The sequence below is a fragment of the Drosophila subpulchrella genome, chromosome 2L (genome assembly GCF_014743375.2).
Source record: "Drosophila subpulchrella strain 33 F10 #4 breed RU33 chromosome 2L, RU_Dsub_v1.1 Primary Assembly, whole genome shotgun sequence".
Taxonomy (NCBI): Eukaryota; Metazoa; Arthropoda; class Insecta; order Diptera; family Drosophilidae; genus Drosophila; species Drosophila subpulchrella.
This window is the reverse complement of record NC_050610.1, coordinates 24,556,805-24,700,983: the sequence shown is the minus strand read 5'-3', so window position 1 is coordinate 24,700,983 and position 144,179 is coordinate 24,556,805. Positions and strand designations below refer to the sequence as shown.

The 144,179-nt window shown below is 39.4% G+C and overlaps 6 protein-coding genes across 8 annotated transcripts; 2 read left to right on the top strand and 4 right to left on the bottom strand.

The window, feature by feature from the left end:
• The first annotated feature begins 16,182 nt into the window (after nt 1–16,182).
• On the top strand, nt 16,183–16,815 carry LOC119547567 (salivary glue protein Sgs-3-like). Its single transcript, XM_037854468.1, has one exon. It carries the CDS (start codon nt 16,183–16,185, stop codon nt 16,813–16,815), a length of 633 nt encoding a protein of 210 aa, XP_037710396.1.
• A 6,638-nt stretch (nt 16,816–23,453) lies between these two features.
• On the bottom strand, nt 23,454–26,069 carry LOC119547565. The gene is made up of 3 exons (XM_037854466.1): nt 26,044–26,069; nt 23,957–24,033; nt 23,454–23,893 (listed from the first exon to the last, which is right to left on the bottom strand). The coding sequence occupies exons 1-3, from the start codon at nt 26,067–26,069 to the stop codon at nt 23,454–23,456; spliced, it is 543 nt and encodes a 180-aa protein (XP_037710394.1).
• Nucleotides 26,070–27,971: 1,902 nt separating this feature from the next.
• Nucleotides 27,972–28,638, top strand: LOC119547564. The gene is made up of 4 exons (XM_037854465.1): nt 27,972–27,983; nt 28,045–28,200; nt 28,261–28,428; nt 28,483–28,638. The coding sequence occupies exons 1-4, from the start codon at nt 27,972–27,974 to the stop codon at nt 28,636–28,638; spliced, it is 492 nt and encodes a 163-aa protein (XP_037710393.1).
• Nucleotides 28,639–28,704: 66 nt separating this feature from the next.
• Nucleotides 28,705–31,799, bottom strand: LOC119548123. The gene is made up of 4 exons (XM_037855219.1): nt 31,525–31,799; nt 30,611–31,148; nt 29,460–30,298; nt 28,705–29,170 (listed from the first exon to the last, which is right to left on the bottom strand). Exons 1-4 carry the CDS (start codon nt 31,778–31,780, stop codon nt 28,812–28,814), a joined length of 1,992 nt encoding a protein of 663 aa, XP_037711147.1. The 5' UTR covers nt 31,781–31,799; the 3' UTR covers nt 28,705–28,811.
• A 1,425-nt stretch (nt 31,800–33,224) lies between these two features.
• On the bottom strand, nt 33,225–34,340 carry LOC119547563 (MAM and LDL-receptor class A domain-containing protein 1). Its single transcript, XM_037854464.1, has 4 exons — nt 34,317–34,340; nt 34,049–34,226; nt 33,454–33,994; nt 33,225–33,396 (listed from the first exon to the last, which is right to left on the bottom strand). Exons 1-4 carry the CDS (start codon nt 34,338–34,340, stop codon nt 33,225–33,227), a joined length of 915 nt encoding a protein of 304 aa, XP_037710392.1.
• Nucleotides 34,341–54,606: 20,266 nt separating this feature from the next.
• Nucleotides 54,607–142,244, bottom strand: LOC119546043 (hemicentin-2). Of its 3 annotated transcripts, XM_037852067.1 has the most exons (10): nt 142,103–142,244; nt 140,797–141,167; nt 98,165–98,363; nt 92,366–92,626; nt 92,107–92,303; nt 70,979–73,168; nt 69,672–70,187; nt 62,504–62,872; nt 56,378–56,424; nt 56,000–56,130 (listed from the first exon to the last, which is right to left on the bottom strand). In XM_037852067.1, the coding sequence occupies exons 2-9, from the start codon at nt 140,888–140,890 to the stop codon at nt 56,396–56,398; spliced, it is 3,855 nt and encodes a 1,284-aa protein (XP_037707995.1). In that variant the 5' UTR covers nt 140,891–141,167; nt 142,103–142,244; the 3' UTR covers nt 56,000–56,130; nt 56,378–56,395. The 3 variants fall into 3 exon arrangements, with proteins under 3 accessions (XP_037707994.1, XP_037707992.1, XP_037707995.1); XM_037852066.1 differs by lacking the exon at nt 56,378–56,424 and having other exon boundaries at nt 54,607–56,130; nt 142,073–142,244; XM_037852064.1 differs by lacking the exon at nt 56,378–56,424 and having other exon boundaries at nt 54,607–56,130.
• Nucleotides 142,245–144,179: the final 1,935 nt, after the last annotated feature.

Sequence of the window (144,179 nt, the reverse complement as noted above, 5' to 3'; positions counted from 1 at the left end):
TTTTCCAGTTCTTGATGAGCTTGGGTACACAGTTGAGTTCTTGGTAATTTTCTCAGATTTGCCTTTGTATAGTTTTTAGTTTCTTCCTGAGCTTTGGCCAGGGCATCAATTTGAAGTCGGTTTTGAGCCATTTTATCAATCATTGGATTCAATGCAGCAAGGCAGAAGGCCCCACACTGGTTTGGTGCATCCTTCAAGATACACACAGAATCTGTACCATCATGGGATTCTGCCAGGCCCCACTTATTCCAAGCCAGAAGTGCGTACAAAAAATATACTGCTGACTTTAACATTTTAGAAGAATACGACCACTGAAGACAAGAACGATTAGAGAACTGTTTATGGATTTGATTTCCAATCGCTTTTATAACAGCTACTCGTAGAACTCAAGGTTATAACATTGAGAGCCCTTTCTTTGTTCCCGTATTTGAAGATATATTCCCAATATTCGGGAAAGAGACTTTATGAACCCCTAAAAAATAACTGGTTTACTGATTTTGTGATAAACCCTTATCACGAGTTTGCTTATATACACTGATAACAAAGTAATAATTCAAAATAATTCATATTTAACTGAAATACATACATAAAAAGGTTTCCTTCCATTACGATTTTTCTCAATATGGTAATAATAAATTTATCAATAATAGTTAAATTGAAAGATTTTATGCTTTGGTTTGAATATGAAAGAATTGTGTATTTACTGACGTAGTGTTAAAAATATTTACATTAGTATTTTACTTTCACCAACATCGTATATAACATTTTCTTCTTTTCATACGTTTATAAACTAAGTCATGCAATTAAAATGTTTTTTTCATACGTTTATAAACTAAATCATGCAATTAAAATGTTTTTTTTTTAAATATTCCTTTTTTGGATTTAATCAATTTAATTTTACTAAACTTTGAATGATTTTTGTTAGTGTACCTTTATAAGCAAATGGTAAACTCAAGATCCCAAAAAATTATATATAAACAAACGTTCCAGCAATTCGGCACATACAGGAAATAATATAAATAGATAAAGTTCTTATTTGATTTTATCTTTTGCGCACGGCTTAGTGATTTTTTGGCGCAACACATTTTGTGACCATTTATCTGTTTGCCGCATAAGGAACACAATAGTTACCATGAGAAAGAAAAAGTGTATTATAAAACCTACATAAAACAACATGAAGTGGAATTCGTTAAAATAAAAATCAATTACTTAGACGTTTTATCACATTAGCCCACTGAATCTCATTTATCCAGTGACTGCTGTACTTTTTTGTATAACATCCTCGTTCGTCACACTTTTGACTAACGGCCAAGCAAGTGGATGTGGACATCCAGCCAAGGAATCGGGGCTTGGAGGCAGCCAGACAAATTCACCTGCCAATCCCCCTGATATTTATGATTTTAGCCACAAGATGACTTGGCTCCTCGGAATCCATTGATTTTTCTCGTCCTCCTTCTGAGTTCTGGCATGGAAACTGTTTTTGTGCCGTGTTGTGTAATCTGTGAGCAGGCGACAAGTCAATTTCTGGTGACTCCCCAGTTTGTTATTATGGCCGTTGACGAAATTTATGAACTACACATCCGTTTTACTGTTGCTTTTTCTGTTTACTCGGCTACAATATCCGTTGTGACCTCAACTCAAACTTTGTCTCATTCTTCTCCCGTTTTTTGTGTATTACTATTTTTCCAGGTGAACTTAGAACGAGCGCCAAATGCCCAACGAGGCATCACCAGACACCTGTATTTGTATATACAATACAGTTGAGATCAAAATAATAGAACCATTTAAGTGAACTTAAAGGCCAAATAAACTGTGGGCCAAACCACAATTTTGCGTATATAATGTAAAGATTATCAATAGTATCTAGTAGTTCTGTTTAACTTTTACAAAATTTCTTCATAAGTCAAGGCAAAAAATTTTATAACTGGAATAAATGTAACTTTCCAAGCATAGAATTATATTTACAAAATATATGACACTGTGCCCCGATTCTAATGTTTTTACCACAACTAAATATGTTTCCCACAAACATCTAGATTTTCTATTATCTAGCTTACGTTTTGATCAATAAAATAATTTAAAATATGCATTACACTATAATAAATGTATATTTAATTTACAGGACTTATTTTAATAAAGAATTCTCCCCGCCAAAGCCATCTTTAGTAGCCCGCAGCTTTGTCGGTTAGTTGGGCAAATCACTGCCAGGCGAAAGTCATACAATCAGGAGAAAACCGAGACCAAGGCAACGATTTGGCCACAGACAACGGAAAGAAACATAAAACACGAGACAGGATACATGAGACAGCCTGAAGGACATTCACACCCACACATTGATAAGAAGAAAGCCGCTGCGTATGTGTGCGTACGTGTGCAGCCCATTTGATTGCGGAGATTTACGACATAACAATTTATGGAATGACGAAATGATTTCCCGTGTTTTTTACGATTTCAGCTGGGAGAAGCGGAAATGGAATGGCATTGGAACTCGAATCGCCTACACATTTACAGAGAAAGATTTTTGACACATAAGATACAGCATTTGTTCCCGGGAAGATCCTAAGAAATGTGGTTTACAGCTTCTTAAGATATATTCGAAAGTACCATAATAGAGCTGCCTAAAAGTATGCTGTGATAAATTCGAAGGCAGCATACTTATAGGCACTTTTTAAAGAGTGTAAGTCCCTAGGCATTTTTAGTCAGAAATTACTCGAAATTGTAGTATATATTATAAAATAAAAAATAAATATAGTATCTTAATACTTGGGTTTCTTTCAATGTATACACACTCCTGGGCCCAGGCATTGCCATATCACGCCTTTGCCATATCATTTCAATCAATTTTGAGTCAAGAATTCCTTTTTCGCAGCTCTCTCTTCGGGAAAATCGAATAAAATTAAAACGTCAGTGGCGTTTGGGGATCGGAATGTATTTCCTCTGTGTTAGCCAGCGTGTGAATGGCTGTATAATGATATACATGCCACGTATGCAGTCCAGGGTCGTGCCTAGTCCACTATCGCCCCCTCTTTTCCGACCCCGCCCCTTTTGGCCACTCAGTTTCGATGGAAGGCAGGAAGTTCAATCGAATTTCAACGGAAATTGCCGACATTTCATGAGGTGTGAAATGATTTTATTACATCATTACGTGCAGGGAGAGGCATTGCTTTGAAATCTCCATCCCATTTCCCTTTAGCCCTTTTTTTGCTGTCCTAGTTTTCTCTTCTTGCACTCCGCACTTTCCACCAAAAAGAAATCCCTGCAGCCGCTATATAGCATACTTCCAGCGCTGCGTTGCATGTCGACATTTAATTATGGCCACGTACTGTCCGCCGAGTGTTGCAAATGCCGCACACACGAACACACTTGCCACCAATACATTCAGGGCAAGGGCACGCACACACACAAGGGGCTTGTGGCAAGTACAGTGGTTACCAGTTGGTTTAGAATCATAGGCATCAAAGGTTGCATTTGAAACCAATTTAAGGTATACATTTGAAAGAAATGATTTTCAAAACCATTGTTTTTTTATAATATATGTTAAAGTTGTTAAAAGTTGTAGAAAATACTGAAAATATCTTTAAACTATTTTTTAAGCATTTTTACATTTCTAAAAAGTAAAGCTTTATTACGGTGCTAGAAAACCATTTTTGAATTTGTTTTTTTAGGTTTTTGTACGGTTTTTTTTCATTACATATGAATAATTGGAACTAGAAATAAATTGGAATACGGTTTTAATTTTGTATATAAAATGTTGTTATAATTTTTTTAATTCGAAGTACTTGCTGCAACTCTGACTGGTTGCATTTAAATCGAATTAAAATTATTTCAGGAAAAATGTCGAAAAGCTTTGTTAACTTTGAATAAGTTTGTGTGAATATTATAGGGGTTTTTAAAAAGACTAGTCGGGTTTGTTTGCCTATTCTAAACTTTATTTGCAGCATTTTGATATTCTATGCCATTAATCGCCAACGGAATGCTGCGATGTTCTTTGCAGTTGAACGAATTTAAGTTTTATATATTCAATTAACCAGGTTTCGCTGGCCTAGAATTTGCTTTTCAGCTGGGGAAAATATGGAAACAAAATACTGAAAATGCAGTGGCGAGCAATTGTGTAAATACACGTGAAAATTCTTTATTCTATGACGGCAGCCGAATGTTGACTCACCAGCAAATATTGAACAAGGCCCAGAAACAACGGAAATTCAATTTCCTTGTATTCATTTTTATGTGTATTGTATTCTGGTCAACAAAGTTGTTGGGAAACAACCTGTGTTTGGCTTAGGGTAAATTGTGATTTTACTGCCTAGAAATTTTCCATTTTCGCCACTCAATCAACTAAATGAGGCACGAACTGTGGCAAATCCCTGGCTAAAACTCACCAATCCTTCATCGGAAATCCGGATTTAGGATTCCGGAACCCACATTATTCACACACTCGGCTCAACAAGATTGCTGCACTATTTTTGGAGAGCCGAAAGCCCAAAGCTCGCCCAACCGCAGTCACTTTTGCAATTAGAGCGTAATTATTTAATAAACCAAATGTGTGTGCATGTGGCTTTCGTCGAGTGTTTGAGTGTTGGCCATTCAATGAATCGAATCGAATCGAATCGAATTCGAATGGTTATGGTTTGAATGGAAAGTGGCGAAAGCACTTGGCAAATGTGAGTGAATGCGTCTAAATGCGACTAAATGCCAAAAGTATCCTGTCTCACGAAGCTCCGGAAATGGCTGTCAGTTCCATTGGGTCTGGTGTGCCTGTATTGGTAGGTTGCTCGTCGTCCTTCTTATGTAATTTCTGCGAAACTAAATCAGGTCTAGGATCTGTATGCCAAGCCATGTCATTAACATGACTCAATCCGCATTTCACTAATCTCTTGTATTTAAAAATTAATAAAGCTGTCTTAACTGGATTAAGATAAAATAGTTATCGATTAGTGTTCGAAATGTGTGCTTAAAAAGGAGACATTCTTTAGAGTGACATGGAAAAATTTGAACGTCTTAAAATGTTATATGTAAGAAACAAATTATTTCGAATTCACAATTAAGTTTTTAATACCTTCACTACAAGGAAAACAGAAAAGGTCCAATGGAACCATAATATTCTTAAAAGCTTAACATTTGTCATTAACTTAATTAAGAATGTGCAGAAATTGAAAGTTCATGGTATATGGCCTGCACAAAATAATTACTTTTAAGCCTTCCATGTTGGCAGTTTCTCTTCATTGAGATTACAAATAAATGCATTGAGCATTTCACTTCGAGTGAACAGCATTATCCCTGTGCAGGATAATGCAATTTCGATTCCTCTTTCTCCGAATTCGGATCGGATTCGGATTCGGAAACGCATCCCCTGATTGGCATTCCATTATCTGCATCTCCTCGAGCATCTCCATTACGGCGGGATCCTTCATTATGCTGATTCCTGGAGCCCGACTCCTGATTCCTGAGTACGAGAGTTGCGTTTTGGGGTAAATCGCTGAAGGTCGCTCGAGGAGGCGTGTCGCAGGGGGCGGGGCTCTCCTGTGGGCTGGCAGCCAAGTCTCATGTGCATAATTCAAGTTGTTGCACATGCCACACATGCGGGACACTCGAGAGTCCTGGGCCGGAGTTTCCCCGGGCCTCGAGTCCTGCGCTGCCAGGATGCCAAGTGTCCTTTGGCAGGCGCAAGATGAAAGCAAAAGGCGGCTGAAATTAAATTAAAATGAAATGCATGCAAAGTGCCACGGCGACAGCGGGAAAAAAGAGAAATATGACAGCAGCTGTATGGCCTTCGTCCCTTTGGCACTGAAAAAAACGAGGGGCGCTCTAAAATGAGATATTTGTAAGTTTCTTGAAATGTGTTTGATACTCTGGGAAGGCAGGGAAATTTTGAATTCCAAAGTTAGGTATTTTTTTGTTTATTCTATGTTCTGTTACAATCCCCACATATTGAAGCTTGGCCTATCGAAATTTGCAGGTCAGAGAAGTCTGGTGTTGAAATGCTAGCCATGACCTAAAGCTTAGGCTAGAAACTACAGTTCGACTTATGTTTAACATATTTATTAAAGAACTCACCTTACTTATCGTCTCACCTAGAAAATCTTTACATTTCATAAGAAATTCACTGAAACTAAAACCTCTTTAAGTAATCCAACTCGACTTCAAATTTCATCCATATATTATTATTTTGGCATGCACGCCACATATCGTGTTTTTTTCTCAGTACGGTCGAGTGTCCTGAGTGTGTACTTTAAGCTTGCAATTAAATTGCAGGACGAGTCGCACGGGGCAGAAAGGAGAGCGGGGGGTGGGGTGGTAAAGTGGGGAAATGCATATGCATTGCAATTAAGCAATCAATGGCATAATTATCGACACATGAGAGTCACTCGATTTATTAACACGCCCGAGCAACGTGCTGATGCAACAACGAAAACAACTGCAATCGATTGGCAACTTGTTCAATTTAAATGCTCAATAAACAAAGGCCACAAAAGATGGTATTTGCAGAGCGTGGGGCCCAGGGGGTCAGGGGTCAGGGGGCCACAAGAAGCCCTTTGCGACCATTTTACAATCGTTCAACAGCCGCAGGCCAGACAAAAACTGTCGCGACGTGAATGCGGCCAAAGAAGTGCTGGCCAAGTGGTAAAAAAGCATGAATGGCAAAATAAAAGTTAAGAGAATGGGCGAAAGTCGGCCGACATTTAGTGCAATATCCTTTTGTACAACTTGGATAGCTTAAAAGGCCCAGGGATTTACAATGACAATCTGAATAGAAAATAAGGCGAGATGCATAAATAAAGATATTATACAATTATGTTCCATAGGTTAATTGCAAAGCGTTGATTATCCCATTTAGATGATATTTTTAGTTACCTTACCTGGGAAAAACTAGAAAAAATACCAAATGATACTTCCTATTTAAAGACCTAGATTGTTTTCGTTTTCGTTACATAATTGTAATCCCTGCTTTGCCCTAAATCCGTTTAAAAGGATCAGAACGGATCGAAATACAAGTGAAACCTGAAGCGGGACCTGCTGTTTTGATAAATACAAATGCCTCCTCTCCACGGTCACTTATTCCGGCTTACTGGGGCATTAAAGACCTCGAAGGACGACATTGAGGGATCAAAAATATCCAGCCAGCTGTTGGAATTGAATTCGAGCTTAATGCCCTGATGGCTTGGCTCTTATCTGTGCTAATTACAAGAGAGCAGCCAACAGGACTTGACCCAAATGCTGAAGCACCAGCGATTGATTTTCCAGTCCAGTTTTCAGCCGGAAAAGGGAAAGGAAAAGGGGTTTTCCAAAGTGCGCCCTTCGAAAGCCATAAATGATGACAATAAAAAAAGGAAAATACACCAGCCACGCGTTGCAGCTTAGCTGGCGAAAAAAGCTGGGAGCTAGGGCTTTCAATTTGATGACAATTCCGCAGATGATTTGACGGTTGCCTCAGCATTCGGCATTTTTAATATGATTCTGCTGGTATTTCAGTTTCTGGGCGCATAAAATATCAGACGGCGACAGCTGAGCTCATCTCTTTCTCGGTTTCCCCCTGTTTTCCCTGGGTTTTCCCGGTCCTCGCCCCCTTTTGATGTTGAACAATAACAGTTGCTGGTCTGGCTTAAGTTCCAACCCCCTGAAAAATGCATTCTGCAACCCTCTGCTTTTATTTCATATCACTCGTATTCTTAATCGCATAAATCGTCAAGTATGCGTAATAATCTAATCGTCGTAATTCCTTTTTTGCCGGAAAATCTCAGCAAGAAAATGCGAATATATTTTCCGGGGGAAAAAAGAGGGGGAGTGGCCTTAGCCTACTTATGACTTGCGGTCCGGCCAAAATTGAATTATTTGCCCATTCTGTATTTCGCATTTTGCAAATTTTTAAATGCTTTTGATGACATTTTTATTTATACTCTGAATGTGTGAGAGTGTGTTTGTACTTGTGATTCGGGGGATCCCCTTTTATTTATGTGCGGGATTTCTTTTCTCTGCTTTTCCCCCGCTTAAGAGCCTTAAGTGCCATCTGGGGAAATCATTGCGAGAACATGCCCGAGGTTGGCTTAAATGGAAAATGGCTCTCTGGGAATTCCCGGATCATATCAAGAGTCTTTTCGGTGGGATAATGAGTTAAGATATTCCTCGAAGATGGTGTTTATTGATAGTAAAAAAGGACAATAATTCTTCAACGGAAATTTGAAAAAATATATAATTTAATATTTCATTAGGCAATTTATTCGTTTAAATACTCCGAACCGAAACCTACCTTTAATCCCTGCCAATTCAAATTAAACTTGCATTTCAATATTCCAATTTAAAGCATTTTCCCATAATTTGCTGCTCTATCCCTTTCTAACCCATTGTTTCACTGCTCTCATAGATTATTCAAACCTTTGTTTAAACTGCAAATGATTTCTTTGCCATGCTTTATAATTAATTGCAAAACGTTCGATTTGCAACGCTAATTGCAACTTTGTATCCATTGTGCCCGCAGGGGCGTTCGAAAAAGGAGGTGGCGATTCGATGGGCTGAAGTTGGGCGGTGAAAGGGCTGCTAATGATTGGTTACATTTTCCGACTGATATTTTCGACTGCTCGGTAACAAAGTAAATGAAATTTAGAGCACCAAATGTGTGTCCCCCTGGGCAATTTGGATACACATATTGAGATAGATATCGCCATCCCCCACTTTTAACCCTCTGAAAATAGCTCGATGGCATCCATTTGAGTTGCATTGATTTGTTGACTTTGTCGCTTGCAGCTAATCGAAAACAAATGCACAAAAAGCACGGTACATATCTCTAAGGGCATTCACAATTCGAGGTGTGTTAATAATGTTGTGTTATTCATTACAGCTTCTTTTTAATTTTAATTAATAGTTTTCATAATACATCGTATTTTCCAGACGATGTGAAGAACGGCAGAAAAAGTAGTAATATATATGGAGTTAAATAAATTGTTTCATAAAAGATAACTTATAAATAAGGATTACAAAATATTGCACTAATTTATCTGCACAGTCTTTAAAAAATATATTATTTTTATTAGGCTTTATTAAAAAAGTGTTCCGAGACAAGGCATACAAGGCATATATAAAAAACTTTCTAAGAAATATATATATGTGTCTATGAAATATACTTAAATATATCTTTATTAACCTTAGAAAATATGCTTTTGTTACCAGGCCTTTTTCCATTTTTATTTCCTGTACAGAGCAGCAGTTGTTTGACATGCACGCCATTTGTTCTACCTATTCATTTGACAAACAATTATTTTTCAACTAATTGCTAGCTCTGCTATTATTCTGACCGCAGCTGTTCATGCATGATGTATCTGTGGAGACAAAGGTATTTTTGCCACGCGTTGATTTTGGCTCATAATTAACGCAGAACTTTGGCAAATTGGCAAACAGGACAGCAAGGACATTCGCAATGTCCAAGACAGACACGTCGAATGAATGACAATTACCTTTGTGTGCCAGTGCCAATGGCAGTTTTCAGTTTACAGGACAAAGGATGTGGGGATGGTGTTTTACTCAGTGCGGTTTGGGATGAAATATAAATATTCCAATTACGCTTCGAAATGATATGTACCCAAAAGGGCACACGGGGGATGTGTACACTACACAATGTACACAAATCACCAGCCGAAACGGGCAGTATGACAAAAGCAAAAATTCAATTAATATGCTAAATGTAAATTGATATTCTACAATGCATTTACAATGATTACACTTGTTTGTACTTGTGTTTTTTTAATCGTAATCATTATGTGGTCCATAATACAGTTTATGTGCCCGATGAATATAATACGCTCAAAAGCATATTACAACAAGTCGGGCAACAACAGCTGAATTTCCCATTCAAAGCTTTTCCACTTTCCACGCTGGCCACTTTTGGGCGCTTCGAATTTTAATAGAATTAAGCTAATTGCCATAGAAAAGCCGCTTGGCCCGCGCCCCCGGCACAAAATGCCAATGCGAATGAATCAAATGAAATGGGCAAACTGATTGAAAACTGATTGAAATTCGGTAATGTCGAAATTTTCCCATATTTAGGGGTCGAAGGAGGTGTTCTGCAATGCAATTTCGCTAGTTAATGGTTTAAGAGGCGTTTCAGTGCAATTAAGCTAAGCTCATCATTTAAAATTCAATAATGTTAGCCTGATAATGAAAAAAAATTTAACAGGAAGTATGTGACTTAAATAGTGTTAGTAAGAAGGAGAGAGACATACTCATAGTTCAAACTAGTGTATTTCAAAGATGATATTCCCTATTCTGAATTAATACAAAATTCTTTCGCTAAAAAATATAAAATTGATTACAAAAATATTTCAGTGCTCAAAGAATAATTATTTAGCCCAAAACACTTTCTATTCAAAGGAAAAATGGTTTATGGGAACTCCTTGCCTCGAAAAAACATGCATGGTATGGACCAAGCTGAGCTCAGCAGAAAAAGAAAGGCATTTTCTTTCAGCCAGTGCTATTTGGCCAACTTCCCCGCTCGCCCCTAAATTTTATTGAAAGCAAATATTTTTGCAAATTACATTTTGAAGGCTGAACCGGAAAAGACGCGGCTCCAATAGCCAAATTCTCATTTCGCCGGCGAATGTAGAAGAGTCAGAGATCCATGGCAGAAGCAATTTGTTTGATTAATTTGAACAGCGGGCGAGGGAGGTGGGGGGCGACCTTCATTATGTAAATTGTATGCGAAATTTAAATAATCATCTGCAATTTAAATGCACAACAACACTTTGGCCCGGGCCCCGACAATTAATCGTTGAAACACCACACCCCACTCCTATATCTCCTCATAAAATATGCCAAATGTGCGCCTTATGTTCATTTTCTATTTTAAGACGGATAATATATATGGCTGCCTGTTGGCATTAACTGCCTACGCATATTCGTAGTATCTGCCAGTATCTGTTTCTCTTGCCTGCGTGTGCCATAAATAATTATTCATATTTGTATAAAATACACACAGAATTTAATTAAAAATTGTTTCGCTCCGACCGAAAGGGGAGTCATCATCTCCATTTCCATCTCCATTTTCATTGGCATAATTCCCTTTGTCCTCTGGACACTTCCTTACACTTGTTTCCCCCTTGTTTTTGTTTGCCAGAGAACGATGAAGTTGGTCCAGTGGAGTGCCATTGCCATTTTGGCTCATAATAAAATTAAAACGAAATGAAACGAGATGAAAAAGTAATAAAGTCCTTATGGAAAATGCCAGCCAAGATGGTCAAAGCTTCTGTTTTAGCTTTCACTTCGGTTTTCCACTGCCACTGCCACTGCCACTGCCAGTGCCTTTTGGCTTTCCCTTACCATTTTCCATTTCCCGCTTCTGTTTCTGTTATTGCCTTGGCTTTAACATCATCTCCTTCTGTTTCTGCCATGGCTACAAACATTGAATAGATGAGAGGACAGCAACAGACGGTAATGATAAATATGGAAGGAGTGATGTCGAACAGACGACAGACCCTTCAGTTCGTACTCAGTAAATATTATCTAAATAATGCAGGGTCTATTCGAGTCGACCTCATTTCTGTACAAAAAATCATTATTATTCTTAATTTGTATCAAATATACTTCATATCGATGTCATATTGATGATGATGATTTAGGATTTAAGATTAATATAAATATTTTGATAAATTAATGTTTGTTTTTTTATATTTATACTCTATTTTTATCAAATATATAAGTATTATTTCAATATCATATCTACTTCCACTTCTTTAGTTCCAACTAAAATAATAATATATGTTATATAATGTAAGAAAAACAATGGGTACAACCATATGGCCTCTCATCTACATGGTACTCCAATAGTTCCCACTTTTCAAGAACCCTTTCCTCGCACACCCATTAATAATTGTTTGTTGCTAGATAGGGCGGCACTGGCTTCATCTTGTCTTTGAGCTTTTGTGCACAAATTTTTGAAATGCCGAACCATGTCCTTCACTCCATTCTCGTGTCTATCTGAGGGGATTCCCGCTTTTAGATCCCGGTTTTTCGGGTTTGAGTTTTGGGTTTCGGTCTGGCTTCTGCCTGCGCATAATTAAGCGGGAATCGCACTCCATTGTGAAATATACTTGGCCATTGCATTTAAGTGTTTTGCTCGTAAAAGCTCCGAAATGGGGATCCGGCATGAAGGATTCCCGGGGACGAGGTGGAATGGGACTGGATGGCCAGACAGTGAATTCATTAAACCATTAGGCAGACTCCGGCTGAAATGGAGGCGATTAACGAAAGACGCTTTCCGGCAAAGAGCTCCGAAACTCGGCGTACAAATCAAACGGAAATCAAAACCCAAACAAGTAAATCAAGCAAATCCAGAGGCCCTCAGAGTCTCGGGGGGCGTTCTATGGAAAAGTGGGCGGAACCGACCGACATACAGCCTGCGTCATCGGAAAATTGTTGCAATTACGTCGTAGTAAGCAACCAACAATGAGTGGAAAAGCGAAAAGGGAAAGGGAAAACATGGACTGGCTGGGGAAAAAGAGAAGCTGCCCGGTATTTCCATAAACACAATGCCGAAATGATGCCCTCCGACCATTCAAATTCGAATCGCCCTGGGTTTCGAAAGAAGCACACTTGTCAAAGAGCCCATGCACCGTAGAAAATAACCGAGTTACTCTGTTTTCGCAGACATAAAATGCCTTAAAGATAGCTCGCTTAGTTTATTTTAAATTCCTCCTAGTTGGGTAAAGAAATATTGATGTAACACGAATCTATTCCGGGGTGTGTAAGGGTTCCTAAGGTTAAAATTAGCTAGAATGGCTAGTTTAAATCATCAAATTATCAAATTATCATATTAATCTCTATCCTTTTTTTAACATTCTGGAATTTTTATAATATCTGGATTATTATAATGAGATTTTCAACTTTTGAGCAGTGAATTTTTGGAACCACTGACAGTGGCAGAAAAGTGCCGCTCGCCGCCAGTTGTTGCTACGGTAAATATGGGCGTTAGCCACCCCCGAATCGTGGGTGGTGGGGGCGTGCCAAGGGGTGCATACATTTGCGTGATTTACGAGCTGTCTCATATAGGCCGACGGATCTGATCCGTTGGAGATGATGATGACGTCGACGATGTGGCCCAACTCCTGGATCAAAGAAAGCTGGCCACGTCGAATGGAACATACGGCGTGACACGGGCTTATTGAAAAGGGGGTCGCTTTGCGGTGGGATTATAACATTAATAAACGTTGAAAAACCTTATATACAGATAAAAAAAGATGCTTATAAAATTATTTTAAAACTATTTAATGAATAAATTTACCCGTTATTGCTCTTTATACAGGTGATATGGCTTAAGACATTAAAGGCTTGCCCTGATCAAGTTATTAATGTCAATAAAATTTAAATACAGCAACTCGCACACTAAGGTTATTGATTCGTTGAAGTTAAATTTTAAGAATAAATATACTTCTTTCATTAAAAGCTGTAATCGCATAAAGTTACTAGTATAGCAAAGGGAGAAACACTAGGGATGCCTTGGGTTATTTAGGAAAGAAAGGTTTTAGAGAAAGTTGGAAATGCTTTTTCCGATTTTCCCAAGTCCTGCGTGATGTGATTGGCCCATCTCTAGTTGCGTTATGACCTGGCACACAATGGCACAAAGTTGTCAACGCAATCAGCAGCCCACAGTTGTTGCTACTCATGTTGTTCGGCCCTTGTGTTAGTTGTTGCAGAACAAAACTGTATGGGACAAGTGGACAGAGGATAGTATTCCTCATCGAAGGAGGAGCTCTGGAGATGAATGAGTGCGTCATGCTGGGCGGGTGTGCCAGGATGGGTGGATGGGTGGGTGAGAGCCTGCTGCAGTTACGAGTTTCAAATTGAATTGTTGGCAACACGTGACCGGGCGGACGCCCCGTCAATAAAGTCGGAGTGAATGACAGGCCTACAAACAGTCTACAAGTGGCCCTCCTCCCGAACCCCCCCCCATCTCCCACATGCCCACATCATCTTGATGAATGGCATATTAAAAACTGTATAGCAAATGGTTTCGCCTTTTGTGGTTTTTTCCAGTCGGTTTTTCGGGGTTGACCGACCAGCGAAACGCAAAATGTAATTTGCGTAAAATGAGTGTGGAATTTCGGGGGGAGAGCTCAGCTAGTTGATGTTTTGTAAAGGAGTGGTTGGTGTTCCAATTTTAACCGAGAGCAATGCACTGTTGGAAATTTTGAAACAAACCTTTTTTATTAAATAACTCGACTAATGAGCTGTATTTATTTATATATTGTTACTTTTTGATTAATAGTAAATATATACCTTTACATCTTTATTAATTTCTTTAGGCCATAAAGAAGAATTCATAATAAATCGCACTAAAAATTTAATTGATAGTAATAGATATCAACTAAATTTTTAGTTGTACAAATAACTTAAGCTTAAAACTATTTCTAAAGTCCCGTATTTCAGATCTAACACAGTTATTTGTATTTAAATGGCTTTTTTACTGTATAAGTAAGTCCCATAATGCATCCATTTTATTTTTATTATTTTTTTTTGCGGTGCACACTAGCCTGCACGCATTTGTCGAGTGCCTGGAGCAATCAATTCCCAAATCGCATTATGCCGCTGCCAGAAGCGAGAGTCCTGAGGAAAATTGCTTGGTGGCTTTTACGTGGGAAAGTGGGGAAAGCGGGGAAAAGCCGGGGAGTATCTGAAGTAGGAGGAGCACCATCGCCACCGCCATCACCATCGCCGCCATCGACATCCTTCACAGCATTTGGCATTTTATGTGCGTCAACATCAGCAAGTCGCCAAGTGCATTGCGTGCCAAATAGTTTACGTGTCAGTGGCGACAAGAGTTCTCGATGGTCTGGAGTTGGGTGGCTAGCAGGATGGGTTCGGAAATTTGTGGCGGTGGTGCATCTGCGATGTTGTGGCATTGTGGCCCCGCCCGTGGCAGATGCATCCCAATCCCAATCCCCACTACTTTATGTCATTTTGTTGCCCGTTTCTAGTCATCTCGGCATTGTCCACACGGCCATTTCCCCCCACGGCCATTCCCCCATGCAAATGCAAGTCCCAAGTACTCGATTCCTCAGATCGAAGACTCTTTATGGACCGACTTTGTTGTGCCCACAAAATCGCAGGCGAACAGCAACAGTTCTTGAATTAAAATGGGAGCTTATTGATTGATTTGACTAGTTTTACTTTACTCGGCCGGGAAATTGCAGTCAAAGTTTAATCGCTGGGAAATATCGATGGTGCTTTCTCAGGCTTTGTTGCTTCTACATTCCCGTTTGAACTAGTTTTGCCTTCAGAATAATCATAAAATGCTCGTATTTACGTATACTTTTCAATCGAAAATCATTCTTAGCCTATGTGGAACGTGAAAAATTTTAACCTCCATTATTGCAATCAGTACATATATTTTAAATTAACTTTAAACGCTTTTAAGACAAGTCAAAATATAGTAAACTCTTATAGGTACAACAGTCTTTTAACAACTTTTTAAACAAAAACCCATGCACGCGACAGCAAAACAAACACGAGGCGTATGCGCAACCTTGAACTTGAGCAAACTTCGGATCAGCTGAAGGCTAATAATAAGCCGCAGGTGGATCGCATCGGTCGGAACCAACGGGGCAGATTTATTTTTAACTACAACTTTAGGGAATGCAGGGGGCTATAAAATGAGATCGAATAACCGATAAGGACAGCAGTCAGCGGCGTAGCTTTCTCTAGAGAACTTTGTTGCTCCGTCAAAAGAAAAATAAATCAACATGAGGTTTACTCTTTTCTTTTTGATTGGTAATTTTTAGGAAGCTCTGTTTTAAACCACTTAAAATAATATAATTTCCTTGCAATTATTCAGCGAGTGTCTTGCTGATCGACTATACGAATTCAACGTTAGAATGTGGTTGCGAGGACCACACCACAACAACATTACCACCACCCTGTGAAGAAATCACAACGACAACCACCACCACAACAACAACCACGACAACTGAAAGGCCAACCACCACAACAACAACCACAACTAAAAAGCCAACCACCACAACAACAACCACAACTAAAAAGCCGACCACCACAACAACAACCACAACTAAAAAGCCAACCACCACAACAACAACAACAACCACAACTAAAAAGCCAACAACAACAACAACCACAACTGAAAAGACAACAACAACAACAACCACAACTGAAAAGACAACCACCACAACAACAACCACAACTAAAATGCCAACCACCACAACGACAACGACAACTAAAAAGCCAACCACCACAACAACAACAACAACTAAAAAGCCAACCACTACAACAACAACCACAACAACCACTACTGCACCTCCCCCAACAACCACAACCACTACACCTCCTCCAACAACCACAACCACTACACCTCCTCCAACAACCACAACCACTACACCTCCTCCAACAACCACAACAACCACGACACCTCGCTCAACAACAACAACGACCGAGAAGACAACGACCAAGAAGACAACCACTACACCTCGCTCAACAATAACAACGACCAGGAAGACAACCACAAAGAAACCCAAGACAACCAAGCCACCCAAGACAACCAAACCACCCAAGACAACCAGACCACCTAAGACAACCACAAAGAAACCCAAGACAACCAAACCACCCAAGACAACCAGGCCACCCAAAACAACAACCACCGAGGCACCGAGAACAACCACCCAGAAGCCCGGATGTGGTTGCAAGCCATGTGGTCCAGGTGGTCAACCGTGCGCCGGATGCCCAGGTCGGGAGAATCTGTGCCAGGACTTGATCGGCCTCCTGAAGAGTCTGGAGAAGAAAGTCAAGCAGTGTGTCTGCGGAGAACCTCAGTGGATGTTGTAGGTCAAAGCACCACCCATAGAAGGAAAAACATTTAACGTTTTAAACGGGAGCGATCGGGTCGAAGGACCACGTACTCAGATCTGTTTATCTTCACCTTATTTGCCTAGTTTTATTGTTATAGATTGAATAAATTTTTACATATAATTACATTTTTTCATTTTAAAATGGTGGTTTTTATAAAGATATGATTATAGTATCCACAAACTTTTATAATTGTAAGCCCCCGGTTTTTTGAAGCCTAAGCAACACCAAATCATTTATTCCGCTTCCTAAAATAACCATTTGTATCCTTATATCTATCCAAGTGTTTCCCACTGTCTCATTTGTCGTTGTATTTCCGTTTCTATTGACATCTTTTGCTCGAACACTTGCCAAAATCCATCATCATTGAATGTCACATCATCATCATCATTGACATCTATTCCATGGATACAGATCCCCGCCCCCTCCAAATCCATCTCTATTCATCTGTCGCCTTCAGTAAGCGTGCACGTTTTATAATTCATTTGCAGTTCCTTCAACAATTTCGTGAATATTTCATTTGGTTTCGTGTGGAACAATTTTTACAGCTCGTTTGTCACTTTCCCACCTTGCACCGCCCATTTCCCCCACATTCCCCCCACATTTCCCCCGCGTTTGCCCATTTTCCACGACTGAGAACCGCATGCAGTCTGCATGAATAATGCAGTGATCCGATCTGTGGGCGGAATCTGTCACAGATACTCCCGGATACCCAGATACTCACCCACTGAACTCCGAACATATGCATACTTATGCATCCGTCAGATACATTTGAATTGACTCGGTTTATTCACCGGCAAGAAGCAAAGACGATTAGCTAATTGACTAATTGTAATTGTATTCATTAGGGGCGAGGGATGTGGTGGATGCAGGTGGTCAGGTATTGGGCATTCATAATCTATCAATTAATTAGAATTCAGCTTGGGTAAGTTGATTGAAGAGCAGGGAATTCCTAGTGCTAAATACGTGATAAAGTCAGCAGTGTCATAAATATATTTTGTGAAGCCTTTTAAAACTAAATATGTATAAGTTGACAGTAGCATGGTTATATGGCATTTATAAAAATATATTTTTTCAGTACTAGTATTCAAGTCATAACTCAAGTTAAAAATCGTCAGCTTGATCTATTCATATCAAATTTTCTCTCTGAGGACTCACCTTTTAATTTGTTGAGGTGATAATGTAATTACCAATTTTCCAATACTGCCTATTTCTGTCTGCTTTGTTCAGTCAGTGTGCTTTTGCAAGACCCAATCCAATCCATTAGGCGACCACCTTCATAAATAAAGTCCCGAGCCTAGGCCTTCCTGGACTTTTCTGCCATATGGAGTCCAGAGCAGGAGCATTCAATCCAGCTCGGATTATTGCGAAGTGCAGCACACTCCTGTGATTTCTGAGCCAATCACAGTGGCAGATGCACATTTCCAGACTCTCGAATGGAGTCGAACCGAGCGGAGCCCCTCTGGCGATTTTACTCCCGTCTCCAATTGCCTTCTCTTAAAACTTTTCATCCTTCTACTAATATTCAACACTTCAAAAAATGAGTAGATTGATTAAGTCAAATAGCAAGGTTGGTAAACAATTTGAAATAAATTTCGTCATACTTTAATTTAGTACTTTTATATAGTTTATTTTTTCAGAGACTTTTCTGAGGAGATACCTTTTCTTAAAGAATTTCTTTATGTCAAAAAACAAATTATTTTGTTCAATAAATTTAAAGTTATTATATTATGATCAAAACATTATTATTTCTATTAACCAAATTCTACATTTTGTAAAATATAACTAAATTAAAAATAAACGTAATCTCTTATATCTGCAAATATTTTGTCAGCTTAAGAAGTTATGGGTATTTTCTACCTTCCAAAATTCGTATGCTCATATTAAAAGAAAACATTTTTGTTCAAGTGCACTTCGCTTTCACAGTGTCGCCTTGATTTTCCCAGAGTCGCCCTCTTACTTTTAATTTCGAATGTTGGCTAAACACAAAGTTTGTCATGGCTTGCCAAAAGGCTTCTCCTTCCTGCAACTTCTTGCCACTTCTCCTGACTTTCCTGCCTCCCCCATCACCGCCTCCATTCGAACTTTCCGGGTTTTTTGGGGGTTTCCGAAAGGGGTTTTCGAGGTGGTTCATGTATAATGCATGTGGCTGCAGAGGACCAAAAACCTCCAGCAAATGTCGATGGCTGTCAACGCAACTTCGATGCGGAGACAATGTAACTCAAAGCTAGACACAATGTTGCCGGCTTCAGGGGCGGGTAACAGGGGGGTGAAAAGGGATAAGGCCCCCTGTGCAACAGAAACTGCAATGACTGAACGATTATGCCAATGGCAGGCCATGTCTAAAGCAAACGATTTGTCACAGTGCCAATGGAGTTGAGTCGAGTTCTCTGGCGGAGTTGAGTTGCGTATTTCTGGGGGAGTTGGTTGTGGGGCATCGGGTTTTATTGCCAATAACAGGGGCTGACGAAGGGCGCAGAGGGGTACCAGAGATGCAGAACCACAAACACTTTACCCCAAAATGCGGCAGAGGGAGAAGTTTCTCCTTGGGCCCTGATCGGCAGCAAAGGGAGCGTACACTTCAGGAAGAAAACATTTAGTTTCAATCACGGAAATCCCCGAATCTCTGCTTTTTTAGGGTACCTATATTTGAAGAACTACATTTTAAGTCGCAATTTAAGGCTGCGTGTTTATAGAATAATTTTAATATTTTTTTATAAACTCTATAAACCCAAAACTAAAACAAGGAAGAACGCTATAGTCGAGTACCTCGACTATCAGATACCCGTTACTCAGCTAAAGGGACCAAAGGAAAATGGAGATATGCAAGCAGCAAATGCGCCACCTACCGGCGGTAGACAGATTTAAGCGTTGTGGGCATTAGAGTGGGCGTGGCAAAGTTTTTTTTTAAATCAATCGATAGGTATTGACGAGACCAATACATTTCAGTTTAAATTTTTTATCTACCATGAAAATTGTGGGCGCCACAGACTTGGGCGGTTTGTGGGCGTTGGAGTGGGCGTGGCATATTCGCGTAATAAACTTGCGCTGCGCTCAAGCCTACGGAATCTAAATCTTAAAACTCGTTTCTCTATCTTTGATATTTTCCGAGATATCCGCGTTCATATTTACGATTTTTTGCAGTTTGTGGGCTTTTTAGGTCAGTCGGTAGGTATTGATGAGAACAATACATTTCAGTTAAAATTTTTGTTCTAGGATCAAAACTGTAGGAGCCACAGTTTTGGGCGGTTTGTGGGCGTTAGAGTGGGCGTGGCACTCTTTTGAAACAAACTTGCGCTGCGCAGGAATCTCAGCAATCTGCATGCCTAATCCCAGTATTGTAGCTCTTATAGTTTCCAAGATCTCAGCGTTCATACGGACAGACGGACAGACGGACAGACGGACAGACGGACAGACGGACAGACGGACAGACGGACAGACGGACAGACGGACAGACGGACATGGCTAGATCGACTCGGCTAGTGATCCTGATCAAGAATATATATACTTTATGGGGTCGGAAACGCTTCCTTCTGCCTGTTACATACTTTCCGACGAATCTAGTATACCCTTTTACTCTACGAGTAACGGGTATAATAAATAAAACATGTGCTAGATTAAATAAATGTTTTTTTATTTTGGGTCTTTAGCTATAAGCTTTAGAGTTAAGGGAAGCTGGCCATAATGAAAACTATTATCACCTAACCGAATCCTCTAATAAGTTTAATTTTTAGCATAAGCTAATTTTCATGTAAGATAAAGTTCCCTTTTTGTGACAGTGCATTCCGCCCAGCGTGTGGGCGGGTTTTTGTTGAGTGGCCAGCCCGCTTCGATTTGAAAACTCCAGCTGCGACAACTGCAGGGGAGTCCTTCGTCCTTCGTCCCGTCCTCCGTCCCTGGCGGCTCCCTGGACTCCCTTTTCCAGCTACTCGAACATGACACCAAGTCCAAAGTCGTTGGCTGTTCATCCTTTTCAGCCCGCTGCCACTCCCACAACTCCAGCCCTTTTCCCTTTCGGTTGTCCTTGCCTTTGCCCAGCTGCAAGTGACAGTAATTGTTTTATTGACATTGATTGACATGGCAGGGGGGTGGAACTGTTCGAGGGGGTTGCGCCACGGAGCAGGCAGCATCCTGTGGAATCAGGAACAGGGATCTGCAGGGGAAGGACGAACAGGAGCCGGAGCAGCCAAGTCAAGCCAAAGACAAACTGCAATGCCAAATGCGAGTTTCAATCCCAATTTTTGTATCTTCCTTCCCGCGCCGAGAGTCCCTTTCACCCACCACTCGGAAAAGCTCAAAAATGAGCAAAAGATTTCAATTTCATTTTGATGGATCGCATTTACCCACCCACTTTTCGGCCCAATGTTCCTCGATTCATGCACTTTTTGGCTTTCCCTTCCTTTGTTTACCCTTGTAAGCTGCTGATTAAACCATGCAATGTTGCAGCTTCTTTTGGCTTTTCCTCCCTTTCCCGCCAGATTTTCCTTCTTCGGCTTTTCCAGCTCCTCCAACAGCTGGTGGAAAAGCAACACATCAATTGCCGGGTGTGCCAGCACAATGAATGTGGTGTGCCATTGTAAGAAAGACAATTGTTTGATTTTCGATATGTTTTTGGAAAGGTGCATTGGAAAAATAAACTTTTGAGTGATGGCAGTCATTTATGGTATACTTAGACATTTTTATGGTCTAACCAATTTCTATTGCTCATGAAAATTAACGCCTTGAAAATTATTTATTTTATTTTAGTATATTGCCAGCCAATATTTTCGGTAATCCATTTTTTGTATTTAAATAATATATTAATAAAAATATGTACTTTGTATTTGTGCCCACTATAAATAATTATAAATATAAAATATAAATATAGTAAAATATTAATATAAATAACTATTTTTAGTGTAGCGGAAACTCTTAGAAATTCTGCCGTTACCGCACTTTTCATTCGGGTGCGGATGCGAATGGGGATGCGAATGCGGATGCGGATTAGTCCTTGTGTAATGCACATCAATCCCGAAGCCAGACCCTGAAAATATTGAGGCAAGGATAACTTGTGCACGCCGCCATCCATTTTCCATTTCCCCTTTCATTTCCATTTGTTGTCATGGCAGCTATGACTTGGCTCCTTGTTTCTCCTCTTGTTTTTCATATTAATTATGAAAGCGCATTTGGTGAACGGGAAATTTATTTGGCTTATATTTCGATTTCGGTTTGTTTTTTTTTTCTCTGCTTAGATTTTCTTCCTTTTTTGCAATATTATTTTTCCTGCCATTTGCGGATACTCAGGGGAGCAAGAGGTCGAATTGGATGTGAAATGTGATGCTTAATTAGTTTTTATGCTGCTGCCGGGTGATTACGGCGATGATCCTGAGATCCCCATGATGACTTCAATGAAAATGGGAAAAATGGTGAGCGGTGTGGGGAAACTAAGTTTCCATGAGGCTGATTCTTTTGGCTTGGCCTTTAAGCGCATTTCAAACCAAGTCATAATGAGTAAAGAATTTTGATTATTTTTACTGTGAATTCAATTCAAATCAATTCAACTCACTTCAATTCAATTAAATTTAATGCTATACTGGAAAACATAACGTAATCACCTGCAACTCAAAAAACTACCAGAAATAACCCGAAGAGAGCCGCAGTTGTAAAACCAACCTTGATCATTTCTAAGGCGAAACTGTGATTTTTTTGCGGATCGTTTGGCTTTTATTGACAATTTCGAATCTACACTGTCGCTTAAAGCCAATCGCCATCATATATTATTAAGATTGTTTTCGACTCATAAATTCATATATTTAGATAATCAAATTTAACTAAGAAATTAGCTTTATGTATAAAAATATCATACCAAGCAAAAGAAGAACACACCCAGATAATCAAATCTTACTAAAGTCAAGCAATTTTCTTTTATTCTATTTATTTATTTTAATCAGCGATTGCTGAGAGCTTTACTTAAAACTCCGATAAAGACTCCTGATTCTACAATATAAGACGCCAGAATAGCAACGAACGATATCTTTGTTTTGATAATTCAGAGAATATTTTATAGATAATAATTTTCAATAAATGACGATCCAGCCACAAACGATACGTAGTCCCCCCTTAATGATGGTCAAACCCTCTTACCTGATTCTGGCTTTTAACGCCTACATATTGGTTGTTCCCGCAGAATTACATACAGGAAATTTCGGTATGTATAGAGGTCAGCGGATGACTCTCAAAGTCAGGACTTTCTGCATCCCAAACCCATTCTTAGATTCCGAGCACACTTGGAGGTAAGTCGAAGCCATTTTCCAGGAATACCTTCGAGGGAGGCTTCTTGACCATTGGGTACCCTGTGTTTGTAGCCGCGTTCAGTATGTCGGGGTTCATCCCGCCTTTGGATCTTAACATCTAGCGCTGAGCTTTATCCTTCCTTTAGTATGCTAATTTATATACCCTGTCAGAGGGTATTAATATAGGGGCTTAAATACGCTCCCCTACATACATATGTATTCGAGTAATGTTAATAAAGGAAAGCCTACTAGTTTTGCTGATGCTCAAATCTTTTTTATATATACACTAATATTTTTGGTGAAACCCAATTTAAGTTATTTCACTTGAGTAATCCTCTTACGGCTTCATCGGGCCACTAGAACCTCGTATTTGTCATACTTGGCTGTGCTTCCTGACACGCAGCAGACCTTTAAGCCGAGAATCAGGGTTCCCGGAAGCTGACCAACAGGCGTGATCGCACGGCAAACGAAAACCAGCTCGTCAATGGTCGAGGTTCCAACGGCTACCAAACCTCTTTCATATTTCCCATCGTGGCTGGTTATCCACTCGAAGGAAGAGTTCCTCGACGTCACCAAGATATCATAGCTTTTCGTACCTTGATAAGCATAGGTTCCATTGTGCCACGTGATCCAACTGGTCTCTGCTACCACATGAACGGGGAAGACCCCACCGTACTTAACGCGTCCTACGTATACGTAATATCCCTTGGTTGAGACGCCTCCCAGTACTGCGTTCGCAGGAACAGACAGCGAGAGGTTTCCAGCCACCCAAGTGTGCTTGGTATCTGAAGTCATTTTCGGTTATATTTAGAGCAAATTCAAAAGGTCTTGCAGCCTGATCAACTCACCATAGTCTATAGCCACCAGAAACAATGCGAATAGAGCCACCACCAAACCTACAACTTTGACCACCTTGAAGTAATAACTGTGATATTTAGAATTTCGCGCTATTTATAAGCAAAATTCTTTATTTACAGAAGTCGATTCAAAGCTATCATATATTAGGCGAACCTTGCCAGCTTTGCAGCCTACATTTTAGCTAGAACTGCTACCGTACGATCTTGTTTATCAGGGTTCTCGTAATCTCGTATCTCCTTTTAATTACTCTCTGTGTGCATATAGTTCGTAATATAGTGATAACATTTATAGTTTCACATTTTCCGAGAAATTTCCCGTAACAACTTAATAAGGGCCTTCTAGTTCTTTTGCTTTCTGTATTCATTTAAATGTAGTAACAGTGTTGTGCAAAAATACCGCCTGACACACACAAGAAGTGCAAAAAGATCTGCAGTCGACAACAACTTTGGAAAACTGATAACGAACGGCAACAGGAAATGTCGAGACCAGGCAACAACAACTGCAGTAAAGGGGGTGGAAAATGGGGGGAGGGGTAACTGAAAACTCTGGTCAAGCTGGAAAAAGGAAAACCAGCCGTGTACACCGGAAGAAACGAAGTATTTCATAAAGTCTTATTTACATTTTTGCTAGGCTAAAGACAATTCTGTACTGTTTACTGAGGACCAATTGTGGGTTTCTATTAATTAATCAATAATCTAATCTAGTATAATTAACAGCTGCAGCCTAGATATAAATATACTACTAGGAAAATAAAATATATTATAAATAACATTACTTTTTCTTTGCCATAGACAATGCTGCAAAGGTTTTGAATAAATATACAAGGCCAATAATTCGTACTCTAAATTCACCTTCCTTCGAATTATTTTTTTCTCTGATTTGGTTCTCTTAGTGTAAAATCCCAGTGGCAACGATAAAGTTGCAGTCTGGTCCGCCATAACTTGAGTGCATAAATCTTGGCCAGGTTTTGTGTGTTGCCTGAAACACCCTCTGTCGAGCCCCTTAACCCCCTGGAGCCCCACACAAGGTGACATCTTTGGTGACTGGCACATTAAAGTAGCCAAAACTCAGCTCCCCTCCACTCCACAATTTCACTTCCACTGACCAGTGTCCAGGGTCCAGACACTGCATAATAAATTGCAGCCGTAGTGTTATAAATATTCGGAGGCCCCTGAGTCCTGATACTCCCCATATTCCATATCGCCCCCTTGTTCTGATTGGGATCTTAGGCAACAATTTCGCACATGAAGATTAAAAGGACAAAACTGAAATGCTGACGCAGCTGATAGAAATGAGAAAACAATAAAAACGTAATGCAGAGACATTTTTATGTCGTGGGGGAACATCGAGGAATGATATATACCCTGTACGGGGGGCACACTTGCAATAAGGCGCACTTCGATTTTAGGATTTGAATTTATATAAATATCTGGTAATAATCTACGCGAAATTTAAATCAGTTTGTTATGCTTGAAATCAAATAACATTTTATCCGGGATGTATTACATTTTTTTTAATGCATAACAAAACATATTTTCGTTTTGAATGCACCTAAGATTTTTTCCCTGTGTCCCAAATACATGTTGCATAGTTTCAGGTGGCCAAAACCTATAAGTGGAAAACAATAATAATGCAGTTGCTGTCGCCTTTTCTCGCCACCCTCCGATTTTCACCAGTTAGTGGACAATCCCATTAAGGGAAAACGGGCTGAGTGGGTGGGGTTTTCCACCGTGCCGCCGAATATGCGGCGACAACAAATTAATGCGATTTATTGCCCCGATAAGAAGGGGACAGCCAGAGGCCTAGGGACTTGGCAGGGAATAAAGCAGGGTGTCAAGGGTGCGTCCCCTTTTTACCAACTCCGCGTCGTGTGTGGGCTTGTCCGGAATGCGATAGATAAGGTGAGCCCCCTAAGACCCACCGTTACCACGCAATTTTCCATGCAAAAATTTGTCCCCTGGAAATTTACGATGCTCCGCATGCAATGCAGCCGAATAAAAAATGAATATATATAGCCATGGCCCAACCCCAGACCATCCTTAACCCCTCCAGTTCGCAGATAAGCCGACTTACTTACCATTTAATTAGGGCCTCAATGAGCATTAGGGTGAAAATGCGCCAAAAGCAACTTGAGGCACGCCCCCTGTCTGGCCCATCAAAATGCTTTTTAATTAAATCCCAAAGTGGGAAAAACAGCAGTGAAACAGGAAAACTCTCGCCGCCAAATGATGTGTGAGAAGTCGATAGAGAGCGACGGCGGGCGTTAAATCACAATGGCAAACAGGAAGTCATGGAAAAAATAAAAGTTCCGCTGGCTGAGGGGGAGGGGGACTTTTTTCCCAAAAAACGTAAGGGGTGCATGTAAAACGCTGCGGAAAACTCAAGGCTGGAAAATCTTGTGTGAAAATTTGTTGAGCGTGCAAGCTTGCTATTTCGTTGGGGGTTTCGGTCTGGGATTCGTCTGGTCCAGGGGCAATAATTGCATGAAATGCCCAGAAAAATATTTCTGCTGAGAGCCGCACAAATCGTTTTTACACAGTGAGAAAATGTGGTAAATCTGTGTGAAAACAAAAGGTAATAGGTCAAAAGAAGCTAAAAATTTTTCACATAACAACTTGTATTCCATTCTTTGCTAACGTTTTTTTGTTTTGTAAAGCTGAAATAATATATGATTCACTACAATTAGTAGGAAAAGGGTTGTTCAATACGACAGGGTTCTAAAAGGTTAGCCTTAAAAACGTTAAGGATTTCAAAAGCAAAATAAAAAATTCCTGGAAAGGTCTTTTATGCATTTAATTTTCAGTTTTGTGCAGACAATTATATTCTAAGTGTAATTTCTAGCTTTTTTTTATTTTTGTGTCTAACTATTCACAATATTGTCGTTTAATTAGGGTTTTCTACATTCCTTAGTTTCAGTAGTAATTTGTTCTATTTCTCTCTGTGCAGAGGAAGGGTGTGATAGAGGTTGTCTGGTTACTGGTTGTCTGGTTACTGGTAACTGGTCCCGTGCCAGACGCTAAGCTGCCAGTAAATCACAACCGAGAGCCGCTGTTAAAACACGATCCGGCCCCGGAAAACTCGGAAAACTCCGTTGGTGGTTGCTTTGGCTTGGTTTGGTTTTTGGTTAGGTTATTGGGTTCTTGGGTCTTCAGCCTTTTCTTTTTTTCTGCTCGGCAGCAGTCGGTGGTTGCAACAGCCGCTGGCAGGACACGTGCAACACCCGGATTCCAAGGAGAGGGGGGTGAAAACATAGGATATGGGGCGACTGACTGACAGAAGCCCTTGCATCCGCAGGAACTCAAAGCCGGAGGCATTTTCCTAGTAACTGACACTCCCCACAAGATTTGATTATAGGCGAAGGTCGGGGAGGCTGCGAAACTCCTTCGAAGCTCGTTAAGTGCGTCCAAAAGAGATTCGTTCCCGAGGGTTCACTTTTCGAACCCACAATACATAACAGCTACTTCCCACCTGCCCTTTGCCTATTCAATTTTCTTGCCCTTTTCATAATCACAATATAGCCTAATATGATTGGGTTATTCATAGTTATTCTTGGAGGGCTGAACGCTTTTAAAAATGTTTACTAAAATTAAAAAAACAGCACATTTCTATCAAGTAATACTAAGAATTTGAGTTTCGATTTTGTTGTGAAGACTTTGAAAGGGGAAGAAACTTATTCAAATGCCTGATAAAAGCTTAACATTTTTAATAATAACAAACAAATTAGTGTATGCCTTTTTAAGTGAGATCGTCACCCAAAAATACTTCTGAGTGATTTTAAAGTAATGATTAATACTCCGCATATTAAAAGCCCATTAGATATGAATACTGTCAAAACATAACCACATTATTAAAAAAATTAACCCACTAATGGGTTTTTAATATGCGGAGTATTAATCATTGATTACTTATTTGCCCCTTAAACATAACAAACAGTTTCGAATTTGCTCACCGACTACAATGTTTAAAAAATCATTCGCTTTTGTTTGGATTTTTCTTATCTTTTCAATGGCCACCCAAGTAAAATGACATATGAATATAACATATAGTATTTGTTCTTATCTCACACTTGTGTCATCAGATCCGTGCAGCTTTTGAGTTTACAAACATTAAGTGCACTTCGGTGGACTCCTCGTTTTCCACTTTTGAATACTGCCTTCTGAAGTCTGTGAATCGAACCTACAAGTATGGATCTCTGAAAGTGAACTTACATCAGTTGCCAGTTGACAAAGTAAAGGTATGCAGATGAACGTACATTTTCATAAACAGATTATACGATTTCCCATTGTACTTACAGTTAAATCTGGCTCTCTATAAACGCTTGAATGGTTACAAACCATTTCTGTACAACATCACAATCGATGCTTGCAAATTCATTGTAAATCGAAATTCTTCTCCAGTGGCCGCGTTTATTTACAATCTTTTCAGTCCCTATTCCAATATGAACCATCCTTGTCCTTACAATGTGAGTCCCCACAAAATAAATACCATTTACGATTTAATTGTTCGATCTTTTCAGCATGACGTCATAGTGGATAAGGCACCCACATCGCATCTCAACCAACAATTGACGAATGTGTTGCCATTTCCCAAGGGCGATTACGGATTTTTTAGCATTTGGTATGCCAAGGGGATTAAGCGGGCCTACGTCAATGTTTACGGGACCTTATCGTAGTTGCTTGGTAGACTTCCCAAGTATTTCTAAAAACATCAAGGAGCTGAACAATAACATTTTCTTCGATTCGTTTTCTATTTTAATCTTGCTTTAATATTTTATAACTTCCTACATAATAGGGATAAGCGAATGTAACTCAGATGGCGGCTTTTCCCCATTCCGATAGGTCACCCTCATAGGTCGGTCCTATTGCGTATGTCCACGCCCGTTTCCTCGAAATAGTCGCCGTCCTCGTTATCGGTGTCGCACAATGGTTCAGTTATGCTATTTCTCCTCCGATGTTTCCTCAGACTCTGGAATGCCTTTTTGAAACTCACGGCCTTCTCGGTAGTAGATCTCGCTCTACTGAGTGGTATTATCCAGCGCTGGGCGACATTGGCCAGTACTATCACTAGGACTAAGCCGACGAGCATGTACAGGACTATTAAAGCTGGATTCGGGGAACTGTCGCTCGTGTCCATGTGACCAGCGATTTCCTTCGGATCAACCTTCCAAGTAATGCGCTTCCTCGTCTTCTCGGTTGTGCCGATCACTGGGGGATAATATTAAAAATATATTATGTTGGACATTATATCGTATCATAGTTTCTGGGAAAAGTAAAGTTGATCATAAGATCTGATTATATAATGCATTTTACATCCCTTTACAGCTAAAATCGTTCTTAAGTCTCAATAAATGTATTTGTCTTCTTACTTTAAAATTCTTGCAAGTTACAAAGTCCTGACAGAGTATTCATATAATAAAGAACACTTAATAACTTTTCCCTATTATTTTGGTGTTTAACACTGGTGGATTTCATACCAGAGAAGCAATATTCTTACCTGCGATCTTTGGGGTACTTAAAGTTGGAGGTGTCGTTGTTGTTATTTTAGTGGTTGTTGTCATATACTTTTTGGTTGCGGCTGTGGTTTTTTGTGTTGTTGTTATAGCCTTAGTTGTTTTAGTTGTAAATACTTTTGCAGTGGTTGTTGTTCTTGGCGTTGTTGAACTCTTTGTTGTTAGCTTTGGTGTTGTTGAAGTCGTTGTTGTTGAAGTTCTTCGCGTTGTCGGGGTTTTGGTGGTTGTTGTGGTGGTTGTGCTCTTTGTGGATGTGCGTGGCTTTGGTGTTGTTGTCGTTGTCGAAGTGGTTGTCCTCTTTGTTGTAGTTGTGGTCGTTGTTGTTTTCGCCGTCGTTGTGTCTGGCTTCTTTGTGGTGGTAGTTGTAGTAGTGGGTGTTGTTTGTGGTGCTGGTGAACTCAGATCATCGAAGGGCATTGTGTCCATATCTTTCTGGCACTCATCTAAATAGTTGAGACAGCAAGTACTCTCCGATAGACATCCCTCGTCACAACCACAACCCATGACGAAACCGTTTTCGGTGATTTGGACACCTGGATCCGGAGATCCACAGCGACCCGTGCAGTTCAACATGTCGAAGACAAAACGCTCTTCGCCGCTGGTTATCGTTGGTGGCGGTGGCTCCGTGGTGGTCGTAAACCCATTCACCCCGCAATCGCTCCCCGTCATCAGCTTCACGTCGTCGATGGCGATGTCCCCGAACTTGGACCTCGCATCCGTGGCCGAGAAGATCACCTGAAAGTCCTCCTGCATTTCGTCGATGGTGATTGTATGCTCCAGCCACCGGGTTCCCTGGGGACCAGTCATCTCGAATTTGCTTGAGCTGAGGAGTAAGGCAGGGAATAGATGTGGTATTAACAAGAAAAAGAGTAAATCGATAATTTGCAGAAATAGTTTTCAGTTTAAAAAATATCGAATGGATCAATCTTTGAAACAAAGAACAAGAATTTGTATTTAAAACATCAAAGTACTTCAATCATATTTAGAACATTTTTGAATAACCTAGATTTCATTCATGAAAATAAATTCATTCTGAATACGAAATAATGATAAAACGCTGGAAACAATGTTCCCGTCTTTATCGCGTTGCTTGTGCCGCCTTATCGAATTGTTCATCCGCTGCGGCAAAACTCACTTGGCCCTGAACCTGTTCCACATGTCGATCATCGTCATCGAGACGGGTTTTACGGACACCACCAGACTTTCCACGCCGCTCCCGTACATGAAGTAATGGAACCGGAAGCAGCAGGCGGTCTTCAGGCTGAGTTCTCTGGGATAGATCGGGGACATCAGGTGGTAGCTCCCGAAAGCCCCCAGCTGGCTCTCCATGCGCATATAGTGTCCGCCGGATCGGCTGCCGAAGGTGTGATCGTGGTGCGGACCCGTATTCACGGAGTGGAACTCGGACATCGCGCTGACCCGCCTCCAGGGTTGCCGGTAGTGCGACTCCGCCTCCCAGCCGCACTGATCCTCGCTCTCGAAGTCGCAGGAGTGGTCGCCCGTGTGGTTGCTCCTCCGACAGAATCCCAACTGGGTGCTCCACCTGAATCCATCGCAGAAGGCTGTGCGACTTCCAACCAGCACATAGCCTTCGAAGCACATGATTTCCGCCTTCAAGGGGTTCTTTTCAATGTGTCCGTGTTCAGGAATATCGAGCTCCCCGCATCCTCTTTCTAAGTAAGGGAACATGTCAACATATCAATTTAGAATTTGTGCAGAAGTCGACCAATTCTGTTTAACTTAATGATTGAACTTGTTTTCTTTTTTTACTGTTGCTTTTATATGGAACAGAAAGTGTCGTACTGCCTAAAATTATGTATTTATATATGTACTTTATTTATTTCTGTTTTACTTCCTTGTGCTACAAGGACTTTCTTAAAAATTTATGCACTAGTCACAAAATTAAATTTTTTTTTGGCACTCGACGTAAAGAAATTAAACTACTCTTCACTTTTTTTTATTTTAAAGAGTATTAATCAAACTCTATTTATTCCTTATATTAATAAATAAAATTGGTTTTGGTATATTTTTTTAATTAGTTCCACTCACTGGCACAAAAGGGCTTTTCCCCACGCAAAAGACCACTTTGATCGCAGGCTTTAATAATAACTCCTTGCGGAGAATAGCCGCGATCACACCTGATTCTTACATAACCCCGCGCTCTATAGTTCACTGTGGCATGTTGCAAATCTAAAATTCGTTCACAGCGTCCATTTGCGCGATCTGTGCTGTATATCAACAGAACCAGAAAAACCAGAACACAGAAAAATTCCATTATAAGGGATACGAAGCTTTTGCTGGACATGTAACTTCGGATGCTGAAAAAAGACTGAGCGACGATCGATGCTCGACTTTTTCTCGAGTCGAGGTTTATAAAGTCAGCGTTACGAAGAGGGGTCTCCAAATGATAAGTTCCGGATCAACCGCAAAACAATGAAAGCCCTGCGAACTCTCTTTCAAGCTATTGTAGATAAACACTTAATCATTCTCAAGTCACTACAAGCTGGTTGTTTTACACATACAAGAAAATAATTTCACCAGCAATAAACATTTTTGTACCGCCTATTCTACTTGCGATTAGAACATAAAAAACACATCGTCTGTATTTTTGCAATCCATTTATTTTAATTGGATGCCTTTAAGTTTAACAGTTTTGTAATCTAAGGTTCCTTAAGACGCCTTGATAAAACAGAAAAGCTGGCATTACCTATAACCTGAAGTCAATTTGTAAGGTATTTTATTCAACATTTGTTAGATAGTAGTTCCTACAATTTAAGTAATTTTGTTACCTTCGCGTACCGCAAATACCAAGTAATAAACAAAGCTTTGTCACATATATGAAATATATATTTCCCCACCCTTTTGAGCTATTTGTACCACGTTTTCAGATGCTATTCTTTTTTGTGGGGTCGTCAATGACTTCGTATACTCGGTGGTTTCGGTAGGGGCTTTCGGTGGCTTAGGAGATCTACTCTGTCCTTTCGTGAACTCCACTTCACCCTAAGTAAGTTCTTTTTTAGGTTGTTAAAAATAAATTAACCTTAACTGAAACACTGAGTCATCACTTTAATAATATTTTAATATATACAGAACTCAAAACCAAATTAATGTCATATAAATTATTGCTTGTTTTTGATCATATTCTTCGCGAAAGTTCGATTTCTAAATTTCGGGCTTAATTTTATAAAAGTTGGCATGCGGTTTTTTGTTTAAAGCGTTTTATATAAAGAACCTAGATACTTTTCAAATATCCTTACATGCCCAAAATAATATTTCCCCCCTCAGAAGACCTGTTGTGCAATCGTCAGATGAAAATTTACTTTTTTAAAGGGCGTATCCGTCATAGCACTTGAACTTTTGAGGAACCACATGCTATTACCTACGTTCCATATTCCAAAAATGCAGGTTCTAAACAGTATTGGTTGGCCTTTCCAAAGTGATTAATAATAGCTGCAGCCAGAGCCCAGAAAATTAAATAACTGTTGAAACAAGTTCACTTCCGGAATTGTAGATTGATAGATTAGGGCACTATACAATGATATATATATATTTTTAATCATCGCGAAATGTTTTTTTGATACTATATACTTAAAAGTTTCGTTCTCTCAAATTAAAAAGGACAAATATTCTAAGAAGCTAGAAGTACTTAATTACCATTTATATTGTTTTAATTTTTACTTTTTACTTTACTTTGAATTTTTTTAATATCATTTATAGCCATTATGCTGACTCGGTGACTTCGGTTTTCGTCAAACTCTCTCATTGGTAAATTTCACATCGTCGATGCCAATGTCTCCACCTAGAGAACTGGGATCCGCGACCGTGAAGACCACCTGAAAGTCAGTTTCCATCTCACTAATGTGGATTGAATGGCTTTGCCAGTTGGCGCCTTGATTGCCAGATACAATGAGCTTGGTGGTGCTGAAGCATTTAAATTAGTTTACATTAATAAAAAGAAGGCCCGGCTTATCAACCTACTCTGCCCTGAAAGTCTTCCACATATCTTCGGCTGGCATTGAACCGGGCTTCACTGAGACCGTAAGGTTCTTCACTCCCGTTCCGAACATATAGAGTTGGAACTGAAACCGCAAGGAGTGGCCCGAGGTGAGGTTCCTGGGAAAGATCGGCGACATGAAGTGGTAGGTCCTGAAGGCATGCACCTGCGATTGCAGGCGGATAAAGTGTCCTTGGACGTCGCTCTGGAAGGTGTGATCCTGTTGGAGGCAATTCTTCTTTTGGAAATCAGCTGCAGCCCTGATCCGCTGCCATGGTTGTGGTATGGCCTTGCTGGCCTTCCAACCGCACAGATCCTCCCTCTCGAAGTCGCAGGAATAGTCACCCGTATGATTTTGCATCTGGCAGGTTCCCAACGGAAGGATCCACTGCGATCCATTGCAGTATGTCACCGAATTTCCACTGAGAATAAAATTCTCATCGCAAGTGATGACTGCCTTTAAGCCTCCTGGAGCGGTGGATATCTTTCCGTTCTCCGGTTTTTCAAAACCTTCGCATCCCGCCTCTGAATGAAAAATGAGAGTAGTTTGCACCTAGTTAAAATACCTACACCACTCACTGGCACAGAATCTCTTCAGAATGTTTCCGCTGCCGAGGTGCCAAGTTTTGCCCTGCATGATATATCCCCGATCGCACTCGAACTCGATATAGTCACCCCCGTACCAACTGGATGACTCAGTAACTTTTCCATTGGCCAACTTTATTTCGAGGTCACAGCTTGCGATTGCTTGGGCCACCTTCAATAATAGAAATATCGTTATTGTCCAGAAATAACCTGGAAATTCCATTGTGCTTGTGCAAATTTAGAAGCCAAGTAGCAACTGAACCCAGCGAAGCTGTTGTAGAAACATGTTCACCACAGGAAGTGAATAATACACACACTGCTAAAAAAAAAGTAGTTAGTCCAAGGATTTCATATTCATTTTAAAGATTTTTTGATATATTTTTCATCCACTGCGCCTTTTATCTACTTTATATATGAAAATATTTAATTGAGCAATTCTAGTTAAATTAAAGATTTAAAAATTTGAATTTAATGTGAAATTGATTCTATGACGGTAAATATATTGAGTTAAATATTTTCGAATATTATGTTTTTGTATTAGTTTAAATATTTAATTCAAAATTTTAAATTCAATACGCACACATTTATTTTTAATACTCCATTTTTTATCAGTGCACTTTCTTATCTTACTTAAATTGTATTCTACAGAAATGTCCGAAATTGTTATTTTTGTGTACACAAGTACAGGGTGTCTTAACTTGTGTTCCAAACTTGACTGAGCTATTGCAAAGTGTTTAGGCTTTCAAGTTGATGGTAAAATGTAATTGTAATATTATAGCTGACCATCGTTTCTCATAATGTACGAGTCGATACACTAATTTATTTTAATTTTAAAAAAATAAAGCACCTAAAAACGTATAATATTTTTAAATTTCATAAATTTTATTACTTTTTGTTAATCCCTGGTAAAAAAATAATTTGTTGCTCAAGTTTTAAAGACGATCATTCCACATTCTGCTCTTCAAAAAAAAAATATATAACAACCCGTATTCGTCTTTTTTATCGCGCTTTGAAGCTTAAGGCCCTTATCAATATATAAATTCATAAAATAAGATTCGTTTAAGTTATTGGCATGAAATTTTCACGTAAAAACCAAACAAGAAATACTTTTTTGTACTGTTGTCGTTAGTGTTTGACCCGCCGCTAGAATTACTCCCAGCGACAATAGAGGTATGTTTATTTTTAAATTGGTTATCAGAGTAAAGGGTATCTGATATATTGTTCTGAAACCCTCTTCAACCAAATACCCGCTGCGCCTCTGCCTATGCATGAAAAATTCAAAAAGGAAATGTTGTGTATGTATACCTATGTGTATATATTTAAATATATTTTTTTTTAGACGAACACATTACAATTTCGAGATTTCATATTTTCAAAAGCCTTCACTGTACACACTTGATAATTATTTTCTATATGCTAATTAGATTTAAAGTTTATAGGTGTCTCACTTATAAAGAAGTGTAAGAATAGCGCAAATAAGCAAGGCCAGGTTATATTTTCCCCATGAACTTGAACTATTAGATCTATTTGGGAGACTTGCTTCTGATAATCGGCGTGTAGTGGTTTCAAAAGGAGCTTCCGGTGATACTCTGTTGTAGGTTTCAGTTGGAGAATTGCCAATTTTATTTACTGCAGTTCTCTGTACATCTGCTTTTTTTCAGTCTGATTATAAATTCGAGTTGAAGGAGTGGTCCTTTTTTCTAATGTTTTTTTAGTCCTTTAGTCCTCTTAAACACTCGAACGTTCTGTTGGTTGTTTTCAGAATTATCTTTCAATAAAGTTATAGTTGTCGTTTTGTCGTTTCCGGGTGAAGAATGGCCACTGGCTTCAATAGTAGGTGCTTGCGGAAACTGTCGGTTATTTTCAGGCGCAGTCTTTTCTGAAGTTACATTTCTTGATTCGTTAAAAGTTTTAGATAAAGAATATTCATCGGTCGAATTAGTTTTTCCTACCAGGGGTTTTAAACATTCGAACGCTCTGTTCGTTGTTTTCAGGATTATCTTTCACTAAAGTTTTAGTTGTCGTTTGGTCGTTTCCGGGTGAAGAATGTCTAATGGTTTTAATATAATTATATAATATATTTTCAGGCGCAGTCTTTTCTGAAGTAACAGTTGTGGATCCTTTTTTTGTCTCAGACACATAATTCTGTGTTTTTTCTTTTTTTTCAGCCTGAGTTATAAGTGTAGTGTTAGAGGTTTCCGGTAGCTGTGCTGTGTGTGGAGCATTTCCATCGGAGGTTTTTATTTTTGATGAAGAGTGTCCACTGTTTCCATTAGTTGAAGCCCCCGGTAACTGTTGGTTACTTTCCGGTGCAGCATTTTCTGAAGTTACAACTGTTGCTTTTTTAGAAGTTTTAGCCGAAGAAGTCTCTTCCTTATAGACTTCAGGTAAAGAGAGGCCACTGCTCACATTAGTTGAAGCTCCCGGTAAATGTTGGTTACTTTCCGGCGCAGCATTTTCTGAAGTTACAACTGTTAGTTTGTTATAGGTTTCGGTCGAAAAACTGCCCGTCCCATCAGTTGATGTTCCCGGATCCGGAGTGCTATTTGTATTAGTAGAACTCTCTAACTCTTCGTTTTTTTCAGTTGCAGATACAGAAGTCTCTTCCTTATAGACTTCAGGTGAAGAGAGGCCACTGCTCACATTAGTTGAAGCCCCCGGTAACTGTTGGTTACTTTCCGTTGCAGCATTTTCTGAAGTTACAACTGTTGCTTTTTTAGAAGTTTCAGCCGAAGAAGTCTCTTCCTTATAGACTTTAGGTAAAGAGAGGCCACTGCTCACATTAGTTGAAGCCCCCGTTAACTGTTGGTTACTTTCCGTTGCAGCATTTTCTGAAGTTACAACTTTTGCTTTTTTAGAAGTTTCAGCCGAAGAAGTCTCTTCCTTATAGACTTCAGGTAAAGAGAGACCACTGCTCACATTAGTTGAAGCCCTCGGTACCTGTTGGTTACTTTCCGGCGCAGCATTTTCTGAAGTTACAACTGTTAGTTTGTTATAGGTTTCGGTCGAAAAACTGCCCGTCCCATCAGTTGATGTTCCCGGATCCGGAGTGCTATTTGTATTAGTAGAACTCTCTAACTCTTCGTTTTTTTCAGTTGCAGATACAGAAGTCTCTTCCTTATAGACTACAGGTAAAGAGAGGCCACTGCTCACATTAGTTGAAGCCCTCCGTACCTGTTGGTTACTTTCCGGCGCAGCATTTTCTGAAGTTACAACTGTTGCTTTTTTATAAGTTTCAGCCGAAGAACTGCCTTCCCCATCAGTTGAAGTTGTATCGTTTGTTTTAGTTGGAGTTGAGTTTTTGCCACTGGTCCCATCCAGTAAATCTATTTTTGTTTCTTGTTGAGAATTGCCAGTCGACCCTGCAAGATTGCGATAATAATCGGTAAATTTATATAGTTTACTAAAGTATTTATAAAAACATTAATTGTTACATTTTTTTATGTCTGAGGTAAGAAAAGACACTTTTAAAACCATAAATAGTATGGGCATTATTCATCGTTGACCTTTCAAAATTAAATTATTTATTAATTTAAAAAAATGTTGTTTGCTCTTTTAATTTTTATTATGTAGTTGCTTATTAAAAAAACTAAAACCATTTTTGTTAAACTTTTAAGAAGTAATTGTTTTTCGTACTTACTTACACATGAAATTTGTTCTCCTTTTAAGGTTCCACCTTCGCAGAGCAAATGGGAACTAGGGAGCGCGATATATTCATCATCGCACTTTAAAATATGAGTAGCACCCTCCAATTCAACGTGCCCGTGATCGAAACGGTAGCCCGGTTCACAAATATCCCCATTTATTAATACAGAGCTGGAAGCCAGAAGTATTGCAAGAGCACAGAAGAAGTTCATGGTTTCAAAAACCACCGGAGTTGTATGCTCTTGGAAAGTTAAAAAACGACTGGGCAGCGACCTAAGGTTAATGCCTTAAATATTCCACTTTATCGGCTAAATAATGCTTTATCAACACCTTCATCCGTCGCCAGCCTTCCGGCCATAATTCATGTGTTAAATGGAAACATTTATTTTTTATAATTATGTATAAAAAATCGGTCAGCACATTCCATTCTTTTCTTATCAAATTCTGACTTTAGCATACTAAATTAAATATAAGTCATAAAAAAGAACATTTCTGTATAAAATTTGTGATGTTATCATTTCTGTATAATTTGATTTTTGTTTTAAGCAACTTTAAATTTTAAATTCCAAGTTTCTAAAGATACCAGGAATTCCTTGACTTGGGAATCTAAAAACCAGGGGTGGTCCCAGTGATTGATAATATCATCGTACAGTTCATCCCCATATTACACCACTAAACTGGGAATGCAGTTTCGTCTTGGGTCGCCATCCAAATGCAATTATGCGCATCTCCGGTCGGAATCGGATCGCAGGGAGATGGAACTAAATGGTAGCAGCTTCTTCCTGTCGCCTGCAAGCTTAAATTATGGCCATCTCCTGGAAAGTCCTAGAAAGTAATTGCCGAGGGTGGCTGCGTTTCTTGCTGTGATTAATGTTTACTTCCGCTTTCTTTCAGTAGAGTGCCACGCCCACTCTAACGCCCACAAACCGCCCAAAACTGTGGCTCATACAGTTTTGATGCTAGAATAAAAATTTTAACTTAAATGTATTGTTCTCATCAATACCAATCGATTGACCCAAAAAAAGTTTTCCACTTTAACGCCCACAAACCTTAAAAAATCGTAAGTATGAACGTTTATATCTCGGATACTATCAAAGATGGAGACTTGGGATCTCAGATTAAGATTCCGTAGCCTTGTACGCCGCGCAGCTTTGTAACGCGAATATGCCACACCCACTCTAACGCCCACAAGCCTGTGGCGCCTGTAATTTTCATGCTAGATAAAAAAATTTAACTGAAAGGTTATCTGATATACAAGGTGAGCTCCAAAGTAAACAGTACTTTTTGAATCTAGCGCCCTCTAGTGGCGCCATCTATATGTCAACTGGTGCGTTAGAATCTGCTATCGTTTATCGACTTCCAGTAAAAATTGCATGACATTTCATTTATTGGAAGTGAGGTTATTGCGTTTTAGGTGTCAGTATCTCTTTGTCATCGGTGCGAAAATGAGCTTCGAACAAAGAGCCAACATTAAATTTTGTTTTAAAATTGTTAAAACTTTTACCGAAACTTTTCAATTGATGAAACAAGTTTATGCCGATGATTGTAAGGACATAAATGACGATGAACATGTGGGCCAACCAAAATTCGTGACCACCGAAAATTTCATCGAAACTGTGCGTGAATTCCTAAAAAATCAGCCGAAATCATCATTGAAATTCATGGAAATAGAATTGAACATCTCCAAAACATCGATTTATCGCATTTTGACCGAACATTTGGGCTTACAAAAGGTGTGTGCACGGTTTGTTCCGCACAAATTGACTGACGTCCAAAAATTGCTCAGAATTCAACATTCGAAGGTCATCAATAAAGAGGCAAAAAAAGACCCGAACTTCTTTTACAAGATTGTGACTGGTGACGAAACGTGGTGTTTTCAATATGATCCCGAAACGAAACGCCAGAGTGCTGAATGGAAGGCGCGCCTGGAGAAGTCAAAAGTGAAGACAATGCTGATTTGTTTTTATGATTCCAAGGGTATTGTCCACAAAGAATTTGTTCCACCCGGCCAAAACGTTAATGCGGCATTCTACCTTGGAGTTTTGAAGCGTTTGGTGCTCCGTATTCGACGTGTTCGGCCCGAATATCGCGAAGATGGAAGTTGCCGTTTGTTGCACGATAATGCGCCGTCTCATCGATCGACGCTTGTGTCCAACTATTTGAACAAAAATCACATTTTAACCATCAACCACTCCCCGTACTCACCTAATATGGCACCGTGCGACTTCTACCTTTTCGGAAAAATGCATTTACCGATGAAACGAAAGCGTTATGCAGACGTAGAGGCCATTCAAAAGGCTTGCACCGGCATACTGGCGGCCATACCGGGCAACGAGCTAAAACACTCGTTCGACATGCTTTTGGACCGTGCAAAACGCTGTATTAAAGCAGAAGGAGACTATTTTGAATAAAATAAATTGATTTTGCCGAAAAATCTATATGTTCTGTCTTTTTTTTAAAAGTCCTGTTTACTTTGGAACTCACCTTGTATTGTTCTGAAACCCCCTTTAACCAAATACCCGCTGCGCCTCTGCCTATGCGTGAAAAATTCAAAAAGGAAATTTTGTGTATATATATCTATGTGTATATATTTAAATATATTTTTTGTTAAACGAACACATTACAATTTCGAGATTTCATATTTTCAAAAGCCTTCACTGTACACACTTGATAATTATTTTCTATATGCTAATTAGATTTAAAGTTTATAGGTGTCTCACTTATAAAGAAGTGTAAGAATAGCGCAAATAAGCAAGGCCAGGTTATATTTTCCCCATGAACTTGAACTATTAGATCTATTTGGGAGACTTGCTTCTGATAATCGGCGTGTAGTGGTTTCAAAAGGAGCTTCCGGTGATACACTGTTGTAAGTTTCAGTTGGAGAACTGCCAATGGTCTTATTTACTGCAGTTCTCTGTACATCTGCTTTTTTTTCAGTCTGATTATAAATTCGAGTTGAAGGAGTGGTTCTTTTTTCGAATGTTTTTTTAGTCCTACCAGGGGTCTTAAACACTCGAACGTTCTGTTGGTTGTTTTCAGAATTATCTGTCACTAAAGTTATAGTTGGCGTTTTGTCGTTTCCGGGTGAAGAATGGCCACTGGCTTTAATAGTAGGTGCTTGCGGAAACTGTCGGTTATTTTCAGGCGCAGTCTTTTCTGAAGTAACAGTTGTGGATCCTTTTTTTTTCTCAGGCACATCATTCTGTGTTTTTTCTTTTTCTTCATCGTCGGAGGTTTTTATTTTTGATGAAGAGTGTCCACTGTTTCCATTAGTTGAAGCCCCGGGTAACTGTTGGTTACTTTCCGGCGCAGCCTTTTCTGAAGTTACATTTCTTGATTCGTTAAAAGTTTTAGATAAAGAATATTCATCGGTCGAATTAGTTTTTAAAGTTTTTATAGTCCTACCAGGGGGTCTAAACACTTCGTTGTTTTCAGGATTATTTTTCACTAAAGTTTTAGTTTTCGTTTGGTCGTTTCCGGGTGAAGATCGACTAATGGTTCTAATATATTTATATAACATATATTCAGGCGCAGTCTTTTCTGAAGTAACATGTGTGTATCCTTTTTTTGTCTCAGGCACATCATTCTGTGTATTTTCTTTTTCTTCAGCCTGAGTTATAAGTGTAGTGTTAGAAGTTTCCGGTAGCTGTGCTGTGTGTGGAGCATTTCCATCGGAGGTTTTTATTTTTGATGAAGAGTGTCCACTGTTTCCATTAGTTGAAGCCCCCGGTAACTGTGGGTTACTTTCCGGCGCAGCCTTTTCTGAAGTTACATTTCTTGATTCGTTTGAAGTTTCAGATAAAGAATATTCATCGGTCGAATTAGTTTTTAAAGTTTTTATAGTCCTACCAGGGGTTTTAAGCACTCGAACGTTCTGTTCGTTGTTTTCATGATTATCTATCACTAAAGTTTTAGTTGTCGTTTGGTTGTTTCCGGATGAAGAATGACCAATGGCTTTAATAGTTGAAGCTCCCGGACTCTGTCGGTTATTTTCAGGCGCAGTCTTTTCTGAAGTAACAGTTGTGGATCCTTTTTTTGTCTCAGGCACATCATTCTGTGTTTTTTCTTTTTCTTCAGCCTGAGTTATAAGTGTAGTGTTAGAAGTTTCCGGTAGCTGTGCTGTGTGTGGAGCATTTCCATCGGAGGTTTTTATTTTTGATGAAGAGTGTCCACTGTTTCCATTAGTTGAAGCCCCCGGTAACTGTGGGTTACTTTCCGGCGCAGCCTTTTCTGAAGTTACATTTCTTGATTCGTTTGAAGTTTCAGATAAAGAATATTCATCGGTCGAATTAGTTGTTAAAGTTTTTATAGTCCCACCAGAGGTTTGAAACACTCGAACGTTCTGTTCGTTGTTTTCATGATTATCTTTCACTAAAGTGTTAGTTGTCGTTTGGTTGTTTCCGGATGAAGAATGACCAATGGCTTTAATAGTTGAAGCTCCCGGACTCTGTCGGTTATTTTCAGGCGCAGTCTTTTCTGAAGTAACAGTTGTGGATCCTTTTTTTGTCTCAGGCACATCATTCTGTGTTTTTTCTTTTTCTTCAGCCTGAGTTATAAGTGTAGTGTTAGAAGTTTCCGGTAGCTGTGCTGTGTGTGGAGCATTTCCATCGGAGGTTTTTATTATTGATGAAGAGTGTCCACTGTTTCCATTAGTTGAAGCCCCCGGTAACTGTGGGTTACTTTCCGGCGCAGCCTTTTCTGAAGTTACATTTCTTGATTCGTTTGAAGTTTCAGATAAAGAATATTCATCGGTCGAATTAGTTTTTGAAGTTTTTATAGTCCTACGAGGGGTTTTAAACAGTCGAACGTTCTGTTCGTTGTTTTCATGTTTATCTTTCACTAAAGTTTTAGTTGTCGTTTCGTTGTTTCCGGATGAAGAATGACCAATGGCTTTAATAGTTGAAGCTCCCGGACTCTGTCGGTTATTTTCAGGCGCAGTCTTTTCTGAAGTAACAGTTGTGGATCCTTTTTTTGTCTCAGGCACATCATTCTGTGTTTTTTCTTTTTCTTCAACCTGAGTTAGAAGTGTAGTGTTAGAAGTTTCCGGTAGCTGTGCTGTGTGTGGAGCATTTCCATCGGAGGTTTTTATTTTTGATGAAGAGTGTCCACCGTTGCCATTAGTTGAAGCCCCCGTTAACTGTTGGTTACTTTCAGGCGCAGGATTTTCTGAAGTTCCAACTGTTAGTTTGTTATAGGTTTCGGTCGAAAAACTGCTTGACCCATCAGTTGATGTTTCCGGATCCGGAGTGCTATTTGTATTAGTAGAACTCTCTAACTCTTCGTTTTCTTCAGTTTCAGCCGAAGAAGTCACTTCCTTATAGACTTCAGGTAAAGAGAGGCCACTGCTCACATTAGTTGAAGCCCCCGGTACCTGTTGGTTACTTTGCGGCGCAGCATTTTCTAAAGTTACAACTGTTGCTTTTTTATAAGTTTCAGCAGAAAAACTGCCTTCCCCATCAGTTGCAGTCGTCTCGTTTGTTTTAGTTGGAGTTGAGTTTTTGCCACTGTTCCCATCCAGTGAATCTGTTTTTGTTTCTTGTTGAGAATTGCCAGTCTTCCCTGCAAGATTGCGAAAATAATCGGTAAATGTATATAGTTTACTAAAGCATTTATAAAAACATTAATTGTTACATTTTTTTATGTCTGAGGTAAGAAAAGACACTTTTAAAACCATAAATATTATATTAAAACCAAATATATTATATTATTATTCATCGTTGACCTTTCAAAATTAAATTATTTATTAATTTAAAAAAAAAGGTTGTTTGCTCTTTTAATTTTTATTATGTAGTTGCTTATTAAAAAACCTAAAACCATTTTTGTTAAACTTTTAAGAAGTAATTGTTTTTCGTACTTACTGACACATGAAATTTGTTCTCCTTTTAAGGTTCCACCTTCGCAGAGAAATTGGGAACTAGGGAGCGCGATATATTCATCATCGCACTTTAAAATATGAGTAGCACCCTCCAATTCAACGTGCCCGTGATCGAAACGGTAACCCGGTTCACAAATATCCCCATTTATTAATACAGAGCTGGAAGCCAGAAGTATTGCAAGAGCACAGAAGAACTTCATGGTTTCAAAAACCACCGGAGTTGTATGCTCTTGGAAAGTTAAAAAACGACTGGGCTGCGACCTAAGGTTAATGCCTTAAATATTCCACTTTATCGGCTAAATAATGCTTTATCAACACCTTCATCCGTCGCCAGCCTTCCGGCCTTCATTCATGTGTTAAATGGAAACATTTATTTTTTTAATTATGTATAAAAAATCGGTCAGCACATTCCATACTTTTCTTATCAAATTCTGACTTTAGCATACTAAATTAAATATAAGTCATAAAAAGAAACGTTTCTGTATAAAATTTGTGATGTTATCATTTCTGTATAATTTGATTTTTGTTTTAAACAACTTTAAATTTTGAATTCCGAGTTTCTAAAGATACCAGGAATTCCTTGACTTGGGAATCTAAAAACCAGGGGTGGTCCCAGTGATTGATAATATCATCGTACAGTTCATCCCCATATTACACCACTAAACTGGGAACGCAGTTTCGTCTTGGGTCGCCATCCAAATGCAATTATGCGCATCTCCGGTCGGAATCGGATCGCAGGGAGATGGAACTAAATGGTAGCAGCTTCTTCCTGTCGCCTGCAAGCTTAAATTATGGCCATCTCCTGGAAAGTCCTAGAAAGTAATTGCCGAGGGTGGCTGCGTTTCTTGCTGTGATTTATGTTTACTTCCGCTTTCTTTCAGTAGAGTGCCACGCCCACTCTAACGCCCACAAACCGCCCAAAACTGTGGCTCATACAGTTTTGATGCTAGAATAAAAATTTTAACTTAAATGTATTGTTCTCATCAATACCAATCGATTGACCCAAAAAAAGTTTTCCACTTTAACGCCCACAAACTTTAAAAAATCGTAAGTATGAACGTTTATATCTCGGATACTATCAAAGATGGAGACTTGGGATCTCAGATTAAGATTCCGTAGCCTTGTACGCCGCGCAGCTTTGTAACGCGAATATGCCACACCCACTCTAACGCCCACAAACCGCACAAGCCTGTGGCGCCTGTAATTTTCATGCTAGATAAAACAATTTAACTGAAAGGTTATCTGATATACAAGGTGAGCTCGAAAGTAAACAGTACTTTTTGAATCTAGCGCCCTCTAGTGGCGCCATCTATATGTTAACTGGTGCGTTAGAATCTGCTATCGTTTATCGACTTCCAGTAAAAATTTCATGACATTTCATTTATTGGAAGTGAGGTTATTGCGTTTTAAGTGTCAGTATCTTTTTGTCATCGGTGCGAAAATGAGCTTCGAACAAAGAGCCAACATTAAATTTTGTTTTAAAATTGTTAAAACTTTTACCGAAACTTTTCAATTGATGAAACAAGTTTATGCCGATGATTGTAAGGACATAAATGACGATGAACATGTGGGCCAACCAAAATTCGTGACCACCGAAAATTTCATCGAAACTGTGCGTGAATTCCTAAAAAATCAGCCGAAATCATCATTGAAATTCATGGAAATAGAATTGAACATCTCCAAAACATCGATTTATCGCATTTTGACCGAACATTTGGGCTTACAAAAGGTGTGTGCACGGTTTGTTCCGCACAAATTGACTGACGTCCAAAAATTGCTCAGAATTCAACATTCGAAGGTCATCAATAAAGAGGCAAAAAAAGACCCGAACTTCTTTTACAAGATTGTGACTGGTGACGAAACGTGGTGTTTTCAATATGATCCCGAAACGAAACGCCAGAGTGCTGAATGGAAGGCGCGCCTGGAGAAGTCAAAAGTGAAGACAATGCTGATTTGTTTTTATGATTCCAAGGGTATTGTCCACAAAGAATTTGTTCCACCCGGCCAAAACGTTAATGCGGCATTCTACCTTGGAGTTTTGAAGCGTTTGGTGCTCCGTATTCGACGTGTTCGGCCCGAATATCGCGAAGATGGAAGTTGCCGTTTGTTGCACGATAATGCGCCGTCTCATCGATCGACGCTTGTGTCCAACTATTTGAACAAAAATCACATTTTAACCATCAACCACTCCCCGTACTCACCTAATATGGCACCGTGCGACTTCTACCTTTTCGGAAAAATGCATTTACCGATGAAACGAAAGCGTTATGCAGACGTAGAGGCCATTCAAAAGGCTTGCACCGGCATACTGGCGGCCATACCGGGCAACGAGCTAAAACACTCGTTCGACATGCTTTTGGACCGTGCAAAACGCTGTATTAAAGCAGAAGGAGACTATTTTGAATAAAATAAATTGATTTTGCCGAAAAATCTATATGTTCTGTCTTTTTTTTAAAAGTCCTGTTTACTTTGGAACTCACCTTGTATTGTTCTGAAACCCCCTTTAACCAAATACCCGCTGCGCCTCTGCCTATGCGTGAAAAATTCAAAAAGGAAATTTTGTGTATATATATCTATGTGTATATATTTAAATATATTTTTTGTTAAACGAACACATTACAATTTCGAGATTTCATATTTTCAAAAGCCTTCACTGTACACACTTGATAATTATTTTCTATATGCTAATTAGATTTAAAGTTTATAGGTGTCTCACTTATAAAGAAGTGTAAGAATAGCGCAAATAAGCAAGGCCAGGTTATATTTTCCCCATGAACTTGAACTATTGGATCTATTTGGGAGACTTGCTTCTGATAATCGGCGTGTAGTGGTTTCAAAAGGAGCTTCCGGTGATACACTGTTGTAGGTTTCAGTTGGAGAACTGCCAATGTTCTTATTTACTGCAGTTCTCTGTACATCTGCTTTTTTTTCAGTCTGATTATAAATTCGAGTTGAAGGAGTGGTTCTTTTTTCGAATGTTTTTTTAGTCCTACCAGGGGTCTTAAACACTCGAACGTTCTGTTGGTTGTTCTCAGAATTATCTGTCACTAAAGTTATAGTTGGCGTTTTGTCGTTTCCGGGTGAAGAATGGCCACTGGCTTTAATAGTAGGTGCTTGCGGAAACTGTCGGTTATTTTCAGGCGCAGTCTTTTCTGAAGTAACAGTTGTGGATCCTTTTTTTGTCTCAGGCACATCATTCTGTGTTTTTTCTTTTTCTTCAGCCTGAGTTATAAGTGTAGTGTTAGAAGTTTCCGGTAGCTGTGCTGTGTGTGGAGCATTTCCATCGGAGGTTTTTATTTTTGATGAAGAGTGTCCACTGTTTCCATTAGTTGAAGCCCCCGGTAACTGTGGGTTACTTTCCGGCGCAGCCTTTTCTGAAGTTACATTTCTTGATTCGTTTGAAGTTTCAGATAAAGAATATTCATCGGTCGAATTAGTTGTTAAAGTTTTTATAGTCCCACCAGAGGTTTGAAACACTCGAACGTTCTGTTCGTTGTTTTCATGATTATCTTTCACTAAAGTGTTAGTTGTCGTTTGGTTGTTTCCGGATGAAGAATGACCAATGGCTTTAATAGTTGAAGCTCCCGGACTCTGTCGGTTATTTTCAGGCGCAGTCTTTTCTGAAGTAACAGTTGTGGATCCTTTTTTTGTCTCAGGCACATCATTCTGTGTTTTTTCTTTTTCTTCAGCCTGAGTTATAAGTGTAGTGTTAGAAGTTTCCGGTAGCTGTGCTGTGTGTGGAGCATTTCCATCGGAGGTTTTTATTTTTGATGAAGAGTGTCCACCGTTGCTATTAGTTGAAGCCCCCGTTAACTGTTGGTTACTTTCAGGCGCAGGATTTTCTGAAGTTCCAACTGTTAGTTTGTTATAGGTTTCGGTCGAAAAACTGCTTGACCCATCAGTTGATGTTTCCGGATCCGGAGTGCTATTTGTATTAGTAGAACTCTCTAACTCTTCGTTTTCTTCAGTTTCAGCCGAAGAAGTCACTTCCTTATAGACTTCAGGTAAAGAGAGGCCACTGCTCACATTAGTTGAAGCCCCCGGTACCTGTTGGTTACTTTGCGGCGCAGCATTTTCTAAAGTTACAACTGTTGCTTTTTTATAAGTTTCAGCAGAAAAACTGCCTTCCCCATCAGTTGCAGTCGTCTCGTTTGTTTTAGTTGGAGTTGAGTTTTTGCCACTGTTCCCATCCAGTGAATCTGTTTTTGTTTCTTGTTGAGAATTGCCAGTCTTCCCTGCAAGATTGCGAAAATAATCGGTAAATGTATATAGTTTACTAAAGCATTTATAAAAACATTAATTGTTACATATTTTTATGTCTGAGGTAAGAAAAGACACTTTTAAAACCATAAATATTATATTAAAACCAAATATATTATATTATTATTCATCGTTGACCTTTCAAAATTAAATTATTTATTAATTTAAAAAAAAGGTTGTTTGCTCTTTTAATTTTTATTATGTAGTTGCTTATTAAAAAACCTAAAACCATTTTTGTTAAACTTTTAAGAAGTAATTGTTTTTCGTACTTACTGACACATGAAATTTGTTCTCCTTTTAAGGTTCCACCTTCGCAGAGCAATTGGGAACTAGGGAGCGCGATATATTCATCATCGCACTTTAAAATATGAGTAGCACCCTCCAATTCAACGTGCCCGTGATCGAAACGGTAGCCCGGTTCACAAATATCCCCATTTATTAATACAGAGCTGGAAGCCAGAAGTATTGCAAGAGCACAGAAGAACTTCATGGTTTCAAAAACCACCGGAGTTGTATGCTCTTGGAAAGTTAAAAAACGACTGGGCAGCGACCTAAGGTTAATGCCTTAAATATTCCACTTTATCGGCTAAATAATGCTTTATCAACACCTTCATCCGTCGCCAGCCTTCCGGCCATAATTCATGTGTTAAATGGAAACATTTATTTTTTATAATTATGTATAAAAAATAGGTCAGCACATTCCATACTTTTCTTATCAAATTCTGACTTTAGCATACTAAATTAAAAATAAGTCATAAAAAGAAACGTTTCTGTATAAAATTTGTGATGTTATCATTTCTGTATAATTTGATTTTTGTTTTAAACAACTTTAAATTTTAAATTCCGAGTTTCTAAAGATACCAGGAATTCCTTGACTTGGGAATCTAAAAACCAGGGGTGGTCCCAGTGATTGATAATATCATCGTACAGTTCATCCCCATATTACACCACTAAACTGGGAATGCAGTTTCGTCTTGGGTCGCCATCCAAATGCAATTATGCGCATCTCCGGTCGGAATCGGATCGCAGGGAGATGGAACTAAATGGTAGCAGCTTCTTCCTGTCGCCTGCAAGCTTAAATTATGGCCATCTCCTGGAAAGTCCTAGAAAGTAATTGCCGAGGGTGGCTGCGTTTCTTGCTGTGATTTATGTTTACTTCCGCTTAAGTCTCAAACAACTCGCAATCACGACGGGCGACGGCTTTCTCCTCATCTCCCCCTCTAAATCTCTCCCACTTTCGCCGTGTCGAGATAATCAGTCAATATTGACAACTACTTATTGGCACTTCCGATGAGCGCGGAGTTGGCCGAAAGGGGGTGGTGGCCAAGGACACGTGACCGGGGATCAGGAACTGCCACGTGTCCGGCGAAATGCAACGGAAAGTGTAGCAAATTCCCGTTCTCCGATGCCTCGAGTCCCCGCTCCACTCACAGCAATTCAAATTTCATTCATAATTACAATCAGCGAAACTCTCCCGAGTTCAGGGTGGTGAACTCTAAGGGAGGTTTCTGGCCATGAGATTATTCTTAGCGAAGGAAACGTCGTCGTCGTATAGAGTAAAACCTAAAAAATAACACTCAGGTTCTATTGTTTGAACTTATACATTTTTGTTATTCAATATTATTACTATTTATGCATTCTTTTTATTGTTTCAAATTTGTTTCTGGTTTAATATTTTCTAATGAAACAATTCTTAAAACACACAGAATAATGGCGAACAGTATTTGTAAGTTCATCCGAAATTTTGAATCAGGGCCAGAATACAAAAAGAAAATAATTCTGTATTTATAGAATATTTTTGGAGCATAGAAAACAATTAAATTTATATTAAAGTCGAAAAAATTTTTCCGGTGTAGCTGTTTTTCTGATAAGTTCCCGGCTGCTTAAATATTTGCTCATTATTATTATTATTCTTTTATTTGCGGCTGCAGCCACTGTTGCCGGTGGTTTTCAAACTTCAATATTTGCGCTCGAATTACGGAGCCCAACCACCGACCACCACTGGCCGTCTAGTTGCCTGGCAACGAAGGTGGTGCGGATGGTATGGTGGCAATCCCTTTCAGAGGTCCAGGATTAGCAGCAAATGAGCAGCTGTTGCCGGGGAAGGTCCGCCGATAAGGCAATGGGACCCAGGGGCTTTCGTTTCCGAAAGGTTAAAAGTTCCGGGATATTTCTTGATAACGATGTATTAGAAAGCTAGCTATTTTCGCCTTGTTTATAAAATGTGTTGGGTTCTCAAGGTTCTTTTAAATTAGTCATTGGATCTGAATCTTTCTAATACCGCATATTTATTTGAGGGCCGTATGATTCATAAAGCTTTTACTTAGAACTCAAAGAATTTTGTTGTCAAGGCCACTAACGTCCAAAAAATGTAATCACCTATTTTTCGAAGAAGAGATATTTGGGAACTTTCAGGAATTTTGTTGGTAAATATAATATTCTCAGAGAGTTTACCTTAGCAGAGAGTAAAACCTTTTTTTCATAACATTATTTATTTGCTTACACTGATAAAATATGGAATACTGAAAATATATATCTGCATATTAAATTCAAAATGTTTTATTAAATATTTGAACTAAATACAAAACTATAACGTCCAATACAAAATAAATTCAGAGCTTAACATCGAACCTTTTTAAAACTAGATAGAAAGTTTTTATATCCGTTACCCGTAGAGTAAAAGGGCATACTAGATTCGTCTGAAAGTATGTAACAGGCAGTAGCGTTTCCGATTCCATAAAGTATATGTATATGTTCATGATCACTCGCCGAGTCGATCTAGCCATGTCCGTCATTAAATTATCTTTCTAAAATATAATAAAAAGAAAAAAAATATTTATATTGAATATGAAATCCCTGCATTTCCTACGTTTTTTTAATCAGTGTATCAACTGTGCAATTTCTGTCTCCTTGAAACCAAAATAATAAGGACTAAAACTGATAATATTCCACATTATGTTAAGCGTTTAAAGAGCAACAATAAATTAAATAATTATACATTAAAAAATGTATGAAGGACCACAAATAAGCTGCTTCCTTATAGAGTTATTAAATAAATAAATGAAATATTAGATTAAGTAGAACCGAAACTTAACTTCCTCATCAGCTGCTCCTTTCCCCCGCATATGCCAAGACCAACATAATTGTGTTTTGTTGGAACTTTTGCAGCTTCCAAAATTGTGTGGGCAAATTTCGCGCCAGAGACTACTGACACACACGTTCGAGTTAACGCGATTAATGGAGGCGCCTTGCTTCGGGGGAGGTGGGGCTCCGAAAGTTGAAGTTCCCCGGGAGTTTGGGGGCCGCAAACTTCAAAGATTACGTCGATAATTAATAAAATTAAACACAAAAGCACTCAACAAGGCCGCGAGGTGTCCGTACCCCCACTGGCCTCCTCATCCGCGAGGGACGACCGCAGACAGGCGGGGCATTCCGGAGATTTACCTCCGACCCCGGCACTTTGGCCCCGTGCAACATTAGGGAGCCGCAGGCGTGCCAAGTCGCTCTTTGGTCAGCTTCTGGTCGCATTAATTACAAACCAATGACCGCAGAACACACAAACAGAATGAACGATGGGTGTTTGGGGTATTCCCCCTTCCAGGTACCCAGCAAAAATCAAAGATGCTAGTTAAAAAGGAATTTTTTAAGGAGATTACACTTATGACCAAAGGTCACTTGCTTATTCGACTAACTGACTGGATTTTTATTGATAATTTACAGCTGGAGTCGATTTAAAAAAAAATCCAGTTAGGATATCGAAATTTAAGAAAGTGTCATATAACAAAAATGTTCACCCAATATAAAACTTTCCATATAAAAAGTTGTTTAGCGTCAAATTGTGGTATAAAGTATCTTATTTTGAAGAAAGTATTGTTACCCTGAACACACATATTTTGAAATAATCCGTTTAAAAATAAATAGAGCAACAATTGACAGCTTTTCCCAACACCTTAATCTCGAAAAATCCATAGTTTTGAGATTGGAGTTAAATGAGCTGTGACTAACTTATTAATTTTAAGATCTTTACACAAATAGTGATTTAAGGGTCAAATTATTAAATATAATTGTTAACACATAAATTTAAATTATTTTTAACAATTTTGAAAGAAACAAAAGACCATCTATCACCAAACCACATGTGTTATAAGGTGCCATTTCGGATACTCCCCGAAAATAACTGCTTAGACACCCCGGTTTGGTGGTTCGATGGAATCCAGGTGGCATCCACTTATGTACAAGGGTGCCTACTCATCGGGTCTTTAATTTGCGGTAATTTATGGAACTCATTATGATCGCGGGCGTGCCATCGGCCAGAATCGTGGGATGTAGTTTGTGTGCCGCCCGGCCATCTCTTGAAAAAGTTGCCATTTCTGACTGCAGTCCGAAAGTTTTCGCGTAATTTCATTTAAAGTCCTCGAAAGTTGCAATTGTTGAGGCACGGCACTAAGTTTGTGGTTCTCAGTGTTTTAGTGTTTTCCCGCGCCTAATGGCAGCAGTTGGTCGCTCATTATCCTGCTGATTTTTAGCACGACGTTTCCGACAGCCCCGCAATTTGCAGCGATTCCGCGAATTTGCACCTACACACATAAATGTGGCATAAATCCAATTAGGCGCCACCGGCAGCGCTTTAATTGACGGCGGTTGCCGCCTACGTGCTGGATGAGCCACCCTTGGTCACGGGCGGGTTAAGGGGGCCGGGCCGGGCCGGGCCGTTCAGGGGTTAAGGATGGAGCCGAGCGGAGTAAATGAATTTCCATATGCCGCTTTTGTTTTCGCCACCGAGATATGAATGAATGAATGACTGCGGTTCGTTTCAGCTCAGTTCGGAGTGGTTTGGTGGTTCCCTGGCTCTTTGTGGGCTTATATAGAGGTTTATATGGGACGACTGGCAGCTCCTGTTCCTGTTCTGTGGCCCACATTTGCGAATTGCAGCTGGAGAAACGGGAAGAAATTAGTTTGCGTTCCCTTTCAAATGGTACCACGCACTGCTAGAAAACGGCTTACTTATTTAAAGAAATAACTTTAAGCCTGTAGAAATATGTACAAATAAATTCATTATTAATGTATTCTATTTTAAATATACACTTATATATACGCCTATTAACAATATTTTCATTATTCCTTAAATTATACAATTATCTATCACATTCCTTCGACAAATATTAGTAAATTAAATTAGGAAAAGATCCAAAATATTGAAGACAAGCACACAATTTCCTTGTTTTACTATCACTTGATATTTGCATCTGTCAATTTGGTTTTAATATCCGCAATCCCATAAATAAACTTCATTTTTCGCCCACTTATCTGCTTGTTAATCGCTTCCATTTGATTTCGAGTTGATGGCTGGAATTCGCCTCCAGTTTTCCCGCCTTTCCCGGTTTTCCCAGCTGTCAGCGGTATTCGAAGTGGCTGACTTTCGTTTCTTACGCAAAACTGCAAAAGTGACACGAACAGGAAGGGAAAATCGAGGGGCGAAGGAGGAGGGGGGGCCAGAGGTCCTGCGCTTGGCACTAAATTAAAATGTCAGTGTCGTGTTACTTCCGGCGCCAGGATTGCCCGCCAGGGTTGCCAGAGTGCCGGAGTGCTGCACTGCCACTTAAGTCAAATTGCATGCTATAAATTTGGTGCCAATCAACTTAAACATGGCACATTATGCAACGCCTGCAGCTGCTGCTGCTTCTTTGTTATTAATGCTGATGTCTGGCGCCACGCCCACAGCCCCCTTTTTGGAGGAGTTTTCCCGCTTCACGCCCTGGGTCTTTAAGTCTGTGAGTAACCATATACTTACTTTAAAGTACCTGCTTTGAAACCAGAGTTTAGACATCATTTATGAAGGTTTCTTAAAATTCATCGCAGTTTTGGGCAACTTCTTTGCAGATGTCAAAACTCCTTTGATTTTTCTTTCAACTTCAACCACTATTTATTTGCCATATTTCTGCATCTGAAGCAAATCAAAACGCAGGTCATCCAATTGAAATTATACTTACGTCAAAACCTATTAAGTTTCAAATGACCCAATGTCACTGCTATCTCTTTGCCATTCAAATTAATATCTCTGTGGATGAAAATGTCCAAACCACTGCCAATCAAAACACGGGGCATTTAATTTAAATTCTTCGTTTTTTGATGTTTCGCTTTATTTTTACCTTTCGTTTTAAAACTGAATAAAAAAATATTATATGTTTTGTTTTATGTGTGTGACTGCATGAGTGTTGTTTGTGTGTATGCATAAATATTTTAGCTAATGTTTTCTTTTCCGTTTTGTGGGGTGGCAATTTGTTGAATTGAATGAAATCAGAAATGCATACAAAATAGTTAACAAAGTGTTTTATTGTTTGAACAGCCCGAGGGCCTCAGATTCTGTCTCTACTTTTTCGTTCATGTTTTTATCGCTCGTGTTTTTGTGTGCCACTGCCACTGCTGTCAGTCAAATTGCAAAATATATATATATTTGTATAAATACTTTTGCTAAATAAAAAATCTGCTTTGATTTTTGTTCCGCTTTTTGTAGTGTTTGGAAATATATTTTTAATGGGTTCCGGTTCGCTTGGGGTTATCAAATGAGAAATTATGCTTTACTTATTTACAAATAATAAGTAGATGTATATGTACGTGTATATGTATATATATATAATGTATATCCGCTTATCTGGTTTTAGATTGTATAATTTATATAATAAAGTTTCTCGTTTTTTCCCGCCTTGCTTATATGTTTTTTGTTCATTCGACGAGATTTGCTTGTTTGCTTAAGGTTTCTTAATTCGTTTTATCCGCTTTATTTTGTGGCATTTGCTCTTAAACACTTGCTTACTAATTAAATTCATTTCGAAATTGTTTAAAATTAACTACAATTTAATTTAAGTTGCCGCTGCTGCTTATTTACTTTGCAAGTCAAGTAAATATATACAATTACACATGTATTTACATTTAAATCTTAGCTACAAAAATGTTTTCCTCTCGAACTTCTCGAGTTGTGTCTGTGCCATTGTCAAAAAGTTGCAAAAACACATGATAAGGGGTTAAAAACACAACGTAATGCACACAAACAAAACATTTATATTTAACTCAATAGGTCTGCGTGGTTAACATAACTTAATCGATCGTTTTCTAGTTGGCTTAACGATAACTACAATTAAAATTTTGAATTTCAACACAAAGCTTGAACAAATGGAAAACATATAGTTTCGTTAGTTGGTAAATTTTGTAAATTAAATTAAAGTTTTCAGATTGAAGGAGTTGAGTTCTATTTTTTTTTTGTATTTTACTGTTTATCTTAATCTTTTTCAATTATTTTCAATAATTCGTTAAAGTTCTCTGTATTTTAGTTTTATTTTTGTATCATATAACTTACTTAAAGCAACGTTTTTCGTTTTTCTCAGAGTTATTTAAAAATTTAAAATTAATTTAAGGTAAGTTTTGTTTCCTTTTGTTTCGATTTTTTTTTATATATTTTTCTTGATTTTTGTGGCAGGTCGTACTGTTTATGTATATACTTTTTTACTTTTCGTGGATCTGTGCCCGCGAATTTTGCACAGAACCAACAAGAATCACTTACGAGTTAATTAGCCTAAGCCTAGGTGAAAAGTGAGATTTTGTTTTAGATTTTTCGATCGCCTGCCCTCCGAAATTCCGCCTTATAGTTTAGAGTTCGTTTGTTGCAACTGGGACCTAGATGACCATTAATATTAACTACTACTTAGCCTTATGCTACCTGGTAAATCGTAACATTTAGTGCTTGTCCAGTGATGGTTTTAATCCGTGTGTGTGGGTATTTCTCTCAGTGTTGTCGTGTTGTTTCAACAAAGTGCTGAACTAGAGCAATGATAGATCGGAACTCTAATCCTAGGGTATATGGTATATGGTATATGTTTCGTTGCCAATAAAACTCAACACACGTTCGTCGTATCCCTCAAAAACTAAGCTTACATCGAAGTAATATATTAAAAAAAGTATTCAAAATGGCCACTTTTCAAAAGATCTGCTGCTGGCAGTTGAAAATGATAATATAAAAATGGATGATCATGGAATTTAGCGTGTGTGTGGGTGTGTGTATGTGGAGAATATTTTGAGTGCTGATTTTCCGATTTACCGATTCTCGAACTAGATTTTTCCTAGACAATAATCTCGCGTATGACGCGACGATTTCTGGCATTCGGCGTTGTCGAATACTCGCCCTCGAAGCTGTCGTCGTAGCTCAAGGACATGTGCTGCTGCGGGGGAAGGACCTCGTCCTGTTCCAAGTGCTCCATGTTGTAGGGATTGGGCAGGCCGCTTACGTCGTGATATGGTGAATCTGTGTTCGGAAGAGAGAGGGGGGAGATTGTTTAAATTAGTTTACCAAAATGGGCGGAAAAGCGGCCAAGTCATGCTCAAACAATTAAAAACAAAATGCTAATCAAACAGTGTTTCTCTTTTTTTTTTTTGATGGGCTCTCAGTGCATAGGCTGGGAAAATCATAGGCAAAATGAAGTCCAGGCAACTCAAAAATTCGGCATCATCACAGTAATGGAATTTAGATTTTTTGTCTGACTTTAACTTACTTCAGCCTGCGCGCTCCGTTAGAGCGTAACATCCTGTATAATGTCCGCTATAGATTTGTTTATGATACATAATATATATATTTTTTGGATTTATGAGAGTGCAAGACATGTGTGAGAGTAGTAAAGAAAAATAGCCATGTTAGGGAATAGTTAAAACACGCCAATACTTAAGGTCTAGCTTAAAATGAAGGATAACGCTTTTTGTACTTTACTAACTCGTTCATTGAAGCCTTAAGTCCCCCAAAAGCAATTGTTTTAATTTACCAGCTGATTGCCCTCACTAACGACATCCAATTGCAAAACGGATTGCTGCATTTGTTGACCCCCTCGAAATCGTAAACGAATTAGAGGCATTTTCTGGCATTTGGTTTGGGTGGTCCCTGGACTCCGTCCCTGCTAAACAGGACATTAATTTATAATCAAAGGACTTGGCTGCTGCTGCTCCCCTCCCCCGCTACTTTGGCAAACATCTTTGTCTGCTACAAATTGTTGCATATTTAAGCGGATCCCCCTCCCAATTCTCCACTTCGAGCCATGTCCGCAGCTCTTTTGGCCATGCAAATCCGGCAAAGGATTCAGCACTAACAACCCCCACGCATTCCCACACTTAAGCCCCCCTTTTTTCAGCTTTGGATTGCTTTGTGTGCCAAATCGTTGGAAAATTTATTGGAATTTGAATTTCAAAATAAGGAAAAAAGAGGAGCCAGAACAAAATCGCCGCATCGAAATGCTTTTTTGGCCAAATACCAATGTGTGAATGTGTCTGCCTCCTAGCCCTCCTTTCTTTTACCCCTTCTGCACTGAAAAAAAAACAGAGGCGTTGAGTTTTCATCGAAATAAATAAAGAAATCGGATTCGTTTTTGATACAATAAAATTATCCAACTCGTGAAGTAATGACTTTAAAAATGTGTATTTAGATTTTCCCATTTCATATAGTATATTTCAAAAAACTAATTTCAGCAACAACTGTGTTAAAAATGTTGGAAAATCGTTTTGTATTTATAACTTACGTTTATTATTTTAAAATATATATTAAATAAAATTGTAACCTTGTGTATGTAATATTTGCAATTTTTCTCCCTGTGCCTTTAAATGCAAAACGTAAATCCTTTCTAACAACTGCTCTTTAACATATTCCATCTCGTTCGACTGGCTTTTCCTCACCGGACGGCTACCACAACCCCCCCCCCCCCCCCCCACTGATTTTCCCTGGCTTCTGGGTTGTGTGAAAATTCCTAAGCGCGTTTGTCGCCATCGCCCCATCGCCTTGGATTTTTTTCCACTCCACTCTGGCATCTGCATAAACTTGACCCAAAAGCGATGGGGGTGGCAAAAAAAGGGAAAGCCAGCTAGCCAGGGAAAGCTGGGAAAGCGAATCCTTTTTTCCCGTCTTTCTGAACTATTTCCCTTCGAAGATTTTCAACTGCCGGAAGATTTGGCTCTCCTGCCCGCATTTTATGGCCAATACGTGAGCTGTGGATATTATGCGCATAACTTTATTGTGCCACGCCCACGTTAGCGAAACGCCCCTTCGGCTAGTGGTTTTTCCTGCTGTTTTTCAATTTCCATTCAGTCTCCTCTGTCTCTCAACAACTTAATCGTTTCTGCGTTAAGCATACGCACTGTTGCCTTTTTGCCCAGCTGTCTTTGCATGCAAATGTTCTATGTGTGTGTTAGCCACTCTTGGCCAAGTTTTTTGCTATGCTAAGCTCGTAATAACCCATTCTTTTTTAGTAAATTTTCGGAAACGTCGAAAGTAAACAAATTGCAGATGAGTTTATCCCAGCAGCACACACAAACCAAACAAACAAACTTGCTGGCCGGCTGGCAACACTTTCTCATGCATAGAACAAGGGGTTAAAACGCTTATCATTTGTTGCCTTTTTGGCCAGTGGCTTTCTCCAGTCTTCCCCCGATTCTTCTGGCCCCTGTCCCTCGCCTTTCTTCTCACAAATCCACTTAGTGTGTGTTTAGTGCTGTGGAGTGTGTTTCGCCTCCTGCTGTTTTTCCTGCTCGTCCTTTTTTCTTGTTGCGAAAATCCTGACTCATGTGATTTATGTGATTCCCGGTGCCCCACATCCCTGCAACTATTTTGGAAGCCATCCAGAAGATGGGAGAAAGCGAAAGCGAGGCCAGAACAAGATTCTTACGGCAGTTTGAATAAGTTTTCCTGGCATTTATTGCCCAAGCCCAAAAGAAAACTGCATTATGAGCCTTTCAGCGAAGCGATAAGAAGGGCGAAATAAGGCTTTCTAATGGCGAAAACAGTTTTGTTTGGACTTAAATCATCAGATAGTTGGCAAAGACAAGAAATGGGGGGATTATATATCGGTTATTATTAGTTTATCGTAGGCTCCTACGACAAATGTGCAATTTCTAAGTAGATAACTAAAGTACCTACCCTTTAATTTCCCTTTCCCATACTCTTCCCCCAATTACTTTACGCCGACATAAATATGTGTGGCATATGCTCCGATATTAATCAAAATCGTTTATGTATATTCATGAAGTAGCAATTTGAATAATCTGCTAAAAGCCCGGGATAATCTCCGACTTGTTCTTCATCTTGCGGTTGGCTTTCTCTACTACGCTTGGCCTAATGATGAATTAAAGCCATTTCCTGTGGGCCAGGAGTCTGTTTGACAAAAGACCGAACAAAGGCGCTCAACCAACTGACACAAAAGTCTGCATAATCAATCAGTTAGTCGGTGTGTCTGTCTGTCGGTCGGTCGGTCTGCCGTTCGGTCCCCCAAAAATTTCCCTTTCAGTTTTCCCCTTCATATATGTATGTACATTGTACATATAGCATATATGCCCCAATCTTTATTCTGTGCAGCCTTCTTTGCATGTTAACAGATGAGCAAAAAATTTGCTTACGCAGCTTTTTGGCGCCTGCCGCAGACTTTCTTCCTTCCGGCCATGGCCAGCACCCCTCCCCCCTCAACTTGCATCCCCTGATCACTCGAGTACACAGCAGAAAAATGTTGCACATTAATTTTTAAATAATCTGACACGATTTTGATGAAATGTACCTTAAAGTATCAAACTATACCTCAGCAATATTTTCAAATATTATTTTAGGGATCGGGAAGCCACCCAAATCCACCGGAACATTTTAAGGATACGGAATTGAGGAAATATACCACAGAAATCCACTGACAACCTTAAGGTGGCTTCAAAAGTACACCGAGTTTTGTATGGCAGAAGGTGACGTTACATTATTCTACAGCATACTTTAAGGGATTAATGATTTTCCCCAAGAAATATATTTTCTACAGCATACTTAGACATTACACTATACAATCTCTAAGGATTTCAATGGAACCCCAAGTTATTTAATGTCTAAAATGATGTATTTAAATGTGAAATGTGCCCAATTTTTTCCAGTGCAACTTGGATGCATTTTGCATAGCACAAAAGTCAGCCGGGGTTTCGGAAGCCACAGGAGGTGGGGCAAGCGGGCTGCAGAATGAGCGATGAGGGTCTCAAATGTGAGTTTGGCAAGTGTAAAAGCTTTTAAACATACAAACACAGACGGGCGGGCACACACACTCTCAGACTCGCACACACACACACGCAGAGACGACATTCAGTTGCATTCGCAAGCTGTGCATAAGCTGACATCAATGTAATGAAGATGTATTTGCATATTGTAGCACTGTCAATCTGCTGGCTGCTCCACTCCTAACCCCTCTTTGGCCCTCTCTTAACCCACTACATTCTACATTAACCCTCTTCAGTGGCACTACCCCCTAAAAGTTTGCCTTGCTTTTGATGGCTCTCATGGGGGATCTATCTTCCATCTGGTAGTTTGTATCTTGTATCTTGCAGCTTGCTCTTTCTTCGATGGCGCTGTTGCATTTTATTGACATGCACGAATAGTTCCCTTCTTTCACTTTTTTTTTTACAAATATTTTCTTTATTGTTTCCATGCATTTTTTTTAACCAAAAAGAACTACAGTTTCCCTGGCATTTTTTCATGTTTGTGCCTTGCGTTTAACCTCAGTAAACAAAAAATGAATAAGGACATAGAAAGGGAGCCTCCAGTGCTTTTTTCGCTTCTTTTTTCTCTATTGCATTTTATACGAAAGGAGTGAGTGAAAGAAGAACTGAGGCGAAAATACAAAAAAAAATGGCTAACAATATTCAACACAGAAAAAACAACAACAATAATAACGTCCTGCGAGTCCAGGGCAATAAAAACCGCCCAAGAACAACAAGAAGTAGCTACCAAAAATGTATTTTTTTCCGGTTTTGGTGCTCATAAAGCGTAAAGATAACCCACACACACAAACACACACCGCTCATAGTTGTGGCCAACACACATACACGCAAAAAAAGAGGGGGATATTACGCATACGACCCGCTGGCGCTTTACAGTCACCACTGCTGCTGATCCAACTCAAAACCCTCACTGTGCCCGCTGTTCATCTTGGGCTTTCATTCGGTTCAGTTCGGTTCGGTTCGCATTTTATTATTTAATATTTTAAAACACTTGCGGTGCTATTGGCATCACAATAACAACAACAAACAGTATGGAAAGTATGGGGCAGAATTACAAAACATTTGAATACCCTAGAACATCAGGGTTACCCTCAAATTTTAAAAATAATCTGGATTATTTGTGTTTTAAATTGAGCAACAAAAAATACCTGTAACAGAGCTAAACGTTTCTTCTGAATGATATTTTCTTTAATCATTTCTTCCCCCAAATTATACTTTATATCCTAACAATTTTCTCCTCTTTCTTTATTTATTATTTATTTTAAATACTTTCAAAAAATATAGAAGATGATTTCCTTTAAAATATTTAAGGATTTTTCTGTTTCAGATTAAACTACTGGTTTATATCTAAAGACTCAAAACTAAGGCCACGTTAGTGCTACAAGAAATGTAGAGTATACAAATAATAAAACACACATAACAACATGGGCCATGCGGCAGAAATGGATTCCGCAAAAATTCGAGCTCACACACAAGCACACACAGGACACCCAGAACACCCATAGACAATCCCAAAAAACAAGCTGTGGATGCCAAAGGGCACCCCACATCCCAACGTCCCCACATCCTCAACATCCTGCCACCCAGTTGGTCCTTGTTGATTTTGCTGCTTTTGCTGCGGTTGTGTTTTGTGCTCGGGTGAACTTAAAGCAAACTCAACAAAGACTTTAAGCCGAGTCCGAATGTTCGAACAGCATATTGCCCAATAATATTTATTTGCAACTTGTGCCCCGCCCTCACCCCTGACCGCACATAATTAGCATGGAAAAGGGCGCAAAACATTTCCAGATTCCCAGTGCTTAACTTGTCATAACTGAAAGCGAGCCAAAGCCCGAAATGCCAACAGAAATGTTGTTGGCCCTCTCACTTTCCTTGGCCCACACACTTTTTGACATAGGCCATAGGACATAGAATCCAAAGCCAGGACCTCACTCTTTTACTGGGAACTCTAGGCAGCTTAATGTGTCAGAAAATAGAAACTTTGGGTCCTCGGCTCGGCAAAAGTTTATCAATCAAAATAAGGGAAAAGTTCCTCCAACAAATCTCTTCGCAATCTATGTGTAATTTTCTGCAGTTTGCCTTTCTCTCTCATTATTTCATCGGCGCTTATTCACTTCTTGTTCACACACAGTTTCTGATGAATGGGTGAAATTTCTACTAATAAGTTTCGTTATCCATGCTTCAGTGGCTTTTATTTTGATAAGTATATACATTTTGAGTAGATACCCCGAAAAATATACTTCTTGTGTCCTTATACATATTTATGATCAGACTGCAGACAATATTCCCTGGTGTCCTTTTTCGTATAAGCTCCTTATTCGATTTCCTCATATTCATACTGTCTGTTATTATGGTATGTAATGTACTAAACTAAAATTTATCCAAGAGAACTGAAAATATTATATATATCATTACATATATCATATATACATATATCATTCTATTGCAAAACCCTTATGCTGGATCTTATGTTTCGCATCGAGAACACCCCTAGTCTGAATCTATTTAATATCTTCCCGCTGACAATCAAATCTGGTTTCTTTAGATCTCAGATCTCTTTAGATCTTAATATACCACATTTCTTAGTCTATTCTCATAGGGGAACTCCGTAGATTGCTTACCTAAATGCTGATCGACTCGCTTCTTGGGCTTCTGCACAGATGCGTAGGGATCGCTGCAGTAGTCCTGCCGGGACGGATTCTGGCTGTTGCGCAAGTTGTGGTACTCGTCGCCCACCTGGCTGGGCGTGGCCGTGAGGTGCGGGTAGGGGGCGTAGTCGTCCACCGCCCCGTAGCCTCCGTGGGTCAACGGGTCGTAGCCATAGGCGGGCTGCTGCTCCACGTACTGGTTGAGGGGGGCCTGGACCAATCCCTGCTGGTTGCCCACCGCCGCCGCCGACATCTTCACCTGCCACAAGGAGTCCTGCGAGTTGACACTGCCGCCGTTGTTCGAGTTCGAATAGTTGTTCTCCATGTAGCCCATGTTGACCCCTGGTAAAGTACAACGAAAATGTAAATGATGAATGAACATTTTTTGAACAAGTACACGAGAGAGTTGCATTCTTGCCATAGAGAAAAAACATGGGTACGAAAAAAAACAATATATTGATGAGTTATTCAAAGAGAGCTTACAAAAGTGTTAATGTTTATAAAATTGGTTTTTAAGTTTTAAATATTCGTATAACTTCTTCCACAAGTCCCTAACATTTAAAATTAAACTAAAAATTGTAAAAACTTTACTTGTTGATTTGTTATTTAATGTATTATATTTTTCTTCACACAGTTCCTATTATTTTAACCTCCATCGTTCACATGTAAGGCACTGACTATTTGGCCCTTGGCCAAGTAAAACTTTCCCTCGTTGGCAGTAAAATAAATTTTAATTAAAATTAAGCAAAAGTTTGGTCCCAAAACAAAGTTGAAGTTCTATCTTTTGGCGGCAACTTTGGGCTGGATTTTTATTGATTAACACATAAAAATGACAGGGGCATAAAATTTATTAACTTCGAGTCGTAGACAAGGCGTAATTAATAGTTTATCACATTGCGCATACGCCGCGTGCGCCACTTAAAATCCATCGCAATATCATAAACCCTCGCAGAGCACCTTTCTTCGGCGCTCAGCCCATTTTGACAAATTTTTATGGGGCAAACGGGTGGAGGAGCCTTTGTCCTTCGACGAGGAGCAGCTGGTGCTCCCATTTTCCCACTCCTGCTCCAACCTGCCAACCGAGTTTTCCGATTTCATTCATTGTTCCCTATGCTTTTCCATGGGCTGGTGCGTGCTTGCTGCCTGGACGCATTTATTATTATTTTTATATCGTGATAAATCACTCATAAATATTAAACGCACGCTTGCCGACAAACGAAAACTTTTTGAATTTTGAGTTGGCTGCGTTGTGTTCCCAAAAGTATATAATCTTTGGCATTTTAGGGGATTTGTCACAGTCGCCGCGATTCTTATACCCACAAAGGGGATTTCCTATTGTTTTTCTTACATTAACAGTTAATTATGGCGTGTGGTTAAATAAAATGATTTTTATTTAATAAGCAAAATAATATTATCCATACAGACTAATAACATAAAAATGGTTACTTTTTCAAGTGCACTATCTTTCGCACGCCTCAAACAGTACGCAATAAAAATGTTCGATTTTAGGGGGTTTTCCCCAGATTGAGTGCCATATTTTCTGGGGTCTAAAAAACCTAGTGGTTCGGGAAATAGGCTCATATTCCCCGCCTTGCGTGGCCTCTTTTGGCGACCATTTTTATGGCAAGTTTTCGCCATTTTTGCGTGTCCTCAGCTGGAACTGCGACTCGAGTTTAGGGCCCCGATTTTATGCCTCGTTTTCGGTGGGCGTGATAATTTTTATGATTAGCCATAAAACTAAAACAGTAATAATATTAACTTCATTTACATTTCATGCGGCCAACTTTTCTGTTTGCTCTTTATTTGCTCAGCCAATTTGCATATTTGCTTGAGTAATTTTATGCCGCAACATTCCGCTTATATACATTTTCCAATTGCAATGCGGGGGGACAGCCAAAAAAAAAAGACTGAAACTTTTCAATTTGATAAGCATCAAATCTTTTGTCGGCGGCAACTTTTGATTGCTCAAGTTTGCCAAAATATTTGACCGAAATAACAAAATTTCCCTCCCTCGCTGATGAAAATTTTAATGCATTTCCATTGTCTGGAGGGAAACATTTTGCCTACTCCTTGTATTTTTTATTTTTTTAGCAATTAAAGTTTGTCAAAGTTTTGTGCATTGATTTGAGCAAATAACAACAACAGTTGCGGCATAGTTCTGGCCGAGTCACGCCTCCATTTTCCCCAGTTTTCCCCCAAAACCCCCTCCCCCGACCCGGCACAACAGCTTATTATTAAACCCAGTCCGCACTTGGAAAATCTTTTCATGTAAAAGTGCTTGGGCTGGTGGAAAGTTTTCCCTCTAATTCACTCGACAAACTTTTCAACCGGAAGCGCTTACAATTATGCAACATTTTTGTGCAGCAGCAGCAGCGGCAGACGCACAATAAAAACAGTTTCAAATGCCATTAACGGTTAACTAAATAGCAGGCCGTGGTCCCCGAGGCACCCAGGGGTTAAGGATGGGGGCAAACTTGCGCCTCCGGCTGCTGCCTCCTCACTTTTGCTGCCAACTTAACCCATTCCATTCCATCCCGACTCAACTCAACTCATCCGCACTGAACTCAAGTCCTGTTCTCTGTTTTTGGGGTGTTAATAGCACCAGTTCGCTCCTTATCTAGGTTTCTCACACTACACAGAGAAAAATAGTCATAAGTAAAATTTAAAAATAGCTGAGAAATAATACAAATGATTAAAAGAAATTTAACCAGTTATATAAAAAACATTGTACTGATTTAATAAACCATAAAGGAATAATTAATATTATTATTGATTTAAGGGCTTTAGGACTAGGAATATATGTTCTTTATAAATACTAATGCATACTAAATACTAATGCATCATAAACACAATTTTAAAAATTTTTAAAAATTGTAGAGTTAAGCTCTTTGAAATATTGTTTTTCTTATAAGATCTATAAAAAATATAAGTAATGATTGCTCATTGTAAAGTTTTTGTATCTCAGTTTCCTCTATCTTTTGTAAAGATGTTGTTCTGCAACTTCTTTGCCACACAATGAATGCAAATTTGCCGAACATATTTTGGCAAGTTTAACCCCCATTTTCTAACCATGCAGCTGCGATTTTCCCTACGATTTCCCCAACCCCTGGTGACCTTTTCCTTGTTGCACTTTTAATTAGCGACGCGACTCGGAGACTCCGGGAGTCGAGATTGCGAGTTGAGAGTCGGAGGCTGCTTGGCATTTGCCCTAAATGCGCTTAAATGTAGCTGGCACAACAAGGGCTGTATTTTAAGGGAAAAGGGCTGGGAAAAGCCGGGGAAAGTGGGAAAAGTGGGGCGCACTAGTGCCGAGTTCCTGCACTTGCCGTGTTGCACTTTTCCGCCGCTCCATCCGCTTTTCCTGCCAGCTTCTTTTGTGCGCCCAAGTTGGCCAAAAACTTTGGTTCGCTGCAACAGCGTCAGTTTCTCAGATTTTTATTTCATTTTATTTTTTCGCCAGGATAATGAATGAAAAGCCTGTGGGGGCGTGGCGTGCTAGGGAAAGTAAAATAACTTTGTTAGCGAAACTCTCCCCGGAATTCGCCTTGTTGTTCCTGATCAGCTGGGCATGACGGAAAATTTCAGCCCAAGAAAGTGAGTTGAGTTGAGTGAAAAGCGGAGACAGGTCAAGGGTATTGATGATTTTATGGTAATAAATTAAAGCCCTCGTTTCCCCGCAATTCCCCAGCAGTGTTCAGATTTAAGCCAATTAGCTGGGCCAGTTGCAAAAAATAAAAGCCAGCAAATTGGAACTCATAGATATGGATGGTGTCTTCGGAATGTTGTTTGTGGTGCGGTGGGATTTTGGTTTGTTTTGGTTTGGGCTGGGTCAGTTGGCTAGTTGGTCGGTTGGTCACCCAGTCTGCTGGGCCAAGGCTGCTGCTGACCCCCTTGAACCCATCGTGTTAACCCTTCGCTTACAACTGACACAAGAAAAACATGTTCGAGAGGCAATCACTGCAAAAAAACGAGAGAGAGATTAGGGGAACAAAGAGCAGCAAAATGCTGGCCTAAAACACAGCAGCTGGCGTGCACTCGAAGAAATAAATTTACCTTGTCTTGGAAGTATTATATATAGACAGACTTTTGGTAAATATTTGTTAAAATGTTTAAACCTTTTTAAAAAAGATTTGGAAAATATAAAATTTTTTTAAGCTAAAGTTACCTCCCTATACGTACTCACCCCTTTTTGGGCTACGTTTTTGGGGCGCGCAAAACTATTTTGCGGCTATTTGCTTTGCGGGGCTGCATTTTAAGCCCAGAACACAGAGCACAAGAGAGCTGAGCTGAACAGAATGGAACACTGAACCCCGGCCCCCAGAAGCGCATGGAAAACACCCCCGACCAGAGGAATCCCGACCAAACCAAACCGAACTAAACCAAACCCAACTAAAACATGGCAGACATTTGTTGGCCAGGCGCGCGGGTTCATGGCTTTATTTATTTAGCGCATAAATTTGCCGAGCGCGAGATTCCTTCTGTTTTCTTTTTTTTTTATTTTTCCCAGCTATTTTTTTGTATTTTCATTTATATTTTTCCTCCTCTCTATTTTCTATGGTTGGTTGCCTCTTCTGTGTGTGCGACGACATTTGTTTGCATTTATTTGGTTTTCCAAATTCCAGCTGCTTGTTTTGCTGTGCATTTATTTGGTGAAACATGTCCTAGCCGTCGTCTAGCCGTGGGCGTATTTCATACATATTTTTATACGTATATTCCAGACCCTGACTTGTGATCCTTTATCTGGAGAGTGCAAGAAACCTTGCAGAAGGTACCAGGGACTAATAAAGAGCTGCTTAGTTCTTGTTTAGTACTTAAACATTTTTGAAGATAAATATTCTATGAATTAAGCATGGTCCTTAAAACATATATGCTACTTCATATATTGGATATTACTCTTCATAAAATCCATGATACCTTTAAGATACATTTACCGAGCTTTCCCCAACTCCAAATGACTCCTTTCAACACTCGTTTTATTGGCTGCACTTTCGCTCCTCGCTTGATTGTTTTTATTGTCGTCGCCGGTTTACATGCAAAGTTCATTAGGTTTTTGGCCTAGGTCGAAAGCAATTGTGGCCATCAAGAGAAAGGAGAAGGGTTACGAAAGGGGCAAAGCTCTGGGGGTGGAAAGCCAAAGGACCCGAATTGAGCGGCCGTTAACGAGCCCGAAAAGTGCAGGCGACTACAACAATGAACAGCCACAGCTCTCAGTCGTAGGCTAAGTGGAAAATGAAGGGGGTTTTACACAGAGAAAATAATGGGAGTTCTTATTTTACAATGAGGGTGTGATAAAAATCATTTGGGGTTTTCAAACTCTTAAAGAGGTGCTTAAAAGTATACTGTGAAATATAGACCGCTTTTCTTTCTTTAAAAAATATTGTTGCATACTTTTAGGCACGTCCATAAATGAATTTTTATTTTATCAATTTTATCAGATATAATATTAATATTTTTAATATAATTCTGTAATTTCCACATCACAATTAATCGATATTTTTTGTCGTGCAGTGCAAATGAAGTCGGGGGTTCGTGTTTCCGGGAAGCATCTGCATCTACCGAAGGACATTTTGGTCTGGAGCCGTGTGTTTCGGCTCCTCGCTTGTGGCTGCTCTGCTCCTTAAGCGGCAATTAGCGCTCACAATGGCAGGGAAATGGGGAGAAAGGAGTTTCCCAACACTCTTTGGTCCTCCTGCGTTTCGTGCACTTGCAACCCTTTATTATTCATGCCACTTTCACTTGGCAAATTAGCTGTTACTGCAACTCCTTCTCCGCTTTCCACCTCCCACAATCGTTTTTAAATGCAATTAAGTGGCAGCCCCCTTAACCCCTTAATGCCTCCTCAGCGAGTCCTTTCGAGACTAAGCGCCTTAAAATTTTAATTGGCCTTCGAAAACAATTGAAACACGAAATTGCCAAAGCAAATTGCTGCTATTTAGAGGCTTAAAAAATGTAAAAGTAGATTCAATTTTACAACGACCAGTTATAGCAGATATTTTCCCTATCTTTGTGGTAAGCAAAAAAAGGAATTTTTAATTTGCACATCATTAGCAAGTGCCAAATGCTTTTTTCCCCCACCATGTGAGAAAGGTTAAAAAATGTATGTGGGTGAGTGGACAAAAAAAAAGAAAATAAACGAAAACCAGCACAATTAATAATGAATTGTGTAAAACCGCTGAGGGGAAAACTGGGGAGGACTTTTTTCTTTGTGCAGAGAAAGCTTCAGTCCAGTTTTACGCATTCAAACGGGGAACAAGAGTCATGGTGAAAAGAAACAGGGGGATTCCCCCACTTGAAAGCGGGTGGACAAGTGGGCAGAAGGGACGTCACGATGAATGGACGACAGCAACAATTGCAAAATGGAAAGTATATTACAAAATGCTACAGACCAACAACAAACAGTAACGGACAAAAAAAACAAGCAGCGTTTAGAAAAAATTGCTGTTTCAACAAATTTACAACGGAAGTGGAAAGTGCTTTTCCCCCCTCTGTTTTCCAGGTGCGTAGAAGGGGGTCTGACAGAACACAAACCGCGCTTGATGAATGCTCTTGCCGCCATCGATTTGCACTCAACTCCATTTTGCACTTTTCCCATTTTCAGGGGCAGCATAATTTCGAAAAAAATACACCCGGGAAACCCCACTTTGGATACCACCCCACGTATTTTCCTTTTAAACGTCAGCACGGATTTCATTTTGTGCGGAAGTGTACGTATTTGTGTGGACAATGAAAAATCACCGCAACCCAAGCGGAGGTGAGGAGCCCAGAAACCTCTGGATGAAAAAAGGGACCGTAAGGACATGTCCCAACCGGAAGTATTTCTCACTTTGGTTTTCGATCTTTTAGTTTTGTTTGGCACCCCAACGTGGTTGGCACTTAAAGTTACAAAAAAAGGTATAAAACGGTTGAAGAAGTTTCAAATACCTATAAATCTAAATTATATGTTTTCTAAAAGGCATGACAGTTTAACAAGTAGTTACGAAATGTTTTTTTCTTGTTAAATAAAGAGTGCGTTTGAGTATTATCTTCTTAAATAATTTCAAAGTTTTTTTTTAATTTAAAAATGAAAATCTATAATTTTTGTGGGGTACATATATTTTTTTCTTCTTAAAAGGCAATATGTAGATATTTTTCAAGTACTCACATTCATTTCCGGGCATCGTGTGTGCATTGAGACCAGGCATTCCATTGACGCCAACGCCACTGCCTCCGATTCCGCCCACGCCCACCATTCCGCCGCCCATGCCGCTGACCACGCTTCCGCCCACGCCCACGCCCACCACGCCGCCCCCAAGGCCAACGCCCACCACCCCACTGCCGGGGTGATAGCTGTAACCGTTTTGGGTGGCGTACAGGGCGGTCTTCTGATCCTCCATGCTCAGGGCGAGATCCATCGAGTGTTCCAGGGCCTTGTTGTCCAGTCCGGAGGCGGGGTAGTAGGGGGGCGGGGCCTGGTTCTGCTGGGCGGTGACAATCGATGGTCGCACCGAGTCCATCTCGTAATCCTTGGCGGCGGCGCTCTTCTTGGATTGATTCCGCTTGCAGCGACAGAACATCAGGATAAGGCCGGCAAAGAGGGCGAAGACCACGCAGGACACGATTATCGCAATCAAAGTGGGCGTGGCCAGGGCACTAGCCTCGGCTATATACGGTCGGCCAACTATCGGGGAAAAGAGAGGAATATTAGTGATGTGTTTCGAAAAGAAAGGTCCAAAAGGGAATACCTATCAAAATTCAAAGTTTAATATCAAAAATGTCCTATCTTTTATAATATCGATTCTTTACATATCGAAAATAATCGAAATAAGATTGATATATCAATCGATATAGAAAATATCTTATTCTTTCAAGTATCTAAATTTTATATACCAAAATGTTTCGATTTAAATGAAACATTATTGATTTTACATCGAAAATATCCTTTTCTTTGTAATTTTTGTTTAAATCTCATTAATAAAGGTAATCGGTTTCCAAACCGATTTCTTAATTTCACCCCATTTTTGGCTCTGTATCGAGAGCGAGATGAAATGAAGCCATGAAAAATGCATCGCAAGGAGTTGAAGTGGATGGATGAATGGCTGGATGGATGGTTGGTTGCTGGATGGCTGGATAGATGGTTCGCTGCTTGAAAGATGGGTGGCAAGGAGGCAGGAGACCACGACCACGACCACTGACGGAATGAGTGATTGATTGTCCGCCGGCAGCCAGTCGGTCATTCAAGTGGTGCAATTGCTCGTAATGGCTTTGCATATAATGGAAATCATCGGCAGCGGTGGAGGACTTTCCAGCCAGGCCATCTTTGCCACTTTCCTTGATACACACCAAGCACTTCTCTTGTGGAATTTTCATTTTTAAAAATCTGGTTAACGTAACTCTATACTTTAACTGGCAATCTCTTGTACTGATACATTTCTCTGTAATGAAATAAATTCTTACAACACTTCTACTCACTTTCCGCATCCGTGTAATCGCCGCAGTGCTCTGGATTGGTCCTTAGGCACAGCTTGACCCGCACCGTGGGACTGTTGTCATCCTCGAGGGCCAGCGAGTTCAGGCCGTTGTCATCCTCGTCCTCGCTGATGGTGTGGCCCAGGGCACGTCCTCCGCCGACTCGCCGCGCTCCGATGATCCTGTCGATGACCTTCTCCTTGTGCGTGGGTCCATTTCCGGACAGCTGCAGGTTATCCATGGTGGCCACCACCTCCCAGGCGGCGTTCGCACTGTCGGCATTCACCATCGACTCCACAACGGCCACCAGGGACAAACAGGTGGCTCCGACATCGATGCCCAGAGTTCGGGTGCTCGGCTCATAGGTCACCTGCAGCGGTGGCGGAATCCGGCTGACCTTTGTCGTCACCATAATCTCACTCGAGTAGGGGGAATCGCTCTTCGGGTTCAGCGCCTTGACCTTGAAGGCATAGCTTTTGTGCTGCTCCAGGGATGTGACCTTGCAGGGAATGTCCCGCTGGCAATCCACCTCCGTCCATTCCGAATTCGAGCTGCCCACAGTGGCGCAATAAGGTATCAGTTGCTCCTCCCTCGGCATGGCGACAGGGCGGTAGCTCACAAAGAACTTGGTCTTGCTCAGACCACCATCGAATCCGGGATCCCAGCTCAGGGACACGTAGTTGTGACCCACCTCGGTGGCCCTCAGATTGGTGGGCTTCTCCGGCGGACCCTTCTGCTGCAGCCTGATGGGAGCTCGAATGGTGTCCAAGGTGTTGGCCACCCGGCAGGTGTACTCTCCGTAGTCCGAGTGGGTCAGCGAGTTGATCTTCAGCACGGAGGTGTAGATGTCATTGTTGTCCGTGGTGGTGCTAATCTCGTAGTGCCCGTCTGAGGACATGGTCAGGGGCGAGGGATTGTTGCCAAACTGCCATTGGAACTCGGGCTTGGGATAGGCCTGAACTTTGCAGACCACCTCGGCCGTCTCCCTGATATCAAAGGCCACCTTGTTGTACTGGTGCAGGACTATGGGCTCATGCTCGATCCTCAGTTGCATGGATGAGTTGGCCGAGTTGACCTCATTCTGGTACAAACAGGTGTACAGACCACGATCTCCTGGAACCAAAGCATTTCCATTTGGCCTGGCCTTTCCGCGGAACTTCAGTTGACTCTGCACGGTGACCATGCCGTTGAGACCCTGGTCGGGATTGGTTTGCACCTCGTAGAGGTTCTCCTCGGGCAGGATTTCCACAGCATCCTTGAGCCACTTGACACTGGGTGCCGGCTTACCCTTGGCACTGCAGGTCACCGTGTAATCCGTGTCGGCAACTCTTCTGGTCATGTGCTGCTGCAGTTTGGCCAGGAACTGCGGGGGCTGATGGATCTCCAAGGAAATGGTGGCCATCATTCCGATTCCCAGCTCGTTGACAGCATGACAATGGTACTTGCCCTCGTTGCCCAGGTGGGCCTTGGGTATGGAGTACTGGGGACCCTGGGCGAGGATCTTCTGCGTGCTGGAGAACTCTCCGTCCATGTCCCTGAACCATCTGTACTGGGGTACCGGCCATCCTGGTGGATTGGCCGAGCAGGTCAGGGTGACGCCATTGCCCACATGGACCACTGGCTTGTTGGGTGTGATGTAGGCCTGTCCTGGTCGGTGGCGAACTAGCAGGGCCACCGTGGAGTTGCCCACTCGCTCACTGCGCTCCATTCCCTGACTCTGCATTATATTTACGGCTCGGCAGACATAGTTCCCAGCATGATCGGCTCTCACGGAGTTCAGAGTCAGGACATCGCCATTATACCGGAAATCAGGGGTATTCTCCTTGAGCCACTCGATGGTCACCGGAGCTGGATTCGCTGTGACATTGCATCGAATGGTCACTGTATCGCCCTCCTCAGCCTCCCTGGTCTTCGACTCAATCACCACCATGGGCGGGTACAGGATGTCCAGGATGAGTTCCTGCTCTCCAGTCTTCCCAAGACCATTGTCCGCAATGCAGGTGTACTTGCCGGCATCTTGGACACTCACCCGATGGATCGTGTGAACTAATGAGGAGCTGATGAACCGACCATTGCGATTCCAACGGACGTTGGGAACCTTGGGCTTGGCATCCACGTTACACTCCAGCTTGGCAGTCCGGTCACGTTCCACCCGCAAAGGATTCTCGGGTCCAACCTCCACTCGGGGGTAATCTGGAAAAAGCGAAAGCAGAAAAGCAGCGAAAATTAGTCAAGTCACACAGGCAGCATCCAAATCAAAGCAAACCGCTGGATGAAAATTAATAAACACGCAGCATTTTCGGCATAATCAGGCAGCATAATCCCAAACTTCTAATTGAATTAATCAGGGGATAACGAAAGTGAGGGAGTGGGAGTACTGGTCATGATTAGGCTGCTGATTAGACACGAAATTTGTCAATTATTAATTAAACTAATCAAGTGTCTGAAGGTCGGTCAATGCCAAAATAACTGCCAGAGACTCATTAGCAGAGTTGAAAGAAAAGTGTAGGATGGGCTTTATTGAGATAATTTGATGTTAAAAGAGGTAGCAATCTGTTGGCAGGCTTTATTCGATGGATATTTTGGGAAAGGATATTAATAAGTGCGTCAGAGAATTTTTTAAATAGAAGTATATAAATACCTAAGCTTATTTATCTTGTGGGTTAGGTTGCCACAATTTAATTATGCCACTTTGATTGCCTAAAGGATATCCTAATAATCTTAAGCTCGTTCCTTTGTTTTATGGCACTTTAAAATAAGTTTACTGGATGCATCCCCCTACATACTTATAAGCTCGTAACTAAAGAAATTCCATTCTTCTGCAGGTAATTTCCTTTCCCATTTTCCTAGCCCCCTCGGAAAACTCCGCCCCTGCACTTGACTGGCCAGGAAGATGAATTCATCCACGGGCCAGGAGTCCAAGTTGGAGGAGCTGACTGCAAGTCATGGTCCAACATTAGCGGCCTCTTATGCACCGCAAATGGCGTGAAATTATGTCTTAGCCACCGCAACCACTTTGTAATTAACTGCCCCCTGGATAAGTGTCGCCAGCTGCCTAATGACTTTGCCCATAAACCCGCAATCCGCACTCCTCACTCCGCACCATTGACATCCAGCAGGAAAATATAAAAAAAGAAGAAAAGTGGCAGTGGCAGTCTGAAGAACTTTAGTTGCCGCAATCTCACGAAACTGGAGCACGGTCTTCGACTCGGACCCTTTCCCCAACCCAACCCATTCCAGCCCCTTCCCATCCATCTCCACTTTCGCAATCCTCCTGCAAATTATAGTAAATTGCGTGATTCTCTCTTGGCTACCTTTTATGAAAGGTCTGAAAAGCGGGTTCAGGTGTCCCAGCCTCACAGAGAAAAAGGAAAATTAAGTTGTACTGACAACTTGTTGAAGCTTACTTTGCGGTTTTTCGGAAGTTTATTGAAAATCATTTGACTTTATAAAGGAAATTTTTCATTTTTGAAGTACCTTTGAGCTCATCAGCCATAACTTTGGATGCATGATGATGTCGAATTAATGATTTAAATGATTAATTTTAGGATATTTACATTTATTAATCCCCTTATCTATCAATTCGACTTAGCTAGATTAGATATATCAAACTTATTCTGCAGACCTCCCACATTAATCAAATGCTACTATGTGAGAAAAAATTAGTACACACTTTTTTTCGATTCAAGACTGTTTTGTCATCATATTCTTGGGATTATAGGTATCTAATTTATTCTGTAGACCGCCACATTTTCTCCCAGTGCCCTTCTAGCCCCAGCTCAAGTCTCAACCTCAGAATCTTCGTCTTTTGCGTGTTTATGTGCGTGTAATTACGTTTGATTGTCTGGCTTTGTTCGCCGACTCGGCGACCATTAAAGCATTGTTTGGTTAGAAATCAAGACCTGCTTCTGTTTCATTTCGCCCTCCATATAAAGGGTTTGCGAATGGGTATATAACCCGAACTGTACGGTTCTGTTTGGTCTGCTGGCTGAGTTTACCGCAGTTTTTGTTTGCGTTCTTGCCCGCTAAATGGCTTCAAATTGGCTTAATTGTCACTTTGCGAACATGTTTTCAACATTTGGGCCAGGTCGTTTCGGCATTGCATTCCTGGCATTTTCCGGGCGGGGAAAAGCCGGGGCTAGTGACCTGAAAATAGGCCTTTCATTCCCTTGATTACTTTAAAATGGACCCCGGACCAAACAGCAGTCGTCGAGTGGAGTGGAGTGAAGTTCCTTCAATTATTTCCATAGCCTGGACGCTTCGTGTTCATAAATAATCAACCAGCGGAAGAGAGAAAGAGACGGCCAACTGGGGAATGAAAGAGACGGGGGCAAACAATTTTATGCGTGTTTTGCATATAAATTTCTTGCTCAACGCTCTCGGACACGGCCCTTAAATTATGTACGCAAATAATTGAATTAGTTTACAGGATCCAAAAAAAAGTATAAAAAAAAGGAGCGAAAAATGAGGGGACCCCTGAAAATCGTGTTAGAAATATTTTTCCAATCAATTGCCAAATTGTTGCCAGGTTTCTGCCTTTTCCACCATTTCCCCAAATGCTGCCAAAAAAAAACCGCCCTAACCATTCACTTGGAAAATACTATTAACAAACACAAAGGACCCTCCCAAAAATAGATGGAGAGAAAAAGGAAAACCATTTCTTAGCCGACAACCCACGTAGAAGGAAAAAATTAAAAAATTTAGTTTACATCTGGGTTTAGGAGCAATTTATATGACTAATCCCCGAGTGAAAAGAAAAATAAGCTAAATTTAATTTGGAATTTTCACATTCAACACGACGGGGTCTAATACAGTTTATCCAAGGATCTTCCTAGCAATTAGTTATAAGGTTAACAGGGCCTACATTTATTTCGAGTGCCTAAAGGGATTTCGTTTCTTTTACCTTTTACCTAATGTCAGGGATGGGTCTTTCCTCGGTTAAATGGCAAATTTAAAAACCAAAAAATCTTGGCAGCTTGAGTTCCTTGAACAACTATCAAAAGAGCAATAATATTAGAACAAACAGACAATATTAATTTTATTTTAATTACCAAACGGCAAGGAAGGAAAAAAGAGAATGTGGCGCGAGAGCAGCAGATCCATTAAAAATAATCGACAGAGCTTTAACTCCCTCAATGGTCGTTGCTTAACTTGGCCAAATCCAATTTTGATGTGTGGGCTGCTGCGGGTGGGAAGGCGGTCGGAAAAGCGGGTTGGAAAAGCGGGAAAATTGTGGAAGGCACGCGCTGAGCCACAGGCCACAAAAGCCAAGGCAGCCGGGCCAAAAGCGATTTGATATGACCAACAAGCGCAAAACCAAACCGAACCGAACGACTCGTCCTTGCCCGCCCCCCAAGTCCCCCCTCCCCATTTTAACCCACCATCCATTCAAGACACGCGAAATTGGCAGGCCAGAAAACATTTGGCCCGAGGTCCAAGATAAATGATAAGGCGACTACGACTTATCCCCAGTTCAGTTTTTGCTCCTCCTTCACTTTTCGGTTTCTCCTCGGGCCTTTCTATTCGTAACTAATGAATGTTAAGTTTAAAAAGGCACACAAATTTTCCAGAAGATACCATAAATTTAAGAAGAGCTACAGGGATACTGGGATCCCCCAGGGCCAGCAATTAGTGCTTCAATTTCAGTTACGATGTCAAGTCAAAAAGTCTAAAAGGTTTAGGAAAATGCAAAAGAAGGAATTATATATTACCACAAGTACTCCTTAAGTTTCCTACAATATCAGCACATTCTTGATAAACATACCCAAGTACTCAAGTTTGTCTATAAAATATATTTAAACGAAGTTTAAGTCATGTGCTTAGAACTCTATCTCTGTGCTTACCTACCCAAAACAATTAACGCTTAAATTTAAGTAGACAAGTGCCTTAAAATGTTATTGACCCATCGAGAGTTGGCAGAGCTTCCTCTTCCAATCACGGTCTTATCAACAGGAATCTCTCCTCCATTCTCCTCTATTCTCCATCCATCCATCCATCCATCCACCCTTCGGTTCCGCCAGTTGTGTGGCATCTTCAAGTTGATGTTGCCATGATTTTCATCATCTACTAAATGTTTTTCTTGGCCTTTCAAGTTTTTCTTGTTTCCAAGCTGCTACATATGGATGTGGATCCACGAGCAGCTCCTCCAACTGCTTTCAGCATCTTCTCCAGCTGCTGAACCTCCACTTCCACTTCCTCCTCTACCTCAGCCGCCTCTTCAGAACTGGACTCTTGCCATTGCCATCTTTGCCATCTCTACCAGATGGTTTGCTTTTGTAACTTGTTAGTTTTCTTTAGTGGCCCTACACGGGTTGCTCCATCAGAGACACACAGGCCAAACAGCTGCGGTCAAATCAGAAGTCCATGTCGAAACTGTAGTTCCAGCTGGCTTGTAAGTTATTTTATAATAGCTGGTGTCACTATAGCTTTAAAATTACCTTTAAAAGTGTTTACAAGTAAGCTACAATAAATTTACAATCGAAAATACCAATGAAATCATTCTGAAAAACTATGGACTTCTTTTACTGCATACTTTTAGACACCTCTCAAATTATGGTTCTCATAAAATTACAGTAAATTCAGTACTAACTTTTGGTTACACTTTGTACTTTGTACAGTTCAGATTTTTTATGCACTGCCTCTAGAAACTAAAATGGATTTCACCAACTTTTAGGAGTTACATAAGTTTCTCTATTATTTCAACCGCAACTGTGGCTACGCAAACACACTCCCGCCACTCGCATAGGAACGCTTGTTCCCTGTCTTGTTTTGCTATTAAGTCAAGAATTTTTATAGCATTTAGTTGGAAAAGCTGCACATACTTCTACCTACTCCGTACCCATATCGGGACCCCTCCCGACATCCCCGACTTCTACTGCTAGTCCTCCTTCGAGTGGAGATACGTACGCATAACTCGTGCCTGCTGTCAGCGCATTTGAGCTATGAGCTCTTGTGGTTTCTGGTTCGGCTTTTTATTAGTTTCTTGTTTGGTTTTCGGGGACTTGTGGAGTGTGGGGTGTGCGAGCAGAGTGACCAGCAATACGGACGGTTTCTGCCATTTCTGGCTAACTAGTTACTAAATTGAGCGCATAAACTAAAACAACTGCGGCCCAGGAGATGGGACGGCAAAAAAACACAGAGCCGAGAAACAAGAATAGCAAATGGCAGTAGCAATGGAAAAATAGCAAAGGAAACTCGTTGGCCACTGCTCATAAATTACAGGAAGACATATTCAGCGGAGACAAATAAACAAGACCCTCCTGCCTGCCCCTCAAGTACACACATTCCCAGTTTGGTGGACAGTATTTAGCAGGCACATTAAGTCGGGTAACAAGAAAATCATTTAATTGAACAGCTCCAACCAGTTGGAGATTAAGAGTTTCAGAGGAAACGGGAGGCGATACTCAGAAGCTGTGAATATACATGGTGAGATGCTCTTAAACAGGCCCATAAAGAGTAGTTGTCTCAAAACGTCGTTAAAGTCAATAACAATTAGTGCAGCATATTGATTATACACTCAAAAAAGTATTAGACCTGAATGATATATTACTATATATCATTTTAGTTTCTTTAGAGAAAAGTATGGTTCTGGTTCCTCACTTGTATCTCTAAATGCACAAGTGGATCTAATTCACCCGAACGTGCCCAAAACCAAACATATACCCAGCACATAAACCACAAACTCAAAAACGTGCCTGAAAAAGCACATAAAAAATACGCTCATGAGCTGTCCAAAGTGGAAACACTTTAAAGCGATCACGAGCGGATCAAAGAGAAGCATACAGCATACTGAAGATATAAAGATACAAAAATACGTTCATTTTCCAGGCAAAATTTAAGGCTTTGTGTTGTTTCAGGTTTCTGTGTCATTTTCTATGGAAAAATCTCTAGAATTCTGGGCCTTTTCCCCACTCACCGATAAAATGTGCAAAAAGCTTTTGAAAAAAGCAATAAGAGAGCAAAACCAACTGATAAACGGACAAATGTTTATTGTACTAAAAATTTTATTGGCCACACACATGCAGATACCAGATACGGATACAGCAGACCAAAGATACATATATTTATATATAGTATATATATCTGACAAAGGCTGGCCATAAAATGGAATCAAATTGTGCCGACCAAAGCAAATGTTTGGTCAAAAACACACAGAGGCCGAAGAAAATTGCTGGGAAAAATCAAGCAAGAGATTTAATAAATGTTGCATGACTTTATGGACTCCTCCTCGATTTCCCCGGAGCGAAAACATATTGATAAACTACAGAGCAGACAAGCAAGCAAACAGAGAACTGCTGCAAATGAACGTGTAAACAAACAGATGTATCTGTGCATCGGCGAGATATAAAGATACAAATGAGCAAACACAACATAATTGGTGGGCAGCAGCAGCAGCAGCAGTCGCAGTCCAAAAACTCACATTCCCATCTGTCCAGTTTATTTTTATGGCACACAATTTGTGGCAAATCAATGAAAAGTTCTTCTAATTTTATGGGCCTCCACATGTTTTTCAGGCGTAAACAATTTCGGATCTTCACCTCTGAGGAAAACAGACGCAATCAAAGCTGCCCCAAATTAATTTAAAAGGCACAAAAACTTCTTGCCCGCTATTTAAACAACACAACAATTTTTGTAAATTGTCTGGTAGGAATTTTAATGGTAAACAACAACAGCAGGAGAAAAAGGGAGCTGCCAAATGGAAAATGGGAAAATCCGGGAGCAGGAGGCTGCTTTAAATAGGCAGCAAAATTATTGACAAAGTTTTTCCAGGCGCACACATGGAGATCTGGATAGAAAAAAGTGGGAAAGGGAGTAGCAGAGCCCACAAACGATGTCATTAGTGTTGGGAAAATTGCTGGGGGAAAAGGGGGTTGCTGAGGGGTTTTTCCCCGAGAAGCCGGGCCAAAAAGTAACAGTTAGAGTCGTGGGCCAAAAACTTTTGCTTTTATTTATTTACTTGACGCGCAACAAAACACAGACGAAAAAATAGGTTCTGAAACGAGGGCGAAAAAAGTGGGTAAACAAAAGTTCTGGATAGGCTGGCAAAAAATTTAGATGCTCTAAGGGGAGTTCTTTTTGGGATGTAGGGTATGTTTAAATACCCTAGTGGGCAGAAATTTATTTTAAAGACATACGCAAATTAAAAGTGAAATTCAACTAGATTTGGCAAGGCAGCTCTAACCAAAAACCTTTTATAATATTTATTTAGGAACTTTAAAAATTAAATTAGCATAAAGTAGTTAAGTAAAGTTGATAGTTCCTCAATTAATATTTCAATATTTTTTTAAGGTTACTGTAAATTAATTTTCCTCATTTTAAATTTCCTCGTCAAGTCACTTTTGCTCTTTATCCTTTAGAGTATTCAATTAAATGGGCCAAGCGATTTGCACAATCCGTGGAAGTAAAATTTGAATGGCGTAATTTTGCAGGCAAAAGGAAAAGCGATGATGAGGATAATGATGATCATGATCCTAATGATGGAACAGTTGAGCAATTGCAGCTGCCTGTTTTTTGTTTAACTTTCGAGTGAAAATGTTTCGGCCGACATGAAAAGACTGCGGAAAATTGTAGCCGAGAATTAGGCGCAAGACGGAATTATTTGCGAGAAGTAAAGCAAATAAGGGAGGGAAAAAAACGAAAAGAAAAGCGAACGTTTTTCAGCAGGAGGCCGGAAAGGAGGAAGAAATTTCGGGGAACCCCATCGAGTGCTAACCTTGTCCCCCTAATAAACTCAATTCCCGTCCCGCATTTACTAATGCAAAAACAGCAAGGAAACTTGGCATTGTCCTGTCTTTTGACCTGAATAATTAAATTCATTTGGGAGCCAAGACAAGGAAAACCCAAGAAAATGGGAAACAAAACTTTGCTTTTAATTCTGTCCTTGCAGCTGCATTTCATTTCGTCTCATTTAATTTTATGTTAAATTAATTTGCCACTGCAACTCCTTGGCTTTCATCGCCAAAAAAAATAGATGTCGAGACAGAATTTCATTGCTTTTGTAAATATTTAGTTAATTTGAAGAGATTTCTGCTGCTTTTGTGAGTCCGGCAAATTGCATTAGGGCGGAAATGGAAATCTGCAGTGCGTATCGGAATCTGCCAGTGACACATTTACTTTAATTTTCTCGAGAGGTGTCTGAAAAGCCCTGGAAAATGTGGGCGTGTGATGGAAAAGTTTTCGTCTGACAGGAAGTTTGGTTGGGCTCTGCAGATCCGAGATATAAGAGGTAACTGTCTGGTTGCCAAGGCAATCCTGAATGGATTTGGTTTCCCCAGCTGCCAAACGAAGGTACGCAGGGCGTACATATATATAAATAGGGCCTGGACGATGGGCTAAAACAAAGAAGAGATTATGGTTTAATTGGGGCACGTGGGCTGGCTGACATGGGAAGTGCGTGTGCCCATTGTTTTGGATTTACCTATGAATACAGGATTAAAAGGCAGTATAAACTTTTGAAATATAATTGAAATATTTGCAGTCAGCAAATAATTATGTAATTGGAAAGAGCCATATAAATTCCTAGGGTTACTAAATCACTTATTAAGGAGCTTAAAGTATGCATTGAAAAATATATTTAAAATATATTGTTGTTATTTTAAACATTTCAAATCCTTGTTATTTGTTGCTCGTTTTACACCTACTTTTGAAATCCTTCAATGGTTTATTTTAACTTTATAACTTATAGTAATGATTAATATGCTTTACCACCAAACAAAAAACTATATTGTCTGCCATGGGGCAGTATGGACTGCCCTTAACAAAAATATCACCTGTGTTTAAATACAACTTCTTTTCTTATTTTGCCATTGGTTTTTCTGGGTTTCAGTCGGTCATGATTGCAACACCAGCTGCTTGTGTTGCCATTTCTGTTGCATAACTCGGGGCGCTTCATCATGGCCGTGCGTGTGTGTGTGTGGGCAAGAACTTAACCCTCTGGGGACAAAACGCCGGCTACAAAAAAAACACTCTGATTCTGCTGCTGTTTCAGTTGCCCCAGTGTTGCTGTGTTGCTCCTCTATTCCTGATGTTGTTCTGTTTTTGTTATCAGAGGCCGGCGGGCAGGGTCGGAGCCAAAGTCGCCACCGTTTCAGCCTTTTGGTTTCGAGCCCCCGGGCAGCGTCAGCTGCCGTTGCGACCCAGCCCTTCTATAAGGGGGACTCTATAGTTCCATAGTTCTTGCCCTGCCGTATTTGCTGCTGCAAGTCAAGTAGAAGCTGCACTAAATGTAAACAAAGCCCCAGTCCGTCGAAAGCCTTCTATTTCTCCTACGGCTGCAGCGACAGCAGGCGAAATGTAAATAAAATTTTTAAATTAACTACCACGTGTGCATGCAGTGAAAGAATAATAAACGTGGTACTTAGGGATTTGAAAATAGATTTTAAACTGCTTATTAAGGCGCCTAAAGGTATGCAGCAAAATATTTTATATCGAGCAAAGACATCACATTTTTCACTGCATACTTTTGGACACCTTTAAAAGTGATTTCAAAACTCTCAGTAATTTCTGACAACAATCTGATTATATTTTATATATATTTACATTTTTAAATGTGTCTGAGATTAACACTTTTTCGTGTCTTGATTTTTCATACCACAGTTTTCTCCCCGTGCACTTCTTTCGCATTTTTCCAGCAATTTCTTTCCGTTCAGTTCTGTTTCAGCTTCAGTTGCTTTGGACTCCGGTTCAGTTGCATCTGCATCTGCCGCATTTGCTGCAGGAAATGTATCTACATATGTAAACGTGCAATATTCAAGATTGTTGTTCATATTGCTGCCAGTTGTTTTTGTTGTTGCCCAACTACTGTTGGTTGTTTGCCATTTTAGCTTTTGTAAGTTGTTCCATTTGTTCAGCACTTTGCGTAGTTTTCTTGCTGTGCGTTTTTCCCCGTCCTTTTTTTTTTTTTGTATTCCATTTGCGCAATATTTTCTTTTTTTTGGCTTTTCCCGTCCTGCAACCTCGATAGTTTTGCAGTTCGTTCTGCCACATTTGCTGGCTTTATTTGCCTGCAGATTTTTCATACTTTCGTTTACTACTTTGGCTCCATGGCTGCCCCCCTTGAAATTTCTTATATGCGAAACACACGCGACCGCAGAAGTAAGAACCTCCAGCCAGTTGGCTGTCAATTGTTATGCACTCTACTAACTTTGGCGGGGTATTATCCTTGGAGCTACCACACATGATAATGATGATTTATGGCCTCCCTAACTCAGGGGATATTGCAGGGAACTTGTAGGAGTGGATACTTATGGAAGTCTTTTTTCCGACGTTCAATTGGGAGATAGAAAATTGGCAGTAAGTGTTAGAGAGCAAGTATATTGAATGCATCTAAAGCATTTTCAGTCCAGGCATTTTATCTGAAGGTTTCTTAAATTATTAATTATAAAGATCTTCAGGGATCTTTCATAAGAACCACAACAATATCTATATTTCACAGCATATCATTAATAACCGAAATTTCTTGCGAAAGAGCATTAAAACTTTGCCCTAAATTCCTCCAACTTTGACTGCCACATGCCCCGAGCAACATGTGTGCCCTAAAAACTTTACTACTCCAATGTTATGCCACATTCTCCAGCTTCGCCTGCCTCATCGAAAATTCCTTGTTTGCAACTCTTTTACAGGCACAATAAATTTATATGGCTGTAAACATTTTGCAGTTTTCAGTCCCCAGCATCAGCAAAAAAAGGAAAACAATGTAATAGAAGATTTAATTTAAAATTTGATTTCTGTCCGCAGGGATATAAAGAATTTTTCGGTTTGACCAAATTAGTTTGATATGTAGAAATTGTGAAAAGCCATAAAAAAAACTTTTAATTAGCTAACAAAATGTTTGAGGCGAACCGGACAGACGGAAAATGTGCAAATGTAATTAAAACGCAATTCATTCCACGAAAACCAAAGCAATTCATATTTCTGGTTAAATTTACAATTTAATTTACACCAAAAATGTACAAATCCCGGGACTAGATTTGGACAAAGTGCACAAACCAATTGATGAAAACCAAGTTTTCTGGAAATTGTAAACAATGGAGCCAGTGAACAACGAAATCGGTATAGTTTTCAATTGAAAACGGAAATATATCTCGTGCATTTTTGTGCTTTTCTACCGTAAACTTTTTTCAACTGGTAGAAATCCCCTAGATGTTTTTGGTGGATTAAATCGGATTTTTCACTGCCCTATTGATGGGTTCTAGTGGTGAGATTTTTTTTTGTAGAATATCCACCATCTGAATGAGCTTTAAAAACTGTCAGCTTGTGCTGCAGGGATTTCATTCGTCATAAAATAAAATCTCACACTATTGGGAGTATTTTTACTTTTAAAGGCTTACGAGGTTTTAAGTTAAATACCTGGCCCATTTTTTAAGGTATTCAACTCCCCCCTTATTTATTTTTAGATCCTTCTGTCCAAAACTCCAACAAGTCAGTCTAATGATGTGAAATCCAGAAATATGCCTGCAAGAGATCACCCCAAATGAGATGTGCATAATGAGGCCCCCTTTTTGCACCATCAGACCAGAAAAAATTCCCAAATTTTTTAAGGGTGTAAAATTGGCAAGCTGATCATGAGTTGCATTCGGTTTTTGGGTCCCACTGCTCAATTCATTAGTCAGTCAATGGAAAAATATTTGGACAGCAGCTGCAACTGGAGAAGTGCAGGAATACCAGGCATTCCCATTCCATTCCACATCAACCCCTGACTTTTCACCATCCTTCGGTGGAGCTCCTCTTGTGCGTTGGCAAAAGTCAAATTTGGCACGAAAATTTTGTAAATAAAATTTCTGGTGCGGCTTGTGCAAATTTGCACACATTGCGCAAATTGCATTGCATTCTCTCTCTCGAAAAGTAGTTGAGAGGAGTAGGGGAATGGGTAACCAGTAGAGTGCACAGAAAAAAATATTTGAGCTAACATTATGTTTCACTTAATTAACAAACCAAAGAAGTTGGTTTAATAAAGAATTCCAATTTGAAGTACTAAGGTTTGAAAAACACTTTTAAAAGTGCATAAAAATATGCAAGGTGAAAGAATTCATTATACAACACCACGCTTATTTTTCACAGCATACTTTTCGGCACCATATAAAACGTTTTTGCAGAAATTATAAAATGTTTCTTAGTTCTCTCAAAACCTTATTAATAAAGATACCCAGTTTCCTCTGTGTATTTGCTGTCTGTACTGCAAAAGTCAAACAAATGTGCCAAATTAGCATTTTGACATTTCAATTTTGAATATTATTGACATGTTTACTTGTGTGAGTGTGTGTATGTTTTTGGGGGTATACCGTGTATGTAGAATTTTTGGGAGTGGGTTGTTGGTGATTTCATAGTTCTGCAGTCCCCGAGTCCCCCAACCGGTTTTATTGAATAGCAAAATTTACTTTAATTAGCAACAGATATTTAATGATCATTGTCATTCCGGTCGTCATCATCAGTTTGTGGGCGTGGCAAGTGGCGTTTGTTTTGCAGTCCATCCAAAACAATGCCGAATCATTGTCCATCCTCTTGGACCCCTGGAAAACCCCCCTTAACCCTAGGAACTGGGCCAAGCGACGCGTGCTGTTTGCACTGTTGACATCATACACACATCCTCATCCTCATCCTCATCGCCATCATCATCATAAGGCAACAATAGGACCTGATATGGGGGGTATCTACATATATTCGTATATCGCCATCATCATGACTAACAATGCAAAGTTTGTTTTGGTCGTTTGGCATATCATCGAACAGCAGAGCGGAGAAATAAAACAGAAGCCCGCAGCTAAATTGAAATGTTTTCCCCTTTTTGTGAAAAGGGGGCTTTATGCGTTTGCTATTTGTTCAGTTGTTCAGTTGTTGTCAACGCTATAAGGTTATATATGTTTTTATGTTTTCATGGGGGAGTTTCTTTCGTTATTGTGTTTTAATAAGACAGGTTTCATTCACAGAGTTTAATTCATCTTTTCTTTGAAATTTTACATATATTATATTTGCCCTACCATAGCTCCGAGGAATGTTATCTTTGCCTTTACATAAATCTCTAATTTCAATCGCCCGAAATGTTAAACAAAGAAAACAGGCAACCTTAGCCAACTTCTTAGCCCCAAACCAGCCCAAAGTCTTAACCCCAAACGCCCAAATGCGAAACCGAAACCCTAACCTTACCCAAAAACCGAAAGCCCGAAGTGACCTCAACACGCAAAATCGAGAGAAATGGAAATGAAGCGTCAAAATGTGAGGCGGCATTCTGGTTTCCTTTTTCTGGATGGTTAAGGATACGTATTTGCGGAAAATTCCCACACATGTCCTTAGACAGTTTCCTTTTCCCTTTTTTTGAGGGGCAGAGCAATGCACGATTATTTGTGGGGAAGCCTTTTTGTTTCTGCTCATCGAGGGGGTGGCAAAAAAAAAGAAAGAAGAAAGGCTGACATAATGTGGCCAAATGTGTAGCCAAACAATAAATGAAAATTGTGTGCAATTGTCGTGCCTTTCATGGCAGCCTTTTGTCTCCAAGTCCCTCGAAGTATCCCTCGAATTTCCTCAACTTGGGGAATGTCACTCAGCTTTTGTTTTCCCCCTTTTCCGAATTTTCCCCCGATTGCTCGCTTTTTTCGTTATTATTGTTGAGCCAGTTCCAGTGGCATTTTGAGTTGCCTGCGTGTCCCGCAATGCGCTCGTTATCCTTTTTATTTGAAGTTTGCTTAATGCCAAGTAAATAGTACCCGGCACATATCCACATGCCTCGTCTCGTTATCCCCCGACTTTTGCGACTTTTCCGACTTTCCTGCCTTCCTGCCGCATTGTTTCATCTTTCGTCCTGGCCGCAAATGGCAGATGTTATCCTGTGGCTGCTGTTTTTCCAGCCCCTTTTCATGGCTTGTTGCGGACAGAGCAGACTAAAGACCTTTCCGCCCCTCAACTCCCGTTTATTGACGTTAAGTTGGCTGTTACCTATGACCCCATGGACCCCAGACCCCGGAATCTCCAGACTCCCGACTCCCGGCTCCCGACTTATCTGGCGCATTATCATCATCATCTTCAATTTAATGCGTCGACGATGCCACTCGACAATCTCTTTTTGTCTTTGCGGCACTTCCTGCCAAAGGACATGTTTGCGTTTATTTTCTGTGTGTATGGTTTTTTTTCGGTTCGGTTTTTTTTTCCGGTTCGTACTCTAATGTAATGCCACTTTATATGCCGCAGTTGATGCCTTTAGAGGCTTTTGTGTTTACGCCATGTTAAGCCTCGAATCCTTGAATGCCATAGCCGCAACATCCTCGACCGTTCCTATTTTTACACGCAAATAAAAATTGTTTCTAAAACTAAGATCAAATGATTTCGATTTGGGCCATTGAGAATGCTTTAAATCAATTTGTAAAAATTTCAATTTAAAAAAAACCTTCTGGTTTGAAATTTAAGATACAAATTAAAACATTTCTTTAAATTTAAAATTAAACGAACACGGTAGTCAATTTATATATTAAATTAATTTTTACAAAATGTATTTAAATAAAATAAATTCATTAAAATGTATTTAACATACATATTTTTAAAAGATTCTAGACCTTGCAGATTCATTAAAATGGAAATTTAGCTTGTTCCACTTTCATAATTTATTTTGGAACTGGAAATTTATCCAGTCCAGTGTACTAATTATTTTTCTCGGTGCATGGCAGCTTCTTTCTGGCGTTGCATGTGTATTGGCATTTGCTTGGTTGATTTTCATGTTGTCCCGCCTATTTGCCTGTGACAATCTACCAATCTGCTCCCACTCTCCCCTCCCCCGGATTTTCCCCCTCATTTCCCACCCAGCTCCGCCCACTTCGGAGTGTTAAGGCCCAAACACAGAGCAAGGTCGTTTCCCGTTTTTCCATATGCCGCATTTACATTTAACATTTCCATTTCCATTTGAGGACGTGCTTCGGTTCGGTTCGCTTTGGTTTTGCCTCAGTTCGGTTCGGTTTTCCTCCCGGCTTTTCCTTTGGCTTTTTTATGCATGATCTCATCGCTGACTGGCAGGTCATGTGACAGGCCTACTCCTCTTTGAGCCCCCCGCCCTCCCATTTCCCAGTTCCCACTTTTCCCACTCCTCATTGTACTTTCCCATTCGTTTTTGTACTCTTCTCGGGGGGCCAGACAAAAGTTAATTGCCTGACATTAAACTGTGGAAAACGATGGACCCCTGGGAAAGGAGTTGGGAAAACTGAGTTTGCCGAGGTTGCAAGCCTGCAGCAAGTATCTCTTAATTATGATTTTTAAAAAGAATCTTTATGAAGGGTTCTCAAGTTACTTTAAAGCGCTTTACGAAATTTAACAGCTGTTGGAAATGGAAAGCCATGTAAAATGTTTTAAATTGATTATAATAGTGGTGATTTGAATAAATCATCACTAATACAAAGTATATTACGCATTAAATTTATTATTATCAATTACGCACATTCGGATTTTCAAAATTGGCTTTGATTGGGTTTTCATCAATATTAAAAAGCCTACTAATATTAAACATTATATTTAAATTGAATTAAACTATTTAATAAATAGCCTATAAGCTTTAACTGACTTAGCCCTATTTAAATGAGCTTGCACTTCTAATAGGCTTGCTTTTTTCAAACCATTTTCCCCTTTCTGTGAGGATGGCCTGTAAACTCCTGCCTATTTCCGCATTTCAGTATTTTTTTTCGTAGCTCGCGCTAAGCCGCCAACAAACTTAAGCGGTTTCCGAGCTGGGAACAAAGATTTGACACCAAAAAAAAAAAGAATATTAAGCCCGTGCTGGATTTGGCCCTTGCCTTGTCAGCTTAGAATCAAAAACAAAAGCCCCGTCCCCAAATATCCCTGTAAAGCAGCTGTCTGTTGCTTGCCTACTTTCCGCAGGTGGAAAATGGGAAACTCGGGAAACTTCCTCGCCCTTCAGATCCGATTGGCTTCATCAGGAATATAAAAAAAAGGTAGGGAAAGTAGAGAAGAACGACCCTTCGGGCCAAAAGGCAATACATTAGAGCCCCGGCCAGATTAAACTTGACTTTTGTGCTTTCATTCTATCGGGAAGCCCTCTCAGAAATTTGAAATTATTGCCATCGTTGATTTTTCGTGGCAATTTTGTCATTTTGCGGTTATTAGCGCGACAATTTCCACTGCTTTGGCCTGCGATTTATTGCCGGCCATTTGGCAATGAGTTATTACGGCAGATTAGGCCAAGAACGTGGCTCATTTTCTGATTAATTTGTAGGTGTCAATGGGCCACAGACAACGGAGAGCCAGAACCAAGGATCCGGGGAAAAGTGAATTTTTATTGCCCAACGTAAATCACAGGGAAAAAGGATAACACGCCTGTCTGCTGTTTTCCCCTTCCCTCGCCTGATTTCAATTAAATTGCTTTTGATTTAATTTTAGAGCTCAAACTGTTGGCTAAACAAACAAAACCAGTTAGGGACCAACTGTCTGCTTGGGTCTAAGTGGAGTACACAAAGAAAAATGAATGCTAACTGGAATTTTCAGAAGTGATTTAACAAGGAGTTTTAAACTCTTTAAAAGGTGTCTAAAAGTATGTAATAAAAAATAACGTCAACTAAATCCTTTGGACTTTCTTGTTGCAGACACCAAATTAAATGTTTTGAAATATTATTTATAATTTATTTTATATAAATAATATTACCAATTGCTTAAACACTTTTTTCTCAGTACTCTCTATGTTTCTCAGCTCTCTAAGTCCCCAACTTGGTTCTCCCTACTTTTCCCTGTAGATTTCTGGCCCGCAGCAACCGCAAAATGCCTGAAGGCTGGCACAACTGGCAAAAGGAAAAGAGGGCAGGACACCGACAGGACATCATTTCCCTGTTTGATCTACTCCGGACCCTGTGTTCTGCTTGCTTAAAAACGCATTACTGGAGGAAAAGTTGGGGGAAAATGGCAAAGGAAGGACCACTGAAAACCGGAGGTGACCGCAAGTGGAAAATCCTAAGCCACAATCAGAGTTCACATACACATCCTTTACGGTCTCAATTTATTTGTTCTACCCTTTTTATTCTTTATTTTTTCCTGCAATTACTGAGCTTCCTGTTGTCGTTTCTGAATTTATTTAAAAACTTTTTCACCAACCAATAAATCTAAGCACTGGCAATTAATAAACATTTACAATTGCAAATCCCCCGAAATTTACTTTGCGGTTTTATGGTTTTTCTCGACTGACTTTTTCTAATATTTTCGTAATTAAACCTTTTTGCTTTTGCCGACTGACTAAACACTTTAGATAAACATAATGAATTTGATGTCTGTGTATCTATGGACATTTATTTAATGTGGCTTATGCAAATGTGGGCGGCTGTGGGCGTGGCCCTGGGGCCGACTAATTAAACCGCAAGCGACCTAAATATTTTACATGTGTATCTAATTTTTTCTGTATGTTTAGTTTTATAAATCCACCTCAATTGGATGCAATTCATTTTAAGTGGGCGTGGCCGTTTGAAGAGGCGGTTAATTAGCGTTTCGATATATATATTTACATATACCATGATGCGTTGGTGTTGTTCCAAGTCAGTCAGGTGGGCATTACTCATACGACATGTGTGACGACGTTGGCGGTCGGCTTTAATGCATTTCCAGCCGCCGTTGTTGTTTACAATACACTATTATTGGCTCACTGTGGTGGGGGATAATATGCGCAGTGGTTTGTTTAGACCTGATTGGAATGCGGTTTTATAAAGTGCAAAATTCCTAATAGGGGAACTTTAATTGCCTTAATACTTTGAATTTTTGAACAGATGTTTAAAGATATCTTATAAAAATGTAATATAAATTTAACTTCTATCTACTTTACTTGTAAATTTATTCTCTATTCTCTATATCTCTGTAATTAGCGTAGTCTTCTGCCCACTCGTATTTTGTCCTCTTTCCACCACTTATACCAGCGCTTATTCTATGGTTCTATGGCCAATACAGCCGCCTCGGCATGTGTGTGTGTTGTTTTTGAATTAATTACACAGTTGATAGCCATGGCTATAGGTAATAGTAGGGCTATAAAACCAATGGTACAGAGAAAGAACAAGGTAGGACATTTAGTGACTTAGTTTTAAAACCCGAAAAGGATTTCTCCCCCAAGAAAAAGTGAGCTACAATTTTGATAGCCTACTTTTAGACACTTTAATAGGTGACTTCAGATAACTTCTAGTTCTAACACCTTTTTACATATCTTTCGCTCAGTGCACAGGTGTAGGCCCAAACACTCGATTGCCCTCGCCATGGCGGCCGGGGCAATATTTCACTTTATTTGCCTTTTGATTAGCCCTAATAGCCAGCGTTAACAGCTAGCAGGTCACACACAGATACACACACACACTCCCGACACACATCCACTAATACACCGCCACTTGTTGCAACAACAACAACAACAATTAAGCAACAACTGCGACGAGTGGCACATAAATTTGTATTCTAATTACTTGCGTTCAGTCAGCAGCAGGTCGTCGGTTCAGGTCAGCATTTGTAATTTATGTGCCCGGCTTTGTTGGCTTTTAAAAAAGATATATGCGATTATGCGATTGCCGGTCGGTCGTGTTGCTAGTTGTGTGTTTGCGGTGTTGCCCGGGTTGCATCTAAATACTTTAAGCGAAATGTGTCATGTGCATTGGACGCATTCCAAGGGGAAATGCGAAAAACACGGGGTTAAACGTTCATTGTCTCCCTCCTTCATTATGCTAATGTTTAGATATTCAGATGGTGTTGTAATTGCCGCCTAGCATGCAAATTAAGAGAAGGTCGACTTGTCGGATGGATGACTCCGCCTGGAATGGCTCTGGAAAAGTTAGACAAGACTCTCCCCAAAGTTTCCAATTAGCAATGGTCAAGCTCCACCATTTATGGGAATTATTTTCCCTGTCAGTCTGTGGAAATTATTAATGATGCTCAAGTGGTTTGGGTGTGAGTAATGGCAGCGATTATCAGGGGAATGGAAATGGGCGGATCATCTACTTATGCAGTTCTTTCATCGAGACTTTCAAGTACAACTATTACTCATGGCTTTCAATGGGCGTTTATAATAGATTTTCTAGAGATTATACTAGAGCGTATAATGCTGATTTTTAGAATGAGCTACAAAGGATTTTCCCTGATTATGCCGTGAATGTTAAGAATACTATTATTGAAATCTGAGCACTTACAGTTTACATTCAAAGTGGCAGTGGCCTCCAATCGTTTTCCCTCGTTCATGGCACGATTTCTGACTACACACTTGTACTTGGCACCATCGTCCTCCCTTCGCGGGATAATGGATAGGGTGGCATTGGTGGGCTGATCCTTAGTTCCGCCCTTCAGAACAGTGGCGGGCAGGGGGGAATTGGAACCCTCGCGATACCAACTATATAAGTGGGTAATATGTTGGGATAAGCAAAATACCAAGAAATATATATCCAAACTTACGTTATGGTGGGATCGGGGGAGCCGCCGATGCTGCTGCACGTTAGCTCCATGGGCTTATCTTCGGTGGCCACGGCAATATTTCCGGGCGAGATCACGGGTGGATGGGGTGGTGTGAGGACTGTGAGATTGTGGAACTCCTGGTGGACATCGGCTCCCGTTCCCTTGGCCTTGATGCGGCACTCGAAGCGTCCATTGTCCCGGTTGTAGGACACATTCTTGATCTGCAGATCGTAAATGCCTCGCTCCGGTTGAAAGTCGAGTCTGGAAAAGAGAAGGGGAATCAAATAAGTCAAGAGTTCCATATATTTCATCACATTAAATATTCTCCATTAAAACCTTACAAATACTTTTACTTTTAAGCCCATAAAACTTAAAACCGTACCACATTTAAGCTTTCAGGAAAGAAGAAAACGAAACAAACTTCAAAGCTTAAATGTCAGAATCCAGTCAATCAATTTCCATTTGCCTTGAAATCAATTTATTTTTATTTGAAAACTTCCCCGCTCTTCAGTAGCCATCACTAATTGTGCTAATATTGGATTTTCCCACTCTTGTCCTTGATTTCACTTCCTGTTTTTCTGCCCGCAGGTGGCCAAACTTTAAACGCTCCGTAATATAAATAAATACGAAATGGTAATATTTGACGAAGGAGGCGACAGGACGACGAAATTCATGGTCGAGTGGAAGGGAGGGGTGCCAATATAAATAAAATCAACGTTCGAATAAATGTTTGCATATTTTTCCTAGACAATTTTCAATAAGAAACTGGGTCTCAGACGCTGCCAACCCAAGTGAAAGGTAAACAGGGAAAAAAGTGAAGTAATTTTCGCACAGCCTTTGGAATTTTCCTGATATTTACCTTATTGTTATTGTTATGTGCCGGACTATTAAGCTCTGAGGGGTTCTTATGGCGAAATTGCTTTGCAGCCCCGTAGACCAAATTAATTGCGAAAAATTGTATAATTGGAAAATCAAAGATAGCTTTATGTATATTTTCCATATCGCATTTAGCAGGAAAACTTTTAGAAATGTTGTTTGTTTCTCAAATAAATAGATGCACATACATACAGTGCTTGTTCATGCCAAAGAAGCAGTAAATTAAATTTATTTTCCCATAATTCGTGTGTGACAATTTTGATATAATAGCCTGGAACTGAGAAAGTTTTCAATTTATGGCTATTGCTTTTGCTAAATGGTATTTTGCATTCATGGAAGCTTCCGATTTAATTAAATTTTTAAATTGTTTGTTTTTATCGCAAGCATTGATTAAATTTGCTTGGGGATCCAACGGAGACTACCCTTAATCTTAAAGCCCAATCACGTCTTTAGTTCGGTATTCAATATATCGAAAATGTGCTGGTCTTTCATCTATCAAAAAAGTAGAAGGGAGATGGACAAGTTTGTCAATTTTCCGTCTTTGGCTGCTGCCAGACATTCATTTCCCCTCCTTCACTTTCTCGTCTTCATTTTGTCAATGTCTTAATATTTCAAGGCCACTTCAGTGTCCTCGATTTACGATTTTTTTGGTGCTACGATTTTTCACAATTTTTCAATAGGATGATGATGCTGATGATTATTTGGTCGTCATCGTCGTCCTGGACAACTACTGAAAATTGATGCCGCCCGAATGCGCTTCGCTGGATTCTTGGCTTTTCCTCGCCGGTCAGTCAGCAGTTTATTAGATTGGCAAACAAGATGATAGCCCCCCAGCCCTGAAGCCCCGAAATCGCGCAGATACGATTTTCATTTTCCGTTTCCCGAGACTTTTCCGAGTTCATTTGTCAAGCGGCAAGTGGACTTTTGACTGACACTGAAATTGCTTCTCATCTCGAGGATTTTTTGGGAGACGGCTGGGCCGGCACTTTTCCTAAGATTTTCCGAGACATCTTTGAAATTTCAGCTTTGTGCACTTTGGTCTAGACAATTTTGCGATTCTAATTGGAGGGGCTTAGGGCTAAGACTGATTAGCTTGGTCAGGAGTTCGTTTTATTTACTCACTCATTTTACTCGTGTGCTAATTGGCAAAAACCGCAGTGGCACGACGGAAAAAAAGGAAAATGAAACACGCGTCTGTGTGAAAATTTAATTTGCCAAGCAGCAAACCGCAGAAGGACGAAAAAAAATACTGGAACTGCCCTGGTCTCTTGCTCTTGAAATCCCTAAATAGAATGCGCAGACTGGCCAAAAAGTTCAGGGGGAAAGGGAGAAGAACTCGAGTACTAAAATTCCAAAGAGTGCATAAAATGTACTCGGAAAAAATTTAAACAATTTCACTAGTTTTTACTTCAGTAAATAAGAATAAAAATAAATAGATCCATAAGTTATATTAAAGGATTTACGAATACTTCAAGAATGATTTTCTAACTTAGATATTAAAAAAAAACTTAAAAATGTTGAAAATAATTCTTTCTTTCTTCTTAACAATTTATAAATATATATTTTTAATACAACGAATATCTTTAAGAAGGTATTAAAAATCTACAGATTAGGTATTAATAATTATTAAAAATGTGAAATTATTTTACTTCATTTAAAATGGACTTATGTTTTTATTTACTTAAATTTATTGCAATTTTATGTCTTTACTCTCACTAATTTTTAGTGCATGTGTCCCAATTTTTGCCTCTGCAGCAGACAGCAAATTGACTGAATTCTCCACAGACTGGACCGCTCATCTCCTTTTTCCGCCCAAAAAAAACCGCGTTTCCTTGTCTAGTTGAATTTTTTTTATATTACTACGAGTATTTTTCTATTTGCAGCTGGTGCTCCTGCCTTTCCCCACTTTCTCCTCCCACTTTCTCTGCCCCCTCGGATATATCTCTGCTTTTTGGGGCCGAGTCTCTGGCGACTTGCTCATTTGCAGCTGGGATAGAGAGAATTCTCGGGACACGTGCTCGGTGGAAATAAAAAAAGTGCAAATTATAAAAACTGCTGGCAAAGCGCAGTCATCGTCATCGTCATTGCCGCCGCTCTGGGGAATCCCCTCGATTTTCCACCTCCTATTGGCAAATGAAAAGCGCCTTAAACGAGCAAAGCCAGGAAAAAAGGGGGAAAAGGACGCGTGTCCTTGAGCGTTATCCAAAAAAGGACTCCAGGGGGCTGCCTTATTCTTGTTGCAATTTTCAAGTTTATCCCCAGCAGGCCCGGGGCTTTATTTATATCACCCCACTTCCTCCGCCTCGGAAAATGCTCCTCCTGCATTGCAATTTGTGATTTGTTGTTGCTACCACAGTACTGTCCTCGATTCGCAATTTTTTATATTTTTGTTGCTCCCTCTGGGCAAAAGCAAAAAGTTTTTATTCTTTGTAACCTTAAACGGCCACCAATTATTCACAAAAAAAAAAGAATGTTCCACACAAAAGTAAGGCAATTTTTTGTTGGTTCTTTGAATGGCGTTACAAAAAATGTGGCGCTTCACAAGGTATTATATTAAAATTTTTTGGAAAAATTTCGTTTAGTTAAAACTCTTACTCATAACTTGTAAGGCCCTGTAATTTACATCGCAGATTATGATCTCCAATTCAAAAATTGATTCGTAAAGAACATATTTCAGGAATCCTGTTTATGCCCAACCGTTTGTTCAGATTGAAGATAGCCCAACTGATTTTCCATCAGATTTTCCTCCCAAGTATGCTATCGTATTTCTCCCCTCGCCGAAATCCCTCCACAAGTGAAATTTCGCATTCGAGGGAAGCGCCTTCCCTTCTAAATGCCGCACTCATTGTTTCTCAATCTCTGTGAGAAGAGCATTCCCCTGATGTCTCGTTAAATTAAATGTTCAGCGAAATATTAGCCCAGAGCTTTTCTTTTTCCCTTCGACCTGTCGCGACATTTTGGCCCAGAGAAAAATTCTGTAATTTCGGTTTTTTCTTGTTTTGTGTGTGTGTGTTTTGGCATTGCCAGCAAATTTGCAGTAATTTCACTTTTGCACAGATAGGAATTTTCCAGGGGGGTTTTAGGGTTCGGGTACTATCTCCCGCCTTATTATGTGGCCAGTTTCGTTTTGGTCTCCTTGAGCCGTGTTCTCGTCCTGCTACTTGTCCTTGTTGGCTGCTTGTTTTCGGCTCCTTGTTAGCTTTCGGCACAAATTGCAGTAAAAATATATTTTACAATTTGCCTGGGCCCGCAGCGCGATTTCTTGGCCCCTCAACGCCTCTTTATGCTGCCTTTCTATTTGTTGATTTGCTTTTATTATGCCCACACTCATACTTGGGGGTACACAGGAAAAACTTGGGCTTATCTTTGAAAGTCTCCAGAAATCTTTACTTTACAAATATCTTAAGTTGTTAAGAATTAGGGCTTATCAATTGGTAGACTTCAGGTAGTTTGTGGTGGTTTAATTTATACTTAGCTATTTATCCATTTCTAAACTTGCTATACATTTTATTGGATAGACTTCGACCCATCGCTTACATTTACTACATTTTCTCAATTTATTAAACCATTTTCCCCAGTGCATCCATAAAATGTATATGGCGTAATACCAAAGCTGGCTTGCGGCCATTTTATTTGGCAAGCTGTGAGCGGAATGGAACAGAACGAAATGAAACGGAAACGCAGCGACACGGAATGGAACGGACGGAGGGTTGCATTTTCCGCGAAAGAAGAGGCAGACGGGGAAGAAGAAGAAGATGTAGGTCCGTGCGGCACAGTTGGCACTTAAAATTTATGCGTTGCCACATAAAGAAACCAAACCGAACATTAAAAAGCAGGCGGCCAACAGGAAACGGAAGTCGCAGGCACCAGGCGAATAAAAATACAATTGAAATCTGGGGATGGTAACGGGGGCAATGAAAATGAAACATAAACACAAACAGCAATAGGCCATGTGTGTGTATATGCATGTCTCAACATGCAACACGCGGCGTTGACATTAAGGATTAAGGCAGGACATGTACTATAGAGATGGACTCACGACAGGCGATTAATCGTATATTTAATAATGTCAAGTATTCAGAAAATATTTTTTTACAACCATCTCCTATTCCACACAAACATCATGAAGTCTACAACCGTAACCGCACCAATTTTAAATTTTCATTTCATTTCTCTTACATACACATACATTTAATAACACTTTTCATATTCATAAGCCCCTTTAAGCCATTGGCCAAGCTCGGACTTAACTGTTTCAGTCGCCTGGCATTTTGTTTAAATTGCCAAGAACTTGATTTTAATTAAGTTGCCAGCCCAGTCAGTCACATGCATAAATCGCATTATCCAGGTCGGGAAATGGAGAATGGGACGAAGGGGAGTGTGAAACATTTAATTAACTTAACAAATGGCTGCCAACTGCTGCTGCTGGGATAAACTGTACTACTCGGTCGGCGGAAGGATAACCGTTAATGCCGCAAAAGGACAGTGGCGGCGGAGGGGATTCCCCTCCACGTTTCACTTTACGACCCCACGCACACTGACACACACATATACCCATTAAGGACATCAGCTTTATGGACAGCATTTAACATCCCTCAAAGCCGGCCATTCCCGCAATTATCATCCTTGTTGCTAGGTCGCGATTCCATGACCATTAATTGCTAGGCTTGCAAAATATCGATAGTGAAAGCAATCGATTGTATCGATAGTATCGAAAAGCTTTATATTTTGTGCTAATATATATCGATAGTATCGAAAAGCTTTATATTTTGTGCTAATATGTATCGATAGTATCGAAAGGCTTTACATTTTAGCCCAAAATATAAAGCATATTCATTTAAATGTTAGCATGAAGTTGTCATTTTAAACTTAAAAATAAATGAAAACCTATCGAGAATATTCATAGCGATGACGATTACTCACCTATAGCCGGAACTCAATTGCACATCGCCAATGGCCACGTTATCGAATTGGGCGGGATTCGCCGTCCAGCGGGTCCAGAAAAAGGAGAAGTCGTTTGATTCGTACTTGTCATTAAACCGGCACTTGAGGGTTAGGTCCGCATTTTCTCGTGTGTCAATCGATTCATCGGCCAGAATCGTGGAACTGAGCGCTACAAGAGCTGAAAAGGACAATGAAGAAGATATAATATTAATAACAGTTAATCCTTGGAGGTTGTTATAGTTTTAAAATGTGTTTCGTAAAAATCTAAGAACAAAGAAAATGTCTTAAAGCTTAAATCTGCTTACTCCTCCTCAAGTTGGCAACTTGAGATTGCGACCCCAAAAATAATTGCCTTGCCATAAATAATTTACATTCTTGACCACCACACGAAAGAACTTTATCACATTTTCATAAGGCTTAAAAGAATCATAACTTTTCACTCCAATCCCTTACCCAACTCCAAAACAGAAAAACCGACGACATAAGAACCTTTTCAGTGTTCATGAAATTTTCATCAGCTGTTGCTCTTTTTTACCGAAACAAAGGAGAAAAATCGGTTTAAAATAAAAGAACCCATAAGAAAAACAAAGGACAACAATTTTTGTTTAATTCTTAATAATGCATTATACCTCAACAACTCAACCTGAAACTTGCCAAGAATAAAAAGAGGAAAATAAAAAGGGAAAGCTTCGAATAAAAAAAAAATGAAAACAATTTCAAGTAACTTTTTCATATGCTTAGGCGACAAAGTTTGAGATACATTGCCGACCTTTAAGCGCACCTTGAACACATGCGTATCCCAAGGATTCAGGGACTCACCTCTTCGTTCATTTTTTTCCTTTTTTTCTGGTGTGGCCCTTGGCGCATTACTCTTACTTTGGTGCGTAAATTTCAAGTGGAATTTATAGCCGCTTTATATTTGGCATCAAATATGCATGAGGCGGCGTTTAAGCCACTCCAGAAAAAAAGTGGCGCAAAAAAAGTCGAAAAGAGTGTTTGAGAGGCAATAAATTGTTGTATTTTAGCTGCAGCAGCTCCAGACTGTTTTTAGTCTGTGTGCTAAATTTAAAGATTGTTTCGGTCTGTTTCGCGGCATTTGCATTAGGGCCAATAGTCGTTAAAATCCCCCAAAAGTTATGCGGCCCATGAAAATCGCATTAAAATTAATTTGGCACTCGGCTGAAGGCCCTTAAATATCCGTATCTAATCCGATGGATAATAGCATCACACGTCAAGGTGGCAACTCTGGCGGCCAACAAAAAGAAGCCTTCACTTCTCATTTTGCGCCCCGGGTTTTCTATCTTTTTGGGCCGGGAATTTATGTCAAAAGTTTCGTTTCTTGTTATTTTTCCAAGTCCTGGGCGCTGTGCCCATTTCATTCATTTATTCTGGCCGTCTCTGTCTGCCATTAAAGTTACTTTTGTAGAGCTTTTGGCCTGGTTGTCAACGCATTTCTTTGCTCATTTCACTTGACTGCTTAACGGGAGGAAGTGCGGGGAAATCCAGGGGAAAAGCCGGGAAAAATCACGGGTGAGACAGAGAGAGACTGAGTTAGTGCTGTCCATTTTCGCAGGATGCGTTTCTAATTAAAAACTTTGGATGAAGAGAAAGGGGCGAAGAAGTTCAGCTCGCTGCACTTAGGCAAATTGCCAGATGTTGTGCTGTTCCACTGAATTATCCTTTAGAATACTTTGGGTCAACATTTAAGGAGACGTGAAAGATGCATTTGTTAAAGGAATACATACTATAGTAATTGAACGATATCAGAACAGATCGAGTGAAACCTTAAGCCAAAAAAGGTTATGTTATTTATTTTATTTTATTATTACTTATTCACATGATTATAATTAGACTTCTTCGTCCGATTGACAAATAAATAAACATAATGTTGCCTTATGGCAACCCATGTCAATCATTTCGCCGTTAAACATGACAGTGCAGGACTCGTGGCCATTAATATTACTCGTTCCATTACTCCAATACAAAAAAGGTGCCGCCCTTCCAGAAGCCACAGATTTAAATTGTCCTTCTTGTTCCCGATCGTTAATGCCCAGCCAATAAAATTGATTCCTCATAAGTTTCTTATCCAATGCAGCAAACTCAGTCTCATTTTGGACAGCTGCTAGATGTCCACCCAATGCAAAACAGCTGTCTTCTGCATCAAGCCAATTTTTTTTGTCCTTGCGTTCGATATAAAAATATCTTGATCCTATCCGCTCAAATTCTGACAGGATGGGCTTCGTTGCTGGTAGCCGAGTGTTCTGTACTTCTGCTGGTCTGCTTTGCATCTTGGCTTCAATTCTTTCAAAATTCACCTTTGTTTCGCTCCTTATGCTGTCCAACTTTTCTTGGGTTTCTTTTAGCTGACGAGCAATCATATTCAACTGTTCCCGAACCTTCTGATTGTGATCGATGAATGGCCTTTGGGCGGTAAGGCAAAATGCACCACATTGATTCGGGGCATCCTTCAGAATACAAACTGTATCCCCATTATCATGGGACTTAGCCAATCCATGAAGATTGCAGACGACAGAGGCATACAGAAAATAAAATCTGAGCTTGAGCATTTTTCGGGCGTGTAATCTTGTATACTGAATGTTTGCAACTGATTTAAAATATATTTCCAAGCTCAAATGGACGCCAGAGTACTCAGTGATAAACACAAAGAGCTTTTTGTTTAGAAAAAAATGTCATACTTTTATAAAAGGCGATAAAACAATCAAGAACAAACGCCTTTTTTATAAAATGTGTTTAGAATAAGAAGTCACATTTTTTTTGATAAAATAATTGCTTGCTGAATAATTAACTCTTAATTCTCTTAAGCGTTAACTCTTAAATAAAATTAAGTGAAAACGAAGCACCGCCGGTCGATCCCATCAATGGCTGATTAATCGACACTTTTAAAGAAGAAATGTCAACGCTTCCTTATATTTTCGATTTCGCCTCTTTTATTGTCGGACATTAAGAATTCACGAAATGTTAAGTGCAATTAATGGGGCGAATGCAAAAATGGTGAGAAAAAGCAATGGCAGAAACTTGCAACTAATTAAATTATCGTTAAAAAAGGCGCACGAAGGAAGGAGCAAAAAGAAAAATTACTTATAATTGCTGGAAATTAAAAATAATATGCAAGAGGAGTGAAAAGGAGTGCAAAGGCAGCCTCAATGAAAGCATAAAAAATTCAATTTCCGCTCAGGACAGGGTCAAGAGTTTACATTTTCATCCCAACTAAAAGCTAATGGAGCCAAAAGGACAGACGCAACGGAAGCAGCCAAGTTTTTATTTATGTATTTTATGAAAATTAACTCCGAGATTGTTCAAATGACTTGAATCAAGGTTTAAGAGGTTCATCAGATTGCATCTCTTCTGAAATTATTAATGAGGATCGTAAAACACGAAGAGGTACAGTAACTCATAATGGGTAGAAAAGTGTGCATTATAAGGTTTATAAAGAATTCCGAATTCCGTAGGACAATCTGCACTCGTTTGAATACCGAAACTCATATCGGTTCGGGGTGTTGCAAATCTTGCAAAATTCGAATACACAAAATTCCTATTTGTTCGAAAATAATTGGACTAGAAAATTATGTAACACAACAGCTTTTCGCATCATCTAGTTAATTTGTATTTTCCTCGATTTTCTGCTGAGCTGAAAATGTATGTACATTTTCCATAGAAATTTTCAGACCAATTCAAGGGAAGCAATTCGATTACGCCTGAACGGCAAGAGCTGGAAAATTTTCTAGAACATTTGGTCAACGGCCTTTGCATTGGGCATTGTTGTCTCTCTTCGGGCCGAGAACTCTCAGACCAACACCTTTGGTACAGTGAAGCTTCTGTTGCTGCAGCTACAATACGCAATTATGACGTGGGAATTATATTAAAATGGAAACAATGACGAAGGCAAAGGGGCCGAAGCGTCGGAGGAGGAGGTGGGAAACCCCAAGCTGTGAGCTCTTTTGTGGCTGCCTTTGGGAAACTCGAGAACCCAGCGAACGTAGAATATAGGAACTAAGAACATACACAGATAAAAACGAATTGCAAATAGACAACCTTAAATGTTTAGAAACGTAATAAAAGAAATTTTCTGAGGTCTTGAAATCACATTAAGGTCACTTTTAAGGTCCAAGTTTAGTTTTTCACTGCATACTTTTGTACACCTTTCGAATTTTTTCTTTGATTATGATATTTTATCTTGATATTTTGGTGAGTTACAATTTGACCTTATTTAGCTAATACGCTGGTATCTGAACCGAAATACTTTTTTTTAGTGTAGAACCGGAGCTCTAGACCAATTCTACGGCACTGAATTTTGCCCTTGTTAATTGCATGTTCTGCATATCACTTATAAATGCACCCACACAATCACAACCAGTCAACTTCGCACTTACACAGACACCTTGCCTCACATGTCAGGACACACACACAGAGGAAAGAGACGGCAACAGGGCAAGCGAGAGAGATGGCAATATGGATGGAGCTACGAAGACTTTGGGAAAAGTTTGCCATAATTGGATTTTCAGAGTTAATTACCAGCATTGAATTTGGCCATAAAATGTAAGAAATACCTACGCTCTCCCTGTCTCTTTCTAGGACTCTCTATCCGTCTCTTTCGCACACTTGATTACAATGTAAGTTGGCATAGATTTTTGATTTTAATTGGAAACAAAAGTTGGTGAAACATTTTGCCTTCTAGTTAGGGTATGTTATAGTTGGAAATTAGATACACAGAGGGCAAACAACATCACATGTATTTATTTGTATTTATTTTTACACCTTAAATAAAACAGCTTTATTTTTAAGCACTATTGATTAACTTATTTATTATTTTATAGCGTTTCTCTGAGTTCCCCATCGACTGGATACCTTTAAGGTTCGTAATACCCTGATTGCAACCGCAGGGATAAATAGACACAGAGAGAGGTCTGTAAAGTTATGCATAATGCGGACTCAGGACGGCGAGGAGATGCCAAAGGATGAAGGACCAAGACCAGGACCAACAGAAGCTTTGGAATTATGTCTTATTATTTTGCCTGCAGCCTGTGGACGGGGCGAAGAACAATGGCAAATCACACAGCCAGGACCAAGAGCAGGACGCTAAAGCTGGCAATCGGGTTGTTGTCCTGGCACTGCACCAAAGTCGCAATCTCAACGCCTTCTATTCCCAGCCCCCACTCCCTGAATTGTCTTTAATGTCTTTATGCTTAAGCCAAATGTTGGCCGGTCTAGAGAATCCCCACACAGGGAAAACTATTTGAATAGTGTTACCTTAAGAATACAAGTAGTAGTATTAAAATATCAAATGTCGAATTGATGTTTGAGAAAACCTTTAACCATTATGATGTGTTCTTTTAAGTATGGCACATTTAAGATGGAAAATCTTCAACTGTGAACTCGTCTCGAAGTTTTCTTTCTCTGCATTCGAATACTTGGCCTTTTCTTCGGTCCTTGCCAACTTCAGAATCCTTTTGGCCAAAAGCAGAGTCGATAAAAACTGCAAATGGTCTCCTGCTCCTGGCCCATAAAATGCAACATAATTTTCTTATGACTCACACACAGATAGACAAAGAGGAGAAAAAATAGCTGCGAGCAAAAAATCAAACCAAACGATTGCAAGAAGGTGAAAGAGAAGGGTTAAGGTGTTAAGGGGTTAAGGGAAGGGATTCAGGGGGACCGAATCCGCTACTGTTACAATGAATGTTATCTGTTTTAAACGGCGCTCCCGTTTATCCTGGCTACCAAAGGCAGAGGCAAAGCCCAAATAAAAGCAAAAGCCAAGATACTGAGACAGCAAAAGTCAACGAAACGGAAGAAGATTGCAATTTAAAGGCGGCGGAAAACGGGACGTGGGGCCAGCGGTGGGTTAAGGTGCGGCAAACTGGTTTTTTGTGTGTCTGCAGAAGAGTACAGAGAAATATATTGATGGCCAAGTTGCAAGCTCCTCGGTCGAAGAATAAAGGTAATAAGAAGAAGCCTCAAGTTGCACAAAATCAGAAATGCTAAAAAGGAACGGCAGGAGAAACGTGACAACATTTAAGTGGCACACTTAACCCACACAAGTGATTGGGGAATAATTTAACCCTAAGGGAACTAGGCAATTTTAGGAATAACCCCATCAAAAGATAACCTTGTAAAGTTCTAGACATGTTTTATTTGCTTTGCTGAAAACGCGAATTCTTCAGAATAGTACGTTGTACGTAAAAAACAAACATAAAGCTTACCCCGTTATATATTTTTCTTCTTAAATGAAAAACTTTTCAATAAGAAACTAAGAAACTTCTTAAATGAAAAACTTTTTAATAAGGAACTAGAATATTTCAACGATATTTGTAGTTGGAATACTATCCACTTTTGGTCATAAGAAAAATAGTGTGTGAACCTAAAGAAAACTTAATTTATTTCCTCAAGATAGGCTAAGTAATCGCAAAAGAAATGAACATGAATATATTAAGACAGCAATGGGTTAAAAACCAAAGAGAAAATCGCATGTTGCAGCTGTTGCAGCGCATATATCGAAAGGTGGCAGAGGGTGCATGGGGGGTTATGGCATCGGCAGATGGGGACACCTATATCTACCTACCGTTATTTCATTACAACTTTTGCATGACAATGCGGAAAAGTGGGAGAACACAAGAAGCTGCAAACGAGAAACTCTCCGCTTCGGCGAAAGAAAAAGGGGCTCAAGATTCGCACAACCAAAGTCGAGGAGATATATGAACGAGTTGTATCTTACAGAGGCAAAAGTACACACACATATATATGTGGGTATATATGAAAAAGGCAACTTTTTTCCAGCGGCAGCGGCATTTATGCGTTTTTATGCAGCGGGCTCCAAATTGCTTTGGCCAAAGTGGAAAAACCAGTTCGAGCTTCAACTTTGGCTGCAAGATACTCACATGAGCCGCACTCGCAAGCCCCTTAACCCCCGGTCTTAACCCTCTGGTGCGAATGTGTGTGGTTAACATGGCTTAAGAAACTTTTGTGCCCCCAAAAAAGAAATATAAGCAACAACAGATAAGTTGCAACTTTCGAAAGTTCCACAAGAACTGAAATGTTTTCGTAGCTCTTTATTCTTGTTGCCTTTTTTCTTGTTTACAAGTGACCTCCTCCTCCTTCACATTCGCCCCAATCCTTCCCCTTTTTTCGGCATACATTTCGGTGAGAAGAAGTCGAATGAAAATGCAATTTTCAAAAGCAAAACAAACACTTGTTGATTTGCAGCCAAAGAGAGTCGGGGGCCGCAACCGAACTGGTGTTGAAATATTAATAAATAAGCCTGGCAACTTTGGCAATTTACGCCAGCTAGCTCTAGGGTTGCCACCCGCTCTTGACAAACCGCAAAGCCAACGGGCCAAAGGCAGCTGAAATTTTTCTTGCTGCCACAAAAAGTTGCACATGCATGGCAAAAAACACCCCTTCTCTTAACCCTCTGTCGACCAAATCAAAAGCGGGCCAAGTGCGCCAAACTTTTGCACTCGAAAAAGCCCAGAAGAGAAGCCGAAGAAAAGGCGGGCGAAAAAAGCAAGGGAATACAGTAAAAGTACACCAAGAATTTTCCTTTTTCGCTGTTGACTTTTGGGTCAGAGTTTTCCCCCGAACTTTTCCAACCCGCGCACTGCGGGCGCGTATCACTTTATCAACACTGGGGAAAATTCAATTTCACTTGCCCATATGCAGGCGGTGGCATTGCCCCAGGGGGCGTGGCACTTATCATATTCGCGCAAACTTTTGGCATTGCAAAGTTCAACACTTTAGCAGGTGGAGTTTATTAAAAATGCATTCGAAAATGAAGCGAAAAACGGGGTGGAAAAAAGAAACGGTCGAAATGGGTACAGATAAAGAAAATAATGGTGTACTTTTATATTTTACATGATTTTTGAGGCTAGATGTTAAGCAGATATATATAGTACTTCTAAATTCGATTTTCTGTCAACTGATTGTAGAGACTTGACCAAAAAATCCATTCTTAGCACAAACCAACACTTCAGAAAGAATTGATTTTAAAGTCTTGAAAGTTGTAGCTCTACTGCTTAAAGCTCTGTTTTGATTTGTAAAATGATTACCAGAGTCTTATACAAATAGATATATTTAATAATAATCCAGCCTGACCAATCTTAAATCTAAATAAACGAACAAGTTTTCGAGTAGTAAGACCCCTTCGGATTTCTTTCTCTGAACTTCATAAATTGCCTCCAGCTTTGGTGACCACTTTATCACTTGGCACTCCCCAGATAGACCCACACAAAATGTAAAGAAAAAAAGAACAGCAGCAGCTGGCAAAAGAAATAGAACAAGTCGAAGTAGTTTCGGTTGAACTGGAACTGCTGAAAAATACCCCAAGGCAATCTGCAAGATACTTTTGTATCTTTTGTGCTGCCACTGCACTGGGATTGCGGTTGTCCGCTGGTAATGACCAGAGCACGTTTTGTTTTCCGGGGCGACGGCGGTGGAGGAGGGCTGAAATATCTCTGGCAATATTTGAACATTTACGCTTCATCGATTGCAGTCCGCACAAATACGGCAGAAAGTATCTCGCAGATAGATACGTATTCGTAAGGTAGCAAAGTTTGCTGGCCAAACAAATAAACCACCAGAGAGAGCGGCCAGCAGAAACTTTTGTTTACCCAAGTGCAGGCGTACATGGCTGGATGCATAGGGCTTCCGAGGAAAAGCGATAAAAAGTCAGGTGAGGTTGGGAATGGCAGGAAAACCCATTGCTTGACCAACTCAACTCCAAGTTGTTGACACTCGAGTGGGTGGAAAAGTCTCCTCAAAGGGCGGAAGGATTTTCTCATTACCGGGGAGTCGGCACTTCATTGCCACTCAGACACGTGGACAATTTTCACTCTCGGCTAATTAAAATAATTCCTTCGTTCTTTCTTCATTTTTGATTGATTCCTTGCTCTTGAGAAAGCAATTTGCCCTTTTATTTATAACCTAAGTTCCCCATTTTCTGCGTTTTCTATTTTTTAAAGCAGCAGAACTCTTTCTAAATAACTGAAATTTTACAAATTAAATAAATTCCACTCTCTAAAATCCACATATGTTTTTATAATTCCGGCATATATTCTTATCTTTTCATTTAAAAAAAAAAAAATCATTTAAAGCGGAAATGAGTACGCTTATTATCGTTTGCCTAATCATAAGCAAATAACTTAACCAACCTTCTCTTTGTCAAATATTTTCTTTGTATTTATTTTTTTTTGTGCCACACACGCTCTTTGATTCAATTAAAAATCAGCCTTGCATGTCATAAATATTTCTAAATGTTTTTCTTCTGCTTAAACACGAAAAAATCAACAACAGATGAGCGAAAGGAAAACCTGTACCTCCTCGCATGCCAAAGATTTTCCCTTTTCCACACAAAGGAAGCATCATTCTAAGCACACAGGAAACAGGAAAGGAAAAGAAGGAAGGGGAAAAAAGAAAAACTGAAGGAAAAATCACTGGCAATTTGCATAAGATACAATTGAGTGAGTGTCGTTTCTTTATATTTTCCTTCTCCATTTTTTGTCCTTTCCTGCCGCTTCCTTTTCTCCCGCTTTTTCCCAACTGCCTTGCAATATCTTGAAGCTCGTGTAATGAATTATCATATTTCATGTGGAAACAAGTGGGGAACAACAGCAACAACAATGTTTGTATTCAAATTTGTGCCGCCAAAGTGAAGTTGGGACGCAAAAGGGGAGCTCAGACTCCAAAGAAATGCCGCAAAGTATGCCATAAAAATATATCCACACAGCCGAGAGCAGAAAACCAAGCTCAACCGAAAACCATAACTCACGGAGAATCTACAGCGGCGGTCAGATTCGTAGTGGGATCAGAAATAAATAAAAAATATATTTTAAAAGGAAATTAAAGTTGTTTACGTTTTTTAGTAAGTGATGAGCTAAACAAGTATATTAATTTCGAATTTTTGATTTAAGATTTTTAAGTCTAACCTGTTTCGATAATTTCTGGTCATTTCCCAGAACTTACTTCTTACTTCTTTTATAGAACCCACTTTGTAGATAATTAATACGTTACAAAAAAAGTTAGTAATATATCCTGTCAGACTTTCTTATAGACATTTTTCTACCACTTCAACCACGTCTGTAATCTTAAATAGAAAACCAGATTGAGTCGCAGTTGGAATCTTCAACATTCCTTGTTGATTTGGGTCGGGACAAGGACTTAGCTTTGGAAAGGGGAGGAGGTTTTCAGCACCCACAACAGCTGTTTTATCCCGTCACCCATTTGATTTTTTTATCCTTCTACCCGCTGGCATCCAGAGATCCTGGGAAATGACACTGGGAATATGTCAGCAAAGCTTCGCTCATCCCTTGCATTGTTCCCAGTGGGAGCAGCACTCCCTTTCGCCTTATAGACCATGTCCTGTGTCCATTCCGTGGCATTTCATTCATTTGTCCTGCGGTTCTCGACTGCAGCTTAGTGTTAAGTTCTCGTCCTCGTTTCTCTATCTGTATCGCCATTTTTGTTGCCCCAACTTTACGTGTTTTTGCGTGGTGCAAATTTAATTTTCAGCCATGCTGGCTGACACGCCCACACACACACCCCGCCGCCCCTTTGAACTCCCTTTTATTTTTGTATTTTTTGCCCGCATTTATTTTTATACATTTTTTTTTTTGCTGGAGTTTGGTTACTGACCACTCGACAAGCTTTTCCACGCTTGTTACTCATGCAACTTGGTTTTTGGCCACGGCCGCCATTCACCTCGTGTTTTTGAATCCAATTGCTGACAAAAGAATTGGGGAGCAGCTGCGCCTGGAAAAGCCGGAAAAATCGGTGTGAGGGTGGAGCCAGCAGCTGGGGGAAAACCACAGCAGTTCATTTGGCCAAGCGCCTTTCGGATTGTAAATTGCATAACCCAAAGCTCCTGTTTTTGGAGCAGGAATTTGGGGTCAGGAAGTCGTTGCAAACTGCATTCCAAAATATTTAAATACATTTTTAAATGTCGGAACAAATGTATTTAAGTAGTCTTCGATACATTTTGGTACATATTTTGATATATGCCCTTTTCCTGTAATCTATTTAAATTAAATTCTTCGAAAATACCCACAAGAAAACCGCTGCTAATTAAAGAAAACCTTATAAATAAAACTAATATTAATTCCCAAAGAATGCGGGACAAAAAGGGAAAAGTTCTGGCAAAGCAGCAATTGGGGCAGATTTCTTGGCCCCGAGACTCCTTTGCCCGGGATTTTCTCCACTTCTCAACTCTGCATGCTCGCTTTGGCAATCTTGGCAAGTTGATTATTTTTTAAAGCATATTTCAAAAAATCTCCTCAGTTTTTTCTGTCCTGCTTTCCCTTCCAGTTGCTTTGCGTTTTGCGAGTCTCGGCGCTAAGTTGGCGCTAAATTAAAAACTTTTGCATTACATATATTGCACGAGAGGATCAGAGTCGTAGTCCCAGAAATGCAGCTGGGGAGGAGCTCCTGGCCCGGGGGGAAAACGCAGGAGGAAAACAAGCTCCCTTTTCTCTGCTGCATTTTTCACTCAACAAAAAGTTTTGGCTCGCTGTTTTTGCCGCTTGTTTTGCCCAACTTTTGCTGCTACTACTGCTTGTAAAACCAATTCCGAGGAAAATGAAAGTAATTTCTCCCATTTAGCATTAAAATATACATATAATAAAAGTCAGAGGGAGTCGAGAATGCAGCAGCGAAAAAAATGAGCAAGATAAAAGGCAGCAGAAGGAAACTTCAACAGTTGCTGACAGCAACAAAATGTTTGCCATTTAAAATTGCAATGCAATAATACTAAAAATCATCATAAAAACGCAGCAAACTATGCAGAACACAAAGCAGGAGAGTAGAAATATGGGCGAAATGATGGAATGCCGCTGAACAAAGCATGACAGCAGGGCGTATACGCGATGTGCGGCGCTTTTCCGCCCGGAAAACCTCCCCCAAGAGCATCCAGTAATTAATAGGTGGAACATTGCCGGGGTTCGAAGGTAACCAAGTGCATCGCAAGGGAGTTGCGCCAAACTTAAATTCAAACTGTTGCTTAGCAAAGTTTCCAAAATAGTTGGAGAAGAGCTCTTGAAATATATGGGGAAAACTTTGAAATATGCTGGGAAAAGCAAAGAAAAAGTAAATTACTTAGCATTAATTTTAGGCATATGTGGTTCTTAATTTTACACCGATTTTGCTTTATTAAAAAGTTAATAAGATTTTAGAACACATGTTATTGCTTTGAAAATAGTTTAAATTCTGCCCTAACATTCCCACGCCCTTCCCAAAATAGTGTAAAGTTTCTCTTTATAGCCAGACATTTGTCAACCCACTGCTATCATCGAAAACCACTCGGAAAACATTCACGAGCCGAGCCTAAAACCCATCTATTTGACCCGAAATGGTTCAATAAAGCAAGTTTATGGCGTGACATCTTTTCACGCAAATGCTGGTCGGGCTATCTACATTTCCCCATTTTCCCAGCCATTAGGAGCCGCTTACCTTTTGGATTTCAGAGCTCCTCCGCTGACCACTTGGGCGGCCTATTGGGCTATTAATATTATCTCTATGGCACGCCGTACCAAAAGTGCCACAATAAATTAAAAACAAAATACCCAGAGCCGAGAAATTAGAACTCCTCGAAACCGAAAGCCCCCCTCTGAAAACGAAAAACGTTAAAACCAGAAAAACAAAAACCCAATCCCTCTATCCGGGCCAAAAATCCCCAATTTCTGTGGAAGTCCCGCTGCGACACTCAATAAACCAGCGATAGACATGCCAGTAGAGAGAGATGGCTATAGGGTGCGCAGAAAGAGACGGCAATGGGTGGCGGGAGGGAGATGGGTGTAGAAAAGTGGAGCAAATGCATGACAACATTTTCAGTTGTTGGTGTCGCTCTTTTTTGGCAGCATTTGCAGCAGCTCTTTCCACCGACAAAAAAAACTACCGGCGACAATAAATTTTCCAACTGTTTTTCCTGTCGTGTTCTTCTTGTTGTTGTGCGTCAAGTGACCCACATTATTTTTGGGTTCTTGGTATTTTTTTTTCAATTTTTGTTATACCAGTATTTGTATGTCCATGCACTGGGCAGGGATTTGACAAGGGTTAAAGCACAATGACAACAACCGCAGCACCGACAAAAATACAAAAAATATCACGACAAAATTGTAACAAAAATCAACCAACATTGCGTTCTCCTGTTTTTTAAACTTATTTCTTTTATTCCAACTTGGCCCGGGGTCAAGCTCAATTTGTTGGCCTGCTATTTCTTGGATCTGGTGGGGGAATAAAGTTTTTATCTTTTGGTAGGTGAGAGCTTATCGATGATTGTGTGGGGACTTTCCTCGAGAGCTCTTCTCGACTTTCTAGATTTTATTTGGAGAGAGGTACAATTATAAATTCGCAAGTGGTAATAACAACGATTTATCTGTAAAAGAAATTCCTTTGGTTTTGAAATCACTTATAAAGGTGCCTAAAAGTATGCAGTAAAAATTAACACATTCGTTATACAGTACTGCATACTCTTCGACACCTTTATAAGTAATTTCCGTTTCACTCTCAATAAATTAAACATAATTTCCACTCAAATCTCCTCACATCCTTCTTAGATTTAAGTCCCATTTACACTTCTATTAATTGCTGTGGTCCAGAATTGAATTTGGTTTTCATTTGGCCCAGAGCAAATCTGTTTTTAAGCCCCATTTACACTGGCCTTGCATATATGAGCTTTCGGCTTTGCGTTTCGTTTTCGTTTTCCACACTCACAATCACAATCCAAATGGGGGCTTAAAGTCACTGGATTTTTTTGCATTTTAATAGCCATTTGCGGCACTTAAAAGCCCAAAAGCAAATGGGGAAATGGCAATTGTCGGGTCGGGTTTTGTTCTTTCTGCTCTCTGTTTTCTGTGTTCCTGCCGCACTTACTCATGCTCCTCTGCTGTCCTGCTTTTTTCTCCAAGTCTTGGCCCTTTGCACCTGTTTAAATAGCCAAGTTAGTTGTGCAGCTAATTAAGTCAAGTTTATGCAAGGAGAGGGTCCCCAGCTTCCCCTTTTGACCACCGGTGTTCGCACGTTCTCACCTGGTCAAAGCCCCTCCTTTCTACAACATTTTTTTCCCATCTGGTTGTGGCATCTAATGGTTTTGTTGCTCTCCTCTTTTTTAATGGGTGGAAAAACTCCTGGTTTTTAATGCTGCAATTTTCCCCACACAAATTCCCTCCCATTTATACCCCCATTAATGGACAAATGTCTAATGAGACTGAGGCAACCAGACCACATTGACAATGATGGATTTGCTCCGGTTAATCAATACGAAATGAGGCGAAAAAGTGGGGGATGGTACCCTTGGCTCCCTATAAAACCATTTCTACCCATCCCTAAAACGGGGAGTCTCCATTTTATAGTGCTGACATTTTATGTTTTTGTTCGGAGTAGGAGACAAAATATTTTCCCTTATAGTAAAAGTTTTTTAATTGCTTTGTCGCCTTAAAACAAAAACCATTGCAAATTGCCATAGCAACATTTTCATTTCCTCTTTATGTGCGCACATTTTTTACCCATATCTTTCGAAATTTTCTAGGTGGCAAACTTAATTTCCGAATTCTCACAGGCTTCAAACCTCGAACTTCGTTAAGAGTAATTTAAATAAAATATTTATAGAGTCGGGTTGACAGAACGAAGAAGCTTAATCAGCTGGTTCGACAAAGAATTATGTGTGAATCTGGGAATCTGGGCTTGTGAAACTTTGGGCATAAATAAATTGAAATAAAATGGAGACGATATACACACAGACATTTAAATTTGCATATTGCCTTTGCTTTGCTCAACATTAATTGAAATTCATTTACATTTAAGCCGGCAATTATGTGGATTTTCCCAAGCAAAACAATTTGTAAATGATGCATAAGATAAAAACCCCAAAGCAAAGACAAAAAATCTTGGAAAATTTGCATAAATTAAAACAAAGCTGCTGCAGATGAATGACGACTTTATCTTTCCTTCTAGGGCAGGAAATTATGAAACTTTAATCTGTTTTGTTGTCCTGTCCAGCAGGGAATTCCGCATCTCAGCATCTCAGAAATTCCTGCTGCAAATTAGACAAAAATCTTTTACGCACATTGAGCAAATTGTTTTGTGGTTGTGTAAGACGGCAAAACATATCGCAAGATGTAATCCCATAATCGAAGCAATTTATAAACGTGTGTATGTTTAAATAAATTGCATAAGAGCGGCCGGCAGACTCTACATCTGAATATCCGTTGTAATGCAATCAAAAACTTTGCTAAGCGCATTATGAACAGCCAGACAAGTGAAGAAAAGTGGGGAAAAGTGATGGAAAAGTGATGGAAAACGGATGGCAAAGGGGTGGCATGGGGAGGGGCCGACGAATGACCATGGAAATCTGCTCATTGTGCATGAAGTTTACACGATTTTCGCTTTACATCTCATTCACCTGCGATTGCCACACATGTTTCCCCCTTTCCACCAGCCAAGTTTCTTCATGGTCAGCTGAGCAGGGGGAAAACCGAAAGTGAACCCTCACATAATTTGCTCAACAAATTATAATTACCATCTTATTTTCAATGGTCAAATATTTGGCCACTTTCACAAACTATTTGCACTGCTTAATTGGAAACTTAGTCTAGACCTGAAAACATACTCCAGGCCATATCAAATTGCCATGAAAATAATGCAACAATTAGTTTTGGTATCTTTGGTAAAATTCAAGATTTGCTGGGTGATTCAGGCAATATAATTATGGCTAACGATGATTGTGTAATTTGCTTCAGGTTTAATAATTTCAAAGAAAGGTACACAACTGCCGAAACATTCATCTGTTTAAACAATGTAAATATATATTAAAACTCAATAGGCCATAAAATCGAACGATTAGCTTGCGTTTCTGACCGCGAACAATTTACACGGGAAATACCCGTTTAAATGACAAATGCTTCAAAAATGTCATTCTTGCATAATTTAATTTGTGAAATATTTCAACAATTACTGCGCGAAACGGCGAAAGTGTAATTGTGCATGCGAAATTCGTGCGCCCAAAAGTCAATTTAGTGTAAAATTTGAAATGGCCTAAAAAAAAAAGATGGTAGGGTTGAAACATGTGTTCCAAGATAAAACAAAAAGCATCGCGAAATTTATGCATACGACACACAAGGTTGTGTAATTTAGCCAAGCGAAATGCTTTTCGCCAAAACCAGCAACGAAAACAAGAAGCTGTATCTGAATCAACAATCAACATTTCGCAATACGCGCAGAGTAAGAGCGGAAATTTTAAATAAACAAAAGTCCCGTGCCCTCGATAAGTAAAATTATTGTAAACATTGGCTTAAAGTCGGGCAGCAAATTTCTGCTGAGCAATAGAAAAAAGTCTACGTCAAAGTGAAGCGTAATTAAAAAGATCCGGAAAAAAGGAGGAAAATAAATACGAGGGCCGGGAAACGTGAGGAGCATTTTAGTGAGGGGAAAACGTTGCAGCAAATTGAAGGCAGCACGCAGCGAAATGATAAACAACAGGGGAAAAGTGCACACTACAAACTCCGAACTACAGACTCTCGAACTCCCGAAAAAAAGTAGAAAGTTGAGACAAAGAGCAAGCCACGTGCCAAAATGTATTGCATACTTTGTGGCGCAGACAACAGCATGTTGCCACGCCCCCACGCCCATCACTCATGCACTGGCATAACGGGTGCACTGGGGAAAAAAGGGGGTACTTAAAATAATATAAAAAACTTTTAAAAAATGTATGTTCCACTACTACTATACTATACTATATGCTACTATTTTTTAAACTTCAATGCTTCTTTTAATTCTAGGATAGCATACTTTTAGACACCTTTTAAAATAATTTTAAAACCCTTGAAACTTCCGTATAAATAACATCTATTATGTCCTTAAAAATAAAAGTATTGGAACATTTTGGTTTCCTGTTGAATTTTCTCAGTGACGGCTTGTGCCAGGGTTGTCATCATCAACAAAGTAATCATGCATCGTCGTCTGGCGTTAAAAGTTTGCCCAGCTGCCCATTTTTTCGTACCGAACCATCCTGTGCTTTTTTCTATTATTTCTACTTTCTTGTGTTTTCTTTTTTCCTGCACTGCTGCTGTGCAAAATTTTATTATTAAAATGCAAAATTGAAAATGGCAGCAACGTGCTAGAGAAGTATAGAGTGAGTTGTGGGCCCCATGTAAGTGATGCGTGACAGGAAAAGACGAGGAAAACTGGGGGAAAACAAGGTGGAAAAGGATATCCAAGGCACCAGGACGAGGCACTTCAAGCTGCTTTGATATTAAGAAGGAAAAAAGAGCACACTAAGCGTCCTTCCTTTGTTGATTCAATTTAAGTTCCACTCAAAGCTATAAACAAAATTGATTTCGCCTAAGCCCGCTTACACATATAACCTCAATTTTAGTATTCCTCTTCGGTCCAATAAAGCGGAATCAAGGCTTACCTGCAAAGAGATAAAAAAGGAAGAAGTGGGTAAGTAAATTGTATCAGATAAAAAGTGAAATTATTCTCCCATTCGCGGGAATTTGCGTTTAATTAAAAGATTAGAGACTAATAGGTAGGTAACAAAAAGTAACCAAATCGTTGGTTGTCACCTCAACTGGCGAGTGTAAAATTTCATTTAATTACAAAAAAATACCCCTGGTGCTTAGTGGTCTCAGAGCGAGACGACACGAGGGTGAACGAAAGAGACGGCTAGCTGGCAGGTATGTGTGTGATTTTGTTTAGCTGGCATTGAACAGGAAGCTCGGATTTCAGACCCAGATGCAGGCAGAAAACTGTAGAAAAATATGTAATGGGAGACTATATGGAAAATGAAGAGGTGTGGCAGCTGAGGGGGGTGAGGGCCAGGAAAACGAGACCAGGGCTAATAATAACATTTACATGTGACAGACAACCAGGCAACAGGGTGGAAGAAGCGGCAAAGAAATATGAATATGCATCATAATGCAGTGGGAATACAAAAAAGAAACTCCCAAGCTGCCAAGGAAATTTTAGCGGCAAATGAGACACTCGGAAAAAAATTGTAAAAAAAAGGAGTTAACATAGTATTGTGTAAATAAAATGAACTTGGGTGGTTTGAAAACTCTTATTTAAAATCACTTAAAAAGGTGTCAAAAAGTAGGCAAGAAAAAATCATTTTTCCCAACTGTATTCAGAACAAAACAATATTTGTTGCATAGTTTTAGACACCACACAAAGGGTTTTACCGGAAAATAAGACACTCGGAGAAAAATGTAAATAAATAAAAAAAAATGTTTATGTTATTGTTAAATTAAAATAAACTTGAGTGGTTTGAAACCTCTTTTTTAAAATCGCTAATATAGGTGTCTAAAAGTATGCAAGAAAAATCGGAATTCAGTATTAAAACGTAGTTCAGGGATTTCAAAACCAAAGTTATAAGCTAACCTAAAGTATGCAGTACTAAGTTTTTTATAATTCCAACTGATATTAAACCTTTTCTTTCGCCGTGTAAAAAGAACAATAGGAACCTGCCACCTTATTCCAAGGAATGTTCGATGGAAGCCCCCGGGGAAAACTGAACAAAAAGAACTGGGAACCTACCGAAGTGGTTGAAAGAAAAAGGGAAGCATCTGCACATATTCATTTGGCCTGCGGTGTCTGTTTGGCGATGACAGAAGTTGATAAACTGGAACAAAGAAATCAACAGAACGAGGGAATCCGCAGAGAAAACTGCTAACTGCAACAGCAAGTGCAAACTGCTAACTGCAACTGCTGATGGGCCAGATAAAGATGACGATCCCATCCGACCCGCAATAAATATATACATATATGCTAGACCCTAGACCACAAATCATTCCAGATTTTCACCCGTTCGCCCTGCAATTAAAAAACAATTTCCGGCAGATAGAGAAACGAGCAACACAAACACAATCAAGAAAAGAGGAGCCGAAATCAAATTAAAATCAAAATTAAATTTCGAAAAGGGCAGCACACGTTTTCGAGGAATACGGGAGATTACCGAAAGGTGGAAGGAATATGTTTGATGGCCTAGGTAAATGTTTGAGGGCCGAAAACGAAATGAGGAATCCCAAAACAGAAGCGGCAATAAAGAACAACAAGAACTACAAAAAGGGCAGATGTTTTCTTTTTCGAATTTTAGGGCAGCTGAGAAAACCGGGAAGAGGGCAATGGAAACTGTTTGAACAGGTTTTGGGATATGTTGAATTAATTCTGGTAAATTGGGTATAGTTTGTAAAGGTTGAATATTTATAAACTGCATTTAATGGAGAGTTGATAGCCCAAGGCAACTATATTATCGGACAAAACTTATGAGTCAGTTGCTACTACATACATTTGTATGAATATCTACAGATAAGCTGCACATGTGGACATTATAAATATATCGATACTATATGATACGAAACATCTTATAAACATATTAGCCCCCACAATTACACATTATAATTGGAATTTCCCTTATACGATTAAATTACCATACAAATACATCTATACCATTTTCAAAACCCGTATAACCCTTATATGGTTGTCATATTTTTTCGCCTGATAGCGATACTCGGAAGTTTTCGCCTTCCTGAAAATAATGCAGGAGGCAAATATTTGGAAGCCAGCTAAAATATATATAAAAAATGATGCTGACGATGAAGATGATTATGAAGAGTTCCTCGAAGGGCGTTCCTATGCTGCCCCCATCCCCTTGGTAAACCCCTTCTTCGTCACTTCTTCTTAACCACTTTAAAACGAAGCGAAAAATTCCACAGGCAGATGTTTTGCCAGAGCAGCAAAAAAAAAACTTAATTACACTTTAGATTGGCACTTTAAAGCTGAGATTGAAGGCCGAAACGGAGACAAGGAAGAGATATATAAAAAGGAGATCTGCGGAAGGAAGGGGCACCACACTTTAAATATCTTTTAGGGAAGCAGCTGCTGTTGCCTTTTTTTTGTGTAAAAGGTAGGTACAACAAAAAACTGGTAAGAAAGCTGCAATGGAAAATGCAACTGCCTCAGATGTTGCTGCTGTGTGTTTGGTGTTGCTGCCGTGGCTGCGATGTTGCTGCCGTGCTGCATCATCAACGAATCTTAATAAACGCCGGCGACAACAGCAGCAACAACAATTTATGTTTGTCTCCTTCGCTGGCATTTTTTAACAATTTTTTGTTGCTGTTGTTGGTAGTCTTTTATTTTTTTCTTTGGCTTGAACGTTTTTTAGGTCAACGAAATGCCAACAGATGAGGAAGAAGAAGCAGCAGCTGGAGAAGAAGAAGACAACGATGCGAGCAAACATAAATATAAAAAAAGAGAGTTGGGGGTTGAGGAAAAAAAGAAGTAGAGGCAGCTGGAAACAGGTAGGTAGAAGAGGAAGAGCCAACAAAAGTCAAGTCATGGACCATATTTGTAGTGCACAGAAAAAATTTGGACCTCTGAGATATTTCTGTAGGTTTGGGGGTGGTTCGAAATACGAATGCTACACAATTTTTGGTTTTAAAACAGTATACTAAAAATATCTTTCTAATTCCTAACCTCCCTACAAATTGGCGTTAACTGCATTGGTTTGTAGGTATAATAGAGTACTAGGTTCGAGACCCAACATGGTACGCATTTTTATATTTAATTATTTTTTTTTTTATAAGAAACCATTTTTTTTTTTGTAATGTGTGTTCCTCTTATATTATTAAGTTAATACAAAATTAGAATGAAATTGAAACTGCCCAATCCCCATTTTTCTTGCAGTGTAGTCTGTTGTTGAACCCATTGTTGTTGTTTTCAGAGCCTTTTTTTGTCTGTTGCTTGTCTATAAATCTCTTGGAGAATAGAACAGAAAGCCAAGAGGCAAAGAAAGACCAAAAAGCGAGGAAAAACGAGAAGAGAATGATAGAGAAGCGATAAAGTCATTTGCATAGTTCAACAACAACAACAAAAACAGCATTGAGTTATAAGAGCCGTAGAAGAAGCAGCATCATCTCCACACACCTACAACAAATAGAAAAAAAGGTAAGAAACATCCAAAAGAAGGCCCAAAGAGCGCGATAACCTTTCGAAAATCAAACTAGAAGTTGAAAAAATAAAGAGGAAACGGGCAACACAAAAGGCCAACAACAATCAAATTTAATCAAAAACTGGGATAGTTCAAATTAGAGAACAAAATAAGGGGGAAGCTACATAAATAATACCTGAGAAGGTAAGTGCTTGCTTTCTAAAGGAAGTAAAAGCACTGAACACGGTGTTGATAATTTTTAGGTGATTGCATTTTAAGAAAGTTAGAAAAGGAATTATTTTATAATTTCTCATAAATACATTCACAAAGAAAACTTCTTAAAAACTTTCAAGAATAAATTATTTTTAAGTCCCCTGAGTGGAAAATCTCCCAATTTAACCAAGTAGAAGCATAGCAATTTTCCGCTTGGTGTTGCCCAACTGCAGCCAGTTCAGTTCTCCCGCAAACTCATCCATCGATTAATCCATCATAATCATCTCCTATAAGTTGGCCCCGAGGCTCCTGCCTCCCACTCCACTTTTAATAGCCCGTTTCTAATTTGCTTCTTATGGGTATGCGGTTTTATTCGGTCTCTCGGCTGCCTGGTATTCCACATTTCGTATTCCTCCATCAAAAACCATCAGAGAAGACGTCTGAAAGCCGTCACAACACATGGCAACCCATTGCCTCACTCAGCGTTATTATTTCTACACTTTTTGTATTTCTTGTTCATTTTTTGGCTTTGTCTTTTTTATGACGTTTCATCTTACACACACGAAAATAAAACCGAAAAATGCATAGGATGAGATGATATTTTATATTTTTATGGTGCTTCGAGACGAGGGGCATTATACAATTTTTAGGAGATTTAAGTTGTTTGAAGAGATGAAAAAGTATACAAATTTAAAGGATATTTTATTTAATTGTTAGAATTTATTAAGCTTAAGTTCAGATTAGACAACTATTATATATTTTAAATCCCGTTTTGATAAACCCAGTACCGCCTTTTTATACCAAATACAATACAATACTGTTTTGATTCTCTTATGTCATATTTTCCGTTGAATTGTGTTGAAGTTTTTATTGTCTAGGGCATTGAAATCTTCGCATTGGCCAAATAATACTGATGTTTCTGTTATGGAGACTAGCTGGCCTTTTTGTTTCGTTTGGGGGACAGGTTTTGAGCGATTATGAAACCGCCAGATAATAAGCCAATGTCTCAAAAATTTGATATTTACGGCTCACATCTACATATACTGTGCATATATGAAATGCAAACCGAAGAGCAGGTGTAACCGAAATCATCATTAACAAAAGAAGTCGAACGAGGCAACAGAGTAGGAAAAGAAAAGAGCCAAGAGACGCTTAAAGTTAATTAGTCATTTTATGGGCTCCGCAAGATATTTTTGGTCATCGACTGGCTCTAATGGGAATTTTATAGAATTATGTAAATTCAGGCAATTCCGATTCTGACCTGCTGCTGATAGGCATTTGATGGGTCACAGAGACAAAGGGCAAGCGAAGAAGATCCCCGAGTTCCCAGAGCGAGGCTAATTGCGCCTTAAAGTCCCCAAAAGAAATGGAAATATAAATTTATAATTTATGGGAGAATTCATTTCGGAGCAGCGACTTGCCCGCGGAATTAGTTACAAATTAGAAAATGATGTGGCCAGTCCTCCGATGTCTCGTGTCCATCATTTTCCCACAAAAAATATGAAAAAATGAAGTAGAAAAATAAACAAGGAAAAGCCATGGAGGATCCTTGAGTGAGAGGCAGACACTTTGTTATGGCACCCAACAAATCCTTGGGCTACCTGGGATTTTCCCCCACGATTTTCCCCAGCTTTTCCTCCCTTTTCTTTCATTTTGAGGCCCCGGGCTTCATCTTGCTGCTTATCCTTGGCTCAGCATCCTTGTCGCTCCATTTGCGTTTAGATTTTCTCGCTTTCACTGCGCTCGCTTTTCACTTTTTCTGCTCGGTAATTGCGGGTAAAAACGGTATTCTGTTTTGCATTCATAGACATATTTCGTAGGGAAGTTGGAAGTTAGTGTACTGAGCAGTAAGCCTTTCAGATTAATTTGCTAGAGATATAGGAAGTACAGGCTTAAAAGATTTTAACAGATTATCTGTCATTCCCTAGACTGCATTTCAATTAAAAGTAAATTATTAAAAATAAAAAGTCTTCTTTTATTATCCAATTAAATGTTATAATATACAAAAATTAGGTATTTATTATTCGGTTTATTTAAATTATTCCTTAGTTCCCCGCAATATTTTCGCTTTCTTCTGGCTTTGCATCTGGCTGCTCTAAATACTTCCTGTTTGGTCCTTCGCAAACAATCTGCACCTGCACCTGTGATTTCACAGCAGGTGGATTTCCACCACCGCCGTCTTCTCGCACTTTTCCCGTTTTCCCCACAGCCTCTGCTCTAATTTCGCTTTTCCTTTAGATAAAGATAGAGGTATCGCCGCAGGCTTTTCTCGGCAACTTCCACGCGTGGCGTCCGTTTTTCCCCTTTTTGTAAAGCAGTTGTGTCTCTTGCATTTTCTTCTCGTGTGGCAAATCCTGCGGATCCTTTGCATTTAATAATTAAAACATCCGGGGCCAACACCAAAATGATTTAAAGTGTCAACGCCAAAACGGGGCTGGGTTAAAAAAGGGTCTTCCTTTCTCAGGACATCTTGGTCCTTGGACCGTTTTCCCTTCCCGCTTTTCCCCAGCATTTTCCCCTTTCCCCAGCCGCTTAGTTTGTTGCCATTTTTAACGCCTTTTTAATTATTTTTCACTTTGGCAAATGAAAATGGTGACAAAGAGTGATAGGGGTAAGGGGGGAGGGATAGGGTGTCCCGGGAAAATAGCGGAAAATGAGTAAGGCAGCGGAGTTTGCTTACAGGGGCTATCCTTCGCATTTTCCGCGTGTCCGCTGCGCTTTTCGTAGCTTTTCGCCGCTTTTCAACTGTCATCAGCTGCAGTTTTCCAGCAACAAAAGCGGCGAACACAACTTTAGTTAATTTCGGCTAAGTGCCACGCCCCTTTCTCACGCCTCCCGGGTGACAGAGCCCCCGTTTTTCCACCCATTTTCCTACCCACCTCTTTAACCTGTTATCCTGAGGTGTTTTTTAATATTTGAATGCACTCTTGCAACTCCCTCTCTCTCGCACACACGCATATGTGTCGTGGGCTTCCTCTTCCTGATTTTCCACACCCCCACCCCTCTCCTCCACCAGTCAACATCCCATTTTCCTCTTATTATGCATGACGCGCACGTGAAAAGCGAGAGAAAAGTTTTTTCCTTTCTTTGGCAGACAGACAAGCGTCACGCCCCCTTTTTCGAACGCCCACCTGAACGAATTTCCCGACTTGACACCGTTTTTCCAGCACCCACAGCTTCTTAAAGAAGTTATATTAAATTTCAGCCATATTCTAGCAATTTTGTTGGTCTAATTAAATGTATCTAAGTTTAAGAGAATTGTGACTCATTAGCAACGACTTTAAACAGAAAGTTTCTCACTGGGGTTTTCGCAATTCTGTGACTCACTCAAAAGCGGAAATGTGGGCTCGTTTGGTTTTATAATTATAAAGTTTATTATTATTATGTGTGCCACATCTAAAGTTGGTCAAAAGGCGACTGACTAAGCCAGAAAATATTTTGTTTGTTTTCAGCTTTTTGTGATCTTTCGGTAGCTTCTGTAAGTTGAAGAAGCTGCTTGCTACGTTGACTCAATGGAAATTATTTTTGGCAACATTTTATTACCAATGTCAAGCTGACTAAGCCCCAAAAAACATGAGATATCATTTTTTTGCTGTTTATTTTAATTGATAAATATTATTAAATACAAAATTTAACAGATGTAACTGCAGTTTTGATTATATTGTTATTCACTTTATGTCATTTACCATCTGTGGTTATTGCATTCAGTGCTTCATGGTTGCAATTCGATAAACTGAACTCGAAATTCAATTTTTGTTAGCTGCAACCCGAAATCGTATCTCTCCTTTTTACTGGTTTTTTCTTAGTTTTATCTTTGGTTGTTATTTGTAAAACTGTGTGTCGTGATCGCTGTAATTGTGTTTGTGTGTCAATCTGCTGGCAGTTACTCACACGCCGAAAGAGAAGGCTAGATGGGGAGTGAAAGAGATGGCTGCACACAAAATGCACTTGCCACGAGATTAGAAAAGTAGGAAAAACTTTAGCAGCTCAGAAGGAAAATTCTACACAGCATTGTTGCATTGTTTGGGCGCTAGAAAAGATAGGAGCATACCTAGAAAGAGAAAAAGACCTAATGACATTTGTGCGCAATAAGAGGAAACATCATGGGAAGCAGAAAAAAAACAGTCAACAGATTTCTATCAACTTTTGAGTCAGTCCACCTCTTTTTTTCAGTGCGTGTGGGAAAACAACATTTTAAAAGCATTTTCTTATCTTAAGCCAACAATGCAGGTGAAGTGAAATCTCTTGAATCTCTTGACAGATGCACTGCACTAAAAAGTTAAGATAGAAATTAAGGATAATGATAAGGGGATTCTTTGGGATACAGAAAACTAATCTTTTAGATTTAAAGTCACATAAATTGAAACGTATTAAATTTTTTCTGCTAAAAAAAAGTTCTGCCTCCGCTCCTGACAGAAATACCAAGCAAAAAGGATAAACCACATATAGGATAGGTAGAAACTGTTGCCAAAAAACCGAGGCAACATCGAAAAAAGTGTAAATTATCGAGTTTATGTGGCAAAAATGACAAGCGACCAACCGAAAATCGCAACAAAAAAGTGGTATGTTAAAGGAACATCATCCTCCTGTTTTTCCCACTCAATTTTCGGGTGGCCAAAGCATTTTGTATGTCCCATTTGTTTGGCCTGCTGTGAAAAGTGGGAAAATGGGGGCGTGGCACGAAAATTGGCAGTCACCAAAAACACAGCAGTCGAAAAACAAAAAAAAAAAGTGCAGCAGCAGAAAGAAAATTTTACGCGACACGCATTCCGAAAAATGCAAAAATTGGGGCCGCAAAAATAAAAGTGAAAGGGCGAGAAAGGTGGGCGCTGGTGCGGCGGAGTGGGCGTGGTCCTTGTGAAAATTCGCATGAAATTGTGGTTTTGTGTGTGGTTGGGGGTCTCATCAGGGGGCTCCTCGAAAAAAGAACCACCCACTTGGCTTCGAGAGAGCATCGACTGCTGGCAGCCATTTTGAAGGGGCATCCTTTCGGCCCACTTAACACCCAACCGCCCAACCACCCACTTAAGCCCCCTTTCAGCCCCCCTCCAAAGTGTACATGTGTCCATTGACAGCGACGATTTTTGCCATAATTATTATGATGATGCTTGGCATTTGGCAAACATGCAACGGAAGGCGGAAAGGGGGTCTGAAAGGGGGGCGTGGCCCAACAAGGACATCGCGGAATGCCGACAACCATGGCAGATGAGCCATTTTATTGCCTGTACATTTGCGGTTAGTCGGCGGCCCAAAGGGGAAAACACATGGGCGGGCGTTGGAAAAGTTTCGGAAAATAAAAGGGGGTTGGTGCACCACCACGGGTCAATTGTTTATGCGCGAATTCGGTGCGAGTTGCGAAACAGAGGAGAAAACAAGGGGGTTAATGGGGAAATGAGCAGAGTGCATTGCATTTTCTGATTTACGAAACTGCTTTCGGGGGCCAAACTTCTGATTGAAACTCGCAGATGAAATTAAATGGAAAATTGAATTAGGTTTCCACGAATTTTGGGTTCCGTTATAGGAAGTAGTACTTTAAATTGTATACCTACAATATTTATTCTAAAGTTTTGAAAATTTAAAACCTTGTTTATTTTCCACATCATTTAAAATATGTATTATTTGTTTAATGTATAATAATAACGTTTTCTGTTTGCAGCTTGACCTTTTTTCAATGTAAAATGTGTAATTTCTGTTTCTTATACCATTACAATTTCTTAAATAGTTTTGTTTTCCCTTTGCGTGTTTACTAATTTCGCTGCAAATTGATTCTCTATTTCACCACCAAATAATCAGCTAATGGCGAACCAGTTCTAGCAAAATAAAGTGCAAAGAACAATTTCGCTGCTTTAGCAAATTTGCAAATGTTTTGCCAAACGATGGAAAGCGGGAAAAATCATTGCTGATTTTCCGAATGCAGCAGCATGGGGGAAAATTCACTGGATGCATCTGTTTTTGATTTGAAAGACGTCAAAGGGGGAAATTCGGGGGAGGGGGCGGGGACGGGTGTTGAAAAAGGAAAAACCCAGTGAGAAGATCGTGTAAACTTCCAGGAACGAACGATAGCTGCGCTAATTATTGCGCATCATTGATTCGAGAGCTGCGATGGGGGGTTAAAGGGGGTCGCCAGGGGCGGGCTAAGAGGGGGCTAAGAGGGGCTAAGACTCATATCAATGATGGCCACTGTGCTGAGATGAAACCGATAGCAAGCTCCGACTATCTCTTTCTGCAGCTCTCCTTTTGCAGCGTTTCGAATTTCGAATTTTGAACTCGACGATAGCTTGTTTTGAAGGGGGGCAAAGGGGGATTTCGGAGCGTTTTCAGGGGGTTTTCAGGGGGTTATTTGTCATGAATGAAATGAGCTCTACGCATGTGACGAACATGAGGAGATTGATGTCTGTCGCATACATTTATAAAGCTGCAGAGCGAAAAAAGAAACTAGTATTATTTTGCTACGCTTTAATCTGATTTACTCCTCTTTTCCCCTCTTGGTTACACTTGATTAGGATTTATTTATGTTTTTCAGTTTTTTCCCCTTTTTCTGCCAATTACAATTACATTTAGAGCAGCTGCTGAAAGCTACTTAGTGAAAAGAGTGAAAAAACAGAGATGGAGCGACAACTTTTACTTTTCGCTTTTGTAATAGTGAAATATTTTTAGTTGTTTAGTTATTTCTGCACTCCTATTCAGCTATTTTAGTTGGCACTTTCTTTTTTTTTCTGTGAAAATAATTCATAGATCTTGGAAAAGTATTGTTAATTAAGCAAATGAAATGGAAAAACTTACAACGATAGTCATAATAAAAACCTTTCACAAGGTCTTTTTTGCGCTTTTGATTTCATTTGGCATCATTCACTGCACTTACCTAAAACGAGATGAAAAAATAAATAATTAGTGAATGTTTGTGGAAAATAGGATAGGCTGATTTATTATATCATAAATTAGTTTTCGAAACAAAAACTCATATTTATATAAATGGGAAAAGTGATGGGCGATAAATTTATTAGTTAAAAGCCATTACAGATATGAAATATATTAGGTTTAGAAAACAGAAGCTGTCAGTTTTGTTGTTGAGCCAATAAAGAAAGTAACAAAAAATGTAAAAAAAAAAATGTAAGCTCAATATCCTGAAAACATTTAGCGTAACCTTTAAGATATTTATCCAAGTATTTCTGGGCGACTTATTCCAACATCATCATTGAATTTCTGATTTATTCCTCTCGCTTTCGTACAAAGTTCACTCTGAATGTCAAGACTGCATAAATAATTATGGTGGCAGCGCATTTATCTCTCCAGAATTAATCGATGTTTCTGCATAAATTATAATCACACACGTCTAGAGCGGATATTTCTTTTGGCACAATCTTTGACTTGAGAATGGAACCCACAGCAATTACGGAACTGTCTTTCATCCCCGGGAATTTTCGACCATAAAACACCAAAAACCAATTTACCAGCAATTTTTGCTCGATCTACGGGCGGCTGAGAGGAAGCTGAACTTTATAAATAGCCAGGAAAACAATGCAACAGGAAGGCAGGGGCGTGGAAAAGGGGGTGATGCATTTCCCATCCCCCCCTCCCCATCCCCTTTCCTCTGTGGTACATTCCTCAATCAATTTCGTTGGTTTCCTCTGGAGTCTCCTTCGTTTTCTTATTTACTTTGCATTAATTAAACATGCCCTGCCACCTACTCAGAGATCCCCCGCCCCTTTTTGCCGCCCCCATCTCATCAGCTTGGTGTAGATTTTTCAATTTCCCCCTCTCGAGCACTGGAAAAAAACCATTATAATATTATTATTATCATACAAATAAATTCTAATCAAATTTCCTATATGACTAGAGTTCTTTATACCTTTGCCATTGTATATAACTGGTGTAACATAAAAGGCGATATTTATTTATATCTTTTGATAGTACTAATATTAATAATATTATCCAACAAATTTAAGCCCCATTTTCTCCCAGTGCACCAGTAGCATCTGCGGCAATCTTCGGTTTATATTTAAATGTCTGTGTGGCAGAGACGCACGTGCAGCACTTCTTGTCTCTCCCTCGCGCCCACTGTTCCCCTCTCTTTCACCATTCGTCTCTGTCAAGTGGCAGTGCATCGTCCCCTCTCTTTCCCCCCGACACCACCCGTCTCTTTCGCACCGACTGTGCCACATTGCAGTTTGTCATTGTAGCAATTTCAATGTTGCGCTTGTCAATTTTGCTGTTTCTCATCCTGCCCTCTCCCTCGCTCCCCAGCATGTGAATCCCCTGCTAATATAGCCACCCACCGCCCCTGCCACGCCCCCTGGCCCCTCATGTGGCTCATGCTTTTTCCAGTTATTTTGCCACAGCAGCAGAAAAGCCACTTAAAGTAAGCGGCAGCAACACAAGTTGCATGTTGCAAGTTGCTGGCTGTCTTTTTTTATTTTCCACTTTTTCATTCGAAGAAAAAAAGCGTCTTTGGTGAATTATATTTTAAATAAATTCTATAAATGTTAGCAAATAAACAATTTTTATAAATATTATTTGTTTCTTTTCATACTGAAAGTCCAATAATTGGTAAATATACAAATTCAAACAAGTTTATTTATAATTTTCTTATGTGTAGCCACTTTTTTATACGTTTTCTTTGTTAGCTCTTGACCAAATGAATAATGCAGTCATTAAATAAAACAACCAAAAATCTACCATTTGATAAAATTTTATGAACTGAACAACCTTAAATAAAATGTGTTTGCCTTAAACTCATTCATAATAAATTTTATGACTCCAAATTGGCTATTCTTTTATCTAAGAATCGTACACCAAAATAGCAGAGCTGGCAATTTAGATGAGATCTTGCCGACTCTACGAATAATTCTTCATTGCCGCATGGCGGCATTTATTTTGTGCTCAACTTCCCCCTCGTTTCTGGCTTTTTTTAACTGCACACAGACCATTTAATTTCAATGTCGCCGCAATTTAAAAAGAAATGCATCGCGGGGAGAAAGTGGGAAAAGGGACTGCTCTCTTTGTCTTTGTCGCAGCGAGTGAGGGAAATAAATAGTTTTGTTTTGACACTCTTAAGGCGAAAATGTCAGCGGCGCATCTCCGGCTCCTTTCTCCACTTAATTCTCCGCTCCTCTCTGTCCGGCTTTCCATCTGGAGTCCCCAGAATTTCCACCCCCATCCTGCCCCCAAAAACGTCCCCCTCGCTTTTAGAACGCCTGCATTTGACAAGTGGATTTAGCATTGGTGGCACTCGAACAGCAAAGCTGACACAAAAATCCATTAAAAAATTAACATGATATGCGAATTTTGGAATACTCTTTTGGAATGATATGTATAAATCCAATAAATGTTTAGGGGTTGTAAAAAATAAACTTTTTGTTATTTTTAAAGAACTTCATTAAGTTTAATAGTTTAAGTAAAAAATCCTTACTCTTTTTGTAAGTTTAAGTAAAAAATCCTTTCTCTTTTTGTAATATCCAAAAAAGATTTGATTTTGTATTCCGATAAAAGAACACTTAAAATGTTCAAGACATTTTTGAAATATTTTGTTTGGACTTTAAACAAAGATAACTACAAATTTAAACAACCTTCAAATATATTTAGGAGATATAACATTTTTAACTTAAGATCAATAATTTTCTAGTATTTTCTTTAATCTATCCTGTTATACCCCTAAAAAGTGTATACAAATCGGAAGATAGAGACCGAGGCTTACTAAACTGTTGGCCGGCCAAGTGTTTTAGCCAGCTGCTGGGAGGCCTCTGCCACTTTTTGTTAGTTTTCCATTCCCATTTTTTCTGTTTTTTTGCGGTTTATAGGCGTTATGATTGGATGTGTTTTCCCACTTGTGTTTGTGTGGGCGTGGCTGGCGCAACAAGTTGACAATTTAGTCGGATTCCGTTTCCTCTTCGTATGTTTTCCCAATCTTCCGCCTTTTTTCGTTTGCTAATGAGTTTTTAAGTGTCACGGGGGGCGAAGGAGGAGGAAGAGAGTCTCCAGTCTTCAGTCTTCAGATTTCTGGTTCTTCTCGCAATGCTTCGGTGATGATGAACATAAACTGACTAAGCAAAACCAGCTACAACTACCGTTTTCCCACTGATTCTTTGAGCCACTTCTTACAACACTTCTTGTATGTTCTCTTATTTTATTTATTTCCTCGCTTGTGACATTCTTTTTACAGTTATAAATCAAGCGCAAGTCACGTACAGTGTTCATTACCTTTGAAGATTACAGTGAATGTAGCCAAGGCAGAAAGAAACTGTTAAGACTGTGCTGGGCTTATAAAGTGGGGCAACTGTGCTACCAACAAATTGATTCGCAATTTTGTATTTAGACAAAAATTACGTATTCCCATAAGTATCAACAACTATTATAATAAATAAAGAAATTTTCTTCCTTTTATTAATAATCCTTTAAAATACTAAACCATTTTAATGGTATTATATAGAATTAATACTATCTTGGATATATTTTCATAATTTTGGAAGTATTAAAACCTTTAAACCAATATTAACACAAAGAATACTTAAAACTATAAACAACGATCGTAATGAATGAATTAATTTTGATAATTTTTATTAATATTCCTTTATAATACCCAGTCGTTTCATGGTGTTATGTAGAATAATCACTCTCTTAGATATAGTTATATATTTTTGAAGTATCCCATTTATTTTCTGTGTATCCATCGATGGCTGGCCACATTTTCTCCAGGTGCTGCCCTTAATTTTCACACCTTTTCCCGCTTTTCTGCTTGGACAGCTGCACTCCCATACAGGTTCTCCCTTCGTGCCTGTGTGCTGTAATAAACCCCATTTACACCGACAATTTTATGCTTTTGTTTATTGTTTGCTTTCTCTCCCAGAGTTCGGGTTCATTTCAAAATTTGTAACGAACAAGACAGCCCGAGCAAAATAAAAAAAAACCAAGTGGGCCACATATAATTGGAAGGTGAGGCACGTCATCGCAATTGCTTAGAGCTTGGAGCCTCTTAAATATTTATACATTCCGCTAATAAACAATAGTCAGGCACACCAAGTATTGCAGTTTGTTTATTTATTATTTGGCTGGCTGCAAAGTGAAAAGTTCTTCGCTTTTTATTTCCCTCAGGTGGCTGGGGGCATACAAAATCTACCAACAATGAATTAATTAGCATTCTAGTGTAATATTTTTTACGCTTCGCTGTAAAAAAGCACAAATTAAACCAAAATAAAACCAGCAAATTGTGGCCAGATTTTTTTGTGGCCAAGATCTTGCCAATTTTGCCAGAAAGATACTTTTATGGCTCCTGAATTTTTTTGGGAAATTTAAAACATTTAATTTTATATAAATTAGTGTTCAGCATTATTAATCGAGCTAAATGTCTTTAAATTGAAACTTAAACCACCTATTATTGCCATTGGAATTATTCGATTTTTTATCCTTTTGCCATTTTTATTTGCCCCAATAAAGCCTTGAATGTGCTTTGAACGTTTATTAAATATTCAGACAAATCTTTAAAGCTTTTGGCAATTATACTCTGCATAAAAAATGCACATAATTTTTTGGCTTTGCCCAGTTTGAATTTGTGCGAAAATAAAAAATAAAGATTCGAACACGTAAAAGGAATTTGTATGAATTATTTCCCAATATTTTCTTTTCACCATTTTCAGCTCGCATAATTGAATTATTCTCTGTGCTCGGAACAAAAACTGAATGCACTTTCCATCCATAAATTCGTAGTTCTAATTAAACAAGCAAAATAAACACGCATTATGGGCAAATAAAAGCATAGAATATCCCTGTTACATGTTTAATTTATAAATAATTTGCCAACAAGCAAGGCAAACTTTTATCTTTGCAAATAAATAAATTAATTTGCTTATGTCTGGCATTAAAAAGGCTAAAGTGTCTGTTGCAAAGTCAATTCATTGAAATTTATCTGGTCTATTAAATATTTATGTAAACATTGACAAACACAGCCAAGGGGGCGGAGTGGGTGGAGTTGAAGGACATTCGCAGACTCTGACAAACGCATCAAATTGTGCAAAATTAATTAAAATGCATTTCATTTATGAAATTTAACAGGGGCTGTGCTTTCGAGGCAAGACCGACACGCTAAGTGCCCTTACAAGATTTATCTATGTATATATTTTTATAATTAAAATAAAAATTTATTTAAAATTTAAATCACACGATTTAATAATATTTTTTTAAATTGAAGATAGCCCAAGTATTACATTTCTCAACCCAAAGTTACCCCAAAAGTTAAATACCCTTCTCAAAATTGGCAAAAATCAGGTGCTTACGGATAGTGAAGCTGCACCACCTTCACAAATGACAAATTAATTGAAATTAATTTATATTTAATAAGCTTTTGCCGCAAAAAAGAACTGTGTAATGCTTAAAGGCAAAATTTATTTTTTAATTTAACGGATATTTTCGCCACGTCTTTCAGATATTTTTTACGCGTGTGTAATCAATTTTCAATTATGTGCAAAATTAATGGCGAACGTTTTGGTGGCATGTTTGTTAATCAGGCTTTTCCCGCCACCATTTTCAATCCCCTTCGCTATCGTAAACTGACTTTTGATTGATTTTGTGGCACTATTAAAGCGTATTTGGCTGGAATGTCTTTGGGCACGCAACAGCGATTTTGTTATACCCTCGTCGTCCTTGAAGTGTTAAGGATTATGCTGGTTAGCAAGCGGAGGCACCCTCAACCAAAACCCATCCACAAAATCACCCGACCAGCTTTCTACTTGGAAAAGCAGAGGCAGACAAAGACATATTCCCCGAATAGATGGAAATCAAAGGACAAAACACACAGACAGGAAAATGCGGGGGGAAAATGGGAGGGGCAACCAACATATCGATGACTGCCAAAGCAGGGTGTTTAAATGGGAGGTTTAAGGGTATTTTCCTAGCCCCCAACCCCCAAAACATTTCCCTAATGGCAATTGACATAATTACGCAAAGTAGTTCCTCTCCATTTCCCAGACTTTTAGGACTCAAGGTAGGCGAAAAGTTTTTCAACTTAGATTAGACCTGCCCTGCCCCACGTTTACCTTCAATTTGGCCCACCCCAAAATGGAAATTAGGCTTTAAAATTGCCCTAGAGGCGTCTTTAAAATTTATTGCGGCCTTTGTTGAACTGAAATTCCCCTTGCCGAACCATTCCTAAATTTATTCAGCCTACTAGAACATTTTCCAGACATTTTTGGGGGGCTGTGCACTGGCGAAAATGATGACTCAAATATTGAAACTTAATACGGAACATTTTTAGGTAAATATGTAGTTTCCAAAATATTTAAAACTATTTTTAAAGGTATTTTATTTATATTCATAAGTTAATTTCTCTGGATAAACACTATAAGTATGTATATTATTCCAGTGTGTTTTCCTGCCTTGAGGTAAGTGTAATGAAAATTACTTAAACAGAAAAAGGAAGGCCAAAAAATACAGCCTACAACTTCTAAGCAGAGTTATGCCTGCTTTTCCGGCCAGAAAAGGAAAATGTTTGCCAGCCCGAAAAGCGACCGAAAAATCAGCCAAAAGCAGGGGTTATAGTGAGGAGTCAGAAAAGAAACTGTTTGACTTCACTTTTCTGTTTGTTTGTCCTTGAATTTAGCTTTCTATAGCCGCAAAAGCGAACCAAACTCCCCCAAAGTTATTATTACGAGCACATTTTCATTGGGGAAAAAGAAGGGGGAAAATTCGGTGGGGGAAATAAGGGCGAAGACCAAGTCAAATTGGCGCCGAAAAAATGTTTCGCATACATTTTCACTGGAAATTGATTTTTTTCTTCTCCCGCCCTTTTGGGTTGTCAATTGAATTCATGGCGTTTTATTTGCTTTCCCTATATTATTTGCTTTTTTTCTGGTATTAATTTTTTTTAAGGAACCCGACACTCAAGCAGCCATCATTTGTCAGCGTCTTTCTCACTTTTGACAGGTGATTAGCGAGTGGAAATAAATATTTAAAGCTTTCCCCCAAGTTTTAGGGGTGGTGATATATATTTTTCAAATTAAATGTGAAGGAGCCAATAATGGAAAGCACTTAATGCATACAAAATTGGATATTTGATTTACATAAATAATACAAACACGCAAGCTGGGCAATCCATAAATCCATTAAAATGATTATTTACTTTTTTGCCTAGATAAATTACACAATAATGATGAAATTAATTAAATAGGTAAATGCCATTTGATTTATACCACTGTCTAATTGCCATCTAAGTCTGCGTTATATTTTCGCTGGGCGTTATAGACATAAATTGAAATTTGATCCGGCCCATAACTTACATTAATCATTTTGATCTTTAAACCCGGCTTAACAACAATTATTTAACGCACTCATAATTCATGTTTAATTTATCGAGCCAACTTTTCTCCCCCCAATTTTCATCTTCTTATTGTTCTTCCGCGTCTTGCGGATTAATTTAACCCCTCGACTTGAACTCTCTCCACCCGCTGGTTAAGAAAACTTTAAAGTTTTTAATTAAAAGCACATTGCTCTGCATTTCCATTTATAATTCAAAAATTATCAAGTGCAAACGAGCGGGGAGAGGGGATTGAGCTCGGTTTTTATCCCATTCATAGACTTTTATTGCCATTTCATGCGCTTCAATGAAACTCAATAAAAATACACACTTTTTTCCAGCCCCCATTGAAACCGAAAGGCCATAGAAAAAGTTTAATATACAAATTTAAAAATAAATCCAGCCAGGGGACGGAAGATCCAGAGAGTGCAATGAGTGTTATATAATAAATGCAGACGACAAACAATGGATAGAAAAAATATTGGCGAAATGATTAAAAATGGAAATAAGAAAATGCAATTTTTTACACTTTTCCCGCAGGTTTTTTGCCACCCTGCCCATTCTTCATTTTTTGGTTTTTGCCACTTTCCGTTTGTGTTTTCTGTTTGATTCCGTAGTGAAATCAATTTTGTGCAACGCATAAAAATAAATGTATTGCGAGTGCAGAGTGAAATTAATAAAAAACACTTTTGGGGGTTGGCTGATCGATTCGTTTGGGGGTTGCAAATTTATATTCCATCTCCTTTTTAATATCCAGTTTAAGAATTTATTATTTGTTGAAATATTTTCATCGGGTCTTAATTTCTGTCGGCCAAATGAGCATTACGAGGGGTGTTTTTTTTACAGATGACAGTCGGCAGCCGGATTGCAAATGAGTTTTCTACACTTGAGACACGAAATTAAAACTTCGACTGTGGCCAAAGACAAAAACCCTTAAAACACAGCCACCCTTAGGACAAATCCTACCCCTCTTCCTCTCGATTGAGCAAATGAAATGGAATGTTTGATTAGAAAAATGTTTTGCATAGCGTAAAATTTTATATTCCTTTTGCCATTCGTAATGGGCGTGTCAAAAGGGGGCGGGGGAGGGGGAGTTTTAACCCCCGTGCGACGACTTAAACGTTGGCAACGAAATGCGTTTCACGAAAAAAGGTTTTCACAGTTCATTTTGTGTAATTTCTACAATGTTGCTTTGCATTTTTCTCAGACAGAGAATCCCCTTTAACCCCCTGAAGCCCCCGTAACCCCCTTTGCCGTTCAGACAGATGCACAACCCTAAAAAAGCGAATTGATATGCTTGAGAAACCCGGCAAAAGTAACAAAAGCATGGGATTGGATTGGATTGAACCAAAGGGGGATTGCATTTTGTATTTTACTTTTCAGGGGGTGAAGGTGGAGTGGGTTAAGGGATGCACTGATTTCGGTGTCTTCAATTTTCCACCACGGGGTTGCGGCCCACGGGGAAAACTTTACACATTTTCCACCGCCTTTGTTGTTCTTTTCCCTGTTCGACTGCGATTCGAACAAATTCGAGTGCTAAACGATCATTATGGGGTTTTTACCAGACGTGGGGTGGCAGAGGGTTTAGGTTTTGTGCCTGGAGGGTTAAGGTTTCTGACTGCGAAATTGAAACATTCGGATGAGGTCTAATTAATCTATTTATTCGGGCTATTGTGCATTTCAAAGGGATTTTGGGAATAATATTATTGTGGCATTTGACAAAGCAGACAAGGGAGTATTGAAAAATATTTATTATTTAATTTGGCTTGAAAGAATTATATTTCTCATGTCTTTTTGATTTTTAAGTGCTGAATAATATTTTCTTTAATTTTTTAAGTATCTTACAAGCCCCAAAAAAACTGAAGAGTTCTGTTGATGAACCCTCTTCATTTTAAGCTCATCCCAGTTGAGCTAGACTTGACCAACTTCTCCGTAGATACTCCGCCCTCTCAGAAAAAACCTTCTTCAACCTGAACCCAACTCTTCTTTAACCCCTTAAAGCCCCACGTCCACTTAACCCGTTAACTCCAGTCAAGGAAAAAAACCAGTGGCGAAAAACAGTCAGCCATAAATTTATCAGCGAAACATGAAACGTGCGAGTGGCCGGCAAAAAAGAAGATACTCAGATACGTTTGTTTAGTTTGAGATACTCCGCCAGCGATACCCAAAACAGATACAGATACAGATACGGATCCAGATTCAGATGCAGATAAAGATACATGCAAAAGCAATCAGAGTATTGACCACAACGATTTTTGACATGCTACGCATACAAATTAGAGCAGACTGCCCCTACTTTTTTCTGATTTTTTCTCCTTGGCTCATTTGAAAGCGAACAGGCAAAAAGCAATCCCCGATAAAGAAGCCAACAAAGGGCAAAAGCGAGAACCCAAAGCAGAAATCGGCAAACAGAAGCCAAAGAAAAGTTGAAGCAGTTAAAGAAAGAATTATATATATAAATAAAAACAGCAGGGGCAAAAAGAAGCGAGTGGAAAAAGTGCTGAAAGGGTAGGAATAAGTAATGCAAAATACAGAAAAAATAAACAAAAGAACCCACTTTGTGTGGGCGAATAAAAGATGCTCTTCAAGAGGTAGCAATCTTCTTTGGGAATATATAAATAAATGTATTTATGGATGGACAGAATAAATATAAAAATGTTTGGAGCAAAAAAGGGGTAAATATCTTTTAACAAGTGTCATTCAAAATAAGACAGATAACTTAATTTAGAGCAATTTTTGTTATATATATTGAATAACAGATCTAGTGCCGGATTTATTTATTTTTCATTATTTCTTTATATATCCCATCACTATTTTTATTAAAATGCAATGCTTAGCATGCATAAGGAGCTTTAAGTACGAGTAAATGCAATTCGTTTCAAACTGAGGATTTATTTGGCATTAAAGAACATATATTTATGGCTAGTGAAGTATATCCGATGGAATAAACACGAAAATCTAATCAAGAAATTCGCAGAGAAATTCAGCCGAAGTGGGCAAAAACCATTGGCATCATCAGGTACCCACAACACAATCCATGCTAATGATCCCAAGTGTCTGAAGACGAGTTCCCCCGATTTTAAATCCACTTCCAAATTCCAGTAGCCAACGCAATTAGCAAAAGGCGAGAAAGGTGAGGGGATTTTCAGGTGGGTTCGCCGGTTATTCAGGCGTGACAATCGCCGCTGAGTTGGTCAAGAAATGCCATCACGTCAAGCGTTTTTCCAGCGACTTTAATCGCATTCGGAATGCAAAAACAAAACACAAAAAACGCAAAACGTATAAAATATTATGGTAAATCAATTAATATTCAAAAGCTGTTGAGTCAGTAGCTTCTTGTAAAGCTGCAGCACTTGAATGCGAAATAAAATGAAACAACCCAGAGATTAATCAACATTAATTGATATTCAAAAGCGGGTTTCTATCAACGCTTCATGCAAATATTTATAGAAATTAATTTTTGCCCGTACTGGGCAGCAACGTCAAAGCCGAGAAATAAATTGGCCTGGTGTGACAAAAAACTGTAAAAATCATTGACATGCCGATAAAAACGCCAAGCCAAAGCGACGCACAAAACTTTAGAAAATATTTATTTTCTGCAAATGCTGGTGAAAATTTTTCTGTAACCAAAACCAATGACGAGGTCGTTTGGAGGGTTAAACAAAGCAGTGAAAAACGTGCTGGCTCCGTCATCAGTCAGCAAATGTTATTGAATTTTTATCATTTTATTTACTATTTTATTGTGTCCGCCACTCGCGGCGAACATCATTTTAATGCCGAGGAATTCTGGCTGCATTTCGGCTGTGAATGGAAGTTGTTTAAACAGCTGCGAGTTTAAATCCGCCACCCACCTCAGAAAGGGAAAAACGAAAGCATAGAGTGCATAAACATGACTACAAATATACGAACCGAGAGATATAAATTCTCCGCTTGCGAGTTATAAATTCCATATGCCAAAGCATCAAAACAAAAATGCGTGATGCTTTTTTTCGAGTTTTACGCCAGCAAAATAAAACTTTGAGGGATTTTGTAGAGGGCCAAAAAGCAGTATCTGATTCCATGGGGTTGGTGAAAATTTTAGGGGAACATGGTCTACATTTCAGTAACTCTTTAAAGTAAATTAAATTTAAATACTACATTTACTTATAATATTTTTATTTTAATTTAGCTTATTATGTATAGGTATATATATCCAAATTTTAAATTTTAAAACATTTCTTTGTTTTCATTTTATTTTCCACATAATTTAACAAGTTTACCCAATAATTTCAAGCAATGCTCGCCTGCCTTTTCTTTTGTTTATTTAACTCTTACCCTTGCATATCAATATTTCCACAACAGAAATTCCAGCTAACTAAACCAATTTATAGTATCCGAAATCCCCTTTGTGCCCAACGCCTCTGGCCGTCTCTTTTCCACTTTTCCGTGCAATCCAACTTTGATTTCGCAAATGCAAATTGTGAATATATATATAAATTTTCATCTGCAGGAAAAGTGCTTCTCATTTCCACTGCATCTGTTGCTAACCTCTGCACTACCTGTCTCTTTCTGCACACCTGCACCCCTCTCTTTCCCCCTTTTTTTTGGGGGGCAACACATTTCGCACACGTCGCTGAATTTTGCACGTAAAAAATGTTTGAAACAAACAAAATATTTGTTTAATTTATTTTAATTTCAAAGTTGCAGCAGTTGGAGATATTTTTTGGGTGGCGGAAAAGGGGGCAAGCCGTGTGTGTGGAAAAGGAAAAACAGGGACAATAACAACTCCGGAAAAGTGAGAAAAACTAAGCCACAATCATAATTCACGCGCTAAAAACAGCAGCAGAAAAGCGGGGAAAATGGGGGGTGGGGTGTTTTTAGGAGTTTTAGGAGCGCAGGCACTTGGAAAAGCCAGGAAATGAAATAAATGTGGAAAAACTCAAAGGCTCGGAAAACCCAAAAGGAAAAGGGCGACAGTTAGCAGGTAGACAAACGAAAATAAAAACCAAAGGCAGAGGGAATATACATAAAAACCCAGAAAACGCACACAAATTGTTGCAAACAGCCTTTCGAGCACTTCTTAAGCAATATCCTGCGTTTCTCCTTGAGCATTTCATTGCACACACAGGATATTCCGAGGAAAACTCGGCTAAATTGGAAGGCACTTCAAGGATCAACAGGAAAAATGTCAGGAAAATTAAGGAGGCGGGGTGGAAAATCAACATAAGTGCTGGCTTAAAATAAACTAAGGAGATGCGGTTTGAAAAATGGCGTTTTTGGGATTTAAATTCTTCCCTTTAGCTGGTTGGGGATAGTTATTTTAAAGAAATATAGGATAGTTGGTATTAGATATTTAAATTTCTCCATATTATGAGTTCAAAATATTTAAATTGTAATTCCTTTTTATGGTCTGGAGTTTTCCCACTCCCCGTTGCTAATCTTTTAATGTGTTTTTAATGTCTGAACCCCTAACCCCTGGAAGTAATCCCCCTCGCCCGCTGTCGTCAAATCTAATAATGCCCCCGAGTTGAGCAATTCCCCCGAAGCTCGGGGCCAAGAAACCTCCGCCGAGAGTTCATTGATTTCTGATTCTGGCCACTTTTTGCTTACTTAAGTCGGAGGCGTTGACAGCTAAGCTGCAAAGTCAACTTTTACGAGTAGTTCCTATGAAGGCGCTAGAAAACGCGTGTCAAAGGCCCAATTAAGATGTCAAATCAACACGTTTTATTTATTAAATGATTACACACGCAGAACACAAAGAGGAAAACGCGGGAAGCGCCATAAAGTTAATGGTGCAATATATATCTTTTGAGGGGGTAAAAACTCAGAGGGTCTCTAGACCCAAACTAATCGCTGACAAATTGATAAAGGAGTTGCTCCCCTTTCGAGTTCCCTTGACCGATTTACCCGATTGAGTGGATATAATTCACATTTAAATTTAGCCCCGGCCCTTGGATGTTTTTCCATGGGGTTCTTTAAGTATTAAAAAGCATTTTGTAAGCGAAGTATTATATGTGAGGAGGGTAAAACTTTGTCGAAGCGTGCCAAACTAAAGTTTTCTTATATCCCACTGTGTCCCCCTGATTTCCACCTTCTACTTGTGCTACTTTTCTTCGGGACAGTGAATGTTCTTGCATAATATCAGCTTTTCCATACTGATACGAAAATTATGGATGTTGGAACTCATAGGCATAGAATATAATTAAGCCAGAATTTTTTGTATAAGAGATCCTCACTGAGTAGCTTTCTAATCATTGATTTTTGAAGGGTTCCATTAAAAAATATATCGGAATTATCGATATATTATTGTTAAAATTGATGTTGACAACTTTGATTTTCGATAAATAAATAATTATTTTTAAATTTATAGCAAACCCTCACTAGTACCCAGTTTTATTTATGGAATATTGACTGTACTATAAGTTCAGATTCAATATCGAGAGCTCTTGCTAACAGTAAATGCTGCCAATTGACAGGATCCAAAGTGAGCGGCGGAGACAATGAAGGCGGTGTGGAAAATCGGGTGGAAAATTGGGGAGGCTTGAGGACCAGATAAAAACTTTATGCTGACGTCAAGCTGCAACAACAAAGATCAACAAAAAACTAAAGTGACGTCGCAAGGTGACAACAGTAAAAGCGACATTGGAAAAATGGGGGTGGGGAAATGCCAAGGAAAATTGTGGGAAAAAGGGGAGCTGTCATAAACAGGGGATGTCAAAGGAGGAACCGAAAGTTTTAATTGATTTGTGATATGCGTGTGCCAAAAACAACGGAGAAGCAGGGGAAAGATTAGAAATTACCCCAGGTAGTAAACGGAAAAGGGTCGGGAAAAATGATTTCGATAAGAGATTACTAAAACTGGATACAAAAATGATCTTATAAATAGTACTATTAAAGACCTCTGGGATTTGAACAGACCTTTGATTTATTATATAAATGCAGACCTTGAGACCTTGAGCCAGACAAAGAACGTTCAAAATTATCAACAGTTCGCCAGAATCAACAAAAGTTATATATTTAAATATGTTTTTCTTATATTTATTCCTGGAATTTCATGAGGTAGTCGTTAACCTACCATAACCTTAGCACCACTTATCAAAATTTTAAAAAAAGCAAACGCAATTTAAATTCTTCGAAATAATTTCCAAATATTATATTATAAAATAAACAGCTTCTTATCAGCAATAGACAACCATAAAGAAAGTAACTTACCGATAAGAAAAAAGTTCCAAATATTTAGCGCTGCGCTCCTCGCACTCCTGCTATCGGCTATTGCCGTCTCTTTCAGGGCAGTTTTCCGTCTCATTTTGCCAATTTTTTATATGTATTTTTTATGTTTCAGCTGTTTTTTCCTTTTCTTTGGGTGGGTTTAATATCTACTTCCGATTTCCTTTAGCAAAAATAAGTTTTGCTATTATTGCAGCTCAGTTTCTTCCGATCCACAGCAATTCTAGCTGCTGCAGTTGTGGTTGCAACGCTCCATTGCGTTGGTAAATGTTTTTTGTTTATTACTGGTGGTTATATTATTTATTATTTATTGCACACGAAACTTTAAATGGGTATCCGAAAACGAAGAAGAACAACTGAAAAGGGTTAAGAAGGGTGATGCTGGTTAAAATTTTGGGATCTCGACGTTATGAAGGCGGTTTAGAACCAGCGATCGGCAGGGAATACAGCTTATGGTACACTGTACGTGTGGCGGCAGAGGCTGAGCAAAGCTATTCCGATCGCTGGTTAAAAACCAAGTGGTATATCCTTTGTTTTTTTGGTTTTTAGTGTTTTATAGATCTCTCTTGGTTTTTTTGTGGCTTGGGGAATATTTTTAAGAGCATTTTATTTAAATTTTTTAAAACATTTTTAGCACTAGTTTTAATCAATTAGGTAAAAATCAATTTTTTTAACACTTTATAATGTTGTACATTTCTTTTCTTTGCTTTCTTCGGTTTTTTCTTAGCAACTCCCTTTTGTCACTTTTATCGTTATCTTTGCTTCACCTTTTTCTACCTCTCCTTTTTTCACAGTTATAACTGCATTTATGCTTCACACTCTTTCGCAGTTGTTGTTTTTAAGTTGCAACATGTTTTTATTGCCTTTGTTGTTGTACTTTGGAGCAGGTAAGAAAATCACTTAAGAGGTTTCCAAGAAACACACACAAAGCCACGTTGGAACACACACACACACACACACGTTGGAAGGTAAAACCTGTTTCCAGGTAAATCGACGAAGGTGTGCGAGTGCGAGGGGGACAGAGCGATCGCAACAGATCGTGGATGGAAAAGAGAGGGAGAGAGAGAGATGACGCAGATGCTGCGTTTTTTCTTAGTTATTCCAGCTTCTCGTATATTTTTCTTTGGGTTTTAACTGTTGTTTTTCGAAAATAACATTTAGGCATTGCATTTATTAAACCTTTTTTAATATTGTCACTTGTTTAAGCTTGTTTTTCGGTTCGATTTAGTTTAATTTGTTATTTCCAATTTCAAGCACTCACTTTAAATTCAACATTTATCAATTTGTATACCTTAAATATAGTATTTTATTGGTTTTCGGCCAGTATTGCGGTGTTGTTTTTGTTGTTGCTGTTCGCGCACACGCGAAAATCGGAAAATCGGCGAAAAACCCGACGCGCACTTTTACCGTAACTCACGTCCGCGTCGTTCGAATGTTGATTCGATTTTGAAGCAGACTCTCTCTCTCTTAACACAGAACGTAAGGAAACGTAAGTGTCAGTGAAAAAGCGAGACAGCGTTCGAGTCGAACATGTTCGGCGAGAGAGTGTTCGGGCGAGAGCGCCCAACAGCGCTGTTAGCCGAAAACGTTTGAATTTGCCTCGTTAACATGCTGTTAGCGGCGGCCAACAGCACCGGTTCGAACGGATTATAGGTTAGGTTCGAGTTCGATAGGTAGTCATTTATTTGCTTTAAACTCTCTTAAGAGTTTCTCTTCGTATTTAACAGATAACATTCTACTTGACAAAAACAAAAAACTTCTGTAACGAACACGCTATCTACATTTTGACCGGCTTTATGTTAGCTCACATGGTAATCAAAATTGTTTTATTTATATATTCAAGTTTTTTAAAATTATAATTATAAGACTTTTAACCAAAAAAACGAACACAGTTTGCCAATCCCTTCGACACACGGCTAACTCCTAATTAACTTCATTGATGGAAGCGTCTTATACACAAAGTTTAACAATTCCTGTTTATAATGACTATTATAAGATAAGTAATGCTATCAAAAAGGATCATAAAAATTACAAAGCATGTTTTTATAATGAAGCTTAAAAGGTATATGAAAATTCAAGACAGGCTAAATTAAGCTGATAATTACTTTTAGTTAGATTATAATCATTAAATTTACAATATCACATTAAATTTGATCAATGGAGCAAGTATTTAGTCATAAAGGGATTTGCCTTACAATATCAGTATCATCATTTAATTTTCTGCAGTCAATAAAAACAAAAAAATCGGCCCGAAGGACTTTAGCTTCCAGAGCCCCTTCTTTTTCAAATATTAATTTTAGTATTATATACTAGCTTTAATTTGTTAAAATAAATAAAATAAAAAGAGTTAATAAAACACTGGCTAAAATTTGCACTGCCTCTTTTAGCTAAAAACTATTGCCTAACTTAACTGGCAAAATGTTTTAGGGTGTATGTTGAAATCCACTATGCTGATAATTGTTTTGGCTTTACCATCAACATTTTTTCACTTGGAAATTTTTCATGATTCTGGTAAAACTGGCGAAAGCCACGTGAAGGAGTAATCTTGACTACAACTTATTGGTAACGAAATCCGAGAATGACTGACGTTTTTGCAGATTTAATTTTTAACTTGTGCTCACTGATTAAAATTGTATTCGGTAAATCCTCACTTAAGCAGATCCAAAACGAAAGAGCCCGTATAATCGATTTGCGTAAGTTAGCTTTGCCTATTGAAAGAGAGAACTATCAAACGCGTCTCACTAGTGCTCGAAGGACAAAAACTATTTAAATTCGTCGGCCGTTTTAAATTTTGGCTGCAATTTTTAATTTTCTTACAAAATATTAAACGACAAGCGCCCAACAGTCAATGGAAACGCGTTTGCGTTACCTATCGAAATCACAAATGGTGAATTGGACATTAGGTGGGCAAAAAGAAAAGTATCGGGTGAGTCTTTGGTGTTTTTGCGATTACAATCGAATTTTTCGATGACTTCGGACTTTTGCCGGCCACCCATCTCTAGGCAACACACAACATCTGATGAACACTCGCGGTTCAGACCAGGGTCGAAATGGAGTCCAAAAAAAGCAAGCTGGAGTTCTAAAACACTGGTCCATTTCACCAAATGACCGGAGTAATGGTAAAATTCTCTAAGAAAGCTTTAGGATATAGTTGTCTGCAAATCATTACTCAGGAGTTACATCCGCTACAAGGCAGAAAAGACCATATTTATTTTATGTGCATATATTCTTAATTGCCTATTTTTAAAGAATTTGGCCAAAGCCACCAGAAGGTCGTGGACGGGGGCTGGATTCGAATTGGTTGATCTCTGATCAACCAGCTCTGCTACCACCAACATCCACTCCGTGTTAAGAACCACTACCATTAG

Bases quoted from the DNA above. Each gene is read 5' to 3' on its own strand.
- LOC119547567 (XM_037854468.1), top strand. From the start codon at position 16,183: ATGCCAACCACCACAACGACAACGACAACTAAAAAGCCAACCACCACA.
- LOC119547565 (XM_037854466.1), bottom strand. From the start codon at position 26,069: ATGCTCATTGAGGCCCTAATTAAATG. The intron at 24,034-26,043 runs GTAAGTAAGTCG...TAAATATCACAG, and splicing joins ATTGAGGCCCTAATTAAATG to TTATTACTTCAAGGTGGTCA. The intron at 23,894-23,956 runs GTGAGTTGATCA...AAATGACTTCAG, and splicing joins TCTGGTGGCTATAGACTATG to ATACCAAGCACACTTGGGTG.
- LOC119547564 (XM_037854465.1), top strand. The intron at 28,201-28,260 runs GTATGCAGATGA...TTGTACTTACAG, and splicing joins TGCCAGTTGACAAAGTAAAG to TTAAATCTGGCTCTCTATAA. The intron at 28,429-28,482 runs GTGAGTCCCCAC...CGATCTTTTCAG, and splicing joins ACCATCCTTGTCCTTACAAT to CATGACGTCATAGTGGATAA.
- LOC119548123 (XM_037855219.1), bottom strand. From the start codon at position 31,780: ATGTCCAGCAAAAGCTTCGTATCCCTTATAATGGAATTTTTCTGTGTT. The intron at 30,299-30,610 runs GTGAGTTTTGCC...CTTACTCCTCAG, and splicing joins TGGAACAGGTTCAGGGCCAA to CTCAAGCAAATTCGAGATGA. The intron at 29,171-29,459 runs GTAAGAATATTG...ATTATCCCCCAG, and splicing joins AAGTACCCCAAAGATCGCAG to TGATCGGCACAACCGAGAAG.
- LOC119547563 (XM_037854464.1), bottom strand. From the start codon at position 34,340: ATGTTTCTACAACAGCTTCGCTGG. The intron at 34,227-34,316 runs GTTCAGTTGCTA...CTATTATTGAAG, and splicing joins TTCTACAACAGCTTCGCTGG to GTGGCCCAAGCAATCGCAAG. The intron at 33,995-34,048 runs GTGAGTGGTGTA...TTTTTCATTCAG, and splicing joins TCTGAAGAGATTCTGTGCCA to AGGCGGGATGCGAAGGTTTT.
- LOC119546043 (XM_037852066.1), bottom strand. From the start codon at position 140,890: ATGAGACGGAAAACTGCCCTGAAAGAGACGGCAATAGCCGATAGCAGG. The intron at 98,364-140,796 runs GTAAGTTACTTT...TGTCCTTTTCAG, and splicing joins TTGGAACTTTTTTCTTATCG to CTCTTGTAGCGCTCAGTTCC. The intron at 73,169-92,106 runs GTAAGTGCTCAG...CGCTTTTTCCAG, and splicing joins TGCCACTTTGAATGTAAACT to ATTACCCCCGAGTGGAGGTT.